Source organism: Pinus tabuliformis, chromosome 5_1, assembly GCF_031772625.1.
Source record: "Pinus tabuliformis cultivar Carrire ecotype Pingquan chromosome 5_1, CPIR1, whole genome shotgun sequence".
Taxonomy (NCBI): domain Eukaryota; kingdom Viridiplantae; phylum Streptophyta; class Pinopsida; order Pinales; family Pinaceae; genus Pinus; species Pinus tabuliformis.
Genome location: NC_142305.1, coordinates 556,299,188 through 556,443,366, shown reverse-complemented (window position 1 = coordinate 556,443,366; position 144,179 = coordinate 556,299,188).

Sequence of the window (144,179 nt, the reverse complement as noted above, 5' to 3'; positions counted from 1 at the left end):
AATTTAACTTTTCAATATTGCATGAGTGAAGGAGTAAGCTGCAATTAACTAGTTGAAGGCACTTGAGACTGTTGACCCATCCTTAGCTTATAAAACCTCATCTCTCATGCATTGACAAAAATTTTCTAACTATAATATGATCTCAAGAGAAGAGGTCAAGAATATTGCATACCTATACCTACCTGATGGTTGTTAGAGAGACATGTATGTTGTTGCTAAGTTGATGTTGATGTGTAGGTGTTGGATGGTAATGCTAATGATCCTGATGCTGCTGCTAAGCTCTAGAGGAGATTATTTGACCATTGGATCCCCATGTTGAAGCTGACTTCAAATCTTTGGCTACTTCATCATCATATCCCCTCAATTTTTGAAAGAAACCCATCCAATTGTACCTTGTGAATATCTCTAGTATAGGAGGGTGCTGATGAATCCTCACAGTGTTGATGGGTTCCCCCTCCTTATCACTACTTGATGAAACCAACCTCTATTTTTACCTTTAAAAACTGCTCACCGCCAATCCTGTAGGTGTTTTTCTGTATCTTGTAGGATCTCAGGGAACCCTGTAGGTTTACAGGATAACTTTTTGTTTTGTCCATATCTCTCAAATGGTAGAATGAATTGACTTGAAACTTTCTGAGCATGTTTCCATCATCATTATGCACCTCCCCATTAAAAAAAATTGGTCAATGGATGCACGAGTCTCGAGAGAAACTAAAAATGGCTTAAGGTGATGGAGGCATATTTCTTGGAAACCATGCACTGGCATTTGTTGAAATATCTTGAGCATGTTACCATCATCCATATGCATCTCCCCATGAAAGAAATTTTTAAATGGATGCACAGATATCAAGAAAATGCAAAAATGCTTGTAGGTGATGGAGGCTGATTTCTTGAAAAATGTGCATTGGAATTTGCTAAAATTGCTTAAGCATGTCACCATCATCCATATGCATCCCCCCTGAAACAAATTGGAAAATGGATGCATGGCTTTCAAGTTATCGCAAAAACAAATTTCTGCTCTATGTATTTTTGTATCATGTAGTAAAACAGAGCATCCTATAGTTTTTTAAGACAACAGAAAAATTGAATGGTAGAAGCTTGAGAATAATGAGTGGATAGTGGGAATAGATGAGGGTGATGGATTGGCATGGCCTTGTTGGAGAATTTGAGAAAAGAAGGAGAAAGTCAAAATTTGACATCTTTTGACTAGGATTGACCAATTTTCTTTTTGGTACAAACTTGTTCTTGTTGTTTGCAGATGTTAGAGAGTACATGCATTCATCAAAGAGATGCATGGAGCAATGATTTATTTTATTTTATTTTATTTTTTATTTTTTATCTTTTTCTTTTTCTAGGCCTACTAGCCATCTCAATGAGGTTTTCAACTAGTAGGTCTTCCTAGGCACCTCAAAGGAGGTTTTCACCTAGTATTTTTTTTCTTTATTCTCCTTTTTTTTTCCCAACCCGTTGACTGCCTCATGGAGGTTTTCAATCAATGAGCCAATCTCAGGCACCTCCAATGAGGTTTTCCCCTGAGATTTATATTTTTTTTTCTCTTTTTTTCATCAATTTTTGTTTTTTTCTTCTACCCTACCCTACTTGAAAAACAAAATCACTTTCAAGTATAAGAATACTTATAATGGAGCCATGTGCATATCAAAATGACAAACAAAATGATGTGGAGGCTTGAAATGTATGCTTTTACATGTACCTGGATTTTGAAAGATCAAATGATTTGAATTTGATGATATCAAGCACATTTGAAGAAGAGGGTATTGCTGCAACTTAATGACTATCTAGAACCATATTTCAATATAGTTGTGATGCCCCTGGTCCACTTGCTGATTTAGGCACATGATTCTTTGATCTTCTCTTTCAAATATTATTTCTCTACATGTTGTCCCTCAATGGCATCAAGAGAATAACTTTTTGTAATAATCTTCCTCAGCTATGGTGAATACTGCCGCGCTCAAGAGGAGATGTTTGGAAGTTTTGTACCTCAGTATTGTAAGTGGGCTGAGCTACTTCAATGTGGGTTTTGAAATGGTGATATAGGTAGTTGAGTGGGAGTGGACATTTGAGATGGTTGTGGTTGTGGAGGAGATGAATGGTAGGGATAACATGGAGTTGGGTATGGAGGATATTGAGGAAAAGATTGAGGATATTTTTGAATTTTAATGGATCTCATAAGTTCCTTGCCAACCTTGTTGCCAATATTGGTTTTGGGGTTGAGATGGTCAATGTTGCCAAGGAAAGGGTGTGGTCCAATTACTTTGAGGTGGATATGCATAACCTTGAAATTGTGAATTAGACTCTTGCATCATACTACGTTGACTAGGCTGCCATGGTCTTCTTGGAGCTACATAACATAGCTGCATTGACAATTGACTTGCTCCATTGTCCTCTTGGTAAACTTCCTTCAACCTTGGTAATGATGGACAATATTTAGTATCATGTGATTTTACAACACAAATATGAACATTTTCTTTTCCTTCATCTTGAATTCTTAAAATTTCTACTTGTTTTGTTATATTTCTAAGAATTTCTGTTTTAAATTTATCAAACACATTTCCAAGTTTAGCTTGACTTACCAATCTTGATGCTGATTTACAGACTCTTGCTTTTCCTCTTGATATGTGTTTTCATGTTTCACAAATTTCCTCAAATGATAATTGATATACATCACCTCTACTCATGAGATCAAGAATACCAATCCACTCATCCCTAATTGTTATGTCGGATCCTAAGTGATGTAGTTTTTCCCTCTTAACATTATACATGAATCTCTCTATTAGATTCTCTAGACTCTCATCTTCTTCTTGATTCATTTTAAAGATTTCTTCTTTAAGGTCATGATCTTTATATTTTTCTATAAATATCTTTTGCGTATAATTCCATGATATTATTGAATTAGTCCCTAAACTCATGAACCATCGAAGAGCTCTATTCTTCAAAGTTGCAGGAAACAAATCAATTTTTGAGTTTTTAATAAGTAACCATAAGATCTACAAATAATCTCAAATTAAAAGAGAAAGGTTTCTAGATCCTCTAACCTTAGACCATGAAATTTTGGAAGAAAATACGGAGGGATGTTCTTCATGTGCACACTACCATCAGTATCTTGAATGGGAAATCTGAGAGGATCTTCCTCGTTGTCATCATCTCCATCCAATTCTTCTACATTTTCTACCATCTTCTTCTTCTACCTGAAAAATTGAATGGTGATGTGGCTCTTACTACACCACGTGATCAAATGGGGGAGGGGGCTTGGTGTTTGAGATTTTTTTGTTTTGATTTTTATGATTGAATTAAAAAACTAATGCAATGCACTTTTCTATTTTTGAAATGAAATATGCATAATGAAATTATTTTTTTGTTTTTGCAAAAAGTAAAAAGAAATGAATCAACTAGGGAAGAAAATAATGCATACTTTGACACCTCCCTGACAACGGTGCCAAAAAGTGATGAGCCTCAATATTGCAACAAGAATGTTGCAGCTCCCAAGGCTACCAACTTTAATTATCAACCCAGGGTTCGTACAAACTTAAGAGGTATCAGCACTATATGTGCAACATACAATGTGTCCTTCCTTTGCTATCATGACGTAATGGAGTGCATGTACTAAAGTCAAATCCTAATCTAATTGCAGAAAATGAAATGTTCGAAATGGAACCTTAACCTATTGAGAGAAAGAAAGTGCAAGGAAATAGACTGAAATAAAATGCTAAAACACACCATTTTCTAACTAACTGTTAAGATTCTTTGCTTCAGAAGAATGCTAAGTTAAGATGTATGCAATCCTACTATCCTAAGCAAGCAGATTCAAAACATCAAACCTTCTACCATTGTGCATGCAAATGAATAAAATAAATCTGTTTTTCTTTTTGTCTTTTTTTCATGTGAGAGTGTGAAAACTAATCTCTTTTGGTGATGTGGCAGGTGGCTTGGAGATTATGGTGGATGGTTGGAAGGCTTGGAAGACCCTTAGGTGACCTTTTGTGGCTTTCTGGAGGTTTTCCTTCAATTCGGCCTCAAAACAGGCCATTATAGGAAAACCTACAGGATGTACTAAAAACCTACAAGATCCCCTGAAAACCTATAGGATAAATCCAAGAGAAAAATGATGGATTATGAAGGTGATGGAAATATTAGGTAACGTTTTTGGTGGATCGAACAAGGCAAGGGAGTGCCTAGGACCACTTCAGAACTCAAAACCAAAATTGGGACATGGATGGATTTGCTCAAAAAGCTTGGAGAAGTTTCCTTGTGAAATGATGAAATTTGTTGGGGTTTAATGACCAAGAAAATCAAATCCAAATTGGATGAGACAATTTTTTTTATTAAATAGTATGTATTAGGTCCCTATTCCAAGTGGAATCACTCAAAAAGACCTCTGTTAACCCATGCAAAAGAAATAAAAAAACATTACTAGTCGAAAATCTAGAAATTCAAGAACTAATAAGCTAGTAAATCTAAAAAATGGCTAACCAAATAAAGTGCAAAAAGAATGGGGTAATTTTTGTTATGAACTAGAATTTTTTTTGTGATCTAATGCAAGTGGAACTAACTTGATTTAATCTTGTTACCATGCTCTTAAAAAATAGCAGAAATTTACTTTTCTTTGCTAAAAAAGGAGGTCCAACAATCTAGATTTGGGAATAAGAAGACTAATGCAACCATCTCAATGATTACTATGAACTTCCAAATATTTTCAAAGGACTAAATAGTGATTTTGATCTTGCAAAAGTACTTACATAAACCATTTAAATGAATCCTACAACAAGAAATCATTAATACTAAATGTAGAAATAGAAATAAATAAAAACTAGAGATGCATGTGAATAAGAAGTGGAAAAAAGGAAAGAAAATGATACAAAAGGGCTTTGAGGTTCTTGGGATGTCCAAGCCCAAGGAAACTCAGAGACCTATGGAGGAGAACAATATTTATAAGCTGAACATGACACCAATCTTCATTATTTTCCTCAATAGAATTACATCCCTGTAAGAAAATACAATGGAGCTGCAAGAATACAAGCTCTCTCCATGATCATGCTAATGAAAATCTATCCCTAGAGGAAAATTAAACTTGGTACTTATACAAAATGATTAGGAATCATTCCCCATGAATAAGAGAAGCTTTCCCAACCAAAATCCCTTGATTAGTGGATTTGGTTCCCAACACTAGGAATTTGCATTAAATGCAGGGGCCACATTCCTAGATTTTCTAAATCATTCCCTGGAGGAAAATTTGACTTGGTACTTATACAAAATGATTAGAAATATTCCCCATGAATGGAAGAATATTTCCCCACCAAAATCCCTTGATTAGTGGATATGGTCCCTTGATTAGTGGAACACATTCCTAGATTTTCTTAATCATTGGAATTCCACAATCTGTGCCATAATTCTATAATATTTTGTTGATTTATTATTTATTATTGATCCTCCTGTAGTAGGGAACAAGTCCCTAAATTATCTCCTCCTCCAAAACTTCATAATACTCCCAATATTCTCATAATATTCCACAAAAATAAATAATATTAGGCACAAATATCCAATAATTCATAAACCTTCCTAATGAATATATTAAAGTTAAAAATAAATTATCTAATTCAAAAAAAGAGGTTTAATGTGCTGAAGGATGGTCATAGGCCTTAATTGATGTTTAATTTAGAGGCATGGGCCTTAATTTATGTCTAATTTAGAGGCCCATCAGAATCATCGATAGAATAAACAACAAAGGAATTACTGATAGAGCAATTAATAATATCATCCTCAGTTTCATTCTTAAGATATTGGGCTTTGCCAAGAGTGAGGAGTGGTTGGGAATAATTTGATTCAGGTTCAAATTCATCCCATAAGGGATTTTCGAAATCCTTACTTGGTTTTGCAGGGGGGTAAAAGCTGAGGTTCTTTGTGGTTTGTCCATCTGAAATCGTAATGTAGCTCGAACTTCAATGTATGACTACTTCTGCATTGGCCAACCAAGTGTTCGAATGGGAAGCCCTAGGTCTAATTTTTGTCTAAAGTTTGAATCAATTTTTATGTAATATTGTAAAGTCTCTATGTTTTGAGGAACGAAACAAGAATAACACTGAACGTTAAGAGTCAAAGGGGATTTTGGGCAAGTCAAAGCCCCTTATTTTGTAAACGGATAAGCTATTTTGATTAAGTAATGAGAAATGCCCATGGTTCGTGAACCATGGTAATGTAATGTAAAAGCTATAAAAGGAAGTCATCTAGGAGTCACTAAGAAACTTTTTGGGAAGTTCACAAGTGAGATTGTGAGTCTATTTGGTTTTTAATTATATATTCCAGCAAAGGGGAAGGCTCCTACAATTGATTGTGCGACAACCTTGGTAAGTTTGCAGTTGAGTGAACGGGCCCTGCAGCTGTGTGCGTAGGGTTATAAGCAGTGTATTAATTAGATGTGTTATAAAACTTATTTTAAGAAATTCTATGTGTTCTCTGTATAATTAGATGTTTTTCTGTTTAAGCTTAGTTATGATTCAAGCCTTTGTAATATTTTTTTAATTGCATTGCGAAGGCCCAGATCTACTTTTGTATGATAACTTATGCATATTAGAACAATTAGGTGAAGCCCATAGATCTATTTAAGTAGAAATCGCTTAAGTCTATGATTTTGAAGGTAAGGGTTCGTGAAAGTGGAATCGGGCGATAGATTAAATAAATGCCTTGCTGCTACATCACATATCCTTCTGGATGCAAAAATCAGGTTCTCGCGTCCCCCAATACTACCTTAGGTGAGATTGTAGTTTTTACTAAGCAAACTGTTGCCGAAAGTGTAGATAGTGTAGGGTTTTGTTGGTTAGCGTAGCTAACTCTAAACTTGGTTCCAATCCCCCTCAAGCCAATAAATGGTTTTATTCCTGTTAGTGTCGGTATCTTCATCCCTCCATCAGTGATCAAAATTCTCTTGTTGCATTGCATTTTAGGTGTCTCATCTGATCAGCTACATTCCATTAGGATCATGGATCATCTGATGGCAGTGGCATATTATAAATTTTCCCTCATGGTCTTTACCTGCTGGCCCATTTTCATACATTTAGGTCATTTACAGTCATTTTTTGTCTTTACATCTGCAAAAGTCATTTTTAGGGTTTTAGGTCTCATTAGGTCTAGGGTTTTGTCAATAAAGTCTTGTAACAGCTCAATACTGGTCAACAGGCACATGAGGAGGTCAAATAAAGTCTCAAAAACAAAAATTTCAATAATCACATGCTCAGTGATTGATTTTTCCTCAAAACCCTGTTTTGAGGAAAAACGGAGTTTTATTGTTTTATGTATATAAATTTCATGTAATTTCATTTTTCCTATATGTAATAATTTCGAGATGTAGCCCTGGTCACCTTGCCAAGTTCCTGCACTCTAGCTCCTGCAAAAGAGTGAAAAATTCAAAGCATTAGTCCATCAAAAGGCAAAAAGCAAGTCAAACTGCCAAAACAGAGTTTTAAAAGAAAGTGAAAAGACAAACATTAGAAAGTGGCTTTTTATAAGTGAAAAATTAAAGTCCTTTGTATATAAATTTTCCCTTGTGTTATGAAATTCATTTGTGTGCCAAAGAGAGAGAAACAAGATTCAAGTCATGTTTTGAGGCAAAGAAGACAATTTTCAGCAAAACCTAGTAGTTACATTGGACGCGGTACACCTGGTCGGCAGCGCAGAGAGGCTCAGAAAACACATTAAAAATTCAACTAGCATGGCACACCAGTGTGGCACGGTGCATCTGTTAGTGGGTGCAGCGCACCTATCTTTCAAGCTTGAAATTCATCCAAATGACATCATTACCTTTGCCAAGCTCCAAATCCTCCAAACTTCATCCTTTCAAGTAAGTGGAAACTCTCATATTTCCATTGCAATGGATTTTGTTCTCTTTCATAGTGTGTAAATTGGTGAAAATTGAAACCCTAGTTTGTTGCACAGTATATTGAAAAACTGCCTAGGGTTTCCAAAAAGTTGTTTTTGTTGTTGTTTATTTCCCTACCTCATTTTCACATCCCCTTCACTACATTTCCCTTGTTTCATTTTCCCTCCCCTTTTTCATTCACATTCATCCATTCCCCTATCCCCAAAAATAAAAACCCTAATACTTAATCCCACTACTTCCAAACCCTAATTAGCATCTCTAAACCCTATCACTTCCCAAAACCCTACAACCAGCATCACAATCCCTTATTCACTGTCCCCCATCATCAATCCCTTTCATTGAACAACAAACACCTATTGTTGATATAAAATCTCTTCATACTCATCATAGAACATCCAACATTGGGAAACATGGAGACAGATTCACCTTATGACAAGGATGAAGAAACAGTAAGTGATTCCTCCCAAGAAATTCATGCACTGAGAAAACCTCCCAAGGGAGGAAAACACATCCGGGAGGAGCCCACTACACTTACTGAGCTACTGGCTTGCCCTCTTGCTGTAGCATGTTTCAAACATCAGCCTTGCTATCAGTTTTGTGAGATGGTGGAAAGAGTCAAATACCACCATGAGCTTGCTAGCTTGTTTGTCCTCCATCTTCACAATGATCAGGTCAATTTGGCAGGTGTTACATTCACTTTGACACCTGAAACTATAGCTGAAGCAACAGGTATTCTGAATGTGGGTGAATAGTGGAACAAGGGACAACTAGTGGACAAAGAGCATTATGAGCCTTATATCAAGGCTGGCTATCAAAGGCAAATCAGTAGGGTCTTCCCTTTCATATACCTACAAGATACATATACTCCCCTTATGAAACTCATAATTAAATATTTCAGCTGTGAAGGCAGATTTTCTCGTATATACACCCATCATGTCAGATTATTGATGCATTTCACTAGAGTGAGGATGATGAACATCCCCTATTTCATATGCCTAAATATTGATAAAATGACCACATTGGTGCAAAGGAAACCTCCTCATCAGCAATATAACAACACCTATCATTTTTCATTGATCAAGATTGTGGTTTTGCATGAGCTGAGTTTACTGAATATTTCATGGGATGATTTCATTTCACATGAGGTCTTCACAAGTCATCAAGTGACACTGTCAGTTTTTCATGAGGTAGGAGACCCTTCACATCAGCAAGAGGTGCATGAGACTCAAACCACTAGTATGCCAGTGTTTGTCACTTACCAAAAGGGCACAAGAAGATTATTTGCAACAGCAAAACAAGTACTATCTCCACTCGGGGAGGAAGGGGTTTCATTTCCTTCAACAACAAAGTAGGTACAAGACAAAGGTAAACAACCATTGCATGATGACATGCCTTCTAAAGGTCAAGAGAATGAGTTCATTCTCATTTAGGATGATGATATTGATTTGGGCTCCCAAAGCTCAAAGCTCAAGGAGATCATCCAGGAACAACAAGATGGCATTCATGACTTGTCTCTCAACCTGGAAAGAGCCAAGTGGGTAATAAACTATCTTGAGCAAAGGAACAAGCATTTGGAAGACCAGTAGACTATCATGGAACTGCAAAACATAAGAGAAAACCGGCAAGCAACCAAGAGGAGGAAAATCAAGTTGACACCTCTAGAGCAAGATATTGAAGCTGATCGTGAATCTTGGCTTGAGAGGGAAAACATGCACTTGGAGAAGATGTTGGAGAAGGCCAAAATAGGGAAAAATATGTTGAGGCACATGGCCTATCACTATTTGGCAAGAAACAAAATTTGCAAAGCGAGAATAAGGACCTTGAAGGCCAAGTTGAGGAAAAATTTGAGGACGAAAAAAGAGCAAGACAAGCTCAAGATTTTGGCTGAGGCTTCCTTAGCCCAACATAGCACTTGATGCAAGTCACTCAGCCCAAATTTCAAGAAATTTGGCACAATTTTTGTCAATTTTGAATTTTTGAAGCAAAACACAGTTTTTTTTGCCTGGTGCGTAGCGCCACTCGGCGCTCGCTTTTTCTAGGGACCTCCTTTGAAGGAAAACTCTACATTTTTGGATTCCTCATGCAAAATTATGAATGCCTAGAAATTGCTAGAAATTTTTGCCAAGTGTTGAACTTCCAAAAGGGTAAAAAACACCTCAAAAATGCCCTTTCTGCCCCTTTTTGGTCACACAGGAAGCAGTGTTGGGATAACTCATTTTTGGAGGGGAAAATGGACACCAAATTTTGAAATTCCACATGTTCTGGAAAGTAGACAGACAGAACTTACCAACAAACCCACTTCGAAAAAATTTGGTGCACGAGAAGGCCTCTAAAATTAGCTGAAAAAAGGCACTACGCACAGGGAGAGTGGCATGACGCATAGGATGGAAATTGTCATTTTTTACCAAAACCTTTGTTTTTCGCCTAGTTTTTTCTCAGTTTGACTTTTCTCTCTCTCATAGTAAAAATCATGATGTAAATTGATGTAACTTGATATAATTTGATGTAAAAATGTTGAAAATTCACTCATGGAAGTAGATACATCATGAAAAGGTAGTTTTGAACTGAATGAATCAGTTTCCTAGGTTTTAGAGGCAAGCTTTCAGTTCTTAGTTTAGATCTTGTTGAAATAGCTCCTAAACTCATGAATTCGACCCCTTAAGCCTAGCCTGCATTGTTTGTTGCCTATATCTAGTACTTTTTCAGTCATTTGTAAAGGTTGGACTCTTGTGAATGCTTTGAGCATTATTGTACATTCATCTCTGCAGTTTGGCAAAGGAATAGACCAGGGTTTGCAGCATTTTTGTGCGATTCTTGTGGCAAGTTGATTTGGTATTTTTTTTCCTTCTATAATTCAAATTTACATGTGTTTATGTATGCCATCATCTCTCTCTGTTCAGCTTAACTAAATGAATCAAGGATAAAGGTAGAATTCATTGATTTTGCAGTGCTCTACCTAGGGTTTGTTTAGTTATTCATGTTTTCAACTATATGAAGAGGATCACATAGAATTTCATGCCCTATCCAACTCCTCACCAATCTGAAGACTCTCCATCTCACTTATTTCAAAGTACTAAACCATTTTCCTACCTCACTCCACAGAGACCTCTGCAAGACTGTGTCCAGTTCGTTTCCTCACCCTAAAGAAAACACAGAGTGAAATACCCCAGTGAAGCTTACTTAGACTTACAGCGCATCGGACAGATGGAAGGATGGAAGGATGGAAAGAGCTTGACATAGAAATAGAAATAGCTGTACAGGCTTCAAATAGAAAAGCGTTGGTCACGGACTTAAGACTACATCGCTAGGAGATGGCGCTCACACTTATGAAGAGCGCTTAGGACAAACTGCTATAGAATAACCTGGATGGGAGGGATGGGTGAGTAGCTCACATAAGATAGGGTGGGGTGGTGCTTTACCTTTAGCTTAGATCGTGGAACGGCCGGATGACTTGGATTATGGTCCATTATAACAGAGCAACCTTATTATATTATGGGGGGACGAGCTTCAGACTGCTAGGAGATGCTTTATCACACTCGCCTTCTTGCCTTTAGGAATCTTAGGTAGGAGGTATTGCATCTATGAACCTTTTATTGCCTTTCACCCAACAACCCATGGAGTGGGGTGGGATGGGAGTGTTGCCCAACCTCTTATGAAGCCAGGAAATAAGAAAAATAGGGGACGTCATCTATATACCTTACTTTACAACCCACCCACCTGCAATAACTAAACTAGGACTATACCGGCTTTATTTAATTGCTTCATGGCTACTGCACTATACCTGATATTATCGGGTTATCGGGATTAGACCGGCTAACCTAACCTTTTCTTATTGCCTGAGATAAACCTAGGGGAGCGTGGAGTGAGTGGAGGGATGATCACAACCTAGTCTTTAGACCTTAAACAAACGTAGAGGAGGATGACATGCTATGAAACCCTTGGCTTGGCTTGCTTGGCTTGGTTTACCATTTAAAGGGCTTTACCTGCACGAACTTGTAAAGGAGATCTGGAGCGATGGCGGCCTTTAGTCGAGAGTTCGGCAAGCTCACCCTAGACCACTTGAGAAATGAATCGCTGCTTAGTTAGGAGGGTCGGATACTGCTTCTAAATACCCTTCTATTAGCTGGTAGCTGGTATCAGAATGGGACGCATACTACCTCAGCAGGGCAGTGAACGGTACGGTCAGGTAGGTCATCTATATATCTATAAATGTACGGCTTATTCTTCGCAGGGGCAAGGCAATATAGATATATCTATATTCTTCATATTTCCCTACGGCTTTTTCTTCTGAGGCAGGGCAGTTAGAGGGTGCTTATTGAGATCCCTACCTAGGTTAGCTTTACTTAAAATGGTACTGACTAAATCACAAATTAGGCCAGCTCATTAGGCTTTTGGGGAAGGGCCAGCGTCTAACTAAATAAGAACCCATTGACTCGGACCAAGACATCACTTTTACCGAAAAAAGTTAAAGTTTTTGAAAATATTTTTTATTTTGTACCATATTCAATTCTTTAGGTTTCTATTGAATTGAAAAAGAAAGGATGTTCATTCATTCGTCTTGTTTTATAGGAAATCTTCTCCAGATAAAAAAAAATGTATGATGAACCTATATGACCAATCATATATCAATACTCGAATACGCTATCTCTAACATATGTTCATTCATAGATCAAGATATTTTTCGTATATATATGAATGGAATAGAATTTCCTTTTGGGATGCCTTGATGGTGAAATGGTAGACACGTGAGACTCAAAATCGCATGCTTAAGAGCGTGGAGGTTTGAGTCCTCTTCAAGGCATAATATTTCTCATGCTTATTGAATGAGCAATATTATGGCAAATCTCGTAGAGCATCTCCCAAATTTTCCTTTCACATTTGAGCCAGCAAACCAAAATTAAATTCAATCAAACTCCTCTGAGCATATACCTAGCCTAAAATTAGTCTTTACATCAGTCATCTCAAACCTCATTGATCATATTTTTCTGAGATTGACAAGGAGAGAGCCCTCCCCTGACCTGGTAGGGCTAGCTACCAGGTTAAGCATGGTTTGATATTACCCTAGATCCTACCTTTCTTAGCCTGAGGTAGATTTAGGCCCTAACAATTCCCAGAACCAAGATTTATCTGAGGGATGTGTGATGTGGTGTCCATGGATACCAACTAAGAGAGAACTCCATAATTGGGTAGATTGGACGTTGCACAAGTTTGTAGCTCAGGAAAATCAGAATTTTCACTTGTCAAAAGATATGTGGTTATAGAGATATATCTATATAGAAGAGCATGAGATATTTTTTGCATCATTCACTAACGACTACACGAGTGGCTTCAAAGGTAGCGGACAACGAACCTACCTAGAAACACAATGAACATCCGGTGTGGACTCCTAAACTGATCAAGCATCTTGAATAGTCTAATTATAAGGTTGCAAGGGATGTCGACTATTGGATTGATAGTATTTTGGGTGGTTTCCTCAACTAATTTACAATTGATACATCTATATCATATAGCAAAGTTGAATGCTGATTCTTTAAGGGTTCGAGAGGTAAGTACCTGAAATTGCTAAAAAGTTGATTAAAATGTTGTTGTGTGAAAAGGGTGATATGCCTATGAATTGATGTTTAAAAGAGGTCAGACCGGATCTACACGAAGTAGAAAAATATTTAGTACTAATCAGGAAAAATATGTTGAGGGTGAGTACATTCCATTATTGGGTGAATCAAAAAATGAAGAAGAAAGGAGCAACCTTAACACACCTGAAGGTGCACTCCAGATAGAAGGTCAGGGAACTTTTGGGATTTCACATCCATTCACTCCACCTCCACCTCCATAACCACATTATACACCTATACCTATGCCTCCACCTCCATAACCACATTATACACCTATACCTATGCCTCCACCTCCATAACCACATTATACACCTATACCTATGCCTCCACCTCCACCTCCACGTTCATTCTTTAGTATGGCGAATACAATGAAAATTCATGTATTCAAGGGTTAGGGATCAGAGGATCCTGATCAGTTTTGGTTTATAGCAGAAGCTATGTGGAAGGCGCAACAAATCAATGATGATGATAAGAAGAAAGCATAACTGGTTACAATGCCATAGGATAGAGTGCTTACATGGTATATCATATATAGTACAACCAATCCGAATTCTATGTTGGCTAAGACAAAGATTGCACTAAATGCAGAATTTAGAAAGCCAAAATCACAAGGTCATTATGTTATTGAAATAAAGGAGATCAAGTAGACAGTTAATGAGTCTACATGGGACATAGATTAGAGGTTTACGTGCTTACTGAGACAAGATAATCTTTAGATTTCAGATGAACAACATAAGGAATGGTACATAGCTATGCTATTGCCACACTTAAGATTTCCTTTGTCTCAATAGAATATTGGATCTTAGGTCGAAGCATTAGAGATCACAATGAATTTGGAGGATTTGTTGATCTAGGATTTGAATGTAAGAGTCCAATAGATCCAATCACAGTTAGCAAGCTTGCATATGGAGTTGCACGATATGAAGAAGGGAAATGAAGTTTAGTTGGGACTATGCCCTGAAGTTTGGTGCACAAAGTGCAAAGCTATAGGAAACTATAAGGATCAGTGCCCTATGTACTGGGACTATATACCTGTGGGAGGTTCCAACCCACTGAAGCCAGAGTTTCCTACTAGATCAATCACAAGTTCAAGTTTCTGGTGCAATATCTTCCAAGTGTTAGGACTACATTTGACAAACAATTGTTATCTACTGCAAAAGTTTGTACAATCACCAAAGAAACTATTTTGCAAATTTTGTAAATCAGTTGGCCATGATGAAAGAGATTTCCGAAGCTATAACTTGATGATAGATAAAACCCCAATGTATAGGATGTAGGCTAAAACTTGTGCGCAAAAATGGTGAGGGCTCACCTGTGGCTTGCGGAGGATTGCAAGGATGGGAAAGAGGACGAAGAGTAGGCATTGGAAGAGGTCGGGGCTAGATCATCTGGTACAACTATGGAGAACCAGGACATTTTTTGTGCGATAGTCAGAATCCAACCCATCCTTCTTGTCAAAACTATAAGTAATTTGATCATGCTATAGAAGATTGACATGTATTAATAGCAAAGATGTAGGACAAGAAGAACCAACAACCGATGTTCATACTAGAAACTATGGTCAAAAGTTATTACATCAATCTTATGAACCTTAATTCGAATCTACTTTCGAGATACCCTCTGCAACGTTTAGATCTACTTCAACTCACACGAAGACAGTGCTAGTGTCAATATAGTCATGCGAAGCAGTATAATCACTAGTGAAGACAAGGTAGAAGGAAAGCAGCCAAGTATCATATACATGGGTTCTCAAGGCTGGTGAGAAGAATGTTGGATTTGAATTACAAAGAGAAAAGTAGATGTTTACGGATGCAATAAAAGGGTTTTATGGATCCAGGTGTTTCTACATCTAAAACTTAGATACAAATAGTCCCACAAAAAGGGAAATCTAAAGAAATTATTGCTATTGGGATAGGGTCCCCTGGGATAAGTTTTGTAACTAATTTTGTTATATTTATAAAGTCTCCGCACTTTGAGGGAGTAGAGTGCGAAGGTCATATGAGTCAAAACGGACTTTAGTCCCTTAGATTGTTAGAAGATAGGAGGTTTTGTGGCCCACCCATGGTTCACGAACCATGGAATTGTAATGAAAGAAGTTATATAAAGGAGTCATAGTGAGTCATAGGAAGTTAGTTAATTATTGAAGATCATTGTATGGGAAAGTAGTCTAAGGTAGAAAGTCTGTTCTCTGTACTTAGGTGAAGGGGAAGGCTCATGCATCTATGTGTGCAAAGACCTTGGTAAGTCTACAAGATGAGTGCATAGGCCCTTGCAGCTATGTGCGCAGGGAAGAAGAGTATGTAACAGAAGGATTATATCTAATAAAGACTATTTTTGGAGCGATGTTTATGTATCTATGCCTTTGTGTTTACTTATGCAATTTCTGTGTATTCACTTTGTTTTCTGCATTTATCTAAAGAAACACTTAATTGATGTGTGAAAAGGGTAGATATACATGTTTACTTGATGTTATGTATATTTAAAGTGATCCGTGAAGGGTTAGATTCTGTTCCTGCATGTTACTATAATTTTCCACACTTCAAGGGTTAGGGTTCGCGAAGGTTGTAATAAATCCTTAGAAGTAACATAAATGTATCACACAGACCTCTAGATATAGAAACCCGGTTCTATCATCCCCCAATACTACTTCGAGTGACACTGCAACATGTGCTACGTAGGTTGTTGTCGAAAGGGCCAACAGTTTAGGGTTTTGTTGGTTGGCATAGCTAACGCTGAACCTAGGTTAGGACCCCTCAAGCCAAAAAATGGTGCCTTTGTCAGGACCGGGATTTGTTTGAAGAATGTGTGATGTCAAATAAATGGTTTCCAACTAAGAAAGAAATCAAGAAGTGGATAGATCAGACGCTACATGATTTTGTAGCTCAGGAAAATAGGAATCCACACATGTCTAAGAAAGAGTGGTTGAATAGATACCTATATATAGACGAACTCAACATTTTCTTCTACTCTTTTCCGTGTGACTTACACCAGTGGTTGTCAAATTGGCAGACAGTCAAGGTACGTGAAAGTTGGAAAACCCTATTGTGTGGGCTCCAGAGTTGGTAAGGCATCTGGAAGCTTCAGAAAAGAAGATCGTGAGGGTTGTCGATTACTGGATCGATAGAATTTTGGGAGGATTCATCATTAAGTTTGCGATTGATACATCTGTAAGTTATAGAGAAGCTAAATGATGGTTCTTCAAAGGGCCAAGAGGTAATTATTTGAAGTACCTGAAAACTTGGATTAAAATTCTATTGTGTGAGAAAAGGATTGTGCCATTAAATTAATGTTTAGAAGAGATCTGACAGGAGCTACGCAAAGTGGAAAAAAGTTAAGAGAAAATCTAGATTCAGGTGCTAAGTACAACCCTATGTTAGGAGCATCTGATAGTGACAAAGAAAGCAGTGTTCTGAGGACACCTCTAGGTACACTACAAATGGTAAAATAGGGTATTGTGGGGATACCAAATCCATCCACTCCACCTGCACCATCACCTCTGCCTCACACACCTACACCTACACCTCCACCTCCACCTCCGTCACCACTATTAAACATGGCCAACACTATAAATATGCCTGCATTTAAGGGTGTAGGGACAAAATATCCTGAACAATTTTGGTTTGTAGCAGATCTTGTGTGGAATTCATAGCAGGTTACAGATGATGACTTGAAGAAGGCACAATTGGTTACAACACTGTAAGGTAAAGCACTAAGCTGGTATATTAAGTATTATTCGACACATCCAAATGTAACACTAGATGAGACAAAGATGACACTCAATAATGAATTCAAAAAGCCTAAGTTGCAAGCCCAGTCTATGATAGAGGTCAAAGAAATATAGTAGAAGGTAAATGCATCTCCATGGGACTTTGGTCAGAGACTAAAGTGTCTGCTCTAGCAGGTTAATATGTAGATCACAGATGATCAACATAGGGATTGGTACATTGCTTTGCTTTTACCCCATCCAAGATTGTCACCGTCACAACAGAACATTGGTACCATGGGGGCTTCACTAGGGGAGAAATACAATACCATGTGCATTCATATTGGGGGATATATATTGAGGATAAAATGACATAATATATTGAGCATATAATAGGGGGTAAAGGGTTTTTATATTCTGAAGAATAAAAAATGGAGCTCAAAGTCAATGAAAACATATAAAGGGGTATAAAAAATATTAATGAAAAAATGGATACCTACAATATCTAGTGAAAGTAGGGGTTTTTTAAATTGGTAAGATGTATTGGGTTAATATTGGTAGAGGGTTAAATAATGTGATTTTTAGAGGTATTTTCTAATATGTAGTCAAATTAAGGGTATTGTTTAATATGCCATGAACGCATGTGCTATGTCAAAGGTTTAGTGAGTGGAGCCCCCGTGATTGGCACATAGGCTGAAGTATTAGAGATTACAATGAGATTGGAAGCTTCGCCCATTCAGGATACAAATCTGGGGGTGAAACAAATTGAGTCGCAGTTGGCTAGCTTACATATGGAGTTGCAGAGCCTCAAAAAGGGAAAGGAAGTCCAGACTGAGGTTTGCATAGACGTTTGTTTCTTGAAATGCAAAGGACATGGTCATGATAAGGACCATTGACTGGTTTATCAGAATTATCTTATTGGGGAAGGGCCTATCCCCTTGAAGCCAGAGAATACTATCGGGATGAGAACGAGAGTAGTACCATGGTGTGCTATTTTTCAGGTTATAAGATAACATATGACAAATAATTTTCATCTACTACCAAAGTTTGTAAATACCCCCCAATAGTTGTTTTGCAACTTTTGAAAATCTATGGGTCATGATGAGTGCCATTGTCGAAGTTATGAATTGATGATGGATAGAACCCCTATGTATAGAGTTCAGGTAGACACTCATCCTCAACAAGGTCAGGGCGTAATGCACGTGGATGATTCCAAGGCCAAGGAAGAGGGTGAGGAGGAGGAGCTAGAAGGGGTCGTCGTTAGATCATTTGTTACAATTGTGGGGAAGCATGTCATTTTGTGTGTGATTTTAAGAATCCAATGCACTCTTCATGTCAATATTGTTGCCAATTTGATCATGTTATAGAAGAATTCCCTCTACTCATCATGAAGATGCAAGAAAAGAAGACTCAAACTCAGCAACCTACCTAGAACATCCAGATGATGAGATCTAAACTGCACAAAGAAGTTCCTAGTGTTAATATTGGAACATGAAGTGGCATAGCTACTGGGGAAGATAAAGGGAAGCAACCAGAGGAGAATGTGTGGGTTCACAAGGTTACTGATAAGGAAACTAGATTTGATGTAAATAAGGTGAAGGAAATGTTTATGGAAGAAAAAAGGAGCTTTGTGGATGAAAGAGCTTCTACATCAAGGACTCAAAATACAAGAAACCTTGAAGATACCAGTGCTACATAGGAGGCAGACACCTCCTTATTAGCATCATTTTTTAAAACTTGCATGAAACTCCCAAGGGATAAAAAGGTAGTAGAAGGACTACAAGAATTGATAGATAATTGCATTGGTAAGAATAAGCCTCTACCAAAATAGCGCGTAGTACATAAGGTGGGAAAAAGTAAGAAGAGGACTGGTTGCAAAATTACATTACTTACCTAGATTGGAGAATATGAAATGGAACAGGTAATTCTTGATTTAGGGTTTGAGGCAAATTTTTTGCTGAAGAAAATCTGGGAAAGAAAGGGAAGACTAGTGCTACAGTGGTCCCTGATCCAGCTACTAATGGTCAATCAACACAATATTATTCCTATGGGGCACCTACATGGAGTGACTGTAGATATTGAAGGGGCGTGCGCCATAACCGATTTTGAAGTAATCAAAATAGTGGATGACAGTAACCCATATCCAACACTACTTGGAATCGATTGGGCATTTAATATGAATGCAGTCATCAATATGAACAAGCATAATATGACCTTTCAAAAGAAAGGACTTAGGGTTATTATACCATTAGACCTAGATGAAGGTGCACGGTATAGTGAACCAGTTCATGATTATGAGGAGGATGACGATATTGAGAAGATCTATAATATGACTATGTGAGATGAGGATTGGATCAACCCTATGGAAGATGGGTGAATTACGTGGGAGAAGGATAGCTCCTGTAATTCAAATTCTAATGAGGAGCTCAAGCACTGGTAGAACCAATTTCATGAAGTATTATCTTTGCAATGCAATAGGCTTACAAAATCTCTATGATGTATATCCACCAAGGTATGCAATTTACCGTATTATGACGGTTTAGAGGATGTCAATTTATTTCTAGATAAATTTTAAAGGGATGTGCTGGACGAACATCGGTTCCAAGCACTAGACATTCTGCTGCAAACAACAACTGCCCATTGGTGGGGTAGGCATAAGAATAGTTTTGTAGATTGGAAGGAGTATCGAAGAATGATGAACTTGAGGTTTGGGTACACTCATACCTGCATTATAGAGAAATACATAGGGAAGGACGATCCACGTGAGCATTTAGCTCATTGGAAAAAAACATGGGGAGAAGAACTGCAGCAGGAGTGGGTTCATATCTTCTGCCACACTTTGGATACAATCCCAATGAATTCGTATTTGGAAACAAAGCTGATAGAGTGGGATGTTTTGAAAGAAATTTTTTTGTTAACTTTTAGCTTTGAATATGGGTTAGAGTTTATAAATGAAGCATTGCAGGAGATCAAAGCTGCTATATTCAAAATCCTTGAAGAACCAATTGAATGGGTACAACCAAATTGGGGTACGCAACTACGCCATGTGCTCGAATGCTACAATGTGACCATGGAGGATAGTGAAGAAGATCCCAGGAACATCCACACTCCCGAGCTCGAAGGATAGCGTGAATTTGAGGGACCTAAGGCAAAAATACTTGATATATCAGAGCCTTTAACAACCAAGCAGATGAATATTGGATTGGAATTGCAGCTGAAGTTCACAAACATAGGTGACTATTGGGACAAAGATATAGTAGATAAGGTCACGAAGCTATTATGAGAGTATCAGGACTTGTTTCCCACCAAGTTCTCTGATATAAAAGGGATAGTAGGGGATCTGGGAGTCATGAAGATCACTTTGAAGCTAGATGCAAAGCCAGTGAAATAATGCCCCTATCGATTAAATCCTAAGTATAAGGAAAAAGTGTGCAAGGAATTGGATAAAATGCTTGAAGCCGGGATCATTGAACCTATCAAGGAATTGGACTGGGTTAGTCCCATGGTGGTTCAAGAAAAGAAAACACAGGGTGAAATTCGGATATGCATAGACTTAAGGAAGTTGAATGACGCATGTGTCCATGATCCATTCCCTATGCCATTCACGGATGAGGTACTGGAGAATGTTGGAGGACAGGAAGCATATTCATTCATGGATGGATTCTTAGGGTACCATCATATCAAGATCATGCTGGAGGACCAAAGTAAGACCACCTTCATGACTGAATGGGGCTTTTTTCAGTATACAGTGATGCCTTTCAAGCTTAAGAATGCCCCTACAATTTTCTCTAGGGTGGTAATTGCGGCCTTCAAGGAATTTATCCATAAATTTTTGGAGGTCTACTTTGATGATTGGATAGTGTTCGGGTTAGTAAAGTGACATGTTGCTAGTCTGCACCTCATGTTGGATACTTGTCGAAAGCATCAGATAGACCTTAATTTGAAGAAATACATATTCTGCGTACCCTACAGGATATTATTGGGCCATTTTGTTTGAAAACAGGGATTGATGGTACACCCCGCCAAAATTGCCATAATCGTCAATTTGGAAGCCCTGAAGAATGTTAAGAAAATGCGCGTAATGTTTGGCCATATGGGATATTATAGGAAGTTCATCAAAGCGTATGCGTAAATCACTACGCCTATGGAAAAATTATTGAAGAAGGACACGACGTTTTGCTGGGACGAGGAATGCCATAAAATTTTGGATGTCTTAAAGGAGAAAATGGTCACCACACCCAGTTTAGTGTTCCCCAGATAGAAGAAGGAGTTCCACATTCATGTAGATGCTTCTTGCATCGTGCCAGGATGTGTGATGACAAAACTAGGTGAAGGACATATCGATCATCTGATAGAATTTGCAAGTGGAAAGTCGTCAAAGGTGGAAAAGAACTATTCAACCATAGAGTGAAAAATTTTAGCAATGGTGTATGAACTACAGAAATTCAGGCACTATCTATTGGGTGTGCACTTTAAGATGTATACAGATCATTCTAATCAGAAAACACCTTCTCAACAAGCTTGTGTTGGGGGGGAAGATTTGTAAATTATTGCTGCTTTTCCAATAATATGATTTCAAAGTAATTGTGGGCACCTGAATGCTGGTCCAAACCACCTATCACACATTGAGAATGGGAATGAGCCTATGAGTCTATAGGAAGGGTTTCCTGATGTGCAACTCTTCACTGTTCACATCACAGATGATTATTTCGCAGATATCTTTAAATTCTTGTCTACAAGCACTGCTCCTGAAGGGTATTTGATGCAACAAAAGAAAGAACTGGTGGTCATGGATACAAATCTCTCTATTATCACTAGAAACTTATACAAAATGGGCTCTGATGAAATACTGCATAGGTATGTTCTAGAGTATGATCAGAAAAGTATCTTTTCCGAAGCGCATGGAGGCGAAGTGGGAGGACATTATGTAGGACGAGAAACGAAATAGAAGATCTTACGCACAGGACTTTGGTGGCTGACGATGCATAAGGACTCCAAAATATATTGCACGGCATGAGATGTTTGTCAAAGGGCAGGGATACTGTCATAAAGAGATGAATTGTCATTGCATCTGCAAGTGACATTGCAGGCATTGATAAATGGGAAATAGATGTTTTGGGACTGATACAACCACTAGGGAAGAATATAGGGGCTAGATATATCATTACCACAACTGAATACTTAACGAGGTTGGTGGAGGTACAACCTGTAAAATATTGTAGTGCCACTACCATCACGAAGTTTATTTTTTAATATATCTTGTCTCGATTCATCTACCCTAAGATTTTGATGAGTGATAGGAGCACACACTTCTTGAATGAGACAATTGCTGCATTGCTTGAGGAATTCTAGATATATCATCATAAGAGTATGCCTTATCACCCTTAAGCAAATGGCACAATAGAAGCCTTCAACAAAATTTTGGAAAGCACTTTGAAAAAGATTTGCAATGTGAAGCGAAATGACTGGGATGTACGAATACCAGTGGTCCTCTAGGTGTACAGGACTAACTACAAAAAGTTGACAAGACAAACACTGTTCATATTGGTATATGGGCAAGAGGTTATAATCCCATGGAGTACACAGTTCCAAGCTTATTGATTGCAACAGTTACAGACATGGTTGATCTTGATACCATGGAGGAATGACTCGTGTAGCTTGTTGAGCTAGAGGAAGATCACTTCTTGGCGGGTTTTTATCAGCAAGTATAAAAGGATCGTGAAAACACATGGCATGATTTCCATATCAAACAGTGCACCTTCAAGATCGAATATTTAGTGTTGCTATATGACAGTATGTTCATAAATTTCTCGGTAAAATTTCAGATGCATTGGTTGGGGCCATATGTTGTGAAGGAAATTATAGATGGAGGCGGAGTTCATCTCACGAAGCTGAATGGGGAAGTATTTCTTGGAAGAGTCAATTGAAGTTGTACAAGGGTGATCCCACCACTGTGCAATGACTATATGACTATGGGATATTCTTAGTGTTCCAAGCAACTGCAAGGAAACAAGAGACTCTAAACTACATTGCCAAAAGATAGGTTGGATGAAGTAATGGGGTTGCACAACATATCACGACAAGCTGCAAAGGAGAGTTGCGACGAAGGAGCCGTGGTATGATGGTGGGTCTCGTGTGACCAGGCCAAAAAGTGACCGTTGGAAGCACTGTAGCTAATTGGATGGAGAATTTTCTGTTGAAAGGAGTGGGGGGGGGGGGAGAATTTAAGATGTAGATCTTTGGAAATACGCCGCCAAATGTGCATTAATAACTAGGAATTGGAGGGAATGGTTGGATTTGAATTCAAATTGGCCTATAAATATGGCATGTCACTCTATATTCAAACACTTTTCTTATTGAGAGTTTTCCTTAAGTTTTCTCACCTTTCTTTGTGCCAAGTAAAGTGTTGTATGTTAGAGAAGGATTGGGAGGAAATTCTTTCACATCCGGAGTTCGGAAACTTGCCTGATTAGCACCGTAATTTCATCATTGGGAGAATGGATGAAACTCACCCTGAGACGAAGCCAGCCCAACCTATACCGACTGCACCTATGTCACCAAGGTCTAAGCCATCTGCTTCCACAATGGGAGATAAGAAGAAAAAAAAGCCTCAACAAGTCCCAGTGTGACAATCACCATGGAAAAACCTAACTAAAATCTGCTAGAAAGGGAAAATGGATCGGCCCAAGCAACTGATAGAGCCCTTGGACCTAGATGATGAAGAAATGCACAAGGGCATAGAGGAGATTGATGCAAAGGAGGATGAGCTAATAACTTGGTTGCCGAAGTATATCCCACAGCAAAAGGCACCGCTAAAGTGTCGAAAGATTTGGATAACATGAAGTTTATGGTTTCCACACCATTTTTACCAAAGAGTGTGTTGTTTGAGGGAAATTTGTTGGCTTGTATACTGAGTCTGAAAATGGAGGATTGGGACCTGGGGGACCATGAGAAATTTCCACAATTGGTGCCAAACAAGTACCTGAAAAAAGTCTACTATGAAGAGTCGAATGTTACGTGACTGGAACCAATGAAATGGGTGACTGGTGTTGGGGCTGCGGGGCTCCTCAATATGTGGTGGGTGCCGCTCTTCATTCACACCTGTCTTAACACCATCTGTGTGTGCCAAATGTTGACACTGGTACATGATGGGTGTCTCTGGTTGGGAGAACCCATACCGATTGCTAATATGTTGATCCATCAAATAACATTGTTGCCATACCAAGGAGTGGACCTTGCGGAGGAATTTGTAGCTAAATCACAAGAGAAGAAGTTGGCAGACCAAATGAAGAGTGAGTTTAGTCCGGTGAAAAGGTCACGCGAGTATTCCATCTAGTCCATCTTAGATGTCGTGATGTAGTTTCCTATGAAGATCTTAGTTGGTAAGATCATGAGAAAGTGTCATGTGGATGAAGTACTGGCACTAGTTGTCTCTTTGGCTGCATAGTGCACGAAAGGATTCCAGTAAAACTAGGCTCAATACTTGTGTAAAGAGTTTCTGGAGGACTACGGGAGGTCCAGGATGAGGGAAAGACATTCCATTATGCCTGCTTGTTTCTATTGATCGCTTTGATGGCCTAGAGGATGCCCGAAGAGAGCCAATTCCCTCAGTAGGACTTTGACCTATTGGAGGTTGCGAAGTTCGCTTTGCTATGGGCTACTAAAGACCCCACATGCGAAATGGAAAAAAAATTATTCTGGTTTTTGTTTGAGACAGAAATATGGATAATGATCACTAGTGACCAAGATTATCACCCACTTTGCACACGCAGTATGAAAATATCACTAATTTTAATGCATATTTCTATAATCTGCACATTCATGCAAAGATATATGTCAGGGGAATATGGAAAAAGTTTCCTTGGTTTCCAAGTAAGATATAATAGGGGTTGTTAGCAAGTGGCCAAGTGACTGGCTCACCCCTTCTAATGCAAACGAAGGTACCGGTACGACTGCTGAAGTTTTAGCATCGTAGACCATGACAACAGAAAAGAAGAATGAAGCACATAAGGCTTTTGCTCGAGAAAAGGTTGCGCCTAAGAAAGAAGTAGTGGCCAAGGGAAAAGAAGCAATGCATGAAAAAACTACATCGCAGACCACCACTGATGCTGATGAGTTAGGCACCGAGTGAACACATGTGGAGGAAGAAAGAGAGGTGGAAGAAGAAGGGGGCGTAGAGTTGGTGTCCCCATTCATTGTCAATAAGTAGAAGAGGAGGACTTCCACATGGCCACACAAGAAGCAAACGTATGATAAAGCAGTACGCGCAATGCCTTTGGTCCTCACAGAGGGGGACTTGAATGAAATTGGGGACATGGTCCTTGATGCAAGGAAGGATCTAATGAGCCACTTCAAAGTGTAATACCAACAAATATTAGGGAAGGTACAAAAAAGCCTATGGGATTTGCAGGTCCAAACAGGTCTCATTCAAGCAAGAGTGGGACAAGTGAGCGAGAAGAAAGTGAGCCTGAATCAAGCAAGCGGGTCAGTCTTGGACCCAGAAATCACCATGGATCTCCACACTGTCCAATTGCAAAAAGGTTCCCTACACATCGACTCAACCAAAGAGTAGGCACATCTACTACATATGAAGAACCTAAGTTTGAATCTGACCACGCTTCCCATTCAGACTCTGCACGAGCTACAGTAAGGGGTGTGCAACAAACTCAGGATGTGGGAGAAACATGCACTACTAGTCATCAATGAGGTTAAGACTAATAACCAACATATCTTTGAGGAGAAGGCATAGGCCCTTAAGGAAAAGGAGGAGGTTACCGCGTGAAGCCAACAGCTGGAAGTAGCTATTGCATAGGCCTACAGTAAGCTTCTAGAGCTCAAGATCACAACAGAAGTGGCCTCCACGGAGAAAATTCAAAAGTTGGCCACTATAGTTAAAGAGTCTAAGGATGAAATTGGCTGTGTTAGGTTGGAGTTGTAACTGCAAAACTCAAAGTTACAACTAAAGCTGCAGGCCACTACCCCTTCAGAAGTCAAATACCAGTTTGGAGTTGCTATTAAAGAAGGAATGTCCACCTTGGAAGATGCAATCAAGGGTTTCACTGAGCTATTTGAAGAGGCCATGGAATCATGGAACTCACTGCAGGAGGATCCAACTCTGTAGAAAATTGGAGTGGACATCCCTAGAAAAGCAAAGATAGATGAAATCAGGTTGACAATGCGAACCTTAGTCCCATGCAAAGATTTGCCAGATTACAGGAAGGAAACCTCATTCAGAATTAAATTGATGAGTTGTGTCACAAGGAAGTGATCATCTCTTCAAGGATGTAGCCACGGGAAGATGAGGCTAGTCAGTTGACTATGTCAGTGCAGAGCAAGCTCAAAGGGATGCAACAGAAACAAAGGACCATGGGCCTTGTAGTTGATGGCCAAGCCATTGAAAAACTGGTTGAGGAAGTGCCTTAAGATGCTATACAGGGAACAACATACCTGCAGGTGTTAAATATTGAGTTCATTGAGCTATAGGCGAAGATCAAGGCGCCACCAATAGAGTTACTCGAGGATGAGTCATGAAATTGTGTTGGGGCTTGTTGGGACAGAGTCCCCTAGGGTAAATTTTGTAACTAATTTTGTTATATTTACAAAGTCTCCACATTTCAAGGGAGCAGAGCGCGAAGGTCATAGGAGTCAAAAGGGACTTTAGTCCCTTAGTTTGTTAGAAGATAGGATTTTTTGTAACCCTCCCATGGTTTGAGAACCATGGAATTATAATGAAATAAGTTATATAAACGAGTCATAGTGAGTCATAGGAAGTCAATTAATTATTGAAGATCATTGTATGGGCAAGTAGTCTAAGGCAAAAAAGTATGTTTTTTGTACTTAGGTGAAGGGGAAGGCTCTTGCAACTGTGTGTGTGGAGACCTTGGTAAGTACGGAAGTTGAGTGCATGGGCCCATGCATCTATGTGCACAGGGAATAAGAGTTTGTAACATAAGGATTATATCTAATAAAACCTATTTTTTGAGCGATATTTGTGTATATGTGCCTTTATGTTTACTTATGCAATTTTTGTGTATTTGCTCTGTTTTCTTAACTTATCTAAAGAAACACTTTAGTGAGGTGCGAAAAGGGTAGATTTACATGTTTACTTGATGTTATGTATGTTTAAAGTGATCCGTGAAGGTTTAGATTACGTTCCTACATGTTACTATAATTTTCCGGACTTCAAGGGTTAGGGTTTGTGAAGGTCAGAATAAAGCCCTAGAAGTAATAGAAACCCATCACATAGACCTCTGGATGTGGAAACCTAGTTCCATCATCCCCCGATACTTCTTTGGGTGAGACTAATACTTGCGTTACATGGGTTGTTGTCGAAAGGGCCAACAATTTATGGTTTTGTTCATTGGCGCAACTAACTCTGAACCTGGCTCATGACCCCTCAAGCCAATAACTGTGACGGAGGACTCTGATACCACAATTTTGAAGTCATTTATGCAAACATGTATGAAGTTGCTGAAGGATCAGAAGGTAGTTGAAGGACTACAAGAAATGATAGATAAATGAGCTAGCAAGGACAAGTTGTTACCAGAACAACGTGCAGTGAATAAGGTGAACTAAAGCAAGAAGAGGATTGGTCAGGAGATGCAGTTGACAACACAAATTGGTGATTTTAATATGGACCAGATAATTCTAGACTTAGGATGTGATGCTAATGTACTGCCAAATCAGACTTGGGAACATATGGGGAAGCCTAAGTTGTAGTGGTCACCAATCCATTTGTGCATGGAAAACCAACAAAAGATAATTATGATGGGTCAGTTGCATGGAGTGGTTGTAGATATTGAGGGAGTCAACATGCTCACATATTTTGAAGTTAGTGAAATAATAGATGATAGTAATCCATACCTAGTATTTCTCGGAATTGATTGGGCTTTCGACATGAATGCTATTATTAATTTGAAGAAGTGAAGAATGGTGTTTGAAAAGAACCACCTTAGAGTGGTTGTTCCATTGGATCCAGCTGAAGATGCGCGATACGCAGAGCCAGTCTATGATGACTATGATGATGAAGACATTGATCACATATATAAGATCATTGCGCTAGACAAATACTGGATTAATCGAACTGTAGATGGACAGATCATTTGGGATAAGGATAGCTTATGCCAATCAGACTCAAATGAAGAATTAGAAAACTAGAAAAATTGGTTACATGAGGTCTATATCAATTGAGGTACATAAATTACCTTATTATGATCGGCTAAATGATGTCAATATTTTTCTTGAACATTTTTAAAGAGATGTACGAGAGGGGCACATGTTCTAGGCTCTAGATTTGGCTTTAAGATCTACACCTGCAAGATGGTGGGGAACCCATAAGGATAATATTACTGATTTGAAGGAATATCATAAATTGATGAGATTAAGATTTAGCTCTACAACAACGCAGCTCAGTGAAAATTATACAAGTAAGGATGGCCCACGCGAACATCTAGCTTGATGGACTAAGGCTTGGGGTGAGGTACCTCAACGGAGTGGGTACATATCTTTATTCATACCTTAGACATTATACCAATGAAATGGTATTTAGAGACGGAGTTGTGGCATGGGATTGCTGATTGGGATAAATTGAAGGAGAATTTCCTACTGGCATTCAACTTTGAAGACGGGTTCAAATGCATTTATGGGGCGCTTCAAGATATTAAGGCAGCGATCTTCTAAACACCAATAGAGCATGTAAATTGGATGTAACCTAACTGGAGCACACATCTACAACATGATTTGGAATGCTACAATGTTACTATGGAAGAAGGTGTGAGGATCCACGAAATATGAATATTCATGAGTTAGAGGGACTACGAAAAGTTGCAGGACCTGATGTAGAGATACCTGATATATCATAGTCGGTAAAGACAAATAAAGTAAATATTGGCTCAAAAGCATAACCAAATTTTGTGCATATTGGTGACTACTCGGATGAATATATGGTAGGAAAGGTGGTTGAATTATTGCACGAATATCATGATTTATTTTCGACAAAGTTCTCTGAATTGAAGGGTATAGTAGGTGATTTGGGTATGATGAAGATCAATTTAAAGACAAATGTGAAGCCGGTTAAGAAATGCCCATATCGACTGAACCCCAAGTACAAGTAAAAGGTAAGAGAGGATCTAGATAACATGCTCATAGGAGGTATAATTGAGCTAGTAGAAGAGTCAGAATGGGTTAGTTCGATGGTGGTCCAGGAAAAGAAAACAAAGGGTGATATAAGGATCTACGTAGATCTATGAAAGTTAAATGATGCATGCGTGCATGACCCCTTTCCTATTCCTTTCACACATGAAGTCCTAGAAAACATTAGCGGACAGGAGGGTTACTCGTTCACATATGGATTTTTGGGATATCACCAAATTAAGATCATGCCAAAGGATAGAAACAAGTGTAGGTTTTAACCCTGTACAAAAATTACCTACATACGAATTCTAAAACACATAAATTAAACAACGGGAGAGCATAACACATAAAACACATATACACAAAGATTTTCCCCTGGATCCCAAAACCGGGACTACTAGCTTGATTTTTCATTATATTCCTTTCAATGTTACAATACATATTTATAAATGCCAAAGCATATAATACCATGGACCAAAAACCATCACATCCAAAACCATGGACTGAAAACCATAGGTAGGTCCACCCAACCTAATATAGGGTCCAAAAAAAATTTCCCGGGGCGCTGCCCCAAACCCCGTAGAGGGGGGCTACTTGCCCCCTCAAACCCACTCGATAGGGGGGGCTGCCGCCCACCTTGTGACCCCCCTGCTACGCAAACGACGCAGGGAAGGGGGGGCTCTGCCCCCCTGCTAACCCCCTGGTTAACTATATGGGTTAGTCGTGGAAAGAATATAACACATCCCAACATTCTCCCATGTGTTCTTTTCTTTCCATAGGGGGCCACAGGAGAGCTTAGTCATTTTTCAGCCCTGAAACGCCCATTGTTTCTCTACACCAGGAGAACTTCTCAGAGCTCACAGATTTTGTCAATGCATCTACAATAATCTTCAAAGTGTCCACCTTTACCAACAGTACCTTTTTTTCTTCTATCATATCCCTCACAAAGTGATACTAAACATCAATTTGCTTTGTCTTTGAATGATAAGCAGGTTTCTTTGCCAAGAAAATTTCACTTTGGCTGTCACAGTCTATCCTTATAGCTCCTTGTACTAACCCTATACTTGAACACAATCTCTGCAACCAAACTGCTTCCTTTCTTGCATGAGTGGCTGCCATGTATTCTACCTCTGTAGTTGATAGTGCCACTACATCCAACTGATTGCACCTCCAAATATGTTAAACACATACCCACTTGTAGATCTTCTCTGATCCAAATCTCCAGCCCAGTCTGCATCAACAAAGACATGGATATGCAAAACTTTGTCCAATTATGGTCTTACTTGGTAGCACAAACCATAATCACTAGTGCCATGCAAATACCTAAAAAACCCGCTTCAATGCTATCCAATGCTCCTTCCATAGTTTTGACATAAACCTGCTCAATACTCCCACTGCATGTGCAATGTCTGGTCTAGTATAGACCATTGCATACATCAGGCTACCGACTGCACTTTCATATGGAACAAGGGACATATCCTCTTCCTCTTCTTGTGTCTTGGGACACTGTTCAGCATATAACTTTACACCTACAAGAATAGGAACCTTCACCAGTTTACTATCCTGCATATTAAACCTCTGCAGTATTGTTTCGACATACTTCCTCTAGTTTAACCAAAGCTTCCTCTTTTCCCAATCTCTTTTAATTTCCATGTCCAAAATATAGTTTGTAGCACCAAGATATTTCATGTTGAATTTGGAGGACAATTGGGTCTTCAAATCCTGGATAATTTCTTTGTCATTTCCAACTAGCAACATATCACCCACATACAAGACCAGATAAATAATGTGGTCACCAATTAATTTAAAATACACACAGTGATCTTCTTTGCTTCTGGTGAAGCCAAGTCCCCGTATAAATGTATCAAATTTTTGATACCACATCCTTGGTGACTGTTTTAACCCATACAAATATTTCTTTAACTTTCATACTAGTTCTTTCTTACCCTTCACCACAAAGCCTTTAGGTTGCTTCATGTAGATCTCCTCTTCCAGATCCCCATGAAGAAATGTTGTCTTCACATCCATCTGTTCTACCTCAAAATCAAAAGCAACAGCAACAAATAAAAGTAATATAATATAAAATACCTTGGCAATAGGAGAAAAAATATCACCAAAATCAATTCCCGACACCTGGGAATAACCTTTTGCTACCAACTGAGCTTTGTATTTCTCCACCTTTCCTTCTGCATTTGTCTTCTTCTTGAACACCCATTTTCTTCCAATGGGTTTCCTTCCAGCCCGCAACTCCACCAGATCCCAAGCCTCATTTTTGTGCAAAGATTCCATTTCATCAATCATGGTCTCTTTCCAGAGTTTTACATCCTCTAAATATACTACTTCCTTCATAGTTCTAGGATCATCATTAGTAGTAGTTAAAGCAAAATTTGAATAGAAAGCAAATGGAATATACCTTCCTGGCTACCTTCTTTCTCGAATTGATCTTCTTACACCTGGAGTTTGTGGCTATTCATCTTTTGGTTCCTCCTTTGTTGTAGAGTCTAATTCTTCCTCCTTTAGCTCAAACTCTATCTTCTCAAGTTCCTTTGGTTGGACTTCATGTTTAATAACATCTTTCACCCCTCTGAACACCACGTCTTGGCTGTACACAACTTTCCCTATTGTTGGGTTCCAAAGCTTATAACCATTTAAACCATCCTTATACCCAATAAAGATGCACTTTTTAGATTTATTATCCATCTTGGTTTGTTTCTCCTTTGGAACATGTACATATGCATCACATCCAAATACCCTCAGATGTGAAAGGGAGGGTTTCTTACCAGTCCATACCTCTTGTGGAGTCGTATCCTCCAACGCTAATGAAGGTGATCTGTTGACCAAGTAACATGCTGTCTCCATCGCCTCTGCCCAAAATTCTTGTCCTAACCCGGCACCACTGAGCATGCTTCTTTCCATTTCCATCAACGTCTTGTTCATTCCTTCTGCAACTCCATTTTGCTGAGGTGTATATGGACTAGTCTTGTACCGTGATATACCACACTTCTTATAGAATTCTTCAAATTCCTTACTGCAAAACTCTACACCGTTATCTGTCCTCAACACCTTTATCTTCTTCTCTGTCTGGTTTTCCACCAGAGCCTTAAATTTTTTAAAGTTGTCAAAGACTTCAGATTTCTTCTTAACGAAATATATCCATGTATTCCTTGAGAATTCATCTATAAATGATACATAGTACACAAACTTACCCAGTGATGGAACCTTCACAGGTCCAAACACATCACTATGCATAAGCTCTAATATCTATTTCGCCCTCTTACCACCAGAGGGGAAACTCACCTGATTCTGTTTCCCATATACACAATTTTCATAGAAATCAAAATCCAGAGAGCTATTACTCATACCTTCTACCATACCTTTACCATGAAGTATTCGAGGCCCTTCTCTACAATATGTCCAAACCTTTGATGCCACAACATGGTCTTCTCTCCAGAGACCACTAGATTTTCTGCTCCACTTTCAGGAACCATAGAACTATTGCACCCATCAACAACAGTGCTACCTTGGAGCTTGTACAAAGTTCCAGTCCAAACTCCCCACATCAATACCAGTGCTCCTCGAACCATCTTGTAGGTATCCTTCTCGAACACTATTTTTACACCTACATCATCTAGCTTGCTTACAGAAATCAGATTTCTGTCTAATGCAGGAATATGCAAAACACCCGGAAGTGTTCTAAACCTTCCACTTTGCAAATTCAAATTTACTTTTCCATGACCAATGATTCTAGCCTTCCTATCATCCCCTAAGAAGACATCACCACCATCGTATTTATCATACTCATAGAACCACTTTCTATGGGGAGTGAAGTGAAAGGATGCACCTGAGTCAATCAACCATGCCTCATGATCTACATATGTACTTGAAGAAGCCAAGTGCACATCCCCACCTTCATCTGAGGTGGTTTTTACCTTTTCAAAAGAAGCATCATTAGATCCCTTTCCCTTGTCAAGAGCTTAAGATTTACAGTCCCTTTTGTAGTGCCCTTCCTTTCCACATTTCTAACACACCACCTTTATACGTTTTCTTGGAGATTTATATCTCCCACTCAATGACTTATTTTTGTTTTTGTTTTGGGACCGTCCTCATACAGACAAGGAATCAACATTTTGCCTCTCCATATTTTTCCGTCTCATCTGCTCCGTTAGCAAGGATGAGACTATTTCATCAAACTGCAAGGCAGTTGCATTGCTACCTATTGCAATAACCAAACTATCCCATGAATGTGGTAGAGAACACAACAAACTGATGCACTTATCTTCATCTGAAATTTTAATATCAACAGATAATAACTGGCTTACCATAGTATTAAATGCATTTAGATGCTCTGTCACCGAGTCTCCATATTTCATCCTCAGGTTATACAACTTTTTCTGTAGGAATATTTTATTCACCAGAGAGTTAGATTGGTACAAAGTCCCTAACTTGACCCACAAAGCCTTCGCCATAGCTTCCCTTGATACATTCAACAATGTTGAATCTGAGACACACAACCGTATTGTGCTCTTTGCCTTCCGATCCAACTTTTTCCATTCTTCATCGGACACTCCCATTGGTTTAGTACCTGGATCTACCATGATCCACTGATCTTTATCCACCAATAGATCCTCCATCTTGAGTTTCCATAACTCAAAACTCTAACCATTAAATTCATCGATCTCTATCTTTCCACTACTCACCATCTTCTTTCACCACCAGAATCGATCCCACAGATCTCCCACTGAACAGGGTGTACCACAGGCCTAAGTGAAATCCCTCAGCAACAAAGGTGTCCCCTTGAAGCCAAAATAGCTCTGATATCAAATGTAGGTTTTAACCCTATATAGAAATTACCTCCATATGAATTCCAAAACACAGAAAATAAACAATGTGAGAGCATAACACATAAAACACATATACATAGAAATTTTCCCCTAGATCCCAAAATTGGGACTACCAGCTTGATTTTTCATTATATTCCTTTCAATGTTACAATACATATTTATACATGACGAAGCATCCAGTACCATGGACCGAAAACCATCGTGTCCAAAACCATGGACCAAAAACCATAGGTAGGTCCACCCAACCTAATATAGGGTCGAAAAAAACATTCCCTGGGGTGCTACCTGGGACCCCGTAGAGGGGGCCTACTTGCCCCCCTCAAAACCCCCAGATAGGGGGGGTTGTGCCCACCTTGTGACCCCCGCACTGCGCAATGAAGGAGGGGCTCCGTCCCTCCTCTCACCCCCCATTAACTACGTGGGTTAGTCGTGGAAATAATATAACACATCCCAACAACAATACTACCTTCTCTACAGACTGGGGTTCATTCCAGTATACAGTTATGCTTGTCAGACTGAAAAATACTCCTGTAATATTTTCAAGGGTGGTAGTCATAGCATTCAAGGAATTTATTCAAAAGTTTCTTGAGGTCTACTTCAATGATTGGAAAGTATTTGGGCTAGTTAAGAAACCTGTTTCTAGTATGCGCCTAATGTTGGATACATGTAGGAAGTACCATATTTCCTTGAATTTGAAGAAATGTATTTTTTGTGTACCTTACGGAATATTATTGGAAAATGTCATATGTAAGCAAGGAATGATGGTTGACCTTTCCAAGATCATTGTAATTATCAATTTGGATACACCCAGTAATGTAAAGAAGCTACGTGCAAATTTGGGTCATACAGGGTATTACAGGAGTTTATAAAGGCATATGCACAGATCACTACGCCAATGGAGAGGTTGTTGAAGAAGGATGATAGGTTTTGTTGGGATGATGACTGTCATAAGAGCTTAGATGTTCTTAAAGAGAATATGGCTTTTGTGCCAATCCTAGTATTCTCGGATTGGAAGAAATAATTTCATGTGCATGTGGATGCATCTTGTATAGTGTTGGGAGTTGTTTTAACTCAACCAGGTGAAGGAGATATTGACCATCTAATTGCCTTTGCAAGTAGGAAGCTATCTAAGGTGGAAAGAAACTATTCAACCAAAAAATCAGAAGGATTGGCCATGGTATATGCACTACAAAAATTCAGGCATTATCTGCTAGATGCGCACTTTATAATGTACATGGATCATTCTGCATTGAAATACCTAGTCAATAAGCCTGTGTTGGTGGGGAAGATCTGTAGATGGTTGCTTCTCTTCTAGGAGTATGATTTTGAAGTGATAGTTAAGTCAGGGAGGTTGAATGTTGGACATGGCCACCTCTCTAGGATCGAGAATAGTGAAGAACCCACTAATATTGATGAAGGGTTACCTGACGTACATATCTTCACTGTTATAGTGGCTGATCAAAATTTTGTGGACATTATTTATTTTCTATCTACCAGCGTATATCCCGAAGGATATACAACACATCAAAAGAAGGAACTAGTAGTCAGGGCTACAGACTTTTTAGTGATTGCAAGACACTTATTTAAGATGGGACCAGATGAAGTTTTGCACCGATATGTACCTGAGTATGAACAACATAATATTTTGGCTAAAGTGCATGCTGGTGTCTTAGGAGGACACTATGCAAGTAAGGAAATTGTGCATAATATTCTACGAGCAGGATTGTGGTGGCCTATGGTACATAAATATTCTGAGTATTGTAGTGTGTGCAATGTATGTCAAAGGATTGGAAGACCATTGTGAAGGGATGAATTGCCCTTAAATCCATGTTATATTATCACTGTGACATATTACTTGACCAGATGGGTCGAGGCACAACCCATGAAGGGTTACAATGTGAACATTGTTGCAAAGTTTATATTCGAGTATATTTTGTCACAATTTGGATGCTCGAAGATCCTAATGAGTGATCAAGGTTCGTACTTCTTGAGTGAAACAATTAAGGCGTTGATAAAAGAGTTCCAAATGCACCATCATAAGAATACACCATATCATCCCAGACGAATGGAACTATCAAATTGTTTAACAAAATATTTGAGAATGCCTTAACAAAGATCTGCAATGTTAATAGGAATGACTGGGATGTGTGCATACCGATGATTCTTTGGGCATATAGGAAGACTTGTAAGAAATTGACAGGGAAAACACTGTTTATATTGGTATATGGACAAGAAGCAGTGAATCCCATGGAGTATATAGTGCCCAGCCTAAGGGTCATAGTAGTAACTGAGATGGTAGACCATGACTTCATGGAGTAATGCTTAGTGTAGTTGCTTGTATTGGAGGAGGACCACGTTTTGGATGGTTTTCATCAGTAGGTGAAAAAAGCTAGGGAAAAGGCATGGCATGATCACCACATTAAGAAGCACACTTTTAAGAATGGATATTTGGTCCTGATGTATGACAACAAGTTCACAAAATTTCCTGGGAAGTTTCAGATGCATTGGCTAGGACCCTATGTGATCAAGGATATTTCAGATGGTGGCATAGTTTAGCTCGCAAAGATGAATGGGGAGTTGTTTCCAAGAAGGATCAATGGAAGCATATTGAAGGTTTACAGGGATGATCTTGCCCCTGCAAGGATGAAATGACCATATGATAGCAGGAAAGTCTTAGTGCTTCAGGCAGTTGGAAGGAAGCGCAGGATTATAAAATACTCTGCCGAGGAAGGATTCCATTGAAGAAGGAGGGTTGTGCGATGTTTATGAAGATGCCATAGGTGGAGAGTGATGCAACAAGGTAGCTACACCATAAGGGAGGGTCCATTGCAACCTACCCAAAATGTGACCATTTGAAAAGCTATAGTTGATTTGACCATGATTTTTCCATTAAAAGGAATGGGGGAAGTGCATTTAAGGAGCATATATATGGAAATCTACTGCAAAATTCACATTTATGAGGAGGATCTAGAGGCATTCAAGGAATTATAATTTGAATTTGGCTATAAATATGGTATCCTGATCTACATTTGGACACTTTTCCTCTTGAAGAAATCTTGTGATCTTTTGTGCCTAAGTCTGAGCTAAGAGAAGTGTTGCATGTCTGGTGAGGATTGACAAGACCTCCATTGAGAATTTCTAGAATAAGGATTAACAAACGTCATGATTGCTACACCTATGAAACACACCATAGTTCCTATATCACAAAGGCTGAATCCCACAACAACAACAATAGTGGTAGAACTAGTAGAAACAACAACAGTAAAGAATCATAAGAAACCACATAAGCCACGGATAAGTAAGTTTCCTAGGAAGGTGTATGCTGAGCAGAGGAGAAAGTAAAATATGGAGAAAGGGAAAAAGAAGCAACCAATGGAGTCAGTTGACTTGTAGGATGAAGAACTTGAGACAGGAATTGAGGACATAAGTGTCAATGATGTTGAGCCAATTTTGTAGTTACCTCGTATATGCCATCGAGAAAGCTGACTGCTAAGGTGATGAAGGACCTTGATGCAGTAAAATTTTCCATTTGTACACCTTTGTTGCCTGAAGATGTGCCCTTTGAAGGAGCGTTGTTGCCAGAGGTACCGCAACTGTGCAGGGAGGATTGGGATTTGGTAGACAAGGCCAAATTACCTCATTTTGAGCCGAGTAAATACCTAAAGATGGTATACTGTGAGGAGTTCGGTGTAATTAGAGTAGAACCAATGACGTGGGAAGTTGTGATTTAGCATGCTAGTTTGTTGAATATGTTGGCTATGCCTCATTTTGGGCGCAACAACATCAATACAATATGTGCATCAGTTGATGGCTTTGGTGCACGATGGAGCCTTATGGCTTGGGGAGAGTATCCCAATTGAAGATATGTTGATCAGGAGGATCACTAACTGCCATGTGCAAGAGCAGACTCTGCCAGTGATTTTCTTAGAAAGTCTCAAGAAAAGAAGCTCGCAGACGAAGTAAAGAAATATTTCAATGTCGTCAAGAAATCATAAGGCTATGCTGTAAGCTTGATTTCTGATAAGGCTATCGCCTTTGCCACGTCCATTTTGGCCAATAAGACTATGATGATGTGTAGGGAACATGAGGTGACAAGCCCACAAATTCAATTGGCTACATAGTGCATCCAAGGGGCACAGTTTAATTGGGCAGGATACCTCTGAAAGAATTTTCTGTATGATTATTGCGAGGCCCGGGAAGATGGGAAACCCTTCCATTATGCATGGTTGTTTCATTTTATTTCTTTGACATCCTAGAGAACCCCTGATGAGTCGTTTTTCCCTACTGTCGACTTAGACCTATGCGAAGTTGCGAGGTACGCTTCACTCTGGGTGTCGAACGATCCAAGTCGAGTGGTAGAGAATAAATGATTTTGGGTGATGTTTGAGATGGATCTGCACATCGTGATCAACCAGAAGCCATGAATATCACTAGTTTTACTTAACGAATATCACGAAGTTGCAAACTTCAAAGAATACTTCCACACATATACATATAGGCGAAGAATGATACAGAAGGAATATGGTATGAGTTTCCCTATTTGGTCACAAAGCACGACATTTTTTCGATAATATCTAACTGGTCAAGCATGTGGCTAGATCCTAGTGGGGAAGTCGAAGAAGACTAGGTAGGTACTAGCCAAAAAACGAAGGCCATAGGAGGCATGCTTACTGAGAAATTTGTGCTAAAGGGAGACACAAAGAAGGTTCCTCAAAAGGTCATTGTGGACATTGAGAAGAATACCGTGTAGGAACTAGAGTGTGTAGAAGAAGAGGAGACAAAAATGAAGGAACCAGAGCAGGGTGGAGTAGAACATTTTAAGGAGATAAAATATATTGAGTCTCCTTTCATCCTAAATAAGACAAAAAAATCCACCATTTGAGGTGCACGAAAGAATCAGAAGTCTGACAATACCTCCAACATTGAATCGATGGTCCCCACTAAGGGGGACATCGATGAGATCAGTGACCATATGCGCTCAGTCACTAAGGACATGTGGGGACATATAGAGGATTAGTACAAGTTAGTATTGAAGTAGGTCCAACAGGACCTCAAAGAGCTATAGGTACAAGCGAATGTGATTCAAGAGAGCATGATTAAGGTGAGCGAGAATTAAGTGAGCATGAGAACATCAAGTGTGAAACCAACATTACCTTCGACATTGGTGGTAACCATAGAGGTCCGAACAGTGCCCATTCTAGGAGGGTAACTGTGTTTTATTACCAAGGAAGATCAGGCAGCATTGCCATATGGTAGGAATTCAATGCTAAACTTAACAATGCTGCTTATTGAAGCATTGCATGAACTCCACTAGGGAATGCCTACCAAATTGAAAATCTGAGAAAAGCGGGCATTGTTCATGATCAAAGACATCAAGAGCCACAATGAGAAGTTAGCTGAGGATGCTTCTAGGGCCATCTAGGATAGGGATGTAGCCTCTATGCATAGGGAGAAACTAGAGGACACCATTACCCAGGCTTGCATTGAGCTGCTAGAGCTCCTCATACAGATTGAAGAAACTTTCGAAGAGAAGTTGTAGAAGTTGGCAACCACGGTAAAGGAGTCCAAAGTGGAGGTTGAACAAGTAAAGTTTGAGATGCAGATGTAGGTCATTGAACTTCAGATGAATCTGCAACCAACAACACCTCCCGAAGTTCGAGAGTAGCACGAGACTGCTATTAAGGAAGACATGGACATACTAGAAGTTGTAGTTAAGGACTGCAGCCATATTTTTTAGAACACCATGGAGATGTGGGCCTTGCTGCAGGAGGACCCACATGTACAAAAGATTGAAGCTGACATAAGAGATAAACAACTACAATTTGATGAAATCAGGGAAATACCACAGACCTTAGCACCTATACAATGGTTTTCCAGACTCCAAGAATGGAAGGCTATTCAGACTCAGATAGATGAGCTACGATGCAAAGCATCAATCATTTTAGCGAGAACACAACCTTGGGCTGATGAAGATAGTGAACTCTCTTAGGTTGGAGAGATTAAATTGAAAGGTATGCAATAGATGCAGAGGACCATTGGCTTAGGAGTAGAGGGACTAAGTACTGAGAAATTGGTCGAGCATGTTCGACAGGCCACCGCACAGTGCACAAAATATCTTCAAGCATTGAAGATAGAGTTCAACGGCCTTAAAGTGCACATCAAGGATGTACTAGTAGAGTGACTCAAGATGAGTCACATCTTCGTTTTGGGGGCCTGTTGGGATGGGGACCCCCAGGTCTATTTTTTGTCTAAAGTTTGAATCAATTTGATGCAATAATGTAAAGTCTCCACATTTTGAGGAGCGGGGCGCAAATAGTGCAAGACGTTAAGAGTCAAAGGGGCTTTTAGGCAAGTCAAAGCCCCTTATTTTGTAAAGGGATGGGCTATTTTGATTAAGTAATGAGCTCCACCCATGGTTCGCAGACCATGGTAATGTAATGTAAAAGTTATAAAAGGAAGTCATCTAGGAGTCATTAAGTAGATTTTTGGGAAGTTCATGAATGGGATTGTGAGTCTATTTTGTATGTAATTCTGTATTTTGGTGAAGGGGAAGGCTCTTGTAGCTGAGTGTATAGATACCTTGGTAAGTCCGCAGCTGAGTGTGTAGAACCATGCAACAATGTGCGTAGAGTCAGAAGAAGTGTATTCATTGAATATCTGAAGTAGTAAAGCCTATTTGAAGTAATTTTTTGTGTTCTTTGTATATTTAGATGTTTTTTTGTTTATGCTTAGTTATGATTTGATCCTCTGTAATATTTTTTTAATTGCATCACGAAGGCCCAGATCTAGTTTTGTATGATAAATTATGCATATTAGAACAATTAGGCAAAGCCCATAGATCTATTTAAGTAGAAATCACTTATGTCTATGATTCTAAAGATAAGGGTTTGTGAAGGTCGAATCGGGCCCCAAATTAAAGAAATGTCTTGCTGCTACATCACATAGCCTTATGGATGTAGAAACTTGGTTCTCGCATCCCCCAATACTACCTCGAGTGAGACTGCAGTGTGTGGTAAGTAGACTATTGCCAAAAGGGCCCGTAGTGTAGGGTTTTGTTGGTTGGCACAGCTAACTCTGAACTTGGGTCCAAGCCCCCTCAACCCAACACCAAGGCATTCCTAATATCAAGGGATGCCCCCCCAGGTTTGATTTTGTTTGAAAAATAAGAAAGTTTGTTGGATACCTCCAGGAATCCACTGTGATCACTATGTCCTCTACCATCCCTTCAGGTTTAACACATGACCTATCTACCAGTTCTAGTGTTGTAGGTGTTTGTCTCAACCTATGTAATCCTAAAGTGGTGAAGACCTCCTTGGTCATTACATTGATTTTTTCCCCTAAATCAATTAGTGTATTCAAAATGGGATTTTCATCAATATAAACAGTGATTGTAGGATTCCCTGGATCATTATATTTAATCAAAAGAGGCTGACCAGAGATTAGTTCTCACAATTTTCCCATCACATGGATGGTAACAGGGTCTTTGGGATTCCTTCTAGGTTTCTTAACACATAGGTATCTTACTATTTTCACATAGATGGGGACATCCTTAATGGCTTGCAGCAAGGGAATCCTTATGCGCAAATTCCTTAAATCCTTGAGAAAATTAGATTTAGGTTGTGGAATCATCCCAGTTTTAGCTAGTATTTGTGGATATGGGGATCCTTGGTTACCATAATAGTTGGATTGACTGTCATAGGTGTATCAACATGATTCGAATCAACTATTACAAGTGTAACAATCTCATCAATATTCACAATATCATCCCGTGTTGATTCACATTCATCTTCAGTAATAACAGGGGAGGTCTTTGGATTTACTACTTTTCCTGATTGAAGGTGGATCTCATTACATCCAACAAGTGTGGTGTAGTAAATATAGAAAGAAGTGGGGGCTTCTATATTCTAGGCTACCTTATTATTTGGGTTATGGTTACATTGTATGGGTAGTTGAGGTCATATGCGAGTGGTAGAAGATGATTAGAGAGGTGGAAATTGCAATCGTTGTTGTACTGGTAATGCAAAAGGGACTGGACCTAAAGTGTTTCCCCTCCAATTTTGAGGCCAATAATACAACTGAGATGGAGGATATTGAAAAGGTGGAGAAGGAGACCATTGGTTCCATGATGAAGGAAATTGAGCTGGAGGAGGAGTGGAATAATTCCATGGAAATTGTTGAGCATTATATACATTATTCCACAGATTAAAAGAAAATTCTTGAGACATACCTAGTGGTCGTGGTTGCCAAGGCTTTGTGGACCCAATAAAGTAATAATATTGAACCTCCTTGCTTGATTCCTTGAGTGCTGCTTTTAGTTTGGGAAGCTTTGGACAGTAGCCTGTAGAATGCTCTAGGTCACAAATATTGCAAAAGTTGATGATGTTGACTCTACATTCCTTCAAGGAATGCTTCTCTTTACATTTTGGGCAGAGCACAACCAAAGCTTTGTCAGCTTCATCTTGTGCCTTTTTCACTTGTGATTTCATCAATTGGGTTGATAAGGTACTGAAAAGATCAGTCTTGAGAATTTCGAACATATTTCTGATCTCGGCTCTAGTCACACCTCTATTTGTAGATTTTTGTATTCTAGCATAGGCATACCATGCCATACTTCTCCCCCATGAAGATCCTCACAAACATCTTAAGAAGAGTTTTATTATCTCATCAAATAGCTACTTGGATATATCTCATTTTCCCAACAGGTTCAACATGTTGAGACAGTTATCTCTCATTCCTCGGATAAATATTATCTTCAAAATTTTTGAATCTAGATCACTATGTTTGGATATCTGTAGATTATAATGGAATCATTCCACATGATATTCCAAATTTTCTTCTTCCTTCTGTGTCATTCTAAATATCTCCTCTCTTAAATCTCTGGTTCGACAATAGTCCTAGTATTTCTCCAGAAATGTAGTATTCATATCTCCACATGTCTAGATAGTGGCAAAACCTAGTCCCATAAACCATCTCAATGCTGCTCCCTTCAGAGTGGTATGGAATATTTTTAGATTTTGAGAATTTGAAGTATAATCATAAATCCTATGCAAAACATCAAACTCAAAAAATAAAGTATCAGGATCTTCTACAATCAGTCCTTGGAAAGATGGAAGGGCTGATAGAGGGATATTTTTCATGGGAACCTCTCCCCTTATATCACTTATTGGAAATTCAAAAGTGGTGATAGTGGAATATTTCCTATCATTGTTATTGTTGCTTTTGTTTTCTCCCATTGAAAATTCTCCTGATTCTTGTTCTAGTGAGTACCCTTCTAAATATTGTTCGGGCGAACGCTTATGGATAAGGATTCCTATGATAATTGTTCAGATTGTTCTGGGGCTGGTTGTTTTAATGCAGTCCTTGAGTCTGGGTATTGGAAAGTGAAAGAATGTTCTTTTGATTATGGTTCTTGATGTTTCCCACTAGTGTTCCCTTATCCTTCTAATCCAAAATTCTTGCCACTAGTTTCTCCTTGTTGCTCCTAAATTGAACCTACAGATTTGGGAGTTTGTGGGCTAGTTTGAGGAAAATGGGTTCCTAAAACAGAGGAACCAAATGCTCCTAATTTTGATGTAGAAGTAGAAACTTTTGGTGGGACTATTTTTCTTATGTCCTTATGTAGATTTGACTGCTCTCTCTCTTCTTTTGAGATCAAATTTTGGATGAATGTTTTTCTCCCTTGATCAATGTTCTTCTTGTTCTTTTTATGACATGTTTTACCTGTAGATTTATTAGAGTTCCTACATTTAGTTTCTTCTTCACTCATACATTCTACACATGGACCCTATGTGTAATTATTTTTACACCCGAAGTGCATTAATGACCATAATGGTGAGCCCACTCAAGTGTGTTAGAACGATGTGCAAGTTCTTACGTCTCGTTTTACCACCCAACACTTGTAAAACTGAGGACACTATATCAAAAGGAGATCCAAAGAAAAACTTACACACCCTAAGTGTTCTAACTATTAAAGTGGTGAGCCCGATCAGGTGTGTTAAGGTGATGCACGAGTTCTTACCTCTCATCTTACCGCCCAACAATTGTGATATTAGAAACACTCTCGCAAAAGAATTCAAAAGAAAGCACCAGCTGACTATATCAATTGACAACCTTCCCAGGAAATGATGCCAAAATGTTTTGGTTAGTTTTACTACTTCCACAACCATTAACTATCAACCAAGCAACATCTTTTTATTTCAAAGGTGTCTACCCTATCTATGTTGATACATGTAATAACCAGGTGAAATAGGAAATAAAATATCTTGTTGAACATGCTTGCAGGGATTTAGAATACTCTTATAGAAAAAATAAAAAAACATGTTGCATAGATGAAATAAACTCGTCAAGTAAAGAATCCAAACTTCATAAAAGCTTCAGAATAAAGATTGGCGCGCCATACACTATCAAGAATTAAATAACATAGAATTAATTAACCCGTGTAACAACACATAAAGTGAATCTAAAAGTAGAAGCATATCTATCCCACTCTAAACATGTACAAAAATAATAAGAGATCCACACTTAACACATAGAAGAAATAATTATTCTACCAACACTCTGATCCTTGCTAAAGAGGAGGGCCCTTCCTCCCTAATAGGGTGCAGGAAGAAATTGGAAACTTAGTTAAAAACTCAACACAAGAATTTCTGTAACATCACCACATATACTTTGTATTAAGAATGGTTGAAGGGTACAAAAATAAGAATATCGATATCTCTATCCTACTCTGTGTCTATATTTACATGAGACTAATCTATCTTTATAAAGCCTTTTACAGAGTCCTGAAATTGGAAAAGCAAATCAGTCATGAGAATCTATGATTCTCATGCTGATTACACTAACATAAGTAATTTAAAAAGATATAAATTGTTACAAGCTATTTAAATAAAGATCATTGTGGTTACACCACTCTTGTCTAGACACACAATTATAACAACCCATATTTTCATTACCTTTTGCGACTCTTTGACAACTATCTTTGAAAGTAACAGTTATGGTCTTGACAATGAACCGTGTAACAACAACTTCGTGATGTAACAACAAAAGATGGCAATCCAGGGTGTAACAACAATTTGAACCATGTAGCAACAAGGAATAACATCAGTCATTCATCCATGGCCATACATAGCTATGACAATACCTGAAAGGAAGACATTCTGAAGAACTATTCCAAAGACACCCTAGTTATTCATCCCAAAGAAAGCATCGTTTCATTCAATATTTGGTAGAAAACAACATAATAAGACGTCAAAGAAAAGATTGCTTCTTTATTAGAGGGAGTGACATTAGACTAGGGATATTGTAGGTTCAAATCAAGAAAAATGGGCAAAAATTGGGAAAAGGATGCCTGAAATATCCTTAAATATTGCACCCAATAGACCCTACCACCTTCTGTAAAATGTGGTCTATCTTGGGTAGGGGGCAGTTATATTTCAAGGAGGCCTTGTTTAGGTTCCTAAAATCAATACAAAAACTTATTTCCCTATTCTTATTTCTTCCTGGGACTAATTTGGCAACCCACTTTGAGTTAGAGTTAGAATGATTTTAGCTTGTAATAACTTCCTAGCCTATTTTTCAATAGATGGAAGTATTCAAGGATTAATCTGTCTAACATTTTGTTTGTAAGGCTTCACCCCTCCCTTTAAATGTATCTTGTGATGGATTATGGTGGTATCAAAAGTTTTGAAATCCTCATAAGACCATGAAAATACATCAATGTAATTCTTAAATAGGTCAAGTTTTTTCTGCTTGTACTCACAAGGCATTTGTTTTTCCAGCTTTATCACCATTGGGTATTGGCCTATGCCAATGTTGTGTTCTTCCACTTTCTCATCCAATTCTTGATTGACTGACTTGGATACCACATCATTTGGATTGAAAATCCTTTCTAGTGGGGCTAGTCCCTTAGGGATAATGTTTCCTTACATCTATAGGATTCTGTGCCCACCAATGGTTTCTTCCCAATTTTTCTGTTGTTCCTCTATCACCTCCTCATCCTCTTAGTTGATCACCAGATTGGAGAACTCCCCCACCACCTCCATGACGATTTTTATTTTTTTCTTCATCCGTAAACAATTTGCAATGTTTGATTTTGTTTTGTACTGGACTTCAACTTCATACCTCAACAATGAATTTTGGGGAGGCTTGAAGTTACCTACAATTATAGCCAAAGAATCAGTGATTCTATTGCCCTCTCAGGGAAGAAATTGAATATTAAAAGACAAGAAAAAGTTTTCAATTATATGCCATACCTCATTTCGATAAGTCCTCAGCTGTGGATGTTTATCCTGGCATTGATTCTTGTTCTGCTTGATCACCAACTCTGAGTCCCCAAATACATTTAGGCATCCAATATTCAAATTTTTGGTTGCTTGTAGTTTGAGTGACAGAGATTCATATTCAAAAACATTATTTGTTTCTTTATACTCTAGTTTAAAAGAAACTGGGATTAGGATTCCTTCTGGAGACATCAACAATACTCCTACCCCATTACCTTATCTAGAACAAGCCCCATAAAAATACAATTTCTAGACTTTATCACATTCCAGGGGTTCTTGATCTGTTTTTGTAAAAAATTTGACCTGTATCTCTTCTAAGATCAAATCACCCTCTTCTAGTAACATGAAAGAGAGGTTTGTCTCTTTCCCATACAAGGGTGATTTTTTTTAACAGTCAGCTTTTGTGACAGTCTTCACAAATATTGATTCTTTGTATAGCTTACATTCTTTTCCACCAAAAACAGGGATAATGTCATAAGTCAAATCCAATTTATGGATCCTTCAATCTTGGACCCCCATGACCTTGATAAGAGCATACCAAACCTTGCAGGGATGTCAACCACTACAATATCCATCACTACACTTTTTGTAGGGAGTTGAGCCAAATTCACCACCAAATATTTAATCATACCTAGACATTGTACCTTTTTGAAGTCAAAGGAATACATTTATTTATATGGTATAATTATTTGCAGCCCCAATTACTCCATTACAGATAAAGGCATCAGGTTATGAGAAGAACCTAAGTATAACATGCAATTATGTAGAAAAAGGTCATGTACTACCAAGGTAACATAAAAAGGGGCAATGGAAGGGTCTTGTTCTTCAACATGGGGTCAAAATAAAACCATATGCCTTTCTTCTTGGAGATTCAAAATTTCATGTAGGGGGCTATGGTGGGTGGACACATAAATTGTGAAATCTGAGCTCTATAAGTTGGTTGTTTTAACAATTCAGGTAGAGTTATTTTTGGAGATTAAATATGACAAGACTCTTCTCAGCTATGAAAACCTCAACTGGCTCTTTTTCCTTATCGCAAACTCGTTTGGGTGGTGAGGGTGATTTTTCTACTTTAGACACTTCATACTTATGAAATATTGGATCTAAGGACTCTTTCTTTTTCGCTAAGATTGTCTAAAGGATTCTTTCCTTTTCTGCTGATTTAGGAGAATTTTGGGAAGATGGGTCTTCATTTTGGTCTTGCATCCTAGATCTCTTTCTAGAAGACATGAGATCATATTTCTTATGCATCTGTGCTTGCATGAATTCCACAAACTGCCTACAGTAACAAATAATGTCACCATCATCTAGTGGGGCATCTAAATCATCCCCGTCTTCCTCATGTATTTCAACTTCTCATTCCTCATCTAAAAAATAAGAGAATATATTTTCTTGAACCTCATTGGTTTCTTATATCTATTTTTCTGGATCATCATGTAGGTATAATGGGGGATGAATGTGTTATTGTTTCTCTTTTCTCTCCCTCTGTAGAATTTGCAAGGGAGGTCTCTCGTACTAAGGATTGAAGCCTCAGTTAAGAGCTTGTGGATTTTGTCTAGGAGGATTCTTATTTTCTAGCTCCAACTTCATGATCTTATTAGATAGGTTTCTTATCAATTTATTCATTTCCTCCAGCTTATGCTCTTGGGTTTCCTTCCCATGATTTGAGGAGCTAGCTTCCTCTTTTCCTCTCCTCCTTTCTCCATGATCAATTCTTCCTCTCAACTTCCCGATAGAGGTAAAGTTTGCTTCAACCTCTAAGGCATCTATTTGAATATGGTCCAGAGTATGAGACTTCCTTTATCTGAGAGTGAAACCAAATTCTGGTTCGAAGGCCCCAACAAACACCACTTTAGCAACAACCTATGGAGGTTTAATTTTAGAAAGGAGACTATTATATAATTTGTTAAACCTCTTTATGAATTTTGAGACATATTCATTATGTTTCTTCTTCATAGCATTAAATTCAGTAAGAATATAACCATGATCTCTATTCTCCCTTGATTTTTGCATGAAGACATTCTCCATTTCCTCCCATGTAGTAATTGAAGCATTTGGTAGATATTTGAACCATTTCCTAGCCTCCCCATCAAGAGACTAGACAAAAGGCCTCAACACTACATCTAGGTGTTCAACATTTAGGTTTTCTGCAAAGGCACATAAATTTTCTACATGCCTTTGTGCTGAAATGTCATCTTGCCTTGTGAATCTTGGCAAGAGCTTGAGATAATCGTTTGGCATACCATTCAAAGGTTGTGGCAAGTCCTGTGGAGCATATTTTTTGGGAGAAAACCTAGGACAACTATATTGAACAAAGGAGGTGGTAGGAAATTTATCACATGTCCTTGCTGGGGGGTATCTGAGTTGCAACTTACTAGATTTGGGTTGGAAGGCTATTCACACTCTCCGTGGGATTGTTTATGACAGTGCCTTTAACTTATTTAGCCTCAAAGGTGGGATGAAATGAAAAAGGGGGTGAAATGAAAAAATCTTCTTCATTTTTACCTCTAGAAGGAAATGAACCAAAAAATACACTATGTTCTTTAGGATATTCCAAGACTTTAGAGGAATATTTAGGGTAGTTTATCTCAACTTTTTGAGAATTGGTTAATGATATTTCTAGAAAAGATGTTATGGAATCTAGAATAATAGGGGTATGCAATTTCCAAATCCTCTGAGATATGATTTTCTCAAGATTAAATATAGGAGGAATTTTTTGTTGGCTAGTATTAGAGCGAGTATGAGGCCTCTTGAAAGCCAGTATGAAGAAATAACAGATCCCCAGTGGAGTAAATACAATTTTTCTTTATGTGGAGTCACCAAGGTGAGAGAGATCCAACCTTGCACTTCATTTTCTCACATATTAAAAGGAATACAAAATAGTCATTATGTAGGGAATTTTTTTGCAAATTCATCCCCGACAACGACACCACGAGATGTTGTTGAGGATGTTTAAAATAAGATTTAGACAATGGAGTCTCTAGGGTGAGAGATCTTCAATCCACACTTCCCTTGCTCACCTGACAGAGGGAATGAAAAAATTTGTCGTACCGAGGGAAAAATATTCTGATTAGTTTCCTAGAAACGACGTGTTGGGCGCGGGATCCCCCAAGGAAAGTTTTGGGGCTTAAAGCCTAGTTTTTGGTTAAAAGTTGTAAATCCGATGTAAAGACTCCGCATTTTGTGGGTGCAGAGCACGAAGTTGCGAATGAGTCATAGGGTTGTTTTCCCTCAATTTTGTAATGTAATGTTGACTTTAGAGATCTACCCATGGTCCGCGAAGCATGGGATTGTATAAATAGAGTGAGGCTCTAAGTAGTTGAGACATAATAAGATAATTAGAAGGAATGATGATGGAATAGAAGGATAGCGGAAGATCTAAGTATAGAGTCGAGTCTTTGGGTTGTAGAGTAGGAGAAGGCTCTACAGCTGAGTGTGCAGAGGCCTAGTAGTCCGCAGCTGAGTGCACAGGGTGAGTCGAGTCTGTAACTATTGAAGCATTAATAAAGAGAAGTTTTACATCAATTCTGTGTATTTATTTCTTGTTTTCTATATCGAATATATTGGGTATAAATTGCATTTCTGTTGTCCATATGGTGCGCGAACATATCTGATTGTGTTGATTAAATACATGTGAGATAAGGTATTTGTTTACACAAAGTTAACTAACAACTATAAGAATATTAGTAAGATACATAGTGTAGCTTGGGGAGATAGCACATATCGCTGCCCTAGCAACGTGAAAGCATCTCAACCCTTGGTTAGGGCTGTAAGAAAGGCGATCCTAATAGATCATGAAGGTCTCACAGGCCAGGTTAGTGCACGAAGTGACCGCACAAAGGTATGCACAGTTGGATTAAATTGACCCCTCAGACATCTCTAGGGTGTGGAAACTTGGTTCCAGCGTCCCCCCATACCACTTCAAGTGAGACTTTAGTTCGCGCACCATGGGCTAATGCCAAAATGGCCAGTAGTGTAGGGATTTTTTTGGATAATTAACTTCGAACCTGGGTCAAGCCCCTTAAGCCAACAAATGGTTCTATTCCTGGGATTAGAATCTGCATAAAGATGTCTGATGTCATATCATTGGAATCCAACTAAGAAGGAAATTGAAGGTTGGTTGGATAGGAGGATTCACGAGTTCATGGTGTAGGAGAACAGGAACGTGGGATTGACAAAAGAAGAGTGGTTAGACTGCTACTTGTACACAGAGATCCACTAAATCTTCTTCGCGTCTTTTCCTATTGAGTGGATCGCGAAGTTAGCAAATAGCCAAAGAAGATGGAAACTCGACAATCCTATTGTGTGGACCCCAGAGTTAGTGTGAAGGTTGGAAGCATCAGAGGATACGATCGCATGCGCCGTTGATCACTGGCTCAATTGATTTATAGGAGGATTCATTACTGAGTTCACGGCTGACACTTCAATGAGCTACAATGAGGCAGAGTGACGCTTTCTCAAGGGACTGTGAGGTAAGTACGTAAACTCCCTAAATATTTGGATTAAAATTTTATTATGTGAAAAAATGGTTATGCAATTACCTTGATGTTCAGGGTGACGTCAAGTGGAAAAACTTATAAGAATGAAGGAAACAAGGGACGAGAAACTAGCCCCTTGATTTCACCTCCACGAGGGGATGAGGAAGAGCTGACGAAGGTCTCGCTACCAAGTGCGATCCATCTGATAAGGAAAATAATTCCGTGAATACCACCCCCACCCACACCACTAACAACTTCACTGCTTTCACCTCCATCTTCACTCGTATCGCCTCTGCCACCATCGCGAGTCAATATGGCAAGCACGATACAGTTGCCAGTTTTCAAGGGATTGGGAAATGAGGATCCAGACCAATTTTGGTTCATGGTAAGAGCTATATGGGAAGCGCAAGGAGTTATAGATAATAATATGAAGAAAGAGACACTGGTTAGTGCCCTGCAGGACCACGCGCTGACTGGTATATTAAGCACTCCAATGATAATCCAAATGCAGGAATCATGGATATCCAAGAAACACTAAACAGAGAATTTAACAGGCCAAAGTCTGAAGCACAGTCGATCATTGGATTCAAAGAAATCACGATGCTACTGGGTGAGACTCCTTGGGAGTTGAATCAGAGGTTGAAGTGTAAAATTTTCAAAGCTAATATGAATCTGACGGATGGATAACATCGCAAATGGTTTGTAGCATTGCTAACACCACATTTAAAGAGTGTGCTATCGAAATAGAAGTTAACAACTCAAGTAGAGGCCTTAGAGATTGTGATGAGGCTTCATGAGACCCTAATGCAAGATCCTAACTTGGGAGTTCAGCAGATCCACAGTAGTTGAAAAATTTATGCTTGGAGATGCAGAGTCTGAAACCGGATAGAACAACTCGACGAGAAGTGTGCAAAGAGGTGTGGTGCATAAAATGAAAGGGTCGGGGTCATGATAAGAACCATTTCCTGGTGTTTGCAAATTACCTCATGAGAGGAGGACCGATGTCGTTAAGGCTAGAAGCACAAGCAGGACCTAGCACGACAACTGCCTTATGGTGTATGATTTTCCAAATAGGTAGAAAACACGCTACAGACAACTGTCATTTGTTACAAAAGTATACACAAAATTCGCAGCAATTGTTCTGTAATTTTTGGTAGGTCGGTGGGACATGATGAGCGCACTTGTAGGAGGTATGAGTTGATGATGGATGGAACTATCACTTATAGAGTCGAAGCTAAATCACGGCCCCTAGACGGGAATGCAAGAGTGGTGCAAAGCAGATTCTAGTGGTGCAGGCAAGGCTGAGGTGGAGGAAGACTTGGAAGAGGTCGCGGTCAGTTGATATGATAGAATTGCGGAGGGATAAGACATTATGCTTGTGATTGTATGAATCTGACGCGGTCATCGTGTTTACATTTCACCTTGTTTGATCATGAGACAGAAGATTATCCTATGCTGATGGCTATGATACGTGACAAAGGAGCACTACCACCTCCCTTGACTCAAAACTTGTAGATGATGACGTCTGAGCCGCGCGAGGAAGATCCAAATGTGAACATTGTGCTCCAAAGTGGAATCACGACGAGAGATGACAAAGGCAAACAACTCAAAGCTAGTACTTGGGTTTGTGAAGCTCCAGCGAAAGAAGTGGAGTTTTATTTTGAGCGCGCTCGGGAAACCTTCATGGAAGTTAAGAAGAGTTTCATTGATGCCTCCATTTCAAGAAGCAAAGATAGACCAGAGCCGAAGATGGACCCATCTATGCTTATGATGTTGCTAGAAACATGCATGAAGTTACTGCGTGGCAGTAAGGCTGTGAAAAGATTACAGGAATTCATTAACAGATGTGCTGGGACTGCGCCAGGAGAACCACGCGTAGTCCAGAAGATTGGAAATCATAAGACAAGGACGGGAAGAAAAGTGAGGTTAACCATGTAGATTGGAGAATATGAGATGGACCAAGTAATTTTGGATTTGGGATCAAACACAAATGTTCTACCGAAGCAAACGTGGGAGCACATGGGGAGACCTATGCTGCAATGGTCTCTTATTCAGCTACTAATGGCTAACTAACAAAAATAATATCCATGGGGTGATTGCAAGGAATCACTGTAGATATTGAGGGAGTGAGTGCGATAACAGAATTTGAAGTAATAGAGATTTTTTATGACAGTAATCCCTACCCCGCACTCTTAGGAATTGATTGGGCCACTGACATGAATGGGGTGATTAATTTGAAGAAGTGCAAGATGATTTTTGAGAAGAAGTCACTACGCGTAGTTATACCTCTAGACCCTACTAAAGGATCTTGCTATATAGAGCCAGTGCACGACTATTAAATTGATGATGATTTGGACTGCATCTATAAGATAACAACATGAAACCAGGACTGGGTGAAACCCACTATGGATGGGCGACTTGCATGGGAGCGTGAGAGCTCCCGTACTTCAGATTCAGATGAGGAAATAGAGCGATGGTAGAATCGATTACATGAGGTGACTACATTGAATTGTAATATGATGACAAGGTCGTTGCGCTGTGTATCGATAGAAGTAAGGGACCTACCTACTTATGATGGCCTAAGTGAGGTAGATACCTTATTGGATAGATTTAAAAGAGAAGTGCCGAAAAAGCAATGCTTCTAGGAATTGGGTACTATGCACTACGCCCATGAGGTGGTGGGCTACACACAAAGGGAGCTCTTAGGACTGGCACGAATGCAGGAGAATGATGTGCACATGTTTTCGGAAGCCTAAGATGTGACTAATAGTCTATAAGTCTTAACCCTGTACAGAAATTACCTGCATACGAATTCTGAAATACAGAAAATAAACAATGCGAGAGAATAACACATAAAACACATATACACAGCGATTTTCCACTAGACCCCAAAACCGAGACTACCAGGTTGATTTTTCATTATTTTCTTTTCAATGTTACAATACATATTTATACATGCCGAAGCATCCAATACCATGGACCGAAAACTATCGCATCCAAAACCATGGACCAAAAACCATCACGTCCAAAACCATATGTGAAAACCATGCACAAAACCATAGGTAGGTCCGCTGAACCTAATATCGTGTCCAAAAAAAATTTTCTTCGGGCGTTGCCCTGGACCCCATAGAGGGGGGCTACCTTCCCCCCCTCAAACTCCCCAAATAGGGGGGGCTGTGACCCCCCTGCTGCACAACGAGGGGGGGGGGCTCTATCCCCCAGTTATCTACGTGGGCTAGTCATGGAAATAATATAACATAACCGAACATTCTCCCACTTGTTGTTTTCTTTCGACAGGGGGTCACAGGAGAGCATAGTCATTTATCCAACCCTGCAATGCCCACTGTTTCTCTACACCAAGAGAACTTCTCAGAGATCACATATTTTGTCAATGCATTGTAGAGCCTCTACTTTACACCTACTTGTCTACCATTTCCCTCAGTTTTTCCTCAGCTTTTCTTTACTTTTGCCTCATTTTCACTGTAAAACCACCCAGATCATTACATTAGGTGTCATTAAGCATGATCAAGTGAGTTTTGCTAATGGGTGACTGTTTTGTTTAGATTTTGACATACTTGCAGGAATTCCGCAGCTGTCTAGCAATCCCGCAGCCATTCAGCGATTCCGCAGCCATCTGATGATCCCGCAGCCTTTTTGTTAAACTCAAGGTTCCACGTGTCAGTTTGCCAAATGAGCCACATGGGCACTTAGGTATCAACGTGCTCGAGGTTCCTGTGCCATTTTTTTAGCCATTCACGTCATCTGTACCTCCGGTCAAAACTGGTCAAGTTACGGTCAAATAAAGGCAACTTAACGGTGATTGTAAGCTGTTAGGTCACGACAGCTCAAACGGTGACTTGTCCGCGTTTTGCAGGTGGTAGGGGACATGATCCAACACTGGATTCATTGCCCATGACGACAGAACCTCCAGCTCATCCACGCAGCCTTATGATGTGTCAATGAACCTTAAATACGCATGAAAGTTAGTTGTTTTTCAGTTATTAGCTGTACGTGTTAGGCCATCCTTCAGATGCCTATATATACTTGCGTCTGCGTACGCTTATTTTACTTTTTTAGCTGCTGTACTTTCTGAACTTGTGATAATTTTAAGAGCATTTGTAAACTCTGTTTTTATAGTGCTGTTCTAGCACTCTGTTTTGTACATTTCTGCAAATGGAGCAATAGAAACAGTGCTGTTTTGAAGCTTTAAGTTCCTTAAGTCTTCTTGTGGCTGAATGAATGGAGGGCCCCTGTTCATGTTAGCCTCTGTAAAGTATTTTATGTTCAGCATTTCTTTATTTTCTCATTCAGCATTTCTTTAAACATGTATAGTTTGATTTATTTGATTTCTTTTCTTTCAAGCTGATCAGTATTATTTCCTTGCAGGTTTTTAGCCCGGGATTTGTTTTTATGTTTGTGTATTCGCTTTACAAACTAATGGTATTTGAAGTTGACAGGTTCAAGTTGCTGCCTTTGTTTTTATAGCTGATTTTTAGTCTTATTTCTCAAAGTTCTGCTAACACATGAATGATCTTTTATCATAAATTGTTATCTTTTAAGGATCAGAATACCACTAACTTGCAGTTGGCTTTGAGTGCTTTTTAGACTAATCTTTCACTACTTTCTAATCATACTTTGCATAGTACATATGGCAGAAGTAGAGAGTTAGAAAGAACAAAACGTTATCACTAGTCTTTAAAGTAGATTTTTCTCATTTTTAATCACTTTTCTAACTCAACTTGAGCTACTTCCTAATCGTGCTTTACACAGCACTATGTGTTTGAAGCAGGGAGTTAGGGAGAGATAATCATTATCTTTGGTTTTAAAAGTGACTTTCTTTTCTTTTATTTGCAGCAGCATGAATGGTGTCTAGTGCCATTGGAAGTGGTTCTTTGCTTTCAAGTTATTTCAAGTTATTTATTTCTTTCAAGCATTTCCTTTCAAGCAAGTAGTTAGAGATCACTAATCACACACTATCACTCATCTGTTTATAAATCACCACTCCATCTTAGGAAGATAAATTAACCACAAACAACACCCCCAACGATAAAAAAAACTCTAAGAGGTTGCTTAAGTACATATAGTACACCTTCACTTCATCAGCTTACGAGCCCCGGGTTGACAATTAATACTAGCAATTTAGATAACACTAAATTGACTAAACATTTTGGCGCCGTTGCTGGGGAAGTGAAATTAAGTAGCCATATTCTTAGAAAAAAAAAAAACATAAAATTTCAAGAAAAGAAGTTAATAGCCTATCTAAGTATGCTCTCCTCTTGCACTTCAAAGTGATCTGGAGGATCAGAAAGGAGAAAGTTATTGATTTAATAGTTTCTTGAGTATGCTCTCTTCTTGCACCTAGAGTGACCTGGAAGATCAGAAAAAGAACTATTAACTTGACTTGAAGATAAAATAAAAAATGTCATGCATAGAGCTAGAGATTCTAGAGGAAGGTTTTTAGCTAGAGCTCGAAGTTCAATTTTTACAAGTCCATCTGCTTCAAGAGATAGACAAGAGACACCTCCCTTATCTCCAACCGAAACTCCTAGTCCTAGAATTCCTGGAATTCAAGAGCCAAGAGTTGACTCTCCTACACCTTCTATTGAGTTTGAACCAGGAAGAGACTCTTCTCTTTCTCCTACAGGAAAACCAATTGTAATTGAGGAAATAGACTCACCTGAAGAAGAAGGAGAAATCTCTTCTCATTCACCCTTTGTAGAGGAACCAAAAGATTTTGAAATCCCTAGGAGAATCATCATGGCAGAGGAAGAAGGAGGTGGTAGAGGTAGAGGTAGAGGAGGAGGAGGAAATAACAATAATAATGGAGGAGGTAGAGGTCCCATTGGAGGAAATAGAGATGGGGATAACTCATTTGGGTTTCCCATTGTTAATGAGGATTCCCGAGCCACCATGAAAAACATATCACCATCCGTCCTCCCAAATTTTCATGGGTTAAGAACTGAAGACCCTGAAACATTCTTGTTTGAATTTGAAGTTGTGTGTCGAACCTATGACTATCTGGATGATACTCAGAAACTCAAGCTGTTCCCATCAACATTAAAAGATCAAGCTTTAAAATGGTTCATGGGGTTACTTACTCAATCCATTAGGACTTGGGATGAAATGAAACAAACCTTTTTGGATAGGTATTTGGACTATTGTATGCCTACTAATCACAAGGACGAGGTTTTTAAAATGATGCAAAAAGAAGATGAGAGCTTAGAAGATTTACTTGAGAGATTTCAATATAACTTAAAAAGAGCAAAAATGAGTACCTTGGATGAAGAGACCTTAAAAGCCCTCTTATTAAAAGCCATTAGGGATGAATGGATAGATATCTTAAACATGATGGGGAAAGGGGATATTTCTCAACTTTCTCTCAATGATATAGCAGAACTTTGTATCCATCTCTCAAGGGGCAAATCAAAAACTCAAAAAGGGCCTAGAGATCCTTCTCTCCTTAGGGCAAATAAATCTGCAACAGGATCAGTGAGTAGGGCTGAAATCGGTAATATGCTTGATGAATTTAAAACTGACATCTTAGGGAGTCTTAGTGAACAAATTGATACCCTTAAGATTCAAAATAAACAAAAAGCAGAAGCTGAGGCTATGACTATCTTTTGCCCGAAGTGTAGAAAGAAGCATGCTTTAAGGGAATGTCCCTTGGAAGCACAAGTTGTGGAAACATGTGTAATTTGCTCAGAAACCCATGAGACCAAGGATTGTCCTTCAATCCCTGGGCTCAAATCAGTCTTTCAAGAAGATCCAAGTACGCTTGAATCTCTTTGTTTTATTGCAAGGAGACCTTGGCAAGGACAACAGAATCAAGGGTTTAACAACTCTATGAATTCTCAGTCCCAACCAAATTGGAATCCTTGGCAACAACCTTGGCCTCAACCACAAAATGCTTTTCAAGCATGGTTGCAAAGCATGCAAAATCCTTATGCGAGACTTGCTCAATTCTATCAATATCCTCCATCATTTCAGAATCAGCAAGCTCCCCAACTTCCAAATCAAGGTCAACAATTATCATTGCCATACCCTCAACAACAACAACCTCCTCCACAAAATCAAAATTCTCAACTCTCCCAGCAGAAGCCAAATCAACTTCCCTCTCAGCCATTACCCAATCCAAATAATAGGAATCCTCAAAATGCTTATGTGATGGAAGGTCAACCATTCCCTACCTATATGGTTGTTCCCCTCAATGAAGTACAACTCAGATCAGGTAGAATCCTAGATCAACCTTCTACAAGTGTTCAACAGCCAAGCATTTTTGAGGAAGAATCTCTTAAAGCTAATAAGGGTTCTGAAGCATCCCTTCAAAATCCAAACATTCAAGAAAAAGAAAAAGAATCAACTCCCTTAGTTGAGCAACCTACATCTTCAACTACACCGCCTTTCCCTGAAAGGTTACAAATTGACCAGGGGGTGGAAAAACAAATTTGGTTGCCTGACTACAACTTTCTAGATGAATTGAAAAATGTCTGTATCAAGATTCCCTTGTTAACAGCCATTAAGGAAATTCCCATCCTAGAAAAGACAATAAAGGAGTTGAGTTTGAAAAAAACAGAAAAGAAAACCAGAGATACCAAAAGGATACATCTAGTTGGAAAAATTGCAGACATTATGATGGGTACGATTACCATGCAAAAGTATGTGGATCCCGGTAGCCCTATTGTTAAAACTCATATTAATGGGGTTGAAATCCCAAATACCTTGATTGACTTAGGAGCCGCTATCAACATCATGAGTAGACAGACCATGGATCAGTTAAAGCTTCCTAACCTTCTCTTTACACCTACCTTGCTGCAACTTGCAGATAGATCAATCATCAAACCTGATGGTGTATTGGAAGATATTCCAGTCTCACTAGACTCTTGGGAGTATCCAGTTGATTTTATGATTTTAACCCCCAAGAACAATCTAGGAGGACATCCTCTTATTTTAGGAAGACCTTGGCTGGCCACAGCTGATGCTTTTATAAGTTGTAGGTCTGGGGACATGTATATATCAGATGGTAATTCTACCAAGAAATTCAACTTGTATCCTCCCGCAAAGGCAATAACAGAAATAGGAGAAGATGAGTGGATCGATGATGAGGATACTCTTCAACCTGTTCTAACCATCTCTGAGATTAGTGAGGACAGTCAAATTCTAAATACATTAGAAAATTTCAAGACACCTTTAGAATATGACTCTACACAGTTTCAGTTAGATGCAGACATTGAATATCTCTCCTCTAGACAGATGTCTCTCTTCTCAATGGAAGAGTTTGGTAGTTCTACAGTTGAAATCTTTCCAGGAAAAACATTAAACATTAACAAGAACTTGGAAAGACCACAACAAGAAGAATTAACTAAACTGTTGCAAAAACATTCCACTGCCTTTGCATGGGAATACACTGACATGAAAGGAATCGACCCTAAGACTTGTATTCATCACATTTATATTGAAGAAAACAGCAGACCTATTAGGCAGCCACAAAGACGGATGAATCCAAATCTTAGGGAAATTGTGAAAGAAGAACTTCAGAAATTGCTCAAGGTAAACTTCATTTACCCCATTTCAGATAGCCAATGGGTTTCTCCCTTGGTTATAGTGCCCAAAAAGAATGGTAAATGGAGAGTTTGCATTGATTATCGAGAATTGAACAAGGCAACCTTAAAGGATCATTTCCCTCTACCTTTTATTGATCAGGTACTAGACACTTTAGCAGGTAAAAAGTATTTCTCATTCTTGGATGGTTTTAGTGGTTATAACCAGATTCAGGTAGTACCTGAAGATCAAGACAAAACCACATTTACTTGTCCTTGGGGAACTTTTGCCTACCGAGTACTCCCTTTTGGATTGTGCAATGCACTCGCTACATTTCAAAGGGCTGTACTAGGAATCTTTTCAGATCTGATTCATGATTGTGTACAGGTATACATGGACGATTTCACAGTTTATGGTAATACATTTGAAGAAGCTTTGGCAAATTTGGAAAAAGTACTGGTAAGATGTAAGGAAACAAATCTTTCTTTAAGTCATGAAAAGTGTTTTATGATGTTTACTGAAGGGATTGTTTTAGGACATCATATTTCAGGAGATGGAATCAAAGTTGATAGATCTAAAGTCGAAGTCATCTCTAAGTTACCTGTTCCAAATTGCCAAAGAGATGTTAGAAGTTTTCTTGGGTTTACTGGTTATTACAGAAGATTTATTGAAAACTTCACTAAGATAGCATCCCCTCTTTTCAAACTCCTTACTAAAGATTGTGAATTTAAGTGGAATCCTGAATGTCAATCTGCCTTTGAAGCTTTAAAGATTAGAATATCTGAAGCACCCATTCTAAGGGGTCCAAATTGGAAACTCCCTTTCCACATTTCTACTGATGCTTCAGATACAACTTTAGGAGCTATTTTGGGACAAAAGGATTTGATCCCTTATGCCATTTATTACACAAGTAAGAATTTGACTCCTACTGAGTTAAATTACATTGTTACTGAAAAGGAATTTCTAGCCATTGTTCATGCGATAAACAAGTTTAGACATTATATAACCGGCTATGAAACCTTTGTCCACACTGATCACTCTGCCATTAGATACCTCATGAACAAACCAGACACTAATGGTAGAGTTACAAGATGGCTTTTTCTTTTACAAGAATTCAACATAACTGTGTTAGATCGACCAGGTAAACAGAACACAGTAGCTGATTTCTTGTCTAGAATCCAAAACACTAATGAGGATTCTCCTGTAGAGGATAAATTTCCAGATGAGTATTTGTTTGCAGTAACTACCAAAACTCCTTGGTATGCTGATATTGCTAATTATTTAGTTACTGGAAAGCTACCTTTACATTTATTTCCTAATGAGAAAAGGAAAAATCATTCAGGAGAGTTCACATTATTCTTGGATTTCTAATGAATTGTTCAGAAGAGGGCCAGATTTTATGATCAGAAGATGTGTACGGGAGGATGAAATGCCTGACATCCTTAAGGCATGTCATGACGAACCTTGTGGCGACACTTTGCTGATAAGAGGACAGCCTATAAAATCCTTTCTTTAGGATATTATTGGCCTTCTCTCTTTAAGGATGCAAAGCAATATGTTAGAAGGTGTGACAGTTGTCAGAGAGTTGGGAGACCAACTCTTTCAAATGAAATGCCACTACAGCCACAGGTATGCATCGAACCCTTCGAGAAATGGGCTCTAGATTTTGTTGGACCAATTAATCTGCCATCCAAGCAAAAGAGATATATATTGGTTTGTACTGATTATGTCACTAAGTGGGTAGAAGCTAAAGCATTGACTTCTGCTACTGAAAATTCAGTTGTTCAATTTCTTTTTGAGGATATTTTCACTCGTTTTGGTGTCCCAAGAGAAATTGTAACAGATCAGGGGAGCCAATTTACATCAAGGATGATGGAGAAGCTGATGGAGGAGTATAAAATCAAGCATAGAACATCTACTCCATACCATCCGCAAGCGAATGGTCAAGTAGAATCTACAAATAAAGTTCTTGAAAGCATCATCACAAAGACTGTTCATCTTCATAGAAGAGATTGGGCGGAAAGGCTTCCTGAAGCCTTATGGGCCTATAGAACTACATGGAGGAACACCACAGGACATTCTCCCTATGAACTTGTTTATGGGAAGGAAGTCCTGTTCCCCATTGAGTTCCAAATCAAGACCTTCAAGACAACAGTTCAATTGGGGATGAGCTTATCAGAAGACCAGAAGCACAGAATGGACCAGTTAAATGAACTAGATGAAATGAGACAAGATGCAATTCTAAGGACCGATCTAGTTCAGCACCAAAGAATCAAATGGCATGATCGACATATCAAAGAAAAGAAGTTTCAAAAGGGTGATTGGGCACTCTTGTTTGATTCCAAATTTAAGGACTTCAAAGGAAAATTTCAAACTCATTGGCTTGGGCCATATGAGATTGATGAAGTCTTTAATAATGGAGCAGTTAGAATGAAGACTATTGATGAACTTCAAACTCCCTTTATTGTGAATGGCCACCGGTTGAAAGTTTACCACAAGCCACTCTCAAAAGAGGAGTTTGTTAAGTTGTTCCAAGGCGATTCTGAAATGAGGCTGGTGGAGAAGAATTCTTCTCCTCCATCAGCCTAATCTCTGTTTCTTTCAATTTCAATAAAAAAAAAAAAATAAAAAAAAAAATTAAAAAAAAAGAATAAATGTATGAGCCTGAAAACCAATCTCTGATTGGCAGTCTCATGCAGAAAACCTGAGGTGAAAATCAGGGTCACCTGACACCTCATGTTTTCCAAAAAAAAAAAAAAAAAATCTCTCTCTCTTTCATCTCATTTCGCCATTTCATCCATTCCATTTCACCATCTTATTCCATCTAACCATTCTCACTTCACCTCACTGCTTTCCACCCATTCATCCATTCATTCCATTTCATTTCATTAATAAAGGTTTTTTTTAGGCAACTAAGGTTATTTTGTGCAGCTGGAGGACACCATTGCAGTTCCCGCAGCTATTTGGCAAATCTGCAGCCGCTTAGCCTTTCCGCAGCCCTCTGCACCTGCACAAAGAAACACAGTCTGTTTGAGAAATTTTTACAGTTCAAAACTCATCAATAACAAGGAGGAAAGAGTCATGTAACAGCAATAAGTTGACAAAGGGTTAGTGGCAAATCATCAAAAGGCAAACCAAATGCGGATCTGAGGTATGTTTTAAATCTTAAACTTACAGTTATTTCATTACGCAAAGTTTTCTGGGTTATGTCTTTTTGCCACTAATTGTAATGATTACCCATTTTCCCTACCATGCGACCATATATCCACGTATCTCTCAAGTCTATCAGTCCTTGATTACCACGATTTTGAAAATCACTTACGGCTGCTTCTGTCATTAAGGCTTTCGTACCCTAGTGACGTAGCCTAATGTACTACGACTCTCTAAGTCCTCATCCCGCAGCCATGTGTAAACCTACAGCCGAAATCTAAGGATCTAGCCGTTTCCATTCATTATTTCGAAACCCTCCTACGCTCATAACACTCCATTTCACGCTATTCCATTCTCTCATTTCCTTCATTCCGTTCCACTCACTACGTTGCCTCCGTAAACCATACTCTGTTTTCTCCTCTCTGCTAATTCTGAGAAACAGTGAATACATATAACCAGTGAATGTATGTTACGGTTGTATTACGACTGCTAAGCCACCGTTCCACTGTGTTAAAGCTGTTAATCCACCATTTCACGATGTTCAAGCCGTGAATTCACTGTGTCTAAGGCTATTGCTGAAACCATACAACCTCTTTTCCACAAAATTCTGAACAGAGCCGAGAATTTACTGTGTAAAGCCACCATTGAAGTCGTGTTTTAGAACAGAGCCGTAGAGTCAATGGGGAAACTTTTAAGGGCTGAACCAGAAGGTTCAAAATTCCTGGAAGCATATCCTCAAGTTAAGGAGGCGTTGCAGAAAGCCAACTGGCTACAGTGCATCAAGAAATTTAAGGGCTACCACAAGGAGGTTACAAAGGCCTTTGCAAGGTCATTCAGAGATAAAGACAGTCAAGTGGAGGTGGGTGATTTAACGTTTGCAGTCAGTGAGGGCAGCATAGCACAAGCTACATCTCTCCCACAAACCGGAGAAAGGTGGTTTAAAAACCGGTCAGTTCAAGATCAACAATGGAAGCAGATTTTAAAAAACCCAGGTATGGATACCAGTGTCTTCACAAAAGTAATTCCTGTCACTTATGTTAAGGAAGAATGGAAAATTTTACTATTGTTAGTGCAAAAAATTTTCACTTGTGAAGGGAGATTTGGGGTCTTATATGTTTATCATGGTAAAGTTATGCTGCAATTTCAAGGAGAACATGATATAAATCTTCCCTACTTTCTATTCCAAAGCCTTAGAAAAATGTGTTCCATGGCCCAAAGGAATCCACGAAACATTGAAGCACATCTCTGTCATCATAGTCTTGTTAAGATGTTAGTGGAGGAACAATTAAAAGCAAAACGAGACACCTGGGAGAAATTCCTTATGAGAAATCATTTTGAAGAAGCTGGAGAAACCTCTGTGCCTAGAAAAAGTAGAAGAAAAAGAAAAGAGGATACCCCTGAAACTGATATCTTAGAGGGAACTGTCCAAGGACAGATTGAAGAGGAAACTGAAGTACATCATTCTAAACATGAGATTGAGCCTGAACCTACTGTGGACAGTGATCTAATAGCTCAAGGGATTATCACACAAACCCTCTCAGAACTTGCCCAAGAAGCTGCCCAGAAGAGAAAAGAAGATAGGAAGAAACAAAAGCAAGACAAGGGAAAATCCATAGTTCAAGAAACTTATCAGACTCCAGAGAATTCTAGTGAGGAAGATAGTCAGCCCTTAGCACAAAGGTTGGCCAAACTCCATGAAAAAACTGCCCTTTCCAAGAAAGTAAAAGTGCAGAAACCAAGGAAAAAGGCACAAAAAGAAACACTGAGTGTTGCCACTGTAAGAAGGAGCAGCAGATTGCAGAATAAAGGGAGAGCCACAAGGACACTTTTCATTGATCTAAGCACACCTGAGAAGGGTGCTATAAAATCAGACCTTGAGGATAGTCCACAACGTGATGCAGCTACTCCTCCAAGGGAGGACAGTCCATTTCAGTCGGAGTTTGAAACTGAAATTGAGCATGAACACAGTCCAAGGAAGTCACCAATGGTTGACCCAGCTCAGCAAGAGGTGTACAACTATTTTGAAACATTGGAGCAGAACACTGCTGGCCCAAGTAATATCATACCTCATGAGCAGAAAATAGACATACTCAAACAAGAGATCTATGAACTTGAGGTGCTAAATCGCCACATTAAGCAAGAAAATGAAAAAATGAAGCAGCAAGCTAATATTGACAAAATGGTCCAAGATAACACCATGCTTCACATGGGCATGTGGCAGAAGAAAAACAGGAGACTCAAGAAGAAATGTAGAAGGCTAAACAGAGCCTTAATCAATTTGAAATTCAGATGCATGTTCAAGAGACCAAAAGTCAATGTCTCCACACAGAGGAAGAAGAGGAGATTGGATGTCTTAGCAGAGGCATCCCAGTAGGTGGATTGAGCTGTGTTTTCATTGCATGAGGACATGCAATACCCTCGTAGTGGGGGTATGTAGAGCCTCTAATTTACACCTACTTGTCTACCATTTCCCTCAGTTTTTCCTCAGCGTTTCTTCACTTTTGCCTCATTTTCACTGTAAAACCACCCAGATCATTACATTAGGTGTCATTAAGCATGATCAAGTGAGTTTTGCTAATGGGTGACTGTTTTGTTTAGATTTTGACATACTTGCAGGAATTCCGAAGCTGTCTGGCAATCCCGCAGCCATTCAGCGATTCCGCAGCCATCTGATGATCCCGCAGCCTTTTTGTTAAACTCAAGGTTCCACGTGTCAGTTTGCCAAATGAGCCACATGGGCACTTAGGTATCAATGTGCTCGAGGTTCCTGTGCCATTTTTCAGCCATTCACGTCATCTGTACCTCCGGTCAAAACTGGTCAAGTTACGGTCAAATAAAGGCAGCTTAACGGTGATTGTAAGTTGTTAGGTCACGACAGCTCAAACGGTGACTTGTCCACGTTTTGCAGGTGGTAGGGGACATGATCCAACACTGGATTCATTGCCCATGACGACAGAACCTCCAGCTCATCCACGCAGCCTTATGATGTGTCAATGAACCTTAAATACGCATGAAAGTTAGTTGTTTTTCAGTTATTAGCTGTACGTGTTAGGCCATCCTTCAGATGCCTATATATACTTGCGTCTGCGTACGCTTATTTTACTTTTTTAGCTGTTGTACTTTCTGAACTTGTGATAATTTTAAGAGCATTTGTAAACTCTGTTTTTATAGTGCTGTTTTAGCACTCTGTTTTGTACATTTCTGCAAATGGAGCAATAGAAACAGTGCTGTTTTGAAGCTTTAAGTTCCTTAAGTCTTCTTGTGGCTGAATGAATGGAGGGCCCCTGTTCATGTTAGCCTCTGTAAAGTATTTTATGTTCAACATTTCTTTATTTTCTCATTCAGCATTTCTTTAAACATGTATAGTTTGATTTATTTGATTTCTTTTCTTTCAAGCTGATCAGTATTATTTCCTTGCAGGTTTTTAGCCTGGGATTTGTTTTTATGTTTGTGTATTTGCTTTACAAACTAATGGTATTTGAAGTTGACAGGTTCAAGTTGCTGCCTTTGTTTTTATAGCTGATTTTTAGTCTTATTTCTCAAAGTTCTGCTAACACATGAATGATCTTTTATCATAAATTGTTATCTTTTAAGGATCAGAATACCACTAACTTGCAGTTGGCTTTGAGTGCTTTTTAGACTAATCTTTCACTAATTTATAATCATACTTTGCATAGTACATATGGCAGAAGTAGAGAGTTAGAAAGAGCAAAACGTTATCACTAGTCTTTAAAGTAGATTTTTCTCATTTTTAATCACTTTTCTAACTCAACTTGAGCTACTTCCTAATCGTGCTTTACACAACACTATGTGTTTGAAGAAGGGAGTTAGGGAGAGATAATCATTATCTTTGGTTTTAAAAGTGACTTTCTTTTCTTTTATTTGCAGCAGCATGAATGGTGTCTAGTGCCATTGGAAGTGTTTCTTTGCTTTCAAGTTATTTCAAGTTATTTATTTCTTTCAAGCATTTCCTTTCAAGCAAGTAGTTAGAGATCACTAATCACACACTATCACTCATCTGTTTATAAATCACCACTCCATCTTAGGAAGATAAATTAACCACAAACAACACCCCCAACGATAAAAAAAACTCTAAGAGGTTGCTTAAGTACATATAGTACACCTTCACTTCATCAGCTTACGAGCCCCGGGTTGACAATTAATACTACCAATTTAGATAACACTAAATTGACTAAACATGCATCTGCATTATTCTTCAAAGTGTTCGCCTTTACCAGTAACACCTTTTTATCTTCTATCATATCCCTCACAAAGTGATACTGAACATTAATGTATTTTGTATTTGAATGATAAGTAGGTTTCTTTGCCAAGAAAATTACACTTTGGTTGTCACAATATATCCTTATAGCTCCCTATACTAACCCCATACTTGCGCACAATCTTTGTAACCAAACTGCTTCCTTTCTTGAATGAGTGGTTGCCATGTATTATGCCTTTGTAGTTGATAGTGCCACTAGAGATTGTTTCTTACTCATCCAACTGACTACACCTCCAAATAGGTTAAACACATACCCACTTGTAGATCTTCTCTGATCCAGATCTCCAACCCAATCTGCATCAAAAAAGCCATGAATATCCAACACTCTATCCAATCTTGATCTTCCTTGGTAGCACAAACCATAATCACTAGTGCCACGCAAATACTCGAAAACCTGCTTCATTGCTGTCCAATGCTTCTTACCTGGTTTTGACATAAACCTGCTCAATACTCCTACTACATGTGCAATGTCTAGTCTAGTACAGACCATTGCATACATTAGGCTATCGACTACACTTGCATACACAACACGGGACATGTCCTCTTCCTCTTCTTGTGTCTTGGGACACTCTTCACCAGATAACTTCACAACTATAGGAATAGGAACCTTCACTGGTTTACTATCCTGCATATTAAACCTTTTCAGTATTGTCTCAACATACTTCCTCTGGTTTAACTAGAGCTTCCTCTTTGCCCGATCTCTTTTAATTTCCATGCCCAAAATATAGTTTGTAGCACCAAGATCTTTCATGTCGAATTTGGAGGATAATTGGGTCTTCAAATCCTGGATAATTTCTTTGTCATTTCCAACCAATGACATATCATCCACATACAAGACCAGATAAATAACACGGTCACCAATTAATTTAAATTACACACAGTGATCTGCTTTGCTTCTAGTGAAGCCAAGTCCCCATATAAACGTATCAAATTTCTGATACCACATCCTTGGTGACTGTTTTAACCCATACAGAGACTTATTTAACTTGCATACCAGTTCTTTCTTACCCTTCACCGCAAAGCCTTCAGGTTGCTTCATGTAGATCTCCTCTTCCAGATCACTATGAAGAAATGTTGTCTTCACATCCATATGTTCTACCTCAAAATCAAAAGCAGTAGCAACAGATAAAAGTAATCTAATAGAAGCTACCTTGGTAACAGGAGAAAAAATATCACCAAAATCAATTCCCGACACCTAGGAATAACCATTTTCTACCAACCAAGCTTTGTATTTCTCCACCTTTCCTTCTGCATTTTTCCTCTTATTAAACACCCATTTGCTGCCAATGGGTTTCCTTCAAGCTGGCAACTCCACCAAATCTTAAGCCTCGTTTTTGTCCAAAGTTTCCATTTCATCAACCATGGCCTCTTTCAAGAGTTTGCCATCCTCTGAATCTATTGCTTCCTTCAGAGTTATGGGATCATCATTAGTAATAGATAAAGAAAAATTTGAACAGAAGGAAGATGGACTATGCCATTTTGGCTGCCTTCTTTCTCGAATTGATCTTCTCACACCTAGGCTTGTGGCTTTTCATCTTCTGATTCCTCTTGTGCTATAGAGTCTATTTTCTTCCTCCTTTAGCTCAAACTCTATCTTCTCATGTTCCTTTGATGGGACTTCATGTTTAATAACATCTTTCACCTCTCTAAACACCATATCTCGGTTGTAAAACCTTCCTTGTTACTGGGTTCCAAAGCTTATAACCCTTTAAACCATCCTTATACCCAATAAAGATGCACTTTTCAGATTTACTATCCAACTTGGTTGTTTTCTCCTTTGGAACATGTACATATGCATCACATCCAAATATCCTTAGATGTGAAAGAGAGGGTTTCTTACTAATCCATGTCTCTTGTGGAGTCTTATCCTCCAACGCTGGTGAAGGTGATCTATTGACCAGGTAACATGCTATCTCCACTGCCTCTACCCAGAATTCCTGTCCTAACCCGAAACTACTGAGCATGCTTCTTGCCCTTTCCATCAAAATCTTGTTCATCCTTTCTCCAACTCCATTTTGCTCAGGTGTGTATGGAGTAGTCTTCTGCCATGCTATACCACACTTCTTATATAATTCTTCAAATTCCTTGCTGCCAAACTCTCCACCGTTATCTGACCTCAACACCTTTATCTTCTTCTCTGTTTGATTTTCCACCAGAGCCTTAAATTCTTTAAACCTGTCAAAGACTTCAGATTTCTTCTTAAGAAAATATATCCATGTATTCCTTGAGAATTCATCTATAAATGATACATAGTACATAGACTTACCTAGTGATGGAACCTTCACTAGTCCAAACACATCACTATGCACAAGTTCTAATATCTATTTTTCCCTCTTACCACCAGAGGGGAAACTCACTCAATTCTACTTCCCATATACATAATTTTCACAGAAATCAAAATCCAGAGAGATATTACTCATACCTTATACCATACCTTTACCGTGAAGTATTATAAGGCCCTTCTCTCCAATATGTCCAAGCCTTTGATGCCACAACATGATCTTCTCTCCAGAGACCACTAGATTTTCTGCTCCACTTTCAGAACCACAGAACTGTTGCACCCATCAACAATAGTGCTACCTTGTAGCTTGTACAGAGTTACAATTTGAACTCCTTGCATCAATACCAATGCTCCCCAAATCATCTTGCAAGTTTCCTTCTCAAACACTATTTTTACACCTACATCATCCAACTTGCTTATAGAAATCAAATTTCTAGCTAATGCAAGAATATGCAGAACACCTGGAAGTGTTCTAACCCTTCCACCTTGCAACTTCAACTTTACTTTTCCACGACCAATGATTCTAGCCTTCTTTTCATCCCCCAAGAAGACATCACCACCATCATATTTCTCATATTCGAAGAACCATTCTCTATAGGGAGTGAAGTGAAAGGATGCACCTGAGTCAATCAACCATGCCTCATGATATACATGTGTACTTGAAAAAGCCAAGTACACATCCCCATCTTCATCTGAGGTGGTTTTCACCTTTGCAGAAGGAGCATCATCAGATCCCTTTCCTTTGTCAAGAGCTTTAGATTTACAGTCCATTTTGTAGTGACCTTCTTTCCTCATTTCCAACAAACTACCTTTATAGGTTTTCTTTGAGATTTAGATCTCCCACTCGATGACTTATTTTTATTTCTATTCTGGGATTGTCCTCGTATAGACAAGGCATCACCATTCTGGCTCTCCATATTCTTCCGTCTCATCTTCTCTTCATATGAAATTTTAATATCAATAGATAATCACTGGCTTACCACAGTATTAAATGCGTTTGGATGCTCTATCACCGAGTCTCCATCTTTCATCCTCAGGTTATACAGCTTTTTCCGTAGGAACTGTTTATTCACTAGAGACCTAAATTGGTACAAAGTCCCTAACTTTTCACACAAAGCCTTAGCCGTAGCTTCCCCTGATAAATTCAACAATACTAACTCTGAGACACACAATCATATTGTGCTCTTAGCCTTCCGATCCAACTTCTTCCATTCTTCATCGGACACTTCCGTTGGTTTAGTACCTAGATCTACCGCGATCCATTGATCTTTAACGACTAAGAAATCCTCGATCTCGAGTTTCCATAACTCAAGACTCTAACCATTGAATTTCTTGATCTCTATCTTTCCACTGCTTGCCATCTTATTTCACCACCAGAATCAATCCCACAGATCTCCCACTGAACAGGGTCTACCACAGGCTCGAGCGAAACCCCTCATAAACAAAGGCATCCCCTTGAATCCAAAATAACTCTGATACCAAATGTGGGTTTTAACCTCGTACAGAAATTACCTGCATACGAATTCTGAAACACAAAAAATAAACAATGCGAGAGCATAACACCTAAAACACATATACACAAATATTTCCCCTGGATCCAAAAACCAGGACTACGGGCTTGATTTTTCATTATTTTCTTTTCATTGTTACAATATATATTTATACATGATGAAGCATCGAATACCATGGACTGAAAACCATCGCATCCAAAACCATGCACAAAACCATAGGTAGGTCTGCCCAACCTAATATAGGGTCCAAAAAACATTTTCTTGGGGCATTTCCCCGGACCCCATAGAGGGAGGCTACCTACCCCACTCAAACCCCCAGATAAGGGGGGATGTCGCCACCCCTATGACACCCCTGCTGCACAATCGGCACAACAAAGGGGGCGCTACATGGGCTAGTCATGCAAAGAATATAACACAACCCAACATAGAAAAGTATGATGGATGGGATGATCCACACGCACACCTAGCCAAGTGGACGAAGGTCTGTGGAGAAAAGCCACAACCTGAGTGGGTGCACTTGTTTTGTCATACCCTAGATATTATACCTATGAATTGGTATATAGAGACAGAGCTCCGCCATGGGACAAGTGAATGGGATATCTTGTGCGAAGGGTTCATGATGAACTTTAGTTTTGAGGATGGATGGGGGGACAATATTGATGAAGCATTACAAGAGATAAAAGCAACCATCTTTAAGATACCGTAGGAGCCTTTAGACCTAAGTCAACCTGAATGGGATACTCAACTGAGTTGCATGCTAGAATGTTATAATGTAACTGCTTAAGAGGAGGATGAGGATTCGAGGAATATTAACATTCCAGAAATAGAAGGCCATCACAAGGTTCAAGGACCACATATTGAGAACCTTGACATAACCGCGGTGATAAAAACGAAGCAGGTGAACATTGGTATAGAGGCCAAACCTAATTTTTCAAAGCTCAGCGGCTACTGGGATGACGGGACGGTGGATAAGGTCGCGGAGTTACTCTGCGAGTACCAAGACTTATTTCCAACCAAGTTTATGAATTTAAAGGGAATCATCAGAAATTTAGGAATGATGAGGATCACGTTAAAACCCGACACGAAGCTAGTTAAGTAGAGGCCTTACCACTTAAATCTGAAATACAAGGAGAAGGTCCACGTAGAATTAGACAAATTGCTTGGAGCAGGAATCATTGATTCAATGGAAGAATCTGATTAGGTAAGTCCAATGGTGGTGTAGGAAAAGAAGCAGAAGGACAAGATAAGAATATGCATGGATCTTAGAAAATTGAGTGACGCTTGTGTGCATGATCCATTCCTAACTCCATTCACAGATGAGGTGTTGGACAATGTCGATGGGTAGGAAGCATATTCTTTCACTGACAGGTTCTCAGGGTACCACCAGATCAAAATTACACCGGAGGATAGGAGCAAGACAACCTTCGTGAATGAGTGGGGCTGATTTCAATACATTGTCATGCTGTTTGGGTTGAAGAATGCGTCATCCATCCTTTCGTGTGTGGTTCTTGTAGCATTCAAGGAATATATTAATAAGTTCTTGGAGGTATATTTTGATGATTGGACTGTATTTGGGCTGGTTAAGCACCATGTAGCGAGCTTACACTTGATGTTGGATACCTGCCGAAGATACCAAATTGCGCTTAACCTCAAGGAGTGTGTGTTCCTTATTCCTTTCGGGAACCTATTGGGACATGTGGTTTGTAGACAGGGACTGATGGTAGATCCTGTGAAGATTGCGGTGATTCTGAATTTGGAAGAATCGCGAAGTGTGAAATAGTTGCACGCTACTCTGGGACATATAGGGTACTACAGAAAGTTTATCAAAAGTTATGCCCAAATCACCGCACTGATGGAGAAACTGTTGAAGAAGGATGTTACATTCTGCTAGAACAATGACTGCAAGAAAAGCTTGGATATATTGAAGGAAAAGATCGTCACTACACTGATTCTTGTCTTCCAAAATTGGAACAAAGAGTTTCATGTCCATGTTGATGCATCATGTATAGCACTGGGAGTGATAATAAAAAAGGATGGTGGAGAGGGCTTGGATCACCCTATTGCGTTCGTGAGTCATAGATTGTCTAAAGCAGAAAAGAACTATTCCACCATTGAACATAAGGGATTAGCTATGGTGTATGCACTCCAGAAGTATCGACACTACTTGCTAGGAGGTCACTTTAAGATGTATACAAGTCATTCCACGCTGAAGTACTTGGTAAATAAGCCTGCATTGGGTTGGAGCATATGTAGATGGCTTTGAAGTTGTTGTGAAACTTGGATGATTGAATGCGGGACCAGATCACCTATCACGCATTGAGATAGGAGAGGAACCTACTAGTCTGGAGGAAGGAATACCCGACGCGCAACTCTTTTTTGTGCACGTAGTGCATGGAAATTTTGAAGTTACAATTCACTTTCTCACGACTGGAATTGCACCGAAAGGATACTCTATCCAGAAGAAGAAGGAACTAGTAGTGTGCACGGCAAATTTCTCTATCATTGAGGGGAACCTATATAAGATGGGGAATGATGAGATACTACGAAGGTATGTACCTGAATTTAAACGAAGAAATATCCTCGTGGACACTCATTGGGGTGCTGCGGGAGGACATTATGCAAGGAGAGCGACCGTGCAGAAGATTCTTTGCACAGGGTTGTTGTGGTTGACACTTCATTAGGATTCAAAAGCATATTGCAAGGCCTGTGATGTATGTCAAAGAATAGGTAAACCATCATGAAGGGACAAGATGCCTTTGAATCCTTAAATGAAGTTGCAACCCTTTGAAAACTGGGCAATCGACTTTGTAGGACCTATCAAACCTCAAGGAAAACTAGGAGTGAGATATATTATCACTACAACAGAATACCTGATTCGATGGGCAGAAGCGTAGCCAGTAAAAGATTGCACATCCGCGACGACTGTGAAGTTTCTATTTGAACACATATTGGCATGATTTGGATGTCTAAAGATCTTAATGAGTGATCACGGTACACATTTCCTGAACGAGACGATCAGCGCACTGATAGAAGAGTTTCAGGGGTATCATCAGAAAAGCACACTGTATCACCCACAAGCTAATGGGATAGTAGAAGCGTTTAACAAAGTACTGGAGACTACGCTGACCAAGGTATGCAATGAAAAGTGAAGTGATTGGGACCTACACATACCCGCAATATTATGGGCTTATAGGATGACATGCAAGAAACTGATGGGATAGGCACCTTTCCAACTGGTCTATGGAGTGGAAGTTGTAATGCTGATGGAATACATCATGCCTAGTCTACGCATAGTAGTGCTCATAGGTATGATGGACCACGGTGCCTTGGAGAAGAGGCTCACAAAGTTGGAGGACCTTAAGGAAGAATGATTTTTGGTTGGCTTTCACCAACAGGTACAAAATCAGTGCGAAAACGCCTGGCACGATCGACATATTAAGTTGTGCACCTTCAAGGTGAACGATTTGGTGTTACTATATGATAGTAAGTTTGATAAATTCTTGGGAAAACTCAGAATGATTTGGCTGGGACCGTATGTTATTAAGGAGGTCGCAGACGAAGGCGCGGTGCAATTGGTAAAGTTAAATGGAGAACCTTTCACAGGAAAAGTGAATGGCAGTCGGTTGAAGCCATACATGGGTGGCTCGACTATCTCATTAGCTAAAAAAAGCATAGTCTTAGTACTCCAAGCAGCTAAAAGGAGGCGTGGCACTATAAAAAGGTTCAGGGTAGCAATTCAACTACAAATGTCTCTGAACATCGTGTCCAGGAAGTGCAACAAGCAGCTGCTCGATGCGCTGCAGATCTTGCAGTAGTCCAGGTAGAGTTGGGAGGTCTTTGCGGGAAGATCTCCACACCGACAGAGTGACTCGAGGGCGAGTCACGATGTTTGTGTTGGGAACCTATTGGGCATGGGATCCCCCAAGGAAAGTTTTGGGGATTAAAGCCCATTTTTGGTTAAAAGTTGTAAATACGATGTAAAGAGTCTTCATTTTGTGGCCACAGAGCGCGAAGTTGTAAATGAGTCATAGGGTTGTCCACCCTCAATTTTGTAATGTAATGTTGGCTTTAGAGATATACCCATGGTCCACGGACCATGGGATTGTATGAATAGAGCGAGGCTCTAATTAGTTGAGACATAATAAGAGAATTAGAAGGAATGATGATAGAATAGAAGAATAGCAGAAGATCTAAGCATAGAGTCAAGTCTTTGGGTCATAGAGTAGGAGAAGGCTCTGCAACTGAGTGCGTAGAGGCCTAGTAGTCTGCAACTGAGTGTGTGGACCCCTCCAGTAGAGTGCGCAGGGCAAGTCAAGTCTGTAATTGTTGAAGCATTAGTAAAGAGAAGTTTTACATCAATTCTGTGTATTTATTTCCTGTTTTTTGTATCGAATATATTGGGTATAAATTGCATTTATGTTGTCTATATGGTGCGTGAACATATCTGATTTTGTTGATTAAGTAAATTTGAGATAAGGTATCTATTTACGCGAAGTTAACTAACAGTTGTAAGAAGATAAGTAAGATACGGGGTGTAACTTGGGGAAATAGCATAGATTGCTGCCCTTGTGGCGTGAAAGCATCTCAGCCCCTGGTTAGGGCTGCATGAAAGGTAATCCTAACAGATCTCGAAGGTCTTGTAGGTTAGGACAGTGCGCGAAGTGACCACATGAAGGTAGGCACAGTTGGATTAAATTGACCCCTCAAACATCTCCAGGGTGTGGAAACTTGGTTCCAGCATCACCCCATACTGCTTCAGGTGAGACTTTTGTCTGTGCACCGTAGGTTGATACAGAAAGGGCTAGTAGTGTAGGGATTTGTTTGGATAATTAACTTCGAACCTGGTTTAGGCCCCCTCAAGCCAACACGATGCTAGAAGGTGTTGTAGTTTTTTCTATCTGTCATCACAAAGCTGCTCCAAAAGATGTATAAGCCACCTAGAGACAACCCATGGGTTGAAGGAAAGGGTCAATGACTAGGGCATCAAAGAGGAGTGCTTTTAAATATTATTCGAGGGATTTTTGTTGCACTCCATATGTCACATAAACTAAAATAAGATAATTCAGAGATTGGTTCAATGGCCCTTCATCAAGGTAGAGTCAATAAGACACATAGATCTAAATAAACACTTGTATATATGGATTATCTCAAAGAGGAATGTCATGATTCTGGTGGCCGACACACAACAATATGCAACTTAATATTCTTGTTGTAGTATAAATGAAGAGGAGGAAAAGAAGGAAATAATTTGATGTAGAGGGTTGGATAAAACACAAAATCCTAGGCAACAAGCTAAAGCAGAAATATGGAAGAGTGAGGAGATGAAAATGCATAAAAGTGTAGTGTGAATTAAGGTCTCATGCTCCATGCCTCATGGACCAATTTTTCACCAAACATAAATTAGTAAATCTATGCACACACAATTATTGTAGCCTATAAACTAATATAAGTAAATATGTCGTTTGCACAGGTATTGTTCACTACTTAGCAGCATACACACAACCATGAGTAAGAGTGAAACCAACAACTTAATTGCACAATTTCGGAGGGGGAAAATGCATATGAAATGATATACAGAAGGGAAAACATACTTCACATTAATCCACTTGGAATCAACATAATTGCTTCATTGGTCTTTGAAGATGGAGTCCAAATCACCAGTCCATCACATTTTACAATTGTATAAGCCCAAGGTCTTCATGAATAAGCAAATTGAACCAAAGTGGAACCACATTCTCTACAATCTGAACTTAGAATTTGTAAAGAGTAATTTGGCCCCTTGAATGCATAAATTGGGAAACTTTATAAAGTATTTCTTCCCTCTTTTTATAAGTATAGGGGAAGCTTGAAAACAATTACAAAATATCTCGTCATGCTCCAGTTGTCTGACCGACTAGCTGTTTCAGCACACTGAGGTTCTGTTGCCCAAATCATTGCAAGAAATTTGATTCCTTTCTTTAAAATATCAAAATTACAGAAATATAACAAAATGAAAATTTTGAATGATGGCAAAAAAAATATCTCGATGCCACACCTATGATTTTCTCAGATCAAGCCATGTATTTTACCACGATGTTTCTCTTCAGTTACTCATCAAGTTCATCTATCATTTTCTCCTTAACCACTTGACTTCTCCACTTTATGGAGCTGGAAATGATCACTAGTGGTAACCTTAGTGGGGCTCTATAATCACATCTACTGACTAAGTCGAACTTATAGTCACTGTCACTGTCATAAGTTCAAAATTAACTGTCTAACATCACCATGAGTTTAGTCATCAAGTGGTCCAGTCAAAGCATGAAGGATTGTCAAGTTAATGGGAATCATGGTCGTTGTGCAACCACTGCGCAGGAGGGTATCAACCATTTAGGAATTTTACAAGAGTTGGAAATCATAATTAAAGAGTTCTACACCATCACACATCCATTTCAAGCCTACCCATTTTATCCATTTTGGCATAGGAGTTGTGAAACCATACAGAGCATGGAGTGCTACTGAGACTTTTCGTTGCCCAATGTTGTACAAATACTATATTTTAGTCATCCTTTTTTCAGAACATTTTCTGATCACATGGAGGTGAATTTTAGGAAACAGAAAGTGGGTTTTATCAAGGATGGGCCAAAAACTAATAACCTCTTCCAATTTTTTCACAGGTGTCATGGATCGGGAGATTTAAATGAATCTTTAAAACATATTTTACGAACTATGCAAATTTCCTGTTTTAGCCATTGTTTTGCAGAGGATGTTATGAGGAGATGGGGAAGAATTAGCAGAAAATAAGATATTTTTTTCTTTAAAAAGGCTCATCTACAATAACCTCCTTCAGTTTTTACACAAGTTCTACCATTTGGGAGCTACAGGTGTTTCTTCGAGGCCCATTTTTACAGTATTTTGCTGACATAATTATGATTTCTTTTTTAAATTCTATTTGTGAATTCGAATTTGTGGAAGGTTTGAGACATTAGATGGGTCCTACTCCAACTCATCAGGTTTCGACCTTGCTATTGTGATGCTAGCGTTAAAGATAAAATGAATGGATAGGCCATTAGCTAGGAGATAGGATAAAGTGTTTATGTTTTTTTTAAAAAAGGATAAAAAGCCATAGCTTTTATTATTAGTTTTATTTAGTTTTTTTTTGGTTAAAAAAAACAGTATGTGGATAAATCATGCAATGTATCTGGTCATATGGGCCTGTTGTGTTAAAAATGTATTTAAGGTCACACATAACAGGAATAAAATGTTTGGATTTGAGGATAATAACTATGTATGTATCTCCTTTTTTTGGAATAAAATTATCAGTGTAGTGAGTTTGCCATTTAGTAGAGATTCTTGTGGTATGAAATTCAAGTTTATGTGACTTCTCTTACATGTTTGTTATTTATTGTGTCATTGTTTAATTTCTTCAATTCTATATTGTTTCTAAAACATTTTTTCAAAATTCATTTATGTTAATTCTCTGGATAACTGCTCTTATTTCTGAACTTAAATGGAATTCACTTTAGTAACGTGCTCCTTTATAGTGTTCCTCTAGATATTTTGATCATGAAATACATGTTTCAGAATTCAATTTATGCTCTGTCACATGTGGTTGTATATCTCTATGTAATTTCTAGTTATTTTTAAAACTCATCCTATGCTATAACCTAATGTGGTGACTTAGAATAGTACCTACCCTTCTTTTGTTTTCCTAAGTGTCTAATATGAAGTTCTGATAATTTTATGTAAAACTTTGAAAAAGGTGAGTGTTCTAGCCAAAAGAGGTTTGTGGTTACCTCTGCGATTTCTCTCTTCAGCTTGGAAAATTTTACAGAGTGCTAACATAGTGCCACTGTTGCCAGGGAATAAATGAAAGTGTTAATCTTGTCTGGGAAATATTGTCAAAGTTTGAGATTTGGTTTTTGACGGTGAACAAAAAACATATCCAAATAGGTTGAATTATTCCCCCGAGGACTCCGAGTTCAAAGGATCCAACATATTGAAATTTCATGGTGACTCCACTAGTCAAAGATCAGTAATTTCAAGAATTATTGTTGACTGATTTCAAGATGGGTGAAAGAACGAATCCCAGGTATGCTCCTATGGAAAGATATCATATTATTGGTTTTCTAAATCCCATGACTCATGTTAATTGGTCAACCTATCTCCCAATATTCATAGATGGAAAGGGAGAATGTGTTTCTCTACATTTAATTAAATTCCACAGGCATGTATGTAGACTATAAGTTGTATTTCATGATGATTCATTGATGAAAATGTTTATGACAACTTTAGAGGGAAACACAAGATCATGGTATGAAGGGTTGCCAGCTACTAGTGTACGTTATCTGATGGATTTATATTCAACATTTTTTGTACAAATTTTAAACAAACCCATCCTTCTATCATTCTATAGTGTTGATAGAAATATTTGTGGAAGATTTAATGATCTGTTTCAGCTCATGGGTATTAACATTTATGATCATGATGTAATGACTGATGAAACTAAAGAAGACTTGTCTGGGTTACATTTTCCTTAGGATGGAACATGAGAAGTACAACAAACAATAACTCAAAATGAAACTGACTAATAGACAACAATTCCAGCAATTGAAGACAAAACTGGTCAGCTAGAGGTTGATGAAGAAACACATCATATTTATCCTCTTAAGCCCAATCAAGAAGAGGAGAGAAATAAATTAGAGGAGGTGATTCAAGGGACTCTTGCAAAAGAAGATTTCATTCAGGGATATCTACCTCCAGATTCAGAAAATGAAGGGTCTACTGAAGAAGAGAAAGTTGTTTTAGATCATATGGATGTGCATGTTATTATTGTGGTTGCCTCAATTGAAGAGAGAAAAATGAAAGAACAAAGTCCTCTTGCTGATCATAAAATGAAGGTAACAAATCATCTATGTGAAGATCCTTTTACTGGCCTCTTGCAATCATTGAAGGAAGAGGTTTGTCTTCCCATGGCCAGTTTATTGCAGGAATTATGGGAAGCTATGCTTTTTCGGATTTTGGTTCTCAGCATCAGTTAAATTGTGAGTTGCCACTATCTTTTTTCTTTTGCCTACTCAAGGGAACTATGAGCAACATTCATTCAATTAGCCATTTTCTTGACTAGTTACATTGGAGAGAAGATATCACCTAATGTATATACTTTCAACAAGTGTGGAAAACTATCATTCACATTTGAAGCCCAAGAAGAAGGTCCTAAGACTTTGGCGATGTGGTGTGAAAATTTACTTATATCGTTCGAATTTTTTCAATTTGTACAATGTTTTTGAGAATAAGTGAAATAAGTCAGTTAGTTAGTTAAATAAGCAGTCAGCCAATTATGTTTTTAGTTTGTCAGTCATATTTTTAGTTTTTAGTGTTTGACTCCATTGCTCAATGGTCTAAATAGGCTACTAGTATGCGAGTTTTGTTCTTGGCACCTCACTAGGAGGTTGCCATCCCCATTGGAGCCAATGTTAGGGTCAATAGTTTTCATCGTCAATGTATTTGCCATATTCCTTCATTTTTTATTTTTGAATAAGTTGAACTTATAGTCACTGTCACTATCATAAGTTTGAAAGTCACCATCTGACATCACCATTAGTTTAGTCATCAAGTGGTCCATTCAAAGCGTGAAGGAGTGTCAAGTTAAAGGGAATCATGGTCATTGCACAACTACTGCGTAGGTGGGTATCAACCATTTAGGAAGTTTGCAAGAGTTGGAAAGAATAATTAAAGAGTTCTACACCATCAAACATCCATTTCAAGCCTACCCATTTGATTCATTTTGGCAGAGGAGGTGTACAACCATACAGAGCATGGAGTGCTACTCAGAGTTTTCGTTGCTCAGTGCTGCACAAATACTCTGTTTTAGTCATCCTTTTTTCAAAACTGTTTCTGATCAAATGGAGGCAAATTTTAGGAAAATGAAAGAGGTTTTTCTCAAGGATGAGTCAAATAACAATAACCTCTTCTAGTTTTGGATAGGTGTCATGGATCAAGAGATTTGAATTCCTCTTCAAAGCATATTTTATGAATTGTGAAAATTGCCTATTTTAGCCATTGTTTTACAAAGGATTATCTAAAGAGATGGGGTAGAATTGGAAGAAACCGAGAGAGGTTTTTCTTCCAAACAAACTCATATACTATAGCCTCCTTTCAATTTTACATAGGTTCTAACAATTGAGATCTATAGGTGTTTCTTTGAGGCCCATTTTCGCAATATTTTGCTGACAGAATTATGATTTTTATTTTCATTTTTTTTAAATTCGATTTTTGAATTTGAATTTGTGGAAGGTTCGAGAGATCAGATGGGTCCTACTCCAACTCATCCAATTTCGACCTTACTATTGTGATGCTAGAAAAAATATAAATGAATGGATAGGCCATTAGCTAGGAGATAGGATAAAGTGTTTATGTTTGTTTTGGAAAAAGGATAAAAGGTGAAAAATTTTATTGTTAGTTTTATTTAGTATTTTGGTTAAAAACATAGTATGTGGATAAATCATGAAATGTATCTGGTCATATGGGCATGTTGTGTTAAAAATGTATTTAAGGCCACACATACTAGGAATAAAAGGTTCAGATTTGAGAAGAATTACTGTGTATGTATTTCCTTTTGCTGGAATAAAGTTATCAGTGCAGTGAGTTTTCCATTTAGCATAGATTCTTATGGTATGAAATTCAAGTTTATGTGACTTCTCTTATGTGTATGTTATTTACTATGTCATTGTTTAATTTATTCACTTCTATATTGTTTCTAAGATAGTTTTTCCAGAATTCATTTATGTTAATGCTCTGGATAACCTCTCTTATTTCTGAACTTAATGGAATTAACTTTGGTAACATGCTTCTTTATAGTGTTACTCTAGATATTTCAATCATGAAATACATGTTTCAAAATTCAATTTATGCTCTGTCACATGTGGTTGGATATCTCTATGTAATTTCTAGTTGTTTTGAAAACTCATCCTATGCTATAACCAAATGTTATGACTTGGAATAGTGCCTACCCTCCCTTTGTTTTCGTAAGTGTCCAATCTAAAGTTTCTATAATTTTATGTAAAACTTTGAAAAATGAATCCATGTCGAGTGACCCTCACTCTAAAGTCCATCAACCATTTTCATTAAATCCTTTTTTATATTTACAGATCTGGCCTCTGTGAAATGTCCTTGAGCATTGTTGATTATGTAATTTGATCTTCTTTCAAGTGAGGAAGCCCCCTCTAGTTGGAAAAGGCTAGTGTTATAACCAAAAGAGGTTTTTGGTTACCTCTGGGATTTCTCTCTTCAACCTGGAGAAATTTACAGAGTGCTAACACCTTGTAACATTACCATAGTGCCACTTCAGAGATGCAACTAATCATAACTTCATTTTAAAAGAAATTACATAAAAAAGCATAGTTAAAATGTCCTTGGGCCTTCTGTGCTTAGTTGTTTATTTCTTCTCAAACATGGGACCACTACCTGTTACCAAAGACTATAACATTTTAGGGCTGCAATGTTGGGGCCTTAATCTATCATAACTTTATTTAAATCAATCGTTACGAAATTGTAATGTTCTGATGCATTCAACCCTACTTTTGTTTAGCCCTTTTATAGTTTTCCTCCATGGGACCAAGGGTGGTGAAAAAAGGCTTGGTGCTTGGGTGCTAAAGGCTTCAGGCTCCTATTGAGGGTTATATCCCTTTATAGTTTGTGATTTTCTGATGGTCCTTTTGAATTCTCATGAAAAAGAGCTTCCACATATTGAAGCCCCTTCACCATTGGAACTTTTCCAAATTAGAATTTACTAGGAGTTACTATATTTATCACTTCCAATGAGCTCATATCTCTTGGTGCTCATTCCCCAACTCCACACCTTTGGTTCTTTGAGTTTACCATGACCATGTGCTAGTAGATTTCATATCCCCTCTCGTCAGAAGTTTTCAATTAGAGAATTAACTTTGGAGTTATGATGACTCCCAATTTTGATGGGCTCAAAGCTATTGATACTCGGCCCCTAGCCCTGTGCCCTTGGTTATTTGAAACCTTTGTGACCAACTTCCACTATATTTTGGAGCTCCCTCTATCATAATATTTTCAAAGAAGAATTAAAACATAGTTACAATGGCCGAAACACAGACCTCTGAAGTGACATCATGATGACATCATCACCACCACGTGGCACATCCAGAGTGGTGACACGTGTCACCTAGATTTGTCCCCTTAGGCCCTTAGAAATTCCAAAAATTCTCACCATGTGTCCTTGTCCCACCATGTCATGCTGACATAATTTGCCCCGTCAGCTCATCAGAACCAACTATTTGCTGCTAGGTGTCTTCTTTGGAGGAGAGAGAAAATGTCCCTAGGGTTTTTGTATTTTTGAAGGTCTTCTGTGTATTTTCCTTTCCTATGAGATATCGACACTTTCCAAAATATGCATTAGTGCAAAGGTTACGAAACAATGAAATTTCGATGGCCAATGTTACGAGGTCCTCATCTTGTTTCATGCCCCTTGATCCTTTGAAACACTTGTGACCAACAACTAGCCTATATCGGAAGCCCCCTCACCATCAAAACTTTTACAAAAGGGAATTAAAAAAAAGTTATGATAAACTCTACCTCCGATTAGCTCCTAGCTCTCAGATGTTAAAACTTCCATTGGCTCCAAGTACTATGGATTTCTCATGACCAAGTGTCGACCTATATCAGAAGCCCCCTTGATAGAACATTTTCAAAGGGGAATTAGAAGGGAGTTATGATAACCTCCACCTCCGATAGCCTCCAATCTCTCAATGCTCAACCACTTTCCCTGCACCCTTGGTCTTTTGAAGTCCTTGTGACTAAGGGTCAACCTGATTTCGGAGCTCGCCCTCATCGAGACTTTTTGGGAAGGGATTTAAGTTGAAGTTACGAGGTTTTCAACCCTCCGAAGAACTTCCCTCCAATATGCCTTCCTGATCTGATATGTTTCCTTTATATCAAGGCTCTCCTCTTAGATTTGAAACTTAAGTGTTGGTTTTGGCTTCCTCCTAAAATTTTCTGCCTTTGGGATTTGTTCTTCCTTTGACACTTTTTCACTCTTTTAACATCATTTAGTACTATTTGAACAAATTTCAGAGTAAGTGTGTTGGGAACGGGTCCCTGTTATGAGGAATTTTGCATCTACGGATAAGTACTAATTACCTAGATAGGTAGCTATACCTAGAACAACAGATTTAAGTGATTATCCTTTTTCTATAGATGATAAATAAGACAAATAAATCAAAGGACCTACTTATTCTTTCTCTTTCCTTTTTCCACCTTTGTATGAATCTCGTCACTCCTTCTCGAGCTTAACTCGCTCAAAAAGTACTTGCAAGCATAAAGATAAGATAGAGAATCAATCAAAGCAAGATATCTATCGACTATAAGTAAAAGGAAGTAGATAAATTCACGCATATAAACATCATATATCAAGATAAGCATATGGAAAAAGGTGTAAACAAATTTATTAAGTAGAAGGAAGAATTACAACCATGAAGTATGATCCATTGTCACTCTTCCAACTTGGGTTCCAACCAACATCACATCAAATAGCACAGCACTCTGGCAACATAATGATACTTGCTTATAATCTCAATCCTCACACCAACAGTCTCTCCTTACAAATTCTCAAAGTCTAGCCCCTGATCACTTAGATGAGTGCTCAATTTATAGGCAAATGGAGGAGGTTTGGTCATAAATGAGGGTATTGAATGGCCTTCCAAACTTAGAGTTAGTTTCCATGGAGGAAGGGATGAGAGGATAGGAGGTTACTTAACTCATTCCATATCCAATTTCGAGCTCATAGGAGGTGATAAGTGTGGGAATATTCTAGATGGATCTAGAAGATAATAATATTCCCAGAACCCTATGTAAATTTTGCTCAATCTCGCCCAACACAGGTCAAAGTTGGCCTAAGTGCTCTAGAAATCACCCTGACATGGGCCTACCTGCATTGAAGCGCACTACCCATGACCAAGGTTGTACTGATCCCTCAGGGAGGAAATTTTGGAGGGATTTAGGACAAGAAACTCTCAGGGAAGGAGGCCTTCAAAGTGGTTACTTGTTTAGGGAATGTAGCAATTGAATTAGGGTTTGATGAGCCTTAATGGTACTGATCTGAATGATGGGAGTGATGTGCCCAAATGGATCTGTAACAACTACCCCCTAAAGCATGAAGTCAAAAATAATGATGGTGAGTGATATGCTTTACGATGTGATGAGGAGGTTTCGAAGTGGATGGTGACCTACATTGATTACAATACATAATATCATGATATTTTGATTTTTTCTCATGAATCATTGAGGGAAGGCATACCCATGCTCAACATATAAACTTTCATTACAAGTACATAGACAGTTGTCTATAGATATAGACCCATGATAGGATGATTATCAATGTAAAGCCATTGTACGAATGACTTGGTACATTTCCTGAAATCGGAGCCAGGATGGATGAAACTAGATCCAGGGTCTTCTATCTCGCTTAATCGTTCACTCAAGTATGAGTCTAACCATGCCAATATGTGATCTGAAGTTGAACATGGGAAGACACCACTTGATTACCGGCCAATGATGTAAGTTGTTAATGGACGCGAGAGAAATCAACGATAATGATAATGATCCTCAAGGTACTGTAGTACATTCTGCATGGTGTGAATGGATGTTTTGATGTCGAACACCATACAAAGTCTTTCGGTCAAAGGCTAGTGATGTCAACCTATTGCAGGAAGAGAGAAACCTACCATTGATGTATGCAAGATTCAAGGTACTGGAAGGGTGTTTCTAAATCAACTTCTTGGATAATGCACTGATGTTGACAAGAAGTGACTCATCATAAGAGGTCCTTGATGTATCCCACATCAACAACATGAAATGAGTGTAATGATTTTGGAGATATAATTTGACTAATGACATAAGGTTCAGGAATGACGGTCATGAAAATGAAAGTTTATGACTATTGCAAAGGATGAATTTCAAACTGAGTGACTTCTCTTGAACATGTCAGTGGCACTGAATGGATTGGCAGCATTGACCTAAAAAAAAGTAATGGATAGTATGATAGACCAAGGTATGATGACCATCAAGCAGATAACCCAACCCAAATAGTCACAATGATGAAGTGAAAGTGTCATGCTAAAGAGTGACCTATTGCCATAAAGTAGTTTACCCCTTTTTCCATTTTCCCTAACCATTGCTGATGAGTACCTCTTTATTTTTATCAAGCTTGAGGAGGATAACATATGATTTTTGTATAATTCCACCCTTCGGGTGAATCCATCGCTATGTGATGTTTTAACGAGTCTAGAGAAGGTGAAACTCAGTCTTGTCATGATGGACAAGTTTGTCTCTATTTGATGTTTTAACGAGTCTAACGACAATGATAACTCAATCCTTTTCATGTTTAGAGAGTTTGAAAAGGGATGAAAAGAATACTCCGTAAGTTCTTTTTTGTATATTTGTCTCTCAAGTCTAAAAAAGTGTAAAACAATACAAGATAGAACCTCTTGACCATGTTTGGTCAACATATTCCTTTTTCGTAAACAATCTATCTCAGCCAAAAAAAGGGCTAAACTTATACTGAGTATATTTCATTTCCAATCCATTAACGAGATGAAAAAGACAAGCACTCGACAATATTTTCACATTTTGAGAGTCTAAAAAGAGATTAAAGAGGACTCCAAGGGGGTTCCTTTTTTGATGTTTATCGGAGCTCAAGAAAGAGATAAAAGTATGCTCTATGGTCAAAGTACAATTCACAATCGTGCACGTCAAATTCTATAAGTCAGCTGTAAATCTATTCAAAGAAACACCAAATGGATTAAACATACTTGTTTCATTGGTAAAAATAGGTAAATACTAAAGTGTACTCGTTTAATGTTCATGAAATAAACATAAAACCAAGAATTTACCATGCTATTTTCAACATTTTATATTTACCATTTAGTTTGTGCTCTAACCCTATTTTTCCCCTGATCTTCATCAGCTGATTGTGAGAGATTCTGTGGATCATTTCTCGTGCCGTCCAGAACAAGTAGGAGATCTACCCCTCCTCTTTATTTTCATGTCATTCTTGTACTGTTTCATGCATGTTTTGAGGGCTTTTAGGGCCCCTGGGTTTGAATTTTTCACCCTGGGATCAACGCAAGCTTGCATGTCAAAAACTACACTGGGGAGCACTAAATAGAAGGCATTTTGTACTAAAACGCAGTGTCTCCTTGCCTGGGCTACGCTGGGTGAGTTTCAAAAACTTATTTCACCAAATTGGCCCAAAATTTCTCTAGTTTTTTTCATGAAAAGGATCCCAACTAAGTTTATGGTTTGATTGCAGGCTTTCATCGGATCAGAATGTCTATTACTTAGTGAGAAAGAGAGCATGAAGAATAAGACATGGTTTCCCTAAATGATTTGGGTATAGTTGAGGCCCTCAAAAACTGTGGGTTGCTCAAATACTTCAGGTTGTCCAGAATGAGGCAACAATTAGAACTATTGCAGTTCCTAGTTCATGCATGGGATCTGACAGATCAGGCTTTTCACATAAGGGACAAATTTGTCCCTATTGTGATTGATGATGTTTACTTTCTTATAGGGTTGTCAAGTTGTGGTGGCCCCATATCTCTTTCATGTTCTTCCTGTGGAGGGGAGTTAGTGAGGGACTATGTTCGACAATTTTGTCGGCTAGGTACACAGCTTAGCAAGGGCGGAAATATAATCATCTAAGATATCCGTGATTTTCCTTTGAGAATAATCCTTTTCACCATCACAAAGTTGGGAGGTAGTGTGACACTTCATCTGGTGAACAAATCATATGTGCAACATGCTCTTGAGTGTCTTGAGCCAACTTTATTCAACTGGTGTGAGGCAATACTTTCTTCACTAAAAGAGCAACTGACAAAGGTAAAGAGCGGTAAGACAAAGAACTTTAGATATGGATCACTCTCAATTACTTTTACCTTAGAAAGAATTCCATTGATGCAACCATAGCATGTAACACTGGGTGTGGTTGGTCCTTGAGATACATGGATGCAGCGGTGGGTTGAATTAATGACTAGACATGCTGGTCAGTCATCAATTACATTTTCCACTGCATTCTTCAGTTGGCTTGATTGTCAACACATTGTCATTGATGAGCATCCATACTTAGGGACGGATTTTTGTGGAGATCTAGAGTTGAGTCTACCAGTAGGCGCTCAATGGGGTGCTATAGGTAAATTGTGTTTTACTAAAATGTTTTTTTGATTTTTAAGTATATACATGTTTTTGTGTTTTTATGTTCCAAGACTCAACTAAAATCATTCTCATTCATGCATATGTGGGTATTGTTCTACCTGTGAGGCACCAACAAGAGGTAGGTGGGCTAGTGCGGAGAAATGTTGGGAGAGCAGTTCTCTAGAATTTGGATTTGGCCGAGACACTGGTTGAGTTGCAAGATCATGTAGAGGGATTAACCCTTGGTATTCCAGATGTCTAAATTGAGGAGTTAAATATGAGGTTGCAACGCCATACTATTGGTGTTCCAGGTCGTTGGATGCGACTCTTGCACATGATAGCTCAGGTTGTGACCTGTTATCATGAGCATCACTAGGTCTACTTAGGATTTTTTTTGCATGCATTTTGAGTTTTTAGGTTAGATGACCAAACATGTCTTGGACACAAATTTTGTAAAAACTTTTAAAACATCTATCTATTTTAGTTTCATATTTTTATATATATGGTTATGTGCAATCCTATTCAACTAATGATGTGAATTGAAAATTTACTTTTACATGTGTTGCAAATGTCTATTTAACACATAGTTTGCTAATGAGTCAGTTAATGTGTTAAAGTTTATGGAGATATGTTGATATCTAATGTACTCAAAATGCCTTCCCAGAATACAAACTCTAAGGAACATACAAAAAATTGTTGGGTTTTGGATGGTATAAACGTTTGTTAGTTGCAGTATGACGAGTTGTGAGTCCAGCCTAGCGATGATTTGATGAATTCCAAGTGAAATGGCATTATAGAGAAGTTCTACCAACACGCTATGCTCAACAATATTGTTCGTCGATCGACCGATACAAATCCCTTGAAAACTCACCAACTTGCCACTTGGAGAAAAAATGGCTTGTGCTGCAGAAGATAGGTTCTGCGTAATACAACTAGCACCATCGGCATAACCAACAAATGGTTCCAAAGGTTATGACATCTACAACAAATGCAAAGTGGATTACTTAACCACATAAAAACTCTAAAAGACACACTGACACACGCACATGCAATTAAATCATATATATAGTGATTTTTACTACACTCAATTAAGCATAGTAACATTTGAGGTACAACCCATTTTGGGGCTGCAGAAATGGAATTCCATCATAATCCATCAACTCGTAGGAAACTTTTGCCAAAACACACTTGACAATATAAGGACCCATCCATAGTGGTTCAAATTTTCCTGCGCCTAGTTTATCAACTTCCTGATCGTAAAGCAAGACTAGGTCTCCTTCTGAGAAAATGTGAGGCTTGAAATTTTTGTCATATTACGCCTTGATTCATTTCTTATGTGCTTCAATAGCCAATGTGGCTTCACGAAGGGTTTCATACAGATGGATAAGTTCCAAGAAACACGCTTCTTCTTCAGAAGTGTTAGATAACAGGTCAATTGCGAGTTTGAGAGATGAAATTTCGCATTGTATCGGCAAGATTGCCTCCAGACCATACACCAATTTAAAGGGTGTGAATCTAGTTGCATTTCTCATCGAGGTTCGATATGCCCAGAAGGTAGAGTACAGGATTAAATTCTAGTTTCATTTATGAACCCCTATCATTCTTTGAAGCATTCACTTAAGGACTTTGTTGATGGCCTCAACTTGTCCATTCACTTGCAGATAATAAGGAGTAGAACTATCATGTGAAAGTCCTAACTTGGTAGTTAACTTAGCCATCATGTGATTGCGAAAATGCAACCCGTGATCTGTAACTATAGCCTGTGGTACACCAAACTGGGCAACCACATGGTTGAAAAAGAAAAGAGCAATCATCTCTCCTTTGTTGTTTAATGTTGGCATCACCTTGACCCATTTTGTGAAATAGTCAATGACAACTATAATGTAGCCATGCCCCCAGCCAAAGTGGGGTTACATGTCATGAAGTCAATGCCCCATTTGGTGAATGGTCCAACAGTGATGACATGATGCAATGGTGCAGGTGGTAATCTAGCTTTAGGGTCATAAATCTAGCATGCGTGACAACTTCTGACATCAATTATGCAATCTTTGAATATGGAAGGCCAGAAGTAACTAGCACAGAGAATTCTTTGCGTGGTAGCATAACCAGATAAGTGTCGACCACAAGCACGTGAATGGAAATCATTCAAAACTTTCTTGGCTTCCTCATGAGTGAGGCACCTTCATAAAATCGTATCGATACCACAACAATAAAGAGTATCGCCAACGATCAGATAACCTTTGGCTTCATATCGGATACGTCGCTATTGCAAGCAAGAGGTATCAAGCCGGAAAGTTTGGGCCTGGAGATAAATCGGTATATCATACCACACGTCAGATGATGAAATAAGGAACAAATACTTATCCGGAATTAATGGTTCTGATGTTGAATCAATGGTATTCGAGGGAAGGACTCAAAGAAGTTTGGCGAAGACTAGAGATTTCTTTGATTTGGATTTGATGAATTCAAAATAAAACTCTTGTAAAATGATGATCCATTTTGAGTATTTTTCCCCAACAATTGATGTGACAAAATATATGTCATAGGGTTGCAATCCGAAATGACAATGGTCTTTCGGACCAACATGTAGTGGCGAAATCTTTGTAAAGCTTGAACAATAGTCAAAGCCAACTTTTCGACGTAAGAGTACTTAACTTCTTTATCTTTGAGATTGGCTCAAATAATATATTGGATTTTCAATCCCATATTATTCTTGGACTAAAACCATTCCAATGGTTGTATCTGCAGCAGTGAGATATAGGAAGTAGTCGTTTTGATAATTCGAGGAATACATTAATGAGGCTCTAATCAAGGTATCTTTAACATCATCAAAGGAATCTTGCGAACCCTAGTTCCAATGGAAGGGTATACCCTTTTTCAATAAACGAGTAAATCCTTTAGCCATTTCAGCATAATTGGGAATGAACCTCCTTAGAAAGTTAGCCTCCCCTTGGAGTCTCTATAATTGTAGTAGATTGGAAGGTGGAGGCAAGTCAAGGATTGCCTAAACCTTAAGTGGATCGAGTCGAATTCCTTCCTTAGACACTACGAATCCAAGAAAATGACCAGAACCAACACAAGACACACATTTGTGTGGATTGAGTCGTATTTTATAGTGTCGGCACCGTAAAAATATAGCTCTCAAATGCTACGGATGATCAGTCCGCTTTCGTGAATGAGCAGGTAAATCATCAAGGTATGGTTGAAAAATATGTTTGATGTCATGGAAGGCATAATTCATCGCCCTCTGGAATGTTGCCCCTGTGTTCTCCAAACGAAAAGGGAGTTTTGTATAAGTGAATGTGCCCCATGGACAAATAAATGTAGTTTTAGATTGGTACTCTAGGCGGATATTGATCTAATTATAGTTGGAAAAACCATCCATAAATGAGAATATTTCGCATTTCGCACATTCATCAATAATCGGTCGATAAAGGGAGTAGGATAATTGTCTTTTGGACAAGCTTGATTAACATCCCTATAATCAATGCACACTCGTACTATCCCTTGTTTCTTCATGACAGGAACAATATTGGAAACCTAATCAGTAAGAGGAACAGGGTAAATGAAACCAGCATGCAAAAGTTTTTCAACTTCTATTTTAATAGCAGTAGCCTTCTTGGATGAATAGGACAGAGGCATTATCACACTGGTTTGATGTTAGGATACATTTTGATTTCATGTTCAACTATACTAGAGTCAATTCCTAGTATCTCTTTGTATGACCATTCAAATATATCTCGAAATTCACGAAAGAGAGCACGGTAAATATCAAGCTCTCATGGAGAACAATATTTGCCAACATGAATGTTTTCTACAATGTTAGGTTTGGTCAAAATATTGATAGAAATAGTTTCTTAGATATTTGACAGGTTTCGCTTGGAATCTACTGTATCTCTGAAAATAGAATTTGAAAGATAATCGACAAATGAAGGGTGATTAAGTTCAATTTTTTTCTAGTGAAAAACTTGAGGAAATGTTTTCACCTCGAGATATTGGATCCCTCTTGGAACTTGATAGTTATAGGGTTAATATAGATCTAGGTTAGTTATATAATACTATATAATATCAATATTTGTATTTGTGTCTCTTTGTTATTCCCTCTCTCTATCTCAACCCCCAAACATACACACTCTCTCTCTCCCTCTCTTCCCTTTCTGTGTATATCTCTCTCTTCTCCTTCTCTCCCTCTCTATCTATATCATTCTCTTTATTCCCTCTCACTCTCCTCTCTCCCTCGCTCTCTCCCCATGACTCCCTTGTCACCCCCTTTGTCTCTCCACCTTTCTCCCTCTATGTTTTTCTTATTCCCTCCCTCTCTTACCCCCTCCAATTCCATATCTCTCTCCTCATCTCTATCTTTCTTCCTCTCTATCCCTTATCTCCTACCTCCATCTATCTCTCCCCCCAAATCACTCTCCCCCTCTCTCTCTCTTCCATCCGACTCTATCACTATCTCCCCCCCTCCCTATCCTTCTCCATCTCTATGTCTCCATCTCTCTCCCTTCCCCTTCTCTCCCTTTCTCTATCATCTCCTCTTCTTTCTATTCCCTCCTCTCCTCTCTCCCTCACTCTCTCTCCATCTCTCCCTTCTTACTCCTCTCTCTCTCCACATCTATCTCTCTATGTATTTTTTCTTTCCTCCCTCTCTCTCCCACTCCAACTCCATCTCTCTCTCTCCCCTCTCTCTTCCTTCCTCTTTTTCCCTCTCTCCCACGTCACTCTCTCTCCCCCCCATCACTCTCTCTTTCTCTCTCTCTATCCTCCAACTTTTTCACCGTCTCGCTCCCTCTCTCCACCCCTCCCACAACTCTCTGTTAAACTTTATCACATTGTATTGTGTTTAAAAAATTATCTAAATTATAAAATCTTAATTGGTTGTAAAATATTAAACCTATATTTTGGATCAATCATGTCAAAGAAAATAAAATAATGAAAAACTTTAAAAATTCATGCACTATATTTAATATATTATAATTATTCAATTTTCTTGCTATCATCCCTTGGATACTTAGCTATGATGGATCATGTCGGTTCTTTCTCTCTCTATATATATAAAGAACCAACATAGATCCATCTTAGCTTTATTTTATTAGAACCATATTTTAATTTCTACGGGAATATTTTTAGATGTCGGTTCTTTATATACCGGCATAGATCCATCTTAGCTTAATTTTATTAAAACCTTATTTTAATTTCCATGGGAATATTTTTAGTAGTCGCGAGGACGAACGGTTTAGATATATCTCAAATTATAACATTTTCCCTTTTAGATTCAATTAAAAAAATGTTGTAAAAATAAATGAAAATAAAATATTTTTACTATGAAATATGTTATGGTTTTTTGGCATGTGGTATTGATAAGCCATGGTATTGGTCCATGGTACTGTAACAAAATGGATTTACAACTTAATATCCATGGTTTAAAATCTTGTCATATTGTTATAAAATATTTGATTGTGAAATAATTTATGTTTTTTGGTCATGTGGTATTGTTATAAAATATTTTGATTGTGAAATAATTTATGCTTTTTGGGCATGTGGTATTGATAATCCATGGTATTGACCCTTGGTATTGTAACAAAGGCTATTTTTTACAAGTTAATACTATCTACCGTAATGTGGGGTGAATATCCACAGTTGAGAATCTTGTCATATTGTTGTAAGAAATTTTAGTTGTGAAATAAGTTATGGTTTTTGGACATATAGTATCGATAAGCAATGATATTGGCCCATGGTATTGGTTGTAAAATATGAAACTTATATTTTGGATCAATCATGTCAAAGAAAATAAAATAATGAAAAACTTTAAAAAATCATGCATTATATTTAATCTATTATAATTAGTCAATTTGCATTCTCTATGTCGATTCTTATATATATATATATATATATATATATATATAAAGAACCGACATATCCATCTTAGCTTAATTTTATTAAAACCTTAATTTAATTTCTATGAGAATATTTTTAATAGTTATCTCAAATTGTAACATTTTCCATTTTAGATTCAATTTTTTTTTGTAAAAGTAAATTAAAAAAAAATATTTTTACTATCAAATAAGTTATGGTTTTTGGACATGTGGTATTGATAAACCATGGTATTGGCCCATGGTATTGTAACAAAGAATATTTATAGGTTAATATCCATGGTAAAGTGTGGGTGAATATCCATGGTTAACAATCTTGTCATATTTTTATAAAATATTGATTGTGAAATAATTATGTTTTTTGGGCATGTGGTATTGATAATTCATGGTATTGGCCCACATATCGTAACAAAGACTATTTTTTATAAGTTAATAATATCTACCGTAATGTGGGGAAAAAATAACAAATTCTTATTAAAAATAAATCATTTAACCCAACTGCAATTTATATATTTTATTTTCTATATAAATATTTCTTTTATTTTTTCTATTATAAATATTTCTTTTCTTTTTTATTTCCAATTTAGTGTTGGGTTCAAATAAAATATTCACAGAATACAACATCACATTGTAGCAATGTATTTTTCTTTGCCTTGTTGCATGGAAATTCCAGAAGAAGGAAGACGATCAATGTGATCTATGGATTTCATGGGATTCGAAGTTTGCATGGGAAACACCTTAGGAGAGAATCAACTATTAGATGAAGGAAGGGCAAGGTCATTGAGCATGGATATTTTGGTAATTTGTACATGGGTATGAATTTGGACTATGTTCTTCCTTTTTACTAAAGAGGATTTTTGTTTGTATGGGTAAATAATATCGAGGGTTTATATGATGAAAGCATAAATTTTATCTAGAGTTGAGGGTTTAATGATTATGATAAGGGCAAGGTCATTGGGCTTGGATATTTTGGTAATTTGTACAAGGGTATGAATTTTGACTTTGTTCTTCCTTTTTACTAAAGAATATTTTTGTTCTTATGGGTAAATAATTTTGAGGATTTATATGATCAAAGCACAAATTTTATCTATAGTTGAGGGTTTAATGATTATGATATTTTGGTAATTTGTACATAGGTATGAATTTGGACTCTATTCTTCCTTTTTACTAAAGAGGGTTTTTGTTCTTATGGGTAAATAATTTTGAGGGTTTATATGATCAAATCATAAATTTTATCTAGAGTTGAGAGTTTAATGATTATGATAATGCAGATCTTGATTGCGGCCAACAATTCATCAAAAGGCAATGCACAAGTAAGAATTTTGCATGTCCTTATTGTACAAAGGGTTTAATGATTATGATAAACAATGCACAAGTAAGCATTTTGCATGTCCTTATTGTACAAAGAGTTTAATGATTATGATAATGCATCTTGATTGCGGCCAACAATTCATCAAAAGACAATGGACAAGTAAGCATTTTGCATGTCCTTATTGTACAGATCACTCTACTCCCTAACTTTTCTAGGGTCATAATGCATGAGATTTTATTTTTTCTTTTCACCTTTTTTTTAGTAGTTGATTGTTTGTGTAATGAACTCTACCATGCCCAAATTAAAAGGGCTCAAGTGATACAAGAAAATTTTCTGGTAGGATGCAAATGCTAGACATTCCTCAAACTTTGTTACATGAAATTAAAATTTATTGTAATCATGAAGATAAAATATTTTATGTTTCATCCTTAGATTCTGATCTAAATGCCTACATTTTTAAACCATGTTACTATATTTTAAGTAGAATATACTTAGATCCATTAAACCTTACAACTCTCCAAAGCTTAGGTTAATTTTAGCTAAAAAGAAGGAACCTGAATGACTTTTGCAATTTAGATTCAATTCTTACAGACAATGATTAAAAATGGAAGAACTCAATGGTCTGACAACTTTTACCCACCCATCAATTTCGAAGACCTTTGGTATTATTCTGAACCTAAACAGAGGGAGTAGAAGAAGAGGAGGAGCCTGGTATGAGGTGGATCCTAAACTACTTGATACTTTTCAAAAGTTGGGCATGCCCTTGACTAGAAGAAGAGATTGACCAACGTTGTTGTAGATGTTGTTTTCAATAGTGTTTTCATCACTACCATGCATAGGTAGACTTTATAGGTAGTTGAGGTTATCTTTTGTTCATTATAAGAGGTAATTTAGGAGTATCTTTATCTAGTTAGGAAGTAGCTTGGCAGGGTTGCTGCTCCTGTTGATAACTATTATGCTGCATCGTATTTTTATTTTTGTAGTGATATATCCTTCTATTAAATCTCCAAGAACACTTTGTCACACGTGGAATATCCACTTATTTTAGGATGAATGAGATTGAGACCATGCATTTTGAGAGGACTATTATTTTTGTAGATGAGAGGAGATCTATGAGGTGAGAGGAGTTCTGTGACATATATTGAAGGATGAACTATACCATTTTATGACACCAATCATCTTCATGCCATAGTAGTGGATCTCTATTTGCATCGAGGGAGCAATGATAAGGTATTCCACTGTAAAGAATTGGTATGTGGGGGATGAGGAATGCAGATGTGGGATTTATAATTTTATTATGAAAATAAGTTTTTGTGATGGAAACAAATCAAGGATTTCATGGACTTGAGTAGAGATTGGTTCAACAATCACCTGGAAATACTCAGGCATTGTTTTGAAAGGCAATGATGCAACTGGAGAGTTCTATTCTGTTGCCTTGAAAAATAACTGTCAATGGGGGGGACAAAGATGATCCATATATGGAAGAATTGCAAGAGTAGGATTGTTTCTAAAATTATATCTATAGGAAAGTCAAGGGACTACTATAGAGGATTAGTGCAAGTGCGACAAAATTATCATAATGCAAGGAATTTTTCATAGTGTGATTTGATGCTCATCAGTGACCAGGAAGTTGCAAATACTTATCGTTACATTCAAGTACAATTGAATTGCATTCTAAAGTCTCTAATTTAATTTATTTATAGTCCTTCTTGTGTGCTTGTCTCTCTTAATTTCATTGTGGTAGGATTGGAATGGGTTAAAAAATCAAGCATATCATTGAGTCAAATAGACACCCACATGTCACTCCATGTCATTGTGCATACTCTTTGTTTTTGAAACAATTAGAAGTGAGAAATATGATGTATGCACACACAAAAAATCCTAGCATGCATGATGAATCCCCTCCAATTCCATTTTCTATGGTGACATTTTATTTATTTTTATAGTCTATTTTATTTTATTTTATGTTATATTCAAGTATTCATCATCTTTCATGTCTTATACTTTGCATTGTATCTTCTTTCATTTTTAGGAGAAGAACTCAATATTTATGGTAAGAAGCAACAATTGAAGAAAGAGGAGAACAATAACACTAGAGCGACAAATGAAAAATCAAAGACATAAGAGAACTTGTCTAGTGATACCCTTAGAGACAATATCTGCATAAGACACACTCATAGAGACTGATGGTCAAGCCTTCAGAGTTGGTGAATTCACTTGCAATGCTTTGGCAACATAGTGATAATGTTTTGAAATGATGAAGCAATATTTCATGTGTAAATTGTAGTCCAACCCATAATAAGTTGGAAACTCATATTGTAATACTTGATATTTTATATAATAAAATTTATATGGTTGAAATTATTTTTATTTGCACTTGATATTATTTAGGTTTGTAATTAACATATGTAACTTTGTGTTTTCATATTAGATAAACATGCACATTGTATGACATTTTCTTAAAATTTAGTCACAAAATCATACTAATTAATTTATGGTGATTAATAATAAACACATAAAAGCTACTAAATTAGTAGTTTATATTAATTAATGTTGAACACGAATAAAATGAATATATGGCTAAATTAGTCGTTTATAATGATTATGAATGAAATTAAATGAAATGAATTGAAACTACTAAATCAGTCATTTATATAATGAATATGAAAATACCAAAAAAAACAATTGACAACAGCAAATGATAAAAATTTTTATTATTAAATGATGACTAAATTTTGCATATATATGACTATTAGTAGCTAATTTACAACATCTTATAACACGACTAAAATTTAGTCATATTTCTTTGGTCATTAATTGGTTTTAAATGATAACTAAAATTTGCATATATATGACTATTAGTCACTAATTTACAGTATCTTATAACACGACCAATGCTTTGGTCATTAGTTTGTTTTCTTGAGGATTCATATAGTAATATATTTTGTTATATATTTGGTCATTAATTGTGACAATTAATGACTAAACCAATAAAAAATTAATGACCAAATTTATGACTAAATATACTACTAAATGGAAAAATTGAGTAAACCAATTAATGACTAAGCTAAAAATGACTAAAAGTTGGTCACGTTATAAGACACTGTAAATTAGCTACTATTGGTCACCTACTAAAAAATGGTCGTTTATATGCAAATTTTAGCTATTTTTGTAATAACTAATTAGTCATTTGTACTAGTGGAATAATATTCTATGTGATTTGGAAGATTGGAATGATGATGATAATCTTCACATGTTCTCCTTCCGTCATCATTGATTGGATGATTCCTTCATCAGTAGAAAATATACTTGAAAAAGGATCGGAGGAAGTACCATATTCTAATGAACGATCTACCCATACAATTGACGAAGATGGATTTGAATTTGCCTCGCAAGCTAGAAAGATTGATTGCTATGCTAGCTCAATAGGGCTTAGCGACATGATTTAATTACTACTATCAACTTAAAAGCTATTGGTAATCTTCCTTAAGTTAGATGAAGTGGAAGATATCATGTTGCAAGTCTCAAATTTTGCCACTTCCACCAAATTTGATGGTGGTGGTAGTGAAAAAGTACCCATTAGGGAAGGATATTTAAAGAGACCTACATCAATGTTTTGAGGAGATAGCGGGGGTTCGTGTACCAACAAAATTCTTCCAATAGCCTATGAACTAGAGGCGAAGAAAGTGAGTTGGTCGATAACTGTGATTCCACCCTTATGAGGGAATGCAATCATACGAAATTATGTTGAAACCACAACAGCCATAGCATAAACCCATGGTCTTCCTAGCAAAATGTTGTAGTTAAGGGGTCCGTCAACAACCTCAACTTCAACAATTATTGTTTTGCCTCCTAGTTCAATTTGCATATTACTCAATAATCCACAAGGTGTATATGTACGTCCATCAAAAGCTTTTAACGTTGTTGGTGAACGTGACAAAGGCGGTGAGCTAAGTTTTTTCCAACAATTCATAGACATAATATAAGTAGATGCCCCCACGTCAATAATGGTTCAATGAACAAGTTTATTCAAGGCATTTAGTTGAATCTAGAATGCTAATTGCACTGGTAACTGTGGTGTATAACCCGCATGGTTGAAAACCACAAGATTTGAATCAGTTGGATCGATTCCACCAATTACTGACAACAAAGCCTGCTTTTGGGAGGGACAGTTTTGAAGCACCTCAAGCATTGACATAGCAGAAGGTGATTGAGCCAAGTATTCTACTATGTTATAATCCTGTGTAGCTCGAGCTCGAGGGTTAAATGTTGATTTATGTACAATTCCCTTAGGTGGTTTTATTGTTAACTCTGGTGAAATAGGTGGTGGAATAAGATCAGTTGAAGTTGAAGTCAAAGAGTTAGGTTGATTAGTTTGGTTATTCGATGACAGCGGTTGATTTCCATAATATTTACTTCGTGTTGACACCAAAACTTCAATTTTAGGCTTAGAGGCAGATACCATAAGCACTTGGGAAGTGGAAGCATGGTTTGTAGAAACCATATTTGTATCCAGTTTTGGAAAAGGATCAATTAATACCGCAGCTGTATTAGACGTCTTCAGAAGATTCGAGGCTTCGGAGCAGTGAGGATAATCTTGCGTAAAATGCTCATAATTATAGATCAAACACAGGTAACGAGGTTTCCTACTCAAAGGAGAGGAATCAGATGATTTCTCTTGAGGGGAGTTATTTTGTTTCTTCTTTTTTTTCCCCTTCTTCTTACTCCCTGGTTGCCTTTCATTCTTGCCCTTGTCATATGACACCACATTGATTTCAGAAGTAAGAGTGCTATCAGGTTTATTTGTAGTTTGATTGGAAATGGAAAGTGTTTGACGAGATGGTCTACCTGCCACTTGTGTGCTCGAAGAACCAATGACACCGTCACCAGAATGAGAGTCCTTACTCGATGGTGGAGGAGGAACAGTGAAAGTTGGTCGGGGTGCATTCGGGATCTTGTCATAGAGCGTGCTAGACTGTGTATAAATCAAGTCCAAATATTGGGCATGAGCAAATACTTTCTCTTCAGTGACAACTCCACCTTTTACCACATCCTCAGTGATAGATGGCAGCAAGGATTTTATAAGCCACTTAGCTAGAAGCTAATCAGGAACATAAGTTTTAACCATTCGATGACGATGACGCCACTCGTGAATATCATTAGAGATATGAGTAGCAGTAGTCTATTCAAAGTTGGTTAATAGTTTCTTTCTAGTCTCATATCGTATGGGTAACTAGAAGTGAGTTAAAAATGTGGTAGCTAAAGCAGTGAAGTTATCAAAAGAAGCTCATGGTAACTCAATGTACCACTTCATAGCTAGACTAGTAAGCATTCTCTAGAAAAGATGTAGTCTAATAGAATCATCATTCAAAGAGTTTGATGAACACCATAAACGAAAAGTCATGACATTATTGGATGGGTATTCTCTAGGGTTTCCATTAAATTTCAAATATCGAAAGGTAACTTATGAGGAATCACCGACCACCAAGGTGCATAATGAATTGGGTCATTGGTGAGCTGTTTAGATCTGGTAATTCAAGTGTCGCAATGAAAGACAGCTGTCTATTAAGGTCAGGTTGAGCATATCCAGGGTAATACGGGATTTCCTGGGCAATAGGCCTTTGCATACCATCATAAGGCATCTGCTGCTAGTAACATTGATAAGGGTAATTTTGTTGAGAAAATCTGGCATAAGCTTGTTGTTGAGCACTGGGATACATTTGTTGTTGTCCAATCCCAACATAGGCTTGCTGACCAGGACCTGGATAAAATTGTTGTTGACCAAACCCAACATAAGCTTGTTGTCCAAGTCCATGTTAAGGTTGGTATTGCTGGAATTGTTGTTGTTGATATTGGGGTTGCCAAGGCTGTTGAATCAACTATTGTTGTTGTTGGTACAACGACTGTTGATTTAACAGTTGTTGTTGCCCACCAATATAAGGTTGACTAGGTTGTGAATACACTAAACCAGTGTAAGTCTGAGTCACCCCACTAAAAGGTAAACTAGCCTAAAGTTGTTGCACTCAAGACACAAGTGGTTGTTGTAAAACTACCTAAGAAGGTTGGATATTTATACCTAAAACTTGGGGGTCTGAGGTTAAAGGACCAACTTGCATAAGTTGAGATACAACAATCTGATCTTGTGACTATGGTAAAGCTGTAACAATAGGTGTTGTAGGTATGAATGAGACAAATTGCATAGATTGTGATGGATACACAATCCTAGGTTGAACAGGCATGGTTGGCTTCCACTGACAGACAATCATTCTAGGATGAAATAAAGACAACATAATATTGAAATATGGTTGTCCCCCGGAAAATGGAGGATAAGGAGAATGTTCATATTGTTCTCCATATGGGGGTAGTCCAGTGTAAAGTGGAGACATAAGACGGCAACCAGATGAGCTAGCTTGATATGAAATTGATGGGTCCAGCTATTCGGTATCCATTAATGAAGAACCAGATAAAATTCCAATAGTGGAAATTGGTGAAGACCAAGGGCTAGATTCAACACCTGAGTGGGTTCCCGATAAAGGTTGGTAACCCGATGGGACAAATGGAACACCATACAAGTGTGACTTAGGTGTCATAGTAAACATCAAAGAGGTTGTGACAGAAGATTCTGTCATAGTCGTAACAGATGGTACGATTTGAGATGTTGACTCTGCCATAGTCAAATGTCCAAATAAGTTTCCTAATGAATCAACGGGTGTTTGAAAGTAATCAGGATCGAAAGGAGTACTAAAATGAGGAGCATGAGGATACAGATAAAGTCTAGTTCCAAAATGGAATGGATTTCTGGGTGATTCTACCTGAGGTTCTCTTCTATCGAAATCAAACAAGGTGGAAAAAATTTCACCATCTGGTCCGTAATAGATTTTTGGTATTTGTTGCTGATATAAAGAGGAAGTCTCGACAGTTATGGATGTCTGAGGATGTACTGGTTGATCTTTTTATGGTAAGGTAACAACTTCTGATTGTTCAACCTCTAAATCCAGATGTTCTGGTAAAATAACAAGTTTAGGTTGGGCTTCATGAACAACTTCTAGTTCAGATGTAACTTCTGATTGAACAATGATGAGTTCAGGATCCACTTCTGGTTGAACAAATTTAGGTTTAGAAGTAATTTCTTGTTGAACAACTTTGGATTGAGAATCAACTTTCTGTTGAACAACTTGGGTTACCGTTTCACTAGATTCAATTCTAGTTTCCTCAAGTAATTGTGGAGATTCCACTTTAGTAATAGATGTACCAATAACCGTAGGAGTAATTGGGGTCATGGTACTTATCGGTATAGATGTTTCTGGTGATTCAGATGAAGAGCCAGAAGCTTGTGAAGTACTGGATCAAGTCAAACGAGACCACTTCGACCAGATAGGTGTAGCTTCGGGTAGTAAAGGCGTTTTACTCGCTGCTCTCCACAAATGATGGGGTAGGGGTTGACTTTCCTCCACGTTTTATGATTGATTTTATTACAAAAAAGAAATACAAAAAAGGGGTACACTAGGCAAAAAGGTTTACCAAGCAACTGTGAACTGCATAATACCTCCTAGTGAACCAAGAAGTGTGGGCAGGAAATCCCCTTGAATGTTGTGTTCGGTGTATCACAGTGTACAAGGCAGCTGACTTGGTTACCTAAGGATGGACATCAACCTAGTGTTGTCCTCCCATATATACCTGAAAGTATGTTGAGGCACAATCCATATTAGCATTGTCTAATGTGAAACCACACAGTGAGATCATTCCCATATACTTTACATATTGTAACACCGCCCTATATACTCGAAGGTACGTAGATGAGCTACGATATACTCATGTATGTGGAATGTGGTATCACTCTCGGAATGTATTGCAAACAAGTTAGTGACAACTACTATGTTTTACAATGCCGGAACATGTCTCTAGCCTAGAACTCTAAATGTTTTGTGTTAGATGACAATGCTCCATTAGGTTAATTGATGTTAATTTTAAGTTGGTCTTGATTAAGAATTTTCCTTTCAAGGTTCACCACGTGATGTATTTTCAATTCCTAGAGTGCAACTAATATGATAAGCATCCTTTTCATTCAATTATGACAATGAAAACCTTAGCTAGTAGGGATAGAGAAATCATATTCTTGTGATCAAAGAACAAAGAACACATCTAATGCAATTTCCCTAAACTATTCCTATGAGCACACACAAACTCTTTTAATGCACGATGGATGTTTTTCTTTTCAATTCCCTTAATGTTGTGATGAAAAAAAGGAAACTAATGCACATACAATCAATCAATATTTTTACAAGATTGAAGACTTTACGATAGTTCTGTTTTGAAAGAAATGAAGACTTTTACGAAACTTTATTTTGAACAAAGATTAATCGACTATAAACTAACTTTGGCAATGAATTGATAGTGATAAAGAAATGATTTAAGAAACACTAAACAATCAAGGACAAATTAGGTATGGCAAAGGAAACACAAATTGATTTCAGAGACACAAGCATCATTGAGCTTTTAGCAAGCAGAAATAGAAGGAAATTTGGCAAAAAAATCAACTCAAAGGAGGGATTTTTTTCCTAAGGAGGATCAGCGCAGCCTTCAATGGGAGACAATGCACTTCAGAGCACTATCCTCAGGCGAAGGGTGCTTCGTAATGCTCTATCTCTAGGCCAAACCTACTTTGGTGCCAGAGGGGCCATCTTAAGGGATTACAAGCATAATTTTCACCAAAAACACTTCAAAAAAGGCTGAAACAAGATCAATCGAAGCAAGTAAGGTCTACTAGAGTGTACAAGGATGAAGGTAAACTACCCGAAACGATGATTGTTCCTGAGAAGAGTCACCAATTTGTTATGAGGAATTTTGCATCTACGGATAAATACTAATTCCCTAGGTAGGTATCTATACCTAGAACAACAGATTTAAAGCACTTATCCTTTTTCTATAGATGATAAATAAGACAAAAGAATCAAAGGACCTACTTGGTCTCTCACTTTCCTTTTGCCTCCTTTGTATGACTCTCGTCGCTCCTTCTTGAACTTAACTTGCTCAAAATGTACCTTCGAGCATAAACGAAAGACAGAGAATCAATCAAAGCAAGAGATCTATCGACTATAAGTAAATGGAATCAGATACATTCACACATATAAACATCATATATCAAGATAAGCATATGGAAAAAGGTGTAACAACTTTATTAAGTAGAAGGAAGAATTACAACCATGAAGTCCGATCCATTGTCACTCTTCCAGATTCAGTTCCTACCAACATCGCATCAATTAGCACAAGACTCTGGCCGCATAACAATACTCTTATAATCTTAATCCTCACACCAATTGTATATTATCCTTACAAATTCTCAAAGTCTAGCCCCTGATCACTTAGATGAGTGTTGAATTTATAGGAAAATGGAGGAGGTTTGGTCATAAATGAGGGTATTGAATGGCCTTCCAAACTTAGAGTTAGTTTCCATGGAGGAAGGGATGAGAGGATAGGAGGTTACTTAACTCATTTCCTATCCAATTTTAAGCTCATAGGAGATGATAAGTGTGGGAATCTTCTAGATGGTTCCAGAAGATAAGAATATTCTGAGAACCCTATGTGAATTTCACTCAATCTCACCCGGCACGGGTCAAAGTGGGGCTAAGTGCTCTAGAAAGCACCCTGACAGGGGCCTAACTGCACTGAAATGCACTTACCCCTAACCAAGGCTATGCTAGTCCCTCAAGGAGGTAATTCTAGAGGGCTTCAGGCCAAGAAACTATCAGGGAAGGAGGCATTCAAAGTGGTGACTTGTCCAGGGCATGTAGCAACTAAATTAGGTTTTGATGAGCCCTAGTGGTACTGATCTGAATGATGGGAGTGATGTGCCCAAATGGATTTGTAATAATTCCCTGGGGTCAATTTTGGGGTTAAAATCCCATGTTTTGGGGTTAAAGGCCCAATTTTTATATAAATAATGTAAAGTATCTGCAATTTGTGGTTATAGAGCACAAATATGTAAACAATCTAAAAGGGTTTCCGCCCTTAGTTTATATAGTTGTGTCGGCTTGATGAAATTCGCCCTTGGTCCGCGGGCCATGGGAAGGTATAAAAAGTGAGTCTTAGAAGAGTCTAAGGCAGTTTTTGAGAAGAGTTCTAAGTAAGTTTTTAGATCTGTGGAAGCTAAGAGTGAAGAGTCGTAGGATAGGAAGAGGCTCTGCAGCTGAGTGCACAGAAGCCTAGGGTAGAAGTTTGCAACTGAGTGCGCAGACCCTTGCAGCTGTGTGCACAGGGTAGTTAGAGTCTGTACTGGAAATATGGATTATCAATAAAGAGATGTATTCTGGAATTACATGTGTATTTTACTTCTGTTAAATTGCATGTGATTATGTTACATTGAACACTGGTTTTATGTTTTCATGGTATTTTGATGCGCGAATCTCTCTTTGTTATATGAACGCAAGGAAAGATATATGTTTACACAAAGATAATAATAATGCATGTTGAAGTTAACCAATACTTAAGCTAATTGGGGTAGACACAGAAGTAAGGATAATTATAGACACACGTAAGCGTCTGAATTGGATATTTAGGGTCTGCGAAGGACGATCAGAGATTTCCGTGGCAACTTCAAGGATGAATAAGAGAATTACATTGATAAGCCCTAAAGGGCTTATAGGTCTGCGTGAAGGAAGGGCTAGGGTATAAAACTCACATCACAACCATCTCAGGGTGTAGAAACTTGGTTCTTACATCCCCCCATACTGCTTTGGGTGACACTTCAGTCCGTGCTCTACGGATTGATGCCGAAAGGGCCAGTAGTGTAGGGATTTACTTAGCTACTTAACGTTGAACCTGGGTTAGGGCCCATCCAACAAAAAATGATTCTATTTCCAGGACCGAATCTACATAACAAGATGTGTGATGTCACAGCATTGGAATCCAACTAAGAAAGATATCGAAGACTGGTTAGATAGAAATATCCATGAATTCATGACATAAGAAAACAAGAATCTACACATGACGAAAGAATAGTGGTTGGATAGATACATGTACAGAGAGATACATGAAATATTCTTCTGTTTTCCCAGTTTAATTATACGAGTGGATCGCGAAGTTGGCAGATAGCCAAGGGAGGTGGAGGCTTGATGTTCCAATTATCTAGACCCCAGAGTTAGTGCAGAGATTGGAAGCCTCTAAAGATAATATTGCACGCACTGTCGATCATTGGCTTTATTGTATCATAGGAGGATTTGTGATAGAGTTCACAGTTGATACTTCGGTCAGTTACAAAGAAGCAGAGCGATGCTTCTTCAAAGGACCACGAGGTAAGTAGTTAAGGTCTTTAAATACTTGGATTAAGATGCTATTGTGTGAAAAGTAGGTTATGCAGTTACCTTGATGTTTGGGGCTACGCAAAGTGGAAGGAATTTCAGGAACAGAGAAAAAAAAGCCCTTAATATAGCCCAATAATTAAAACCCCTCTGAGTGACGATAAGGAAGTAGCACATGCATCTCCATAGAGTGTTCTTCAATTGATAAAGCAAGGGTTCCCGTGAATACTTCATTTACCCACACCACCTCCATCTTCACCTCTGCCACATATGCCTTTGCCTACACCACCACCACCTCCACCACCGTTCAATATGGCAAACTCCATAAAGCTACCTGTGTTCAAGGGCGTCGGAAATAAAGATTCGGACTAGTTTTGGTTTGTCGTGAAAGATATATGGGAAGCTCAGGGTATCACAGATGATCAAATGAAGAAAGAAACATTGGTTAGTGCTTTACAGGACTGTGCACTAATGTGGTACATTAAGTACTGCACTAATAACCCGATATCAGCATTAGAAGATATCTAAATGGCACTGAATAAGGAATTCAGTAGACCTAAGTCTGAAGTGAAATCAATTGTAGGATTCAAAGAGATCATGATGAAGCCTAGTGAGACACCCTGGGATTTGGATTATAGATTGAAGTGTACGATCCATGAGGCTAACATGAACTTGACTGATGGACAACACCACAAATGGTTTGTGGCCTCGCTTCTACCTCATCTAAGGGTTGTTCTATCACAACAGAGGATTGGGACCCAGGTGGAAGCTATGGAAATCGTGATGAGATTGCATGAGACACCAATGCAAGATGCTAATCTAGGGGTTCAGTAGAATCATGCGCAGTTGCAGAACCTTTTCCTTGAAATTCAGAGTATGAAGAAAGATAGAACAACTTGTCCCAAGGCGCGTGAAGAAGTTTGGTGCCTAAAGTGCAAGAGCGAGGGGCATGATAAAGATCATTGTCCATTATTCACAAATTATGTTGTAGCAAGATGACCAATGCCTCTGAGGCTGGAAGCTGCAGTAGGGCCAAGTATACGACCCATGCTATGGTGTTTTATTTGTAAGGTGGTTGGAAAACATGCGACAAACAATTTCCATTTGCTGTAGAAATTTGTACAAACGCCACAACAACTAGACTTCTGCAACTTCTGTCAATTAGTGGGTCATGATGAGCTCAATTGTTGGAGTTATGAATTAATGATGTACAGGACACCTGCATACAGGGTGCAGGCTAAAACACGACCTCTTGATTAAGGCACTGGAGGGGTGTGAGGTGAGTATCAGAAGCGCAGATGAGGCCAAGGTGGAGGAGGACCTAGTAGAGGTCAAGGACAGGTTATTTGTTACAATTGTAGAGGACCAAGACATTATGCATGAGACTTCCTGAATTCGACACGTCTTTCATGCCACTATTGTATTCAATTTAACCATGTGATGGAGGATTTCCCTATATTGTTAGCTAAGATAAGCGAGAAGGGGCTGTAGCCTCAACAGCCAACTTAGAACTTGCAGATGATGAGGGCTGAGCCTCGCGAGGAATATCATAAGGTAATTATTGTGCTGCGGAGTGGGGCAATGATTGGTGAAGATAAGGGGAAGCATCCTAAAGAAGGTGAGTGGGTCAGTAAAGCACCAAAAAAGGATACCGGGTTTGATCTAGAACATGCAAAAGAAACATTTATGGAAGTGAAGAAAAGTTTCGTTGAGGCCTCTACCTTATGGAGTTAGAAGAATCTCGTTGAAGAAATGGACCCATCCATGATTACCACGTTCTTTGAGACCTGCATGAAATTTCTACGCGATAGCAAGGCTGTGGAGGGACTGCAAGAGTTGATCAATAGGTGCACTGGGAAGTAAAATGCTACTGAGGGACCATGCATATTCAGAAAGATTGGCAGGCATAAGATGAGAACGGGCATGAGATGAGGCTTACTATGCAGATAGGCGAATATGAGATGGATTAGGTTATTTTAGATTTGGGGTCGGACACAAATGTTTTTCCGAAACAGACATGGGAGAGAATGGGGAAACTTGTACTATAGTGGTCTCTGATTCAGTTAGGGATGGCGAATCAGTAGAAAATCATCCCAATGGGGAGGTTGCAGGGGGTAACAGTTGATATTGAAGGCATGAGTGCACTAGCTGATTTTGAAGTGATAGAAATTGTTGATGAAATCAATCCCTACCCCGTGCTCCTTGGGATCAATTGGGCCACTAACGTGAATGGGGTAATCAATTTGAAGAAGTGGAAGATGATATTTGAGAAGAAATTTCTCCGTGTAGTGGTGCCACTGGACCTTACAAAAGGACCGCGCTATGCTAAACCAGTCCACGATTATGAAAGGGATGATGATTTGGACTATATTTACAAGATAACAATGCAAGATTAGGATTGGGTGAATTTGATAGCAGATAGATGTATTGCATGGGACTGCAAAAGTTCCTGCACATCAGATTCATATGAAGAACTAGAGCACTGGCAGAATCGACTACATGAAGTATCTATGTTGTGCTATAATATGATGACCAAGTCATTGCGCTCTATATTGTCATAGGTAAGAAATATGCCTTACTATGATGGTTTAACTGATGTTGATCACTTTTTGGATGCATTTGAGAGAGAAGTGCTAGAGAAACATCGCTTCTAGGCCTTGGACTAGGCACTGCGTGCTACACCTATGAGATGGTGGGGCACCCACAAGGACAGTTTTGATGATTGGCATGTATACAAAAAAATGATGAGAGTATGGTTTAGCCAACCACAAGTACAGCTAACAAACAAATATAATGGGGGAAATGATCCACACAACCATTTGGCCAAATGGACTAAAGCGTATGGAGCGAAGCCTCAACTAGAGTGGGTACATCTTTTTTGTCATACATTGGATGTTATACCAATGAATTGGTACTTGGAGACGGAACTCTTCCATGGAACTGAATAATGAGGTGTTTTGTGCCAAAGATTTTTTATGACTTTCAACTTGGAGGATGGGTTTGAATGTTTCGATGAAGCGTTGCAGGAGGTTAAGGCAACAATCTTCAGGATACTATAGGATCCTCTAGATCTTATTCAACTTGATTGGACTACATGGCTGAGCCACGTGCTGGAGTGCTACAATGTAATAGAGGAAGAAGAAGACAAAGACTTGAGGAAGATTAATATTCCAGAGATTGAAGGTCACTGTAAAGTTGAGGGACCACAATTAGACAACCCAAACATAACTGAGTCTCTCAAAACTAGATAGGTGAACATTGGCACGGAGGCAGAGCTAAAGTTTGCAAGGATTAGGGACTATTGGGATGATGCGACAGTCGATAAGGTCACCAAACTACTCTGCGAATATCATAATTTGCTCCCCATGAAGTTTTTAGATCTAAAAGGGATAATAGGGGCCTTGGGTGTCATGAATATCATCCTAAAACTAGATGCGAAGCCTATGCAGCAAAGACCTTACTGCCTCAATTTGAAGTATAAAGAAAAGGTCTTCTTAGATTTGGATAAAATGCTTGCAGCATGTATTATTGAACCAGTGGAAGAATCTGATTGGGTGAGCCCAATAATAGTTCAGGGAAAGAAGCAGAAGGATGAAATAAGGATATATGTAGATCTCAGGAAGTTGAATGATGCCTACGTGCATGATCCCTTCCCAACTTCATTCACCGATGAGGTGCTAGATAATGTTGGCAGCCAAGAAGCATATTTGCTTACTGAGGGGTTCTTAGGGTACCATCAGATCAAGATCATGCCAGAGGATAGAAGGAAGATGACCTTCGTGACTGAGTGTGGATGCTTTTAGTACACTATAATGCCTTTTGGGATGAAGAATGCATCGGCAATATTTTCACGCGTAGTCATCGCGATGTTCAAGGACTTCATTCATAAATTTTTGGAGGTATACTTTGATGATTGGATAGTGTTTGGATTGGTAAAGTGCCATGTGGCAAGTCTGTGCTTGATGCTAGATACATGCCGAAGGTACCAGATCACACTCAATCTGAAGAAATGTTTGTTTTGTGTCCCTTTTGGGATCTTGCTAGGTCATGTGGTATGTAGACAAGGCTTGATGGTAGACCCTATGAAGATCGCAATCATAATCAATTTGGAAGCAACAAGGAGTGTGAAACAACTACGCACAATGTTGGGGCATATGGGATACTGTAGGAAATTCATCAAGAGCTATGCCTAGATCACCACGCCGATGGAAAAATTGTTAAAGAAGGATGTTACATTCTATTGGAATGAAGAATGTCATAAGAGCTTGGATGTGCTAAAGGAGAAAATGGTCACCGTGCCGATCCTAGTCTTCCCAGATTGGAATAAGGAATTTCATGTGCATGTTGATGCATCATGTATTGCACTGGGAGAAGTACTAACACAAGCCGGTGAAGGGGAATTGGATCATCCTATAGCGTTCGCAAGTAGGAAGTTGTCCAAAGTTGAAAAAAAATTTCCACGACAAAGTGTGAAGGATTAGCTATGGTGTACGTGCTCCAGAAGTTTAGGCATTATCTGTTGGGTGGACATTTTAAGATGTATACAGACCATTCTGCATTGAAATACCTGGTCAAAAAGCCTGTGTTGGGGGGAAAGATATGCAGGTGGCTATTGTTGTTCCAGGAATATGATTTTGAAGTCATTCTGAAACTAGGACGATTGAATGCAGGAATGGATCATCTTTCATGGATTGAAACTGGAGAAGAGCTTACTAATTTGGAGTAACGACTCCCTAACGTGCATCTCTTTGTAGTGCGCATCATGGACAGTCATTTTGAAGATATTATACACTTCCTGATGACAAGAACGAATCCTAAAGGATATACAAGTCAACAGAAGAAGGAACTAATGGTGTCTGCAATAGACTTTTCTATCATTGCAGGGCACTTATACAAAATGGGATCAGATGAAATATTGCAATGTTATGTGCCAGAATTTGAGCGAAACAAAATCCTCGCTAAGGCTCATGGCAGAGCCATGGGAGGTCATTATGCAGGAAAAGAAACAACGCAAAAGATTCTACGCGCTGGGTTGTGATGGCCGACCTTACATAAGGATTCTAAGGTGTATTGTAGGGCATGCGATGCATACCAAAGGACTGGCAGACCCTCATGGAGGGACGTGCTACAGTTGAATCCATAGATATTGTTATAGCCCTTCGAGAAGTAGGCGATTGACTTTGTGGGACAAATTTAGCCTCGAGGAAAGAAGACGGGTGCGCGATACATCATCACTGTGATTGAGTACTTAACCAGATGGGTGGAGGCACAGCCTGTGAAGGGCTATACACATGCAACACCAACAAAATTTATCTTTGAGTACATGTTGACAAGGTTTGGTTGTCCACAAATTTTAATGAGTGATTGCGGCACACATTTTCTTAATGAGACGATCAGCGCGATGACAGAGGAATTTCAAGTTTACCATCATAAGAGCATGCCATATCATTCGCAAGCTAATGGAATGGTAGAAGAGTTTAATAAAATAATGGAGAGAATTCTAACAAAGGTTTGCAATGCTGAAAGAAATGATTGGGATGTGTACGTACCCACAGTGTTATGGGCTTATAGAATGAATTGCAAGAAGCTGACTGGACAAACACCATTCAGTCTAGCTTATGGTGTAGAAGTTGTGATGCCAATGGAGTACATTGTACCTAGTCTGTGCATAGTAGCATTCACAGGAATGGCGGATCACGGAGCCCTGAAGGAGAGGCTTGTACAACTAACAGAGCTTGAAGAGGACATATTTCTAACTGGATTCCATCAACAAGTTCAAAACGAGTGCAGAAAGGCATGGCACGATTGACACATCAAACTACGCACCTTCAAGGTAAATGATTTAGTTTTATTTTATGATAGCAAGTTTGATAAATTTCCAGGAAAATTTAGCATGCATTGGCTGGGGCCATATGTTATCAAGGAGATTACCAACAGTGGAGCAGTTCAGTTGGTAAAATTAAATGGAGAACCCTTCCCAAGAAAGGTGAACGGCAGCTGCTTGAAGCCATACACCATAAAATTGTCTAGATGACTAAATGATGGAAGCATAGTCTTAGCAGTACAGGAAACTGAAAGGAGGCATGAGACTATAAACTACATTGCCCAGGTTGTGGAGCTGCACGATTGGGCAACTACATGGAATGAAGGAATGTCACAATGTCAGCAGAAATGCGTGGGGAGTTGCACTATCGAAGAATTGACCACGCAGGGCAGAAAGTGACCATTATGATCACTGTTCATGATTTGACGACGAAACAATGGCTAAATGGAGCGGGAGCGGCATTTATGTCGGAATTTAAGGGCAAGATTTTTGAAAATCTGCTACCAATCTAGCATTTTTGAATGAATTTTGGGGTGAACAGTTGGAATTGAATTCGAAAATGCCTATAAATTACAGATGGCCATCATGGAAAAGAATGAGCACACGACCAAGGTGGCGGCTGAGGCATGCAAGACTGTTCCAGAACTGGATATTCTTGAAGATGCGCCAGTGGATGTGAGAATTCAAAAGCTTGCTACCGAAGTGCACGATGTGAGAATAGAGCTAGCTAAGGTTTACTTTGAACTGAACATTAAAATTACAAAGCTCAAGTTGAGGGCCCAACCTTTGACTCCACCAGAGGTTAAAGAGTAGTGCACAACTGTTGTCAAAGATGCAGTAGCAGTTGTAGATGTCGTAGTGAAGGATTGCACTGTGCTCTTCGAGTAGTTGCTCGAAGTAGTCACCAACATATAGGACAATACCAATGTGCAGAGGCTGGAAACAAAGGCTGGGGAGCTGCAACAGAGATACGATGAGGTTAAAGTGACGGTGCACACCATCGCCATTACATAAAGGTTAGCAAAGATGCAAGAAGCAAAGGCGCTTAAGGAATAGGTGGACGCAGCACAAAACAAGGAGGCAGTATTGAAGGCTTGCTTGAAGCCTTATCTAGCTGAAGCATATTTTCTCATGACCACCATTGAAGGAAAACTAACTAGTCTACAGGAAACATAGCAGAAAATGCAGGCAGATAGTGTGGGGCCAGCAATAGAGCAGCTAGGTGAGCAGGTGAAGTAGGTGGCAACAAAGTGCACCACCGAAGTCACAGTGGTACAGGTGGAGCTGGGAGGTCTTCACAACAAGATCTCCATGCCAATAGTGTGACTTGAGGGTGAGTCACCCCATTTGTGTTGGGGGTCTATTGGGAATGGATCCCTTAGGGTCAATTTTGCAGTTAAAAGCCCAAGTTTTGGGGCTAAAGGCCCAAGTTTTGTATAAAGAATGTAAAGTATCTACATTTTGTGGTCACGGAGTGCAAAGATGTAAATAGTCAAAAAGAGTTTCTGCTCTTAGTTTAGATAGTTGTGTTGGCTTGATGAAATCCGCCCTTGGTCCGCAGGCCATGGGAAGGTATAGAAAGGGAGTCTTAGAAGAGTCTAAGGCAGTTTTTGAGAAGAGTTCTAAGTAATTTTTTGGATCTGTGAAAGCTAAGAGTGAAGAACCTTAGTGTAGGAAGAGGCTTTACAGCAGAGTGTGCAGAGGCATAGGGTAGAAGTCCACAACTGAGTGCGTGGACCCCTGCAAATGTGTGCGCAGGGTAGTCAGAGTCTATACTAGAAATATGGATTATCAATAAAGAGAAGTATTATGGAATTACCTATGTATTTTACTTCTATTAAATTTCATGCGATTATGTTACGTTGAACACTCAGTTTATGTTTTAATGCTATTTTGATGCGCGAATCTATATGTTTCTCTTTGTTATATGAATGTAAGGAAAGATGTATGTTTACGCGAAGATAATCATAATACATGTTGAGGTTAACCAATACTTAAGCTAATCGGGGTAGACACAAAAGGAAGGATAATTAGAGAGGCACGTAAGTGTCTAAATTGGCTATTTAGGGTCCGCAAAGGACGAGTGGAGACTTCTGCAGAGGCTTCAAGGATGAATAAGAGAAGTACATTGATAAGCCCTAAAGAGCTTATAGGTCTACATGAAGGAAGGGTTAGGGTGTAAAACTGACATCAAAACGATCTCAGGGTGTGGAAACTTGGTTCTTGCATCCCCCCATACCGCTTCGGGTGAGACTTTAGTCCGCGCTCCGTGGATTGATGCCGAAATGGAAAGTAGTGTAGGGATTTTCTTGTCTACTTAACATTGAACCTGGGTCAAGGCCCATCAAGCCAACAAAGTGACAATACGAGGTTTGGTAGAACTTATTTAAAAATTATATTGAAATCTATAATCATATGTTGGCTAGATGAAAATAAAATTATTACACATAAGTCAACTCTAATGTAGTTAGATTGGTTCTCCATCCCAAAAGATGTGCCTATTCAAAGAAATGATGATTTCGTATAAATACCCTATGTGACTTCCTCATTTTTTTCATCCATATGGGCAAGTAGAACAAGAAGAATTTCAGACTTGAGGCAAGGACACACGTTCATAACTCATGAACTTAGTGAAAAAGAAAAAGAAGAATTGATAATTGGTATCTCTTTTTGGTTCAAAATTTCTTGTTGCATCTCTAGATGGTTTTTGGAAGCTTCTTGTGCTATATTCATTGGTTTATTATGAAGAATATTTAATCCTTCTTAGGAATAGGATTGGGTTGGAATAGCCCTAAATGAATACGAAAACTCGACATACCTCTGATCTATTTTTGGCCCTGTGGAGGAGTTAAATTCAGATATGAAGTTACACAAAGTTTGATCCTGAAGTAACTTCAATTTAATCCCTATGAAAGACCACACTTCGGCCTTAGTTGGAGCAGAATATTTAGCACTTCAAGTAGTATTTTCTGAGTGGGATTTTTAGCTATATCTTGGAGAAAACCTTAACAAATATTGATCTATTGGAACACAAATTTGAGCTTGTAACAAAATTGAGGCTTGTATTTGCAAAAATATAAGTCTTCATTGACCGCTATCTTTCAACTTTTATTAAAATAAAATTCAATGACAACATTTTATGCTTAGTTTGATAATTTTGGAGCATATTTTGGAGAAATACCTTGAACCAATTTGAAATAGATCCTGAATTAGTTTTTAAGTGATTTTTGGAACAAATCTTGGGTCAGTTATGAAGTGAGTTGGGGAGTAGACTGTGGTGACCTCTTAAAGCAAACTTTGGAGAATTGGAAGTAGATTTTTGGAAAAGGAGTAGGAGTAAACCTTGAAGAAAGGTTTGAATTAGATTGAATAGAATTAGAGATCATGGAGCAATCCTTTTTATAGTAGGCCCGTTTTTATTAGATTCATTTAAGTTGACTTGAAGAACCTTTAGACAAAATAGGAGAAAATTAATTGGAGAAAACATTGTGATCCTTGAAGCAGACCATTTGGAGAATTTTTAAAGAATTCTAGGGGTCATTTAAAGCAGACATTATGATCCTTGAAGGAAACCATTTGGATATTTTTTGAAGAAATATAGGAGTGATTTGGAGCAGACATTATAATCCTTGAAGCAGGCATTGAAGACCAAGTTGGAGCCTATATTGAGGATTGGATTCCTCATTAGAAGTTGGAGCCTCATTAAGACTAGGTTGGAGCCTGGGTTGTTCTTGAGGGTTAGGTTCCTCATAGGATCTTGGAGCCCCATTAAGGCCAAGGTTGTATCCTTGAAATATTTAGAATGTATTGTACAGGTTGGAGCCTGATTGTTTGTAAGAGGATTGAAGTCCTTATCATTTTCATTAATAAAATTATTTTCTTGTTGTACATCTTGTGTTTTAGTTTAACTAATTATCTTGAATGGCATAATGTAACAATTGTAAAGAATTTTTTATTCATCCCCCCTCTCAATATTTCCAACACAAGGTTAGGAACCTACTGTCCTATATCGTCTATGAGTTTTGAGTCAAATAAGGCATGCCTATCTCCCACTATCATAGTCTCTTGGTTCTACTGTTCACCCCTAATTTCCAAGGGTATCACTACCTAAAAGGTCTTAGCAACATTATATGCTTGATTTTGGGTGCAATTTTGACCATGAGGGTTGTGACCACCTCCCCCACCTCGTGTACTTCTCATGTGTTTCCTTTGCATTTGACCTAATTGACAACTTATTCATGGGGTAACATCGAGATGGCTAAGGAAGGAGAATTGAGTAAAGAAATATGACTCACAAACAAGTAAAAGATAGATAGGAGGGAGAAATACAACAGGTGGCTTGACAATTATCAAACTAAATAACAATCTACCACCCCTGGAATAATTACCCTAATATAAGAAATGCCTAACAAGATAGATCAAGACACAAACTTGACTGAGATACAAGGACGTAATAATCCACCAAGAAAGAATTGATGACAACCAAATCCAAATAAAAATACACCTCACAATTCCAATGCCAAAAGCTATCAATATACCGAAATTCTTATAACCATAAAAAGAGATGATATCAAAATTTAAGATTTTAGAGGGCTACAAAATAACCCAAATAGAGATGACCAAGAATCAAGTGGTGAAAGCAAACATAATGCTATGTGTGTCATAGATCATGAGAATGGTCGAGTCGTGGGAGTCTCCTGTCTTCTCCTGACTTGGGCCTCCAATGCCCTTCCCTAATATTATACCTCGAAAGGTTAGAGCCTAAATTTCCTCAGCATCGTGGACAATGAGTTTCCTTCTGTTATTATGCTTTGTGAGAACCATTTGCCTAGTTTTTGGGCTACTAGACTTCAAAATTAGACCTTTATCATTATCTCTCTAAGACCCAAAATAATCCTAAAAAGTAGGCCAAATCTCTGTCTAGCAATCTAAGAGAAAAATATTTATAGAGATGTTGTACATGAAAACCTTCCATGCCCCTCTCCTACATTTGGTGGTCTTCATAGTTAGTAGGGATGAGTAAAATCACATGTGCTCGCATGCAAGGGGGTGGTCATACCCACCCCTCCATTTAATGTTCTCTCAGGGCCAGGGTGGAAGGAACATGGCCTCAAGACACATTCCTTGTACCTCACCCCATTAGGGGATTTTTTATTGAATTTATATAAAAGTTCACAAAATTAAAAATGATTGGAATACTTTTTATTTCATAATATTATTATATTTCTAAATAAATTAGAAAAATAAAGCCTCACTATTGTATTGTTAGTAATAATCATTTTACTACTAACAAATAAATATTTTGAAAAATCCTATTATAGATTGAAAACATCAACCCACATTAATAAAAATTGTGGATTATTCTCTCAACACTAACCTACATTAATAGATATTGTGATTTATTTTCTAAATTTACACTTTAAAAATTAGTATCTAATGCTCTATAGGTATTGTATCTTATGATATAAGTTGTGTACATTTATTGTATCTAATGACATAGTTGTGTACTTTTCTTTCTTTCTTTCTCGGAAAAACACATTAACTTAGTAAAGTATAATTAACTAAAATTTATTTGATATTAAAAAAAGGTTGTGAAAAAATACACATATTGTAAAAATTAAAATATTCTTAGATTTGTAATTTTAATTATTTTATTTTTTTAATTTAGACTAGATCATTATATTATTTTTCATTCATCTCCATGCTTTTGGAGTGGAAAAATTGGACTCGTCTCACATGATCTTTTTTATCAAAGGGGCCTAGTTTGGAAAATTGAGATTTGAAACTTTTTGGAAGTAGTTTGAGGCATCAAATGACATTTTCTTATGGTAAAAAATTTGTAATCAACTGTAATTCCATTTTCACTATTCTACAAGTAGAGACCTTTCTGAAAACACAAGAATCACCTCAATTGTAGTACATATGTAAAATATATTTTGCTCAAAAGTTGCTTCTTTCTTTTACTATCATAATTCAAGAGGGTGATACATAGTCCCTCATTATTCGTGGAAAAAGGGTAGGCCATGTGATCATGATGAAGAATACTCTAGAAGAGTCCATATTGTAACTCTAGTTAAGAGTTGAAGAAATCAAACTTAACCATTAATAGGCTATTGTATTGTGTTATAATCGGGCCACTAGGAGGAAAAGGGGTTCCATTAATTTTGAGTGCATTTTGTTCCATAAATGAGTAAAGTAGTTGAAAGTGGATAAGGATAGAACTAACAGTGAATATTTGTGCACTATAGCAACTCATGTGTCATAGGCCTCCCTTATTTGTACTTGCACTCATTTCCATTTAGAGAAATAGAGTAGAGTGACCTCACCTTTCAGTTGGGTTTTCTCTGGAAAGAGTTTCTTAGGTTATATCTTGTGTTAATTTATGGCTTGTGAGTTTCATTTTTTTTCTCTATTTTCTGCATAATTGTAACACAATAATTAACGAATCTAGAAATCCAAGGAGAATTTAACCCTCATAGTGTAGATTTTTGTAATAGCCCCGAGTTAAAGTTTCATGTAATAAAGAATAATAAAGGAAAAATAAGACTAAGGTCATGGGACACATATTCCAAACTGAATGTTGGGAAAACATCATAGTGGGCATCACTTGTGGTTTATTAATGGCTAAGGAAATTGGCAAAGGCATTGGCAAAGGAAAAGAGGAAATAAATGGAATTTAATTATTAAAAAAAAGGAAAATAGGAGAAAAGGAAGGTGAAGAGACACAAATTTGCATGCAAGGGAAATTAGAGGGAAAATGAAGGAAAATGAAGAAAAAGGATACATCAATGATAAAAATTAATCTGAGAATTAGTGGAAAATTTTTGCTCATATTTTGACCAAGATTAGAAAAGGAGAGAGAACAAGCACTTCGACAAACAATCAAAGGAAAAAAGGCAAAGGACAAGTAAAGGAAAGCGAGGAGAAGGTTGCATCAACAACTTCAATAGGAAGATCTTGCTGGTAATAGGTTGCATGTGTGATTTACTTGATGGGATGTGAATGCATGGTATATGCATTTGCTTATTTCATTAATTTTTTGTCATTGACATGGGTTTTTCCTTGTTTGACAGTGGTTTCAGCCTTGCTTTTCCATTTCCTGGACAACCATGGTGTGATGGGGTTCATTCTTGGTTGTGCTTTGGATTGCCAGAAGGTTTTGGAATCGGGTGAGGTGATATTAGGAATATCGAAAGGGTTGGTGGTGGAGATGATTTTCTCTAGGAAACCCTCTACAGGTGGGTGAAGACAAGACAATTCTCAAGGTATGGTAAAGACATTTTGAGGCATCCAATCTTGGTTTGGTTTTGTGATCTTGGGACCAGTTTAGGTCAGATTATGGTAGCTTAAGGGTGGCGGTGGTTTAGCCTCTAGAGTCCTTGGTTGATTATATCTTGGTTTATCCCATTAGATCCCACATTCATGCTTGGAATATGGAACTGGGTTGATTGGCTAAAATAAATATTTGGTTCAACCTAATCTACGGTCGGGTGGTACATGGAAGTCCCCGACTTGGTTGGATTTTGCATATGATAATACAAATTATTTTTCTCATTATCATTATGAGAACATGTATTGGTTATTAAGTGATCTTATGGCTGATTTTTCATGGTTTTTATTTTGGTTATATGTTGGTTATAAACATGGTTCTATGATGTGCTCTAGATATGGACCTTGTTCATGATTTGATAGTTTATTGAATGGTTGATGTATGCATGGGATAAAAAGTGTTGTTGCAGCTACTTGAGAGGGCATTTTACCTTCTTGGTGATTCTTAGACGAAGTTCAAAAATTTATGATCAGATATGTATTCGTGATTTGTAACTTATATGTTTACCATATGTTTGACGAAATGTCTATCATGTACTAATCCTGTTCTGGTAAAGTTCTTGTTCAAGTTTTGAACGGTTAGCCTTTTCGTCATGTTATTTAAGTTTCTAGAAAGTCACAAACAGTTATGGGAATTAGTGGTATGGAGGAATTTTTGAAAAAGTGGCATAGATCCCATGACCTCAAGCACATAACAAGGATTTTTGGGTTATAAACCCACACATGAAGGCTTGTGCGTGCGGTTGGAGCCTCATAACCACATGCACTATGTGTCAAGGGTGCAGTTGGGAGGTAAAGTCAGTGAAAAAGAGTTCTAACTCAGGGATTGATCATCTGGGTGGTTGTCAAGCTCCTAAGTGGTCTGTAGTCCCAGAGGGATGTTAGTAAGGTTTAAGTTTGTGGGCCCCACTTCCATAACTAGAACTTGGATGTCGGGTCATATCATAGTGACAATCAACTTATGTTTACCTAGAAAATCTTGTAAAAGAATGGAGGCATGGTTACATATTGGTATCAAAGCAAGGTTGCAACAATGGACCTCAGGGTAAAAAGAATATTGTCATATAGGTTTATATGTTTGGCATGTAGGAATTATGGTTAATGGTTGTTATATTTATCGTAGTTATATGCATGCATGATAGTTAACTTGTTGTTATATGCATTGAAATCATATGCATGATGGTTATTGTCATTGTTGTTAAGTTCTGGATATTATTATGTATCATCTTAATCTAGATTGAGTTGTGTAGATGTGATAACCTCCTCTGACATACATTGAGGTATTATTTTGATTATGTTTTCTATTCGGTTTATCTGACATGTTATGTTGCACTACAATAGAAGACTAAGGATGAATACAAGAATGGTTGAGTACAATTCATATGACTCCTTGTACAAGCCTGAAGGGACATTGGTAGGTTGAGAGAGATCAATTGAGCTGCAAGGAGAAGATCATTCTCCTGGTTTGAAAAACACATTGAGAAGCTTGAAGAAAGAAAGTCTGAGTTAAAAGGTGGACAATGAGAGGTTGGTTGAGGCACGAGAAAGGCTTGCCAAAGCTCAAGAAAACCAAGAAAAATTTAATGCAATGATAGTTCAGAGTCTTTCAGATTTACAGAAGCAGGGACATATGGGGATCAGTCATGGATAAGAGGAGAAGACTAATGGAGCATATGGAAGCAAGTCTCATAGAGGATACAGGTTGGACATGGATGAAACATTCAAAGGTGTTAGATCATTAGATACACCTGATAGGTGGGCTAGCACTCATAGATTTTATTCTAGTTCTAGTTCTGAGAGACGTCATCATTCTTACCACCAACATCCTTATAGGAGGAGTGAGAAACAATATTTTCCAGAGGAGTTCAATAAAGCCAAGCGTTCTATATTTGATGGAGGAATGAATAAATCAGAAGATGCAGAAACATGGATGCTTGGGATGAAGAAGTTCTTCAGATTGCATGGTTATTTATAGAATATGAAAGCCAAGATTGCTACCTTCAGTTTTAAAGGGAAAGAAGATATTTGGTGGGAAGATGTGAAGTATGTTAGAGGTTGTAACATCCTTGGTTAAAAATCCATGTAAAAATATATAGTACCATGATCATGGGACACGTATTCCAAATTGTTGAATGTTGGGAAAAACATTCTAGTGTGGGTGTTCATTTCGGATATTATGGCTAAAGGAAATTGCCAAAGGAAATGGAAAAGGCTTTGCAAAGGCAAAGTGGCATTAATTGGCATTTTATTTATGAAAATAAAGGAAATTAGGAGAAAATGAAGGTGACAAGTCACAGGTTTCATGTGAGGAGGAAAATGAAGAAAATAGAGGCCTCATTAATAAAAAGGTTGTTGAGGATCAGTTGTTACCTTTTGTCAGTGTAACCTTTTGTTAGTTCAGTTTCGAAGCTTTCTAATTACTCTCTCTCTCTCTCTCTCTCTCTCACTCTTGGAGACTTAGAGTTTTCTTGGAGGACGTTGGCATTGGATCAAGAAAGGAAAAGGAGGCAAAGAGGAAGCAAATATCAAGAAATAAAGAGTAGGATCAAGCAACTACAACATGATTCTTTGCGAGTATCGATTTGCATGTGTGGTTTCCTTGCTATATTTCCTAGCTATATTTGGCATGCATGGTGTTTCATGTGTGTTCTTAGTTCTCTTTCTATCATTGGAATGGGTTTCTTTAGGTGTGACAATGTTTTTTAGCATAGCCTTTCCATTTTTGGATTGCCATGGTGTGATGGAGTTCTCATGTTATGGTTGATCTGGATTGCCTGATGAATTCGACGCTGAGTGAGGTAAAGCCCTGAACCGAACTGAGGGTTGCGGTAACCCATGAACCGAACTGAGTGTTGCGGTAAAGCCATATTCTGTGTTGCCTCGGTCGGCCTAGGAATATTCAACCGGTGAATGGAGGGATATACAGTAAATCCTAGAGGTGGGTTCTCTTCCTCAGGCCTAGTAATCACGGGATGGGATATACATTAAATCTTGGAGAGTGGAGTCTTAGTTTAGGGCCTAGTGCTCCGGTGTGGATTGTGGTAAATCCTGAGTGACTAAGAGACAATAAAATTCCTCACAGTGTAGGTGGAGAAATTTGGTGGCATCCATGCTTGTTTTGGCCTAGTGATCTTGTAGAGATCATGGTAAAGCTTGTTATTACATGTTTATTATTTTGGCCTAATGGTCTGTTGTGGAATGCAGTAAAGCCTAGTTTCTATTGATGAGGGTGAGGTGGTTTAGCTTCAAGATGCCCTGATTGGCTCTTTTGGTTTGAGTCCAACATTTATGCTTGGAATATGGCACGAAGGTGATTGGATGAAGAGAGATTTGGCTAAGCCAATCTATGGTCGGGTGGAATGTGGAAGTCCCATACCAAGTTCACTTTTGCATTCATTAATAAGAGGTTATTTACTTGGTATCTTATCTGTAAATGTATTGGTTCATATGTGGATTCTATGGCTGACGTATCCTTGATATTTATGTTGTTATTATGCTGGTTATAAGCATGTATTATGACAATGATGATGTATGGTGTATGTTGAGAGTCTTGTGATTTTGATTCTTTGTGATTCGTTTGCGCTTGATTTGCATTTTTGTTTATGTCGAGTGTATGGTCATACCACTTTGTTTTTGATGTCATATTGCTATTGGTTTTCAATATTTATTCTTGTTTGTGTTTTCTCTTGCCTTTTATGTCTTGAGTCTTGGGAATTGGTTAGGAAAGAAGACAGTTGATGGAACTATGGGAGAAATGTGTGGAGCCCTACAAGCAATTAAAGACTAAAATGAAGCTAGTGGATGTGTAAGGGAAGCGAAAGGTAAGAGAATGAAAGTCAACTAAGTTGGTTGGGTCCACTAGTGCAAATGGATGGTGGCAGGACAATCATGAGAACACTGTTATGAAAGTTAAAGTTAATGGATGTGAGGCATCTGACTCCTTGGCTACATTGGGAATGGTTGTTCTAAATGTTGTGTATGTTGTTCATGGATAAATGGAGTTATCTTAACCTTGACCTTATGATATTTGGTAATTTTGTTGTGATCATGTTTATGCTAATTTTTATACATATGCATGTATGTATGTAAGTCATTGTCTAACATGATCATGATTGTTTTATGTTGATGTATATATATATATATATATATATATATATATATATATGTATGTATGTATGTATGTATGTATGTATGTATGTATGTATGTATGTATGTATGTATGTATGTATGTATGTATGTATGTATGTATTTTTGCATATAGTTGTCCGAAAGAGCCATCATGAATCGTTATTATGGAGGAATGCTTGCTTATGCAGGTGAATTGCATGAAGAGATTCCTAGTTCATGAAGAATCAAGTGGGAAGAGTAGTCTAAATGATGTCTGAGGTCAGTATCATGTGGATATGAATTGATATTATGTGATTATACTATGCCTATGTTTATGTTATGGACATGCTAATGCTGGGAGATACATGAGTGGAATGAAAACAGCGTGATATGCAACATGCTAGGATAAGCATGGATGATAGAGAGACATTGGAAGCAAGGTTGCTTGGTAGAGGTAGTGTGGTCTTGGATGTGTAGTACTATTGTTGTGTTTATGTCGTGCATATTTTATATTTAGTGATTGTAGCTATGGTGTTATGTGAATATTGTATATGCAATGTTTTGTATAGATGGTGCTATGTACATGTTGGATATGCAGTGTTGTGTACATATCGTATTGTGTGCATGATGGATATGCGGTGTTGTGTACATATGGTGTTGTATGCATGCTGGATATGCAGTGTTGTGTACATATGATTCTATGTACATGTTGTATATACAATGCTATGTACATATGGTGTTGTGTGCATGATTGTACATGTGGTCTTGTGTGCATATCGTGTTGTGTACATGTTGTACATGTGGTTCTATGTACATGTTGTATATGTGGTGTTGTGTATAGGGGGTGATCTAAATTTGGAATATTATATTTCTATTCTATGATCCTCATCAAAATATAAAAATGTGCTTGAGGTTTGTACTCCAAAATAACTGTTAGACACCTAATCCTCTAAGGGTTGGTGTGGAAGCTGAACAACAAAAGGATTCCAAGGGACCACTTGGAATATGAATCCAAGGGTCACACCATGTACTATAAATGTATATCATTTGCTAATAATAAATGTACTCTCCTGTTTATCTTTCATATTATGTTGCTGCCGTGTGTGTGTTTAACATGGTATCAGAGCAAGCGATCTCTTGCCCTGCTTAAGTGTGAGCCACCTCTTTTTGTGGCCTTTGTAAACCGTTGCTCTCATCCTAATTATGCCTTTCTGAGACTTTGTTAGAATAGATGTTGTTACCTCTATCAGCTCTGCCATTCCTCTATTGTGAGCAGACCTACCCCTGTGACTGCAAAGAGGAATATTGCCAGACCTGTCCCTCTATACCAATGTAACCACTCTCTACCATTGCAGAAGTGTAGCTCTGCCATTCTAGACGCTCTTTAACACACTGCTTTGTTGTTGGCATTAGTCATGGTATTCATTCCATTCTTAGGCTTAGTGTTGTGCTCGGTTCCATATTCCACTTGCTCAACTCCATTACAGTTGAATGCAGGACCTAAATTTGGCTCTCTCCCCCACTAAATCCTGGTCACACATCGCTGCTCCTATGCTTCTCATACGTTGTAACACTATTCAGGTTGTAATGCTGGTATCCCATGAAAAAATTTCAGTTTCAATTGTAACAATCACAATTATAACATGCCATTATAGAAAGACACCACAGGTTGTAATGCTATCCTTTGGACTACGCTCAGCCTCCTCCCTCTGTCACACTAAACACTACTCCCTACCATATATCGCTCTGCTCCCACTATGACAAATACACCATAGCCAGAGACTGACTGAATTGTAAAACAATATGTGTCAAGATTCCCTAATGTTGGAGGTAACCAGTTAGTCACAAAGCTGGGCTTCGCCTTGACATGATTTGAAGTTGAGTTTCTTGAATTTTGTGGATCCACATACATTTGCGAAACATCCTCTAGCCATCGCAGTCCCCCTTTGCTGGTTCATCTCACACCAAGGGCATTATTCTTGAAAAAATAGGGATCAAGGCCAAGCAGCCAAACTCCACCATTAGGAAGTGTGCAAGAGTTCAACTTATTAAGAATGGAAAGAAGATTGTTGCTTTTTTTCCCAATGATGGTTGTTTGAACTACATTGAAGAAAATGATGAGGTGTTGATCACTGGAAACTTCTCATCAACTTGATCCATATTAATGTGAGTTGTGGCGATTGTACCTGCATCAAAATCAATGGGATGTAAATGTTCATCGCACAAGTTTTCATGCTAATACACTGTTGCTGCATGAGGGGGAGGATTGATACGAATGGTTGTGTCGCTTCTTATCCTGAAGAAAGATTAAATATGCGAGTGAATTTTGTTCTTTCTGTAGAGATTGATCATTGGAAGAAAGATTACAAGTTTGGTTTTGGGATGACTGTTGGAGAGTTGTAGCAAAGAGTCGAAATAGTTGTTTAACCTATTTTACCAAGCCAGATGTGTATCACTTTATTTTTACTGGAGTGATATACATATGATTACGTAGCTTGTGAATGATTGCTTATGGAAGAGGCTTAGTGAATTGGAACAGAAACACATTATCAAATAATCTCTATTTTGTGTTGGAGCTGCTCATTCAACATGAGAGTGTTTATTGGCAGTATATGCCTTGAGTTTCTGTAATATGTATGTTGAAGCATTTGCACAGATTTTCCAGAAATATTTTCTTCATGGTCATTATTTGTGAAAACGGAATTGAATTCACAAACTTTGGGTTGAGTCCATTATTTTTTTTAATATTCCATTACATTTAAAAAAATGAGTGCTTCCCCTAACATAATAGGTGTACCTTTGGTGAAATTAGTATAAAGCTTTATTAGCTATTTGATAGATGAATAGTTGTCAAGTTTGAAGATTTTGGGTGCCCAAAAAAAAATTATTTTTTGGGCTAAAGAGAATACCTTGCAGTGACATTGGTTCATAGTTGTGAACAAATTTTTAAGTTTTACATTGGAGAAAATGACTTAAATTGGTGAAGTATTAGAGTTCTTGAAAAATCTAATACAATCTACTTCTAACAACACATTACAAATCAGCAAAGGTTCTATCTCAGAATTCCAGACTTGTCTACAATATGCACAAGAGAAGATTGATTTTTTGTAGCTTGAATATCAACTACAACAGGAAGAATTAAAGCAGTGGAGTCATCATTCTGAACTTGTTTCTGTTCAAAAGATTGAAATAGACTCCCATAAAGAACAAAACAATAATATTACAGTTGATTCAGATCTAGTGCCCAATGAAGTAACAGAATTGCATGCAGACACAGAAATTCAGCCAACTGATCCAGGATGTTTTCGCTTATAGATGTATAGAAAGAATCACATGAAAAATTGTAGCTTAACATAGAAAATGTGCACATAAGAAAAGAAGAAGTAAACACATAAAAGGCACAAAATAAGACACGAAGGCTTGATAATGGAGTTCGTCCAATTTGGACTATGTCTCTGGGCCCAAATCAACAATGGGGAGGCCTTTCTTATGAAATGGCATGAAAGAAAATAACTATAATCATCAACTGTCCACAAGAGGCTTATTCCTTCAATCTGAAAGATGGTTGTGAAATGGATAACTGATGATGGAGAGGTAAGTAGCACCAATGCGTCTGCAACAATGAAGGGGCTAGAGTCATGTAAAACTGTCCAAACAAACAAATATGTGCTCTCAGCCTCCTGCCAAATGAAACAACGTGGATCGAAAAATGACTCCTCCCAACTCTTTCCATCGATTGTGATTATATAATGGATTTTGGACAGAATTCCCTTTAAATTAGGGATGTCTAGTTCAAAATGGAGGTCGGTGTCATGGAAGCATCGGCGGGTGTAATCGCCCCTTAAAATGGCCTTTTTATCATTGAGGTGATAAGACCTTAAAAATCCCAAAAAACACAGAAAATCTTATCCAAAACCATTTACCTACACTTCAAAACTAGTGAAATTGGGCATATATTCCATATTGGGTTCGAGCTTGAGGTTGCAATTGGTGTATCGTTGTCTCTAAGGTCCTGTAACCGGGGAAATTCCAACCGTTAATCGTCAATTAACAATATCAGTGTCGGACGATCGCATCAGTGTCCTGCTCATATATCGCTCTGGTGTCTCGATAACAATCCCGCCAATTGCTCTGCCTACTTGCCAATATACATATAAGTAAGACCTCTGATCCAGTTGCCTCCGGTCTGCTGATCCGATTTGATTGGAGATCGACGATCGGGGGTTCCACTGCACCTCTCTTAAGTCCGCCTCCATAAGTCCTTCGATTGTGATTTTTCCTTTAAGGCATAAAACCCTTTTACAAAGGAAAAATCTTCATTTTCTTAAGGATCAAAGCAACATTCCCTATGCGATAACTTCATCATCTGGACTTGGATTGAAGTGATGTTTACGCCGTTGGAATTAGGATGACAAGATCTACGCTCTGATCTTGAGTTGACTTCATTCAGATCATTTTGAGTTTTGAGTTTTTCCATGCCATTGTATCTGAAGATCCACCTGAATCACCAACACTTCCCAAGCCGGTCAACAAACCTTGGGAAGAGCTTGTCCACAACAAGCATAGAACTGGTCTTGGATATAACAAGGATGTGTCCTTTAATATTCCAGACTACTCCAAACCAATCCAATTTCAAAGTGCTGGATTTCTTCACGATGGTTCATCTTCACCTGCTCTTCATGACAGTTCACCTTCAGCTGTTCCAGATTCTACCCCTCTTCCACAACAACAGATTGTGAAATGCCAACATTGTGACTGAGTTGGCCATATGAAAGATCACTGTTTTGATGTTCATCCATGTAAGCACTGTCATAAAACTAGTCATTCTTCAAATAGATGCTTCAAAAACAAACCTCCTGCAAGAACAAAGATTCATCTTTGATGGATCGCTTCTTGGCAATGGGCAGTCATATGTTAGAACTTGTTCTAGAGTATTGAATAGTCTTGCAGTTGAGTTTTCTCCATCATCTCACCTTGTATCTGACAGGGGGGGAAATGATGGTCATCTACAAGCTTCAAGGCCACATCAAGCGAGCCTGAGCCACAACCTGCCATACCAGATTCAAAGATGTAGCCAGAGACAAATATGCCCCTGAGCATGCCTTTAGTTTGTGACACCTTTTCAAAGAATTGGGGACACTTCCTCTAGTAAGAGACTTTAGCTTCTAGCCAATTTTGGAAGAGTTCCAGGAATTGCATTAATCATTCCAGAGTTGGTGGTAATCCTTAAACCATCACAGGTTGAGATCTCCCTTTTTTGTAGGGTGAGACCTCCCTTCCATGGTTAAAGGTTTCCCTCTTCAAAAAATCAAAAGCACTTTCTCTAGCAGAAGACTTGAGCTTCATGCCAAACTTGGAAGAGTTCTGGGAACTGCACTAAGCGTTCCAGTGTTGGTCGTCATCCTTAAACCACCGCCCTTTATACCAAAATTTCAGAGAGCACATTCAGGGTAGTGTTTCCATGCATTTTTACACATTTTGTATTACAACTCTCTTCTTGGACTCATACATAACCCTTCAAATTAAGGGGGGGAATGTTGGACACCTAATCCTATGAGGGTTGGTGTGGAAGCTAAAAAACCAAAAGAAGTCCAAGAGACCACTTGGAATATGAATCCAAGGGTCACACCATGTCCTATAAGTGTATATCATTTGTTAATAATAAATATACTCTCCTGTTTCTCTTTCATATTATGTTGCTGCCATGTGTGTGTTTAACGATAACAAGTAAAAACATGAGTTTTTATGTGTGTTAAGTTAGTTTCATGAAACAATTTAAACATGAAATCAAAAAATTGAATGGAAGAATGTATAAATCAGTAATACACTAGCCATTGTTAAAGGAGTTAACCCCTCCTAGGCTACATCTCCATGGATCAACTCTAAAGGCATGGCCCCTTCTCATTATGCTCAATGTCTAGAAAGGGAGAGTACATAAAATGCTGAAATGGAATGGCTAGTTTCTCTTTCAAAGAAACAACGTCTGTAAGAGTTCTCACTCCATACACATGTTAACCTACAGTCAAACATGTAAATCTTCAGAAAACATGGGCATCTTACATCAGGACCCCATGCTCTAACTTCAAATAAAATAAACAATGCCACAAACCACTTGAAATACATAAACAAGTCTCTTTTCCAAAACACATATAGAGAAAAAAAGAATAAAAACTACAACATTGATGTAAAGGTTGTTGCAAAAATAACATGGAGGCTGGAAGACCCCAACAAGGTCATATCCATCTTCAAACTCCTCCATAAACTAAATCAACACTCTCATTGACCATGGCACCCATATGATTCAATTTGAGAAAATCCTAGTCAGAAGTGCTCCTTTGATCTTGAGACCTATTCCAATGAGTCCATAATATCCAAAAATGGATACATAGCCTCTTTTTGCATCAAATTTGGTTGAAAACTAGAGAATTTTCTACCTCTCCTAGTTAGGTCACTATTCACTCCACAAATTGCTAAAAAACTGGCACCGATCCTACAATTTAACCTCAAAAAGTGCTAATGAGGCGAAAATTTTGCGCACTGCTCGGTGAAATTGTAGGACAGTTAATTTTTGCCATTACCCTGCCAACAATTATAAAAAATGTCAGCCCTATCAGTAACATGATGTGGTTAGGGTATGGTGGTTAGGCAAACTGTCTTCCCTCCGACGGTCACGATTTAATGTTAGCCGTTAGCGACATGGTGTTCACATGTGACTTGGACCGACGATTGTGGTGGCGGTTACCGTGGCGGTGGCATCACATAACCATTTGTCATAGGTGGTAAAGTGGTCACATGGGGGGGGTGGTTAAGTCCACCTGCCCCAAAACCTGGTGGTTAACAAATAGCAATACCAATCTGTGACCCTTTGTAGTTATGAACCATCATGCAGGAGGAGTGGTAAGGTGTGGCATTGTTCCGAGTGAGGTCATAGGTTCGAGCCCGACCTCTGCCCAAAAAAATTTTGATTGATCCCACAAAGGAAACGTGGTGGCCCTAGGCTTAGCCACATGTCACCTCCCTATTGGTCCGCCTATAAACCATTAAACCAATGAAATTATGCCACTTGTCACAGTATGATGATGCCACCTGCAAGGAATATTGTGAAGATATTCCACGAAATATTCCAAGGAATATTCTTTTTGTTCACTATGTTGTACGAATGCCCAATTAGAATCCCTGTCAGCTCCTGAACCAAATTTTCCTGTTTGAGAAAGTGAACAGATTGCATTTCTAGTAGCATAAGCGAGTTGCACCAGATTTAGAATGATAAGCACTGTGTGGTCATTCAGGTTCCACACCATTCTAACAACTTCAATTTTTGGGAAAATTTTGAGCTCCTGACCACTCATGCCCATTGCAAAACTCTTGGTCTCCAAAAGTTTAATTTTAATTGTTCAAAATTTGAAGGTACATTTCCTTAATTTTTTCAAACTCGATCCAATCGATGTTTGTAGTTCCCGGAATTGTACTTGTCTTGGCTCTTTCTCAAGCTGAACTTGAAATATAACTTAACCAAAGAATTCAAGTTTGATGTTCTTCTCGGCTTGTCCATGTCGCTATGGCCATCCACAACAAAATCCTTCCCAAGAATAATTCCAAGGATCTCATATGCAAAATCCTTATCAACAATAAGATCCTAAAAGAATTTGACAAATGAACCAAAACAAGCTTCACATAGTGAATACTTGTATAACTTGAGTGCTTAACACATTTGTAACATAATGAATGTGTTACAACTACTCATACAACAATTTTAGAATGGTTTCTTAAACTACAAATAGAAATACATTTTACAAAATGGAATAACTTGACTCCCAAATTTTCCATTCAAATTGACTATCAACAAGCCAAACTAGCATAACAATGCCCAAAGAAAACACTTTTTCACATAAGTGATTTATTTATAAACCTCACTTTTACAAGTTACCCAGCTATGGGGATATGCAACTAGTGCCAAACAAATATTTACAAACTTTAGTTGGGCAAACAGTCCGCCCATTTCCTACCAAAATAGGTAAATGAACCCTCTATTTGAACTTTTTCTTCTTCTGAAGCTGCTTCAAGGATGGTTGCATCTTGTGCCACTTTCTATTTTGTCGCTTCCTATTCTAGTGCTTGCATATTTTGCTTTCCCTTACCAAGATGAAGTCGTGGAAACAATTTCCAACACTTCTCGACCTAATGCCCATTGATATTGCACTGAGTGAAAAATTTCTTTTGAGCTTCCCTTGGTTCACATGCCTTTAACCATGGATGAGATTTTCTCTTTTCAGTCTCAATTCCATTAGACATAAACATATTCTTGATGATTTCTTTTATTTTATAGCACTTATCTACACAATGGTTAGATGAAAGGAAAAAGGTGCATGGAAACACATTCCTCAACATGTTATTCAAATCAGCATGTTGTTTTCCATTATGAAAAGCATTTGAATTAACAAGACAATTATACCTCATTTTGATGTCCTTTGGCTTACGCCTTTTGCATGAGTAACTTGCCTAGAAAGAAGAACTTAGCTTCTTTTCTTCTTCAAATTGTTCATCTCTCTTTGGAGATGTTTTTCACTTCAAGTCCTCCTTATTCTTGAGGAACCAAGTGGTACCAATTCTGGATGCAAATCCTAACATCTTGCCTCCTCATGCCCTCTTTTATGGCAAAAGAAACGTGATACACATGAGATGTCACTAGAAGACCATTCTCCTTTTGCAACATAGCCTAAGGCTTTATATTTAGCCATCTCCTTTGCCTCAATTGAATTTTTAATGCCTTGATTGTTTACTCCAAGGCCTCCTTCCTTGTAACCCATCTTGGGCAAGAGCTTGGATCCAATGCCTTTACTATGTTTTTCAAAGGTTGCAAATGAATTTACATCAACACTTTCATGTAAAGAATAAGCATGTAAATGCTTACCATTTACCTCATCTTTTGATTGACATACAAAGATGTTTTGAAACTCTCTTTTGATTCTGGATGTGTCCTCTTGGACTCTTTGGCTCTCTTCTTTCAACTCCTTGAATTTGGGTATTGTTAGAACCTCATCCTCCACATCATGTGGACAAAAGGTACAAACTTGTCCATCTACCTTCTCCAAGGAATTTTCTACACTAGCATCTTGCATAAGAGTTTTAGAAAAACATGAATATTGTGCAGAACAGGTAGTTTATCACTATTCTTGTTACCTTCTTCCCTTGGGGAACATTCTTCTTTTGGAGGGCTAGAGCTTTCACCTTGCAATTTGGTATTCCTCTCTTCATAGAGGAATTTCACCATTTTTGCCATGTCTAAGAAAGCCTTTCTAAAAGCCTTCACATCCTCTAACATTCTTGCAGGCTCTCCTCCTTGGGACATGATTTTCTTGAAGCTTCTACTACAACTTGAGGTAGAACTGGTGGTAGATATTGTAACAGTTTTTCTCTCCTTTCCAAAACCTTCTCCTCACTTGAGCTTCAAAACACATTCACTTGCAACAACAGTCAATTCCTCCTTGCACAAAGAAAACCACTACTCTAATACCAACTTGATCTAAATTTGGAATATTATATTTCTATGCCAAGATCCTCATGAGAATATAAAAATGTGCTTGAGGTTTGTACTCAAAAATAGCAAGTAAAAATATGAGTTTTTATGTGTGTTTTCTTAAGTTAGTTTCATGAAAAACTTTAAGCATGAAATCAAAACACTGAATGGAAGCATGCATCAATCAGTAATACACTAGAAATTTTTAAAGGAGTTCACCCCTCCTAGGCTACATCTCCTTGGATCAACTCTAAAGGCATGACCCTTTTTCATTATGCTTAATGTCTAGAAAGGAAGAGTACATAAACTGCTGAAATGGAATGGCTAGTTTCTCCTTCAAAGAAATGACTTCTGCATGACTTCTCACTCCATACACATGTTAACCTACAGTCATACATGTAAACCTTCAACAAATATGGGCATCTTACACCAAGACCCCATACTCCAACTTCAAATAGCATAAATAATACCAAAATCCACTTGAAATACATAAACAAGTCTCTCCTCCAAAACACATATAGAGAAAAGAGGAATAAAAGTTACAACATTGATGTAAAGGATGTTGCAGAAAGCACATGGAGGTCAAAAGACCCCTGCAAGATCATCTCCATATTCCAATCTAGTTGACCATGGCACCTGTTAGCACTCAAAATGAACCTCAAGGATGAGAAGAGGCAATTCTGAGGCAACCACAGACCAAGCTTTTGATCTGGCATCTAGCCCTACCAATCTAGAGAGTGTTAATTTTAGGTATGTTCTATGCTAGAGAAATTTATTTAAATTTTCACAGTTAGCAATCACATCAGCATTAAAGTAAACTGCGGATAGAACATAAATATAAATCGTAGAAGACAAGCCAAGACAAGAGGACACAAGATGTGGCGCTAGCTGGGGACAAACCCCAATGTCGGGAAACCCTTGATCAATGCTTCTTTTATGTTCTTCAAAGTTCAGCAAAGAGAGAGAGATAGTACATTTACAATAGAAGTCAATATTTTGACTTTCGATATTGCATGAGATCAGTTGAAGACATATTGCTTCAACTAATTCTCTAAGGTGACTCCTTCACCTATCATAGTGCCGCCTATCGTCCATTTGCTGCACATAACCATGTGACACCATGTTGTACTGTCACATGTGTTGAACCTTGATGACTAAGCTAGTCCTGCTCTCATCATCATGCTACTCCTTATTATGCAGCATCTTCATCATTATGGTCTCATTCATCATCATGCTGCCCATGTCCATGATCATCATGCTGACTTATAATGCTGCTTTTCTTCAACGCAGCTATTAGAAAGGGCCTCCAACTGCTGGCTATGGCCTACGGCCTAGCCCAATAGTGGATTGAGATTTAAGTCTCCTTAATCTTCTAGGACAGAACCACTGAGAGTATTGTTTGCACTCTCACCAAAGATATCATAGCTATGCCTAGATTGTATTGTTATGACCCTTCTCCTCACACCATATCTAGACTGTAGTCGTGACAAAGGTATTGATTAGTGACTGCGTATAGAATGATCACAGTCATGAATTCTTCTACCCATTATGCTGAGACCACCGAGAGGGCTTCATCAAGACAATGACTCATCGTGGTTATGTCGAAGACTATAAATAGCCTATAACTCATATAAATACAACGTCCTTATCTGATACTTGATTTGCTAGATTGCTACTGTGGTTTACCATGACTGTGGCACCCTTAAACTTGATTGTGGCTCCTACTGTGGCTTCCCTCTCCATCACTGCAGATTTTTGTGGCTTGACTCTTCATCACTGCAGCTTGACTCTTCATCACTGAAGCTTGACTGCGGCTTCATGTCCTTATGACTGTGGCTCCCTTTACTATGGCCTCCACCCTCGACTGCAGCCTTCACCTTTGACTATGGACTTATCTCCAAGCGATTTCATTACCATGATTGCAATTACCCTTACTGCGGTTATGGACAGACTTCTTTGCAGCCATGGATAGACCATTCCTCTTACTGCATATAGACTTATCCATGACTGTTTCTAGGGCTTTTGCATTTTAGATCTAGGGCCTCATTTTTAGCTAGGGCATCATCTAGGCCAGTGTACTCTTTTAGTGTCTTTCCTTCTCCAGAAATCCAAGACATGGAGAGGAGATCACATAAAGAGTGTGTGTAAAATGACTTTAAATCCTCTTCTATTTATACTAAAACGTAGATGTTGAATAGACATGTCTATTGGGCTACTGAACCAACTCATGTTGTTGGCCGACTTGACAATTTATTTTATAACATAAATAAATTCATAACTTCATAAATAGTTATTGGAATTGGATGATCTTTAGATCAATCCTACACCTCTCGATGAGAGGGATCCAATAAAATTATCAGCTGCCATAAATAAGATGACCCATGCAGAGTTTGGCCCTAATTGTCAATTTAATACTCCCTCTCAACTAGGGAGAACTTCATCTGCTGATCCATATGTCCGACTGTACTATCTCTGCCATCAGTGCCCTACACTGCTCTGCTCAGCTCTGCTCAACTCTGCTCAACTCTGCTAGCTCTGCTCTACTCTACTCAACTCTGCTAGCTCTACTCAGCTCTGTTGGCTCTGCTCAGTTCTGCTAGCTCTGCTGGCTCTGCTCAGCTCTATTGGCTCTGCTCAGCTCTTCTTGGTTCTGCTAGCTCTTCTCTGCTCAACTCTACTCTGTTGAACCATGAAGAAGAAGAATTGATCGAGAATGTCTCATACCATTCTCCACTGACCCGAAGTCAGTCTTAGAGTGCGTACCACTTGTCCCAAACCAATCTCAACCGACTCAACGTCAGCGTCATAGTGGGTACCACTCCTACTGCTGGTCCCAGACTAGTATCATCAGTCTGAGAGTGTGTAGCACTTGTCCTAGACCAGTCTCAACTGACTCGAAGTTAGCGTAAAAGTAGGTACCACTCCTACTACTGGTCCCAGACCATTCCTCCACTGACCCTAAGTCAGTCTCAAAGTATGTACCACTGTTCCTAGACCAGTACTCTACTGACTCAAAGTCAGTCTCAGAGTATATACCACTGGTCCCAGGCTAGTTCTCTACTGACCTAAAGTCAGTGTCATAGTGGATACAACTCCTACCACTGGTCCCAGATGATTATCATTGATCCCAAATCAATGAAGGTCATCCTAGCATAGGGAGTATAGTAGATACAATGATGTGTCCATCAGTACTACTATGGTCCCTATCCTCATTTCCCTACTCATTGATCAGATGAAAGGTACTTCCCATGAGTACCAGACTGCATGGGTAGGATGCCTCGACAGGAGAACTAATCATCCTACTACAAAAACGTCATGGAGAACACATCATCTAGACCTCAAAGGAGAACTAATAATCTTGCTACACAATCGTCATGGAGAACACATCATCCAGACCTCACAGGGGAACTAATCATCCTACGACATAAGAGAGTGAATCATCCTATCCTGCAAGAGAGCGAATCATCTTGTCCCACAAGAGAGCAAACCATCTTGTCCACAGGAGAGCAAATCATCCTATCCCGGTGTGCACCACCAGGGGAGGGTGAGTCACCCTGTGGTCGTATGTTGCTCCAGTAACAATCGCAAGCACCTAGAGCTCCCAGAGCTCAAAGTATGCAACATGCAGGACCCTTTTACAAGGGTCTCTCGACAACTCCAAGTCATTCAGGAAAATCACAAATTTGATCTTTCCCTAGGGCTCTGACAAAGTGTAGTGATCTGTACATCATCTCAATGCGATGGAGCCTCCTTGCTCATCGACTTACCATATCCCAGATAAGGCAGTATCTGATGTCTATCGACTGGAGAAATCATTGAATACGGGATTTCTCAATAATCAAATCCCACCTCTGGTTGTCATAGAGAATCATAATGGTATTTATCATGTGTACTCATTGAAGAGTTTCCATAACTAGGCAACTACATACAAGGCCATAATCGTAGTTATGTATCCGATATCGATGGTACTTATAACAACTGACTTCTGCTTCCTACTCACCCATTGATATCGAAGCAAAATCCAAATAAAACTAGCACTGAGAAGTGCTCTAGTGATCCTCCACACTACCTAGTCAGTCAACATTCAAATAATCATGCAGTTTTCATATTTCCAGCAGTGTATCTTGATCTATGAGATATTTTTCCCCGAAGATATTTGATAAGATTCTTGGCACCAATCCAGTGAGGCTGAATGAAATATGAGCTCACCATGCTAATTTTAAAACATATGTTCGGAATCCAACTCCCTCTTACTTCAGCAAATGAGAGGGCTGGCACTTGTCATAAATAGTTCGTCCACATGAGGTGTCGGTATGAGAGGTCTATCATCCACAACCTTCGGGTAATGGTTTGGATCGGTTTCACTCCTAGTGAATCTCAGCTTCATCAAATAGCTATCAATTATCTCATACTATGCCCGGGGTGTTTTGCTTCAAGCCATAGGGGGATTTCTTCCACTTGTATACATGAGATTCCCGTTCATGAATCTCAAACTCCACGGGTTGTTCCAAACTTGTGGCCCTGCTACATGAGGGGAATGGTCCCCTTGTAAGATTTTCCTTCGACACATCTTAGACATGTACTTTCATGCTCCTTTTGAATTCAAGCTTCCCTGTCACCATCTAACTCACAGACCTCCGGTGCTATGTGTCAATGGACATGGTCCCCAATAGACTTCCTACAACCATGAACTCAAAAACATCTTCAAAAATTATATTTTCAAACACATACCTTTCCATCGATGATTGCCACCATAAAACCTTTGACTTCCATTCCCTTTTCAGGATAGGTGGCATCGGCTCCAAGTGTAATCCCACAATTATTTCCATCTCTACCAGATTAGAGAGTGCACCCTTCTATCCGATGAAGTGCCTTGAAGCACTACAATCAATACAACAGATTCCAAAGAATCTGAAGGAGAGGGCCAATACAAGATAACACTTCTTTATCTTATAAGAAACAATATTTGATTCTTCATTCCTGGGGTTCCTTGCTTTCTTTGAAGAGTTAACCATTTTTCCTTGATGAACTGCATTACCTGTCATTCTTTTGAAGATGTCCCTAGAATGATCATCAAGTGATGTGTCCCTACCATTTGGGCACTCCTTCCCATAATGGCGAAACTTATTGCAACCAATGCATCTCCCATTCCTTCCACCCTTAGATCCCAACTTACCAATGAAGTGATCTTTAGATGGGCCATCAGAAACTTCCGCTACGCCATTATGATAATATACTTTGCTTTGATTTCACCCTGTGTGAACTTAGAAGAGAGATGTGGAACCAATTGATCCTTTTGTCTTGTCCCTATTGTCTTTGGTGATTGCTCTTTCACTCTTGATTGGGCATTGTCTTCACCTTAGCTCTGATACCATGTTAATTTTAGGTATGTTCTATGCTAGAGTAATTTATTCAAATTTTCACAGTTAGCAATCACATCAGCATTAAAGTAAATTGCAGATAGAACATAAATATAAATTGCAGAAGAAAAGCCAAGACAAGAGGACATAAGATGTGGTGTTAGCTAGGGACAAACCCTAATGTGGGGAAAGCCTTGATCAATTCTTCTTTTATGTTGTTCAAAGTTCAGGAGAGAGAGAGAGAGAGAGATAGTACATTTACAATAGAAGTCAATATTTTGACTTTTAATATTGCATGAGATCAGTTGAAGACATATTGCTTCAACTGATTCTCTAAGGTGACTCCTTCACCTATCATAGTGTTGCCTATCATCCATTTGCTGCACATAACCGTGTGACACCATGCTGTACTATCACATGTGTTGAACCTTGATGACTAAGCTGCTCCTACTCTCATCATCATGCTGCTCCTTATTTTGCTACATCTTCATCATTATGGTCTCATTCATCATCATGCTGTCCATGTCCACGATCATCATGCTACCTTATAATGTTTCTTTTCTTCAACAAAGCTATTAGAAAGGGCCTCCAACTGTTGGCTATGGCCTGCGGCCTAGCCTAGTAGTGGACAGAGATTTAGGTCTCCTCAATCTTCTAGGACAGAACCATTGAGAGTATTGTTTGCACTCTCACCAAAGATATCTGTAGCTATGCCTAGATTGTATTGTTATGACCCTTCTCCTCACACCATGTCTAGACTGTAGTCGTGACAAAGGTAGTGATCATCAAGTAGGTGACTGCGTATAGAATGATCACAGTCATGAATGCTTCTACCGATTATGCTGAGACCACCGAGAAGGCTTCATCAAGACAGCGGCTCACCGTGGTTATGTCCGAGACTATAAATAGCCTAGAACTCATATAAATACAACGTCCTTACCTGAGACTTTATTTCCCAAATTGCTATTGCGGTTTACCATGACTGTGGCACCCTTACACTTGACTGCGGCTCCTACTACGGCTTCCCTCTCCATCACTGCAGATTTCTATGGCTTGAATCTTCATCACTGCGGCTTGACTATAGCCTCATGTCCTTATGACTGTGGCTCCCTTTACTACGGCCTTCACCTTTGACTATGACCTTCACCCTTGACTGCGGCCTTATCTCCAAGCGAGTTCATTACCATGACTGCGGTTGCCCTTACTGTGGTTATGGATAGAGTTCTCTGTGGCTGTGGATAGACCCTTCCTCTTGCTATGTATAGACTTCTCCATGATTGTTTCTAGGGCTTTTGTGTTTTAGATCTAGGGCGTCATTTTCAGCTAGGGTATCATCTAGGCCAACATACTCTTTTAGTGTCTTTCCTTCTCCAGAAATCCAAGATGTGGAGAGGAGATCACATAAAGAGTGTGTGTAAAATGAATTTAAATCCTCTTCTATTTATACTAAAACGTAGATGATGAATAGACATGTCTATTGGGCTACTAAGCCTACTCAAGTTGCTGGCCAACTTAACAATTTATTTAATAACATATATAAATTCATAACTTCATAAATACTTATAAGAATTGGATGATCTTTAGATCAATCCTACACCTCTCGATGAGAGGGATCCAATAAAATTATCAACTTCCATAAATAAGCTAAACCACATGGAATTTGGCCCTAGTTTCCAATTTTAACACAAGGCTCAACATTTTCAATTGTTGTTTCCCTAAAGATAGAAATAGTTACATTAAATTTGGCATTCCCTGCTAAGAATAGGGACCGAATTTATGAAAATAGGGGTCAAACATGAACTCGTTCCTCTTGAACCATAACACCTATTAAAAACTGAAAGAGGTTTTTGTAGATAAGGTTATTTTGGAGAAAAAGTTCTCTCAAATTTTGGAAATTTGGTTCCATTTGCTCGGAATCTGTGCCACAAAATAATCTCTAAAGCAAGAAAGCATTAAATATTTAAATCTGTAAAAATAGGTTGTAAAGATCTAGTGAAATATTCCAATTCATGATATATGTGAATAAACTGAAAGAGGTTTTGTTATATTGCTCATGGTTGACAAAATCTTCCTTGCATTTCTCAAAATTACTTTCCATCTGTTATAAAATGGTGCCAAAAAAGAATGACTAAAATAGTAAAATAAATGCAAACTTTGTTTTGTTTTAATGTAGGCTTCAAATCTCACTACATATCTCCCACATAGTAACACTTGTGCATAAAATGAAAGAGGTTTTTGTTATTTGGTATGTGATTGACAAAAACCTAGTTCATGTTTGTAAAATTGATGTCCATTACTTCAGAAACTGATTTTGCAGTAAACTTGTCCTTGTGTGCAACAAATGACCTCAAAACCCAAAAAAATCATGCCAATCACCTCCTTCATTAATCAATAATTGAAACTAATTCTTCCACACATTATAGCTCACATAATTGACCATAGTTCACTAGATTTGCATCTATAAACCATGAAAAAGGTGAAGGAAGTTTTCACAATGTAAAATTATAAGAAAACATGCATCATGCATAACCAAGAATCAATCATTCATTTTGATCATATATTCTGATCCAAGAAACAGTTTTGGGCGTGCAATATACCATTGGAAATCTCTTTCCAAGCTGCTTCTGATAAACAGACTTAGGGTATGATTTTCACTAAAACTCATGTGTAAAAATCTCTGAAAACCAGACATAGTAAGAGCCCATTTTGATCCCTGGTGATAGGCTATGATGATCGGAACTAACAACACCCATAGGCTTAAATTGACAAAAATCCTATCTAGAAATGCTCCTTTGATCTTCGAACCTACTCCAATGTGTCCAGAATGTCCAAAAATAGCTACCTAGCCTCTTTTTGCATCCAATTTGGTTGAAAATTGGAGAAGTTATGACCTCTCCTAGTTAGGTCATTATTCGCTCCACAAATTGCTCAAAAACTAGCACTGATCCTATAATTTCTCCCAAAAATGTGCTAACTGAGCGAAAATTTTGTGCACCATTGATTGAAATTGTAGGATGGTTAATTCCACCCATAACCCCACTGGTGGTTATAAAAAATGTCAGCCCTACTGGTCACATGAAACGATTAGCGTCAGGCGTTAGGCAGGTGATCTTCCCTCTAGTGGTCACAATTTAATGTTAACGTTTAGTGGCATGGTGTTCACATGTGACTTGGACCGATGTTCATGGTGGTGGTTACCGTGGTGCTAGTGTCACATAAACATTTGTCGTAGGTGGTAAAGTGGTCACATGGGGTGGCGATTAAGTCAGCCCGCCTCCCAACTTGGCAGTTAACAAATAATAATACCAACCCACAACCCTTTGTAGTTAAGAACCATTGTTTAGGAGGAGTGGTAAGGCTTGGCATTGTTTTGGGTGAGGTTGTAGGTTTGAGCTCGACCTCTGACCAAAAAAAATTTAAATGACCTCAGGGAGGACACATGGTGGCCCCAGGCTTAGCCACGTGTCACTTCCCTATTGGTCCACCTTTAAACCATTAAACCAATGAAATTCTGCCACTTGTCATAGTATGATGATGCCACTTGCAAGGAATATTCTAAGGATATTCCATAGAATGTTCCAAGGAATATTATTTTTGCTGACTGGGTTGTAGAAATGCCCAGTCAACATCCTTGTCAGCTCTTGCACCAAATTTAGTTGTTTGACAAAGTGAACAGATCCCATTTCTCGGAGCATATGGTGTCTATTTCACGTGAAACGAGTTGTGCCAAATTTAGGATGACGAGCACTAGGATTTCATTCAAGTTTCATACAATTCTGACAACTTTGTTTTTTGGGCAAATTTTGAGCTCCTAATAAGTGGGTGTTGTGTACATGTCATGCATGTGATGTTTTGTACATGTGGTGTCATGTACATGTCATGCATGTGGTCCTGTGTACATGTTGTACATGTGGTGGGGTGTACATGTAGGGTTGTTGTTATCGGGAAATTTAGTGTCTATGCAGAGCTGCTAGTCCCACTAAGGCTGGTAGCTACCTTAGAAACAAACAAACTAAAACTACTTTCGTTTTCCTTTATGAGAAATAGATAAGAGGGGAATAATGGAGACCAACCTCTATCTTGCGCTTGGTTCCTTACTTGATTCCTCTCCCTTCTGATAGATCTTTGCCACTCGCTTCCTCGTCTACCCAGCTTCAAAGAGCACCTGTAGAATCAAAGCAGCATAACACTATCCAAGAACATAGATCTATAATCATAAACAATATAGGACCAGATATATATTGACCACACAAATGCATATATCATCAATAATACAAGAATGTGGAGGAAAACTTGAATAGCTTTATTGATAATCAAGAAGTAGAAAAGAGGATTACAACCAATTGTTCTGACCCAGCATCATCCTCTTAGCAAGAAAGCCCTTCTTCACCTCATGAAAAGCTTAGATCACCCAACACTATTATATTGCACCAAGAAACCAGCAGCACTTCCTTACAAGATACAAAATTCCAGCCTCTGGATATCTGGGATGAGGGATCCATATATAGATGTTTGTAAGGGGGGTGAGTCAGCTTTTGAGAGTTGATTAGTGTCCTCTCTCTGATATTTCTTGATTCCACTTGGAGATTGATGATCTCTTACTCATCCCTGGGTGAATGCAGAGAGGCAAGTGTCACAGGAGAAGTTTCTAGAAGATTCCTTGCTCCTCCACCTTGCAGATTGACCCTGCCATTTGTCCACTCTGGCCCATCACACCCCATAGAAGGGATTTTCAAGATGCATCGCACCTACTGTGTGTATTTAGGTGGGATGCAATGCACTTTGACCATGGAGCAGGTGAGATGGTCCAGTTTTGACCAGTTCTGAGGAGTTTTTCATGGAGAACTTCTGGGAGAAGATGTAATCGGTTGAATTTGTTCTTTTAGAGGTTGGAACAACACTTTTAGGGAGTTAAGAGCCCTTGGTTTATGGACATTTATGATTGGGGTTGCAGTGCCCAAAAATGTCTATAACAGTTGCCCCTAAAGCATGAGGTCGTTAATCTGTTGATGTCGGGTGAAATGCTTTATCATGAGGATCTGAAGTTCTTTCAAGCTGGAAGGCGACCTGTAATAAGATACAATACAATACATTATCTTCATAATATTTTCATGATCTATCTGAGGTGGGCATTCCCATGCTCAGCTTTATAAATTCATTTTCATGTACATAAGATAGACAATCGTCTGAGTGTAGACTGATGATCCTGGTAGAGCCATCATCCTTTAGATTGGATGATTATCTGTGCAGGAATGATGTACACTTGATGTCTTTATTTTTCTTGAATATATATAGCAGCCCGGATGGATGAAACTAGATTCGGGGTCTTCAATCTCGTTCTATCTTCACTCAAAGTACAAGTCGATCCATGTGAGAGATGTTCTAGAGTCGAACATGGAAAGACATCGCCTGATTACCAGCCAATGATGTAAGTTGTTAACAAGCGTGAGAGGAATCACCGATAATGATGATGACCCTCAAGGTACTGCAATACAATTTACGTGGTGTGAATAAGGGACTTGGTGTCGAACACCATGCAAAATCTTTCGGTCGAAGGCCATTGATGTAAACCTGTCACCGAAAGTGAGAAACTTGCCATTGAGGCATGCAAGCTTCAAAGTACTGAAAGGGTTGTTCCTAGATTGAGTTCTTGGATAATGAGCTGATGTCGACAAGAAG